The 136,371-nt window shown below is 39.6% G+C and overlaps 3 protein-coding genes across 3 annotated transcripts; all 3 read right to left on the reverse strand.

Annotated features, from left to right (window-relative positions):
* Positions 1–682: 682 nt before the first annotated feature.
* On the reverse strand, positions 683–4,977 carry ccr6a (chemokine (C-C motif) receptor 6a). Its single transcript, XM_036582679.1, has 2 exons — positions 4,823–4,977; positions 683–3,092 (listed from the first exon to the last, which is right to left on the reverse strand). Exon 2 carries the CDS (start codon positions 3,083–3,085, stop codon positions 1,922–1,924), a length of 1,164 nt encoding a protein of 387 aa, XP_036438572.1. The 5' UTR covers positions 3,086–3,092; positions 4,823–4,977; the 3' UTR covers positions 683–1,921.
* Positions 4,978–5,139: 162 nt separating this feature from the next.
* Positions 5,140–20,594, reverse strand: cep43 (centrosomal protein 43). Its single transcript, XM_036581867.1, has 21 exons — positions 20,484–20,594; positions 19,905–19,958; positions 19,601–19,655; positions 19,431–19,519; positions 17,933–18,070; positions 17,820–17,846; positions 17,148–17,204; positions 16,717–16,786; positions 16,213–16,272; positions 15,150–15,211; positions 14,940–15,020; positions 13,545–13,607; positions 10,424–10,641; positions 9,940–10,008; positions 9,584–9,658; positions 7,601–7,690; positions 7,340–7,467; positions 7,038–7,112; positions 5,845–5,878; positions 5,653–5,740; positions 5,140–5,316 (listed from the first exon to the last, which is right to left on the reverse strand). The coding sequence occupies exons 1-21, from the start codon at positions 20,565–20,567 to the stop codon at positions 5,239–5,241; spliced, it is 1,695 nt and encodes a 564-aa protein (XP_036437760.1). The 5' UTR covers positions 20,568–20,594; the 3' UTR covers positions 5,140–5,238.
* A 1,106-nt stretch (positions 20,595–21,700) lies between these two features.
* On the reverse strand, positions 21,701–97,171 carry myt1la (myelin transcription factor 1-like, a). The gene is made up of 24 exons (XM_036581868.1): positions 96,968–97,171; positions 77,840–77,955; positions 76,568–76,622; positions 76,259–76,292; positions 73,713–73,775; positions 55,445–55,908; positions 52,343–53,296; positions 47,348–47,482; positions 45,339–45,429; positions 41,909–42,016; positions 40,218–40,438; positions 37,093–37,149; positions 36,503–36,780; positions 31,681–31,902; positions 30,783–30,901; positions 30,628–30,696; positions 30,465–30,527; positions 29,495–29,578; positions 29,145–29,366; positions 28,738–28,829; positions 28,477–28,580; positions 28,251–28,394; positions 26,604–26,666; positions 21,701–25,614 (listed from the first exon to the last, which is right to left on the reverse strand). Exons 3-24 carry the CDS (start codon positions 76,620–76,622, stop codon positions 25,474–25,476), a joined length of 3,783 nt encoding a protein of 1,260 aa, XP_036437761.1. The 5' UTR covers positions 77,840–77,955; positions 96,968–97,171; the 3' UTR covers positions 21,701–25,473.
* Positions 97,172–136,371: the final 39,200 nt, after the last annotated feature.

The raw sequence follows: 136,371 nt of genomic DNA on the forward strand, positions 1-136,371 counted from the left end.
AGTATTTTGACATGTTGGATTTTCATTTTTCATATTAGAACTATTAACATGTTTAATTGTTCAAAATGCATTTATGACATAAAATAGTGGATTAAAGGCTACCTTGGCCTTCTGTAACTGCTCACCATTGCTAAAATAAGCAAGATATGGAAGCTGCCACGCCTCTCTGATGTGCAGGGACAAACCCTCGACATACTGAGTCAATCAGACAGTAACTGGAGGAGAACCCGCCTATTCAAATATGATCAGCGCTACAGATTGACTGGTTAGATAACACTGTGATCTTTGGAAACCACAATAATGAATTAACAAATGTTGAACAGTGAGCTCACTGTTGCCTGTGGACACGTGCTCATTTTATCTCACTTGTGTTCTAAAACAAAACATTTAACCTGCGTGTCTCTGACGCTAGCCACAAGGAAGTGCTTTGCTCCTTTCTCTCCATCCCCTCTCACAGTTGCATTAGCACTGCCATGTTAGCAATGGCTGGACAAAAACCCTTCTGAGATTAAATAAACATAAAATAGAGAATCTCTGACATGACATTCTCATCTGTACCACCAGCTGGATCATCGTGGGAGCTCAGTTGCTGTGAATGTGATGAATGTAAGCCTGCTGAAGGCACATCTCAGTGTAAAAAGATAAAGTTTATTAATATGTATAATTTTTTTTTTTCCTATTTCAGTTGCATAAGTTCAAGCATGAGTAGTATGACATACAGAAAGCTGCATCTTCAATTAAAAACCTTATAAACAAATACAAAAAAAAAAAGAAAAATTAGATTTTAAGAGCATTAAAGTCTTAAGAAAACATTCTGTGGCAGTTGGTTTCATGCTTACAAAGACAAACGTTTTATGCAGAAATTCTTCTTTTGTGCACTGAAGTTTCAGATCCAGAGCGCACGACTCGACATTCTCCAACAAACACTGGGTTGGTAATGTTCTCCCCTATTCATGCTGTTCTAGAATGTTCCCCTCCCATTAACACTATTCTGCAATGTTCGCCCCGATTCACACTGTTCTAGAATTCACGTTGCTCTACAACGTTCAACCCTTGTTCACACTGTTCTACAATATTCTCCCCAACTCATAATGCTCTAGAATATTATCCTTCTATGCGTACCATTTAAAAATATTCTCCTCTGATTCACACTGTTCTACAATGTTCTCTTTCCATATGCAGTATTCTACAACATTCAACTCTTATTCACACTGTTCTACAGCATTTAACTCTCATTCACACTGTTCTACAATATTCTCCCCCAATTCACTGTTCTAGAATGTTCTCGCCCTTTCAAACTGTTCTACAATGTTCTCTTTCCCTTTGCACTGTTCTACAGCGTTTAACTCTCATTCACACTGTTCTACAACGTTCTTCCCCCTTTCACACTGTTCTACAATATTCTCCCCTATTCACTTCTGTTCTAGAATGTTCTCCCCTCATGCACACTGTTCTACAATGTTCTCTTTCCATTTACACTGTTCTACAGCATTCAACTCTCATTCACATTGTTCTATAATTTTCTGCCCCGATTCACTGTTCTAGAATGTTCTCTCATTCACAGTTTTAGAATGTTCCTCCTCTGATTTACCATTATGGAATGTTCTCCCCTTTCACAGTGTTCTACAACATTCACCTCTCATTCAGTCGCCCTGTAATGTTGTTCACACTGTCTAGAAAGTTCACCCCCTCCTTCACTCTGTTCTAGAATATTCACCCCCCAACTCACTCTGTTTAACCATGATCTCCCGTCATTCTGACTGGTCTGTCAGCTCTTATTCTGGAATAGTAAAAGTAGAACAATGGTGTTTGTTGAAGAATGTTGGGTCAGTGTGCCATGGCCTTGAAAAGTCTTTTAATACAGTATATTTCAACTTCGAATGTCAGCCAAGAAGGCAGACATGGCCAGCTGGTTTTCTGTTCACATGGTAAAGGAGGTGGCATTGTCGCAGGCGGCACTGTCCACAGACCTCCTGGACGACAGGTACGCTTCTAAAGTGCTCCGAGAGGAGCGCCTGGCCCCAATGTACCGCTTCCCCAGGCACCAGGCATCTTCCACGATCTTGCGGAAGTGGTTCCTGAAGTTGACTCCAATAAAGGCGTAGAGCAGGGGGTTGAGGCAGCAGTGCAGGTAGGCCAGGCTCTTGGTGAGGATCAGCGCCAGGCGCAGGCGCTCATACTCATTGCACTCCTTTAGGAAGAACATGGTGACGATGTCACAGAGCAGCGCTACGTTGTAGGGCAGGTGGCAGGCAATGAAGACCAGCACCACAGTCAGCACCACACGCACAGCCTTGTGCCTCTGGAAGTTCTTGGCACGTAGCAGGGTGAAGACCACTTGTGAGTAGCAGAAGGCCATGACCAGCAGAGGCAAGCAGAAGCCCACTGCGACCTGGGTGCTGGGCACCAGAGTCTTCATCTGCCGGGCAGTATCATTCTCTTCAAAGTGCCAGTAGCACACGTATTCCTCTTGTAGTGTGGGCAAGGTTCCCTGGTCCTCTGACCCTTCTGTATTATTACGGTTGTGAGTCTGGTTGACATTGTCGTATTCGCTTAAGTCACTTGGGCTGTTACTGGGTTTGTAGCGCTCAAAGTAGATGAATGTGGGCAAAGACAAGAGCATGGCCATGAACCAGACCACGCCACAGATCAGATAACTGTAGACGAGGGTTCTGGAGCGCAGCCTGAAGGACCTGCGGGCCTGCACGATGGCCAGGTAGCGGTCTAAGCTGATGCAGGCCAGAAGGAGGATACCACTGTACAGGTTGATGCTGTAGATGCCACACAGCAGCTTGCAGGACCATGTTCCCAATGCCCAGTTGTTCTGCTCACTGAAGATAATCAGAGGCAGTGCAACCACGAACAGGATGTCTGCTATGGCCACATTCAGCAGATAAACATCTGTCATGGACTTGGTCCTCTTGTAGAAGGCGTACGTGAGGATGACCAGGGTGTTGCCAACAAAGCCTAGTATGCAGATAATGGAGTGCACGTAGATGTGGAGAAAGCGCTGGACGTTGCGGTATCCCTGCTCCTCACACGGCTCCACTGTTTCAATGTAGTAGTCGTAGTACGAATCATTCATTTTGAATCTGGGGGGGGGGTGACGGGTGAGAATGGAATTATATTCATATGAATGAAACTGGAAGATGATGGCTTTAGTCATGTCTAACCTGAAACTCCTAAACCAAAATCTAAATCTAAATTAAAATCATCTCTACAAAATTGTGGCATTGCAGCAATAGGCTGCCTAAATAATGCATTTTGTGTCAACATCATAAAATAAGCAGGTACAGTTTTTTGAAAATGACAGACACATAAATAAATACAGGCAATAATAAACACCTCTCTCTAAATTGGGAAAGACAAACACAAGCATTTGAAATTTAAAAGGAAAATTTACACACTGTAAAAAGTGAAACAAGGCAGACATTGATTTTTTAGGTTTAAAATGATGTGAAATTTTGCTGTCGTTCATCTAACCTATTTTCTTTTATCCTTCGTTTTTTTTAAAACAACTAATTAGAACAGAGACAGAGGCTAGTCGATTCTTCCCCCCAAAATGTAAGTTTTCTATATATTGAACATGGGGCACAAAATGTGGGGGTTAAAGCTTTAAAATGTGTTGAATATACGCAAGAGGTAAGACAAGACGCACACGAAACCACCTTATCAGGAGGTCAAATCTAAGGTTTTGATATTGCTTTGTAGGTAGATGCCGTGTTCATATTGCAGTAGGAGGAAATTTGCAGGAACCAGGTCAACATGTTGTAAAACCCACCAAGAGCCATGAGTCAAGATTCAGCGTAAATGACCTATTTATGGTATCAGTAGTGCCGGAAGATGTGCGGGGCACAGTGGCTTACAGAACTTAACAAATAGAACTGACATTTATATATGAATATGAATATGAATATTTAAAGCACTGCCTCTGTTAAGCTTATTTTTTTTTCTTTCTATGTGGTATTACATATGGCAAATCGCATGACAGGGCAAAACCACAGAGGTTGACAATTTTTTTTTTTGTTAAGTATTTTCACTTTCAGTGGCTGTTCAGGCTCAAGTGGACTGCTTCAAATGTCAAAATGTAGGTTGTTAGAAAGTTCACTTTGTGATTGTTACGATGGAAGAAGGAGTTCATACATTAAAAGTCAGGAGTGTGAAATACTAAAAAGACAAAGTGGCTTAGTTCAGGTTTCAGAAGGAGTCATTCTGATATGGTTTGAAAACGGAAATCTTCCTTTGAAGTATGTCGGTAATTATAACGTTTGGACTCTTTCACACTTACCAATAACTTTGATGAACACTCCTTTACATTCTCAGAAATAAATTCCCTAGTAATTTTACTCAAAGAGCATAGCTAGGTGGTATGTCACTCCAATTTGAATGTTTATTTTTAATTGTTTACCTAAGTTTCAATTAATCATTTGATGTTTGTGCCTTTAAAACTGTCATTTATAAAGGTGGGTGATTACAATTGATAAACCTTGTCAGCCAGCTGTCATAATTTCAGCTATGTAGTTTATTTAAAAGAGGAAGTGATGCTGATTTATGTGGCACTACACTGAAAAAATTAACTAAATACCTAAATATAAAAGGACGGCAGCACACTCTTCCAACCTTTCTAAAAGTGATGGCGCTAAAGGTGCAAAACATTCTCTGATTGAAACTTCCGAAAACAATTGAAGAGAAACAAACAAAAAAAAATAATACATAGAAATTACCCTACAGCATCTTAGTTTACATATATAGTTACACAGTTAGTTACATATATCTCAAAAAAACCTTGAAAGTGAGCTAAGAGGAAACAAAAAGTGCTTACCTCTTCTGTCAGAAGTCAGCTTTACCCCTGCGAGTGTCCTGTGCAACTGAGCGACTGTCACTCGGAGCGTGCATAAGCTTGTTTGAGGTGGAGTCTGACAGATAAGATCTGAAGTCCTTTGTCCTTTTTGGAATGTCTTCACTGTTAGCGTTCATAATTACCACTTCATCCTTTCAGTACTGGGTTTCCAGATATATGCAACCTCAGGCAAAATGACACTGTCAATGGAAATAATCCCTTAAAAACCTAGGACTAAGCTCAATTTGTGGCTGGAAAAGGAGACCGTAAATTATGCAACATAACCACAAGAAGGGAACTTGATGTTGAACAGTAGAGCTTTAATAGGAACTGGTAACACAATTAGTTTATACAACAACATCCACAAACACAGAAACACAGGAGCAGCTGTCACGGTATCACGCCACATCTTCCATGTAGTCTGCTGCACCTTGACTCAGCTGAGACAAACTCACGTCCTGAGTGATCTCGTCAAGCTGGAGAAAGAGACAGAGAAGCAGTGAGTGAATGCTTTAACCACTGCACGTGAAGGTAATTTCTCAGGTTAAACTTCCATTTGGACATAAAAGAATTACACTCAGGCTGAGAAATTACATGGCACAAAGTTAGTTTCTTTCATGCCTGGGTATTTAAATTCACTTCCACCTTCAAAGTCTTTTTTGTTTTTTAAAAAGACCCTTCCTCATTAACATCTCAATTTCACTTCTGCTTCTAATACAATATGCAGCGTTATCTGAGGGGCCTCTCTAGCTTATCTAAGTTCCAATTTGAGGCCATGTAGAGGAGTATCTGCAGAGAACTGCGGCAGGTACCTTGTCACTGAGATCAGGTCCTTCGATGGAGACTTCTTCAATCTCTTCACCAATGCTCACCTCACTCTTCGAGTTATCTGATCGATGGCTGTGGGTGAGCCGGAGATGTTAACACACGCAGTACTAAGATTTAAATTTCGATAAGTAAGTTCATGCCCGAGGGCATGCTAAATGAAACAAAATGAGATTCACCTGTTGAAGTCATCGTCATAGTCGAGTTCTTCATCTGTTAAAAAACGTGATGGTGAGAACACTTGTTGCACTGCATTTAAGATGATTACATAAAGTGAAAATATCACCAGACTTTATATATAGCTGTAAGATGCTCATCTGAGCCTTGTTATTAGACTGGCTAGGCCAGTTTAAAACTTTACTGATGAACTCCTTGAGGCGTGCAATATGTTTTGAATAATGTTTTTCTGCATTAAGAATATCCACTCAGGACATGCCTGGTCAAATTATGTTTTGTTGATTTTCTAAGTGAACTTTCTACAGGAAGCACACCCCTGCAATTTTTAGGGCATAATTTTCATTTACTTGCTAAGTATAACATACTGCAAAAAAAAAAAAAATAAATAAAATTATGGCACATTTAATATTTTATGTTTTGCAACATTAAACTCTTCAAATAAATGGAAATTAGGCACTACAATTTTCAGAAAGAGCATTTTAGAGAATATATATATGTATATGTATATGTGTGTGTGTGTGTGTGTGTGTGTGTGTGTGTGTGTGTGTGTGTGTATATATATATTCTCTAGACACAGCTATGCAGGACCAAAGCCATGACGCTGCCTTGTGTGCATTGCATCATTTGTACACCGTCCTGTGTCTTCACACTTTATTCTTTTCACCCTTTGATAAAAGTTTACCTTTACCTCATCTGTTCATGAAACTCTTCTGCCTTATTTTTGTGCTTCTTTACAAATTCCAGTTAAGCCTGTCTTTGGCTGTTATTTCTGCAAGTTCTCTTTACAGTCTTTAGTTCCTGTAGTCCTCCTTAAATGATCATGTTGTAAAGTACCACTTACTAAGTAAGCTGTAACTGTCTATTAAGCACAATGAGTCATGCATAACTATGCTACGACATTTTGGTAAAGGTGCAGCAGCAGCAGCATTTAAATACAGCGCAAGCGCACTTTGCCTAATGTTTTTGTTCTGTCATAACGCTGTAACACATATAGGCAAAAATAATAAAATGGATGATGGCATGCTTGCAGCAACAATATCAAATCCAATCGTGCATTACTAGAAACCTCATACTCATCTTTTAATCTGAAATATAACTTTCAGGAATAAGCAATAAAAGTAACCAACTAAATAAACAGTTCACCAATACTATAAAACATAAACAAGACTGAAAACTCAATGCCAAAACATCTCACCCAGAAGAGGAGATGCAGTCTTCTCATTCAATGCTTTAAAATCCTGAAGGCCTTTTTCTTTGGAATTTGACGTGCCTGTAAGAACAACAAAAAAAAATTATTCAGATTTCCAGTCAATGTAAGTAGACCTTATGTGTAGAGCTGTGCTTAGTAGGCTGCCATTTCCTTTTACAGTCATTTGTGAGTGGGAATTCACCACTGTTATACTGAAAAGCTGACTGATGGAAACTTGTTCTATTAAAGGCAACTATAGAGTACATATATCTAATAAAGTGGCTGCTGAGTACTTAACATCATCATACCGCTTTTACTGGAGACAGGGTCTCTTTGGCTGTTCTCTGCAGAGAGGGATCCGCCTACACTTTTTAATGGAGGGGTGTCTGACAAGGGGGAGGGAGTTCTTCCAGCTGCCTTTGCTGATTCTGCTCTCCTAAGGTACAGCGAGAGAAGGCACTTAGTGGAACTGATGTGCATACCAATTAGTGGTTAATTCAAGTGACAGGCATGAGAGGAGAAGCGGAAGAATGAAGATGGCAGGAAGAGCAGAGCAAAGCCCAGCTCACCTGGGCTCAGAGTCAGGGCTGCGCTTGTTCTCACGGTCTGAGAACACGTCTTCTGTATCCCCCTCAGTGTCACTGCCTATAGCAGACAGACTGAGCCCAGACAGAGGAGTGCACCCACATACATGCACACAGAAATACATACGCACGCACGCAGAGAAAAGAAGAAGAGAGAGTAGGGGGGCTTTGAGATCGGTAAGATATGCAAAAACGCAGAGAGGGAAAATGTGTTAAAAGGCAGACAGAAGACAATGATGAATGAGGCCACTGAGCTTGTACAGTTAATAATCAATCACACACTGTATTATGCCTTGTCCACATTAATACAGATTAGAGCTGCACAATATGGATATAAAATACAATGTTTGAAAAAACTAGATATCACAATGACAATATGAGAAGCGATATGAGAAGCAATAAATTATGCTAAAGTAGATGTGCAGCAAAGAGACAAATTTTTTGGCTTTGTAAAAACAATTACAAAAAGTACTATGCACAATACATCAATGACATTTAAATATTGGGTTTCAGGCTGGGTTAGTGCCGATTATCCATGTAGAACACTCCGTGTGTTTTTTTTAAATCAGTAATTTTTAATGAAGACCTGTTTTCTTTACAACAAATCCATTCTTACCAACTTAGCCAGGGATGCCAGAACAAAAACCTTACTAGAGACAACTGTTTAAAATTCCGAATAAGTCCAAATGAGTCAGGGACATCTTCAAACATTATGATCTAGTCTTTACATAAGATAAAATTCACAGTGGTCATGTACAGTGCAGAGCTTGCAATGGTATTTTGAGCTATGATAGCATGAGGACTTTTCAGTAACTATGGATGCAGCCATTCCACCCACTTGCCAGAGATTAGACAGTGCGAGAGTGCTTCTTTGCGCTAGTTAAATCAGTATCAGCCACAGCACAAGCTGAGTACGCAGATTAATGTGCATAGATTCTGTTTTTAGTTCAATTTCTCTGCGTCAATGCAAGGGCTTAGTAACAAAGCAAAATCACCACAAAACAATGTCTGCAATAATCCATCTTTGCTAATGCACACAAGCTGTTCAGATTCAACAGGGACTGGTCAGGTCTAGTCAGTGAGTTGCTGTGGGTAAGAGTTTTGCTCAGGTTTCAATTCCATGCCTGCTGTTGGACAGAGTCCAATGTGTCCTACAGCAGTGATTACAGTGTTTTTTCACATATATTCTTCACAGTTATGTTTAGTTGTAAAAGCAAGACTAAACAGATAGCAGGGGCACCATCCTGATTCAGTCATCCTTGTAGAATGATTGTTCCTTTAGAAAGTTGTTGGGATAGGAGATAAGGACTTGTTTATGCCCATCTTCAAACAATGCCACCAGACATGATGGCGCAGCCCACGGTAAAAAACTGTGTTTTCCATCATTGTAGAAGTGGGTGAAAGATGCCCTTGTGGAGATTATGTGGAAACTGACAAGGTCTTGGGCATGAACATTAGCTGTGTTGATGGAACTTAACCAATTACATTATGTTTTGTTATGTGTCTACATTATAAGTTATGTAAGTTATATATAGTTTTGCTAAGTAATTACAAATCAGCAAGTGTATGTATAATATGTCAAATTTACTCATGATTTGCACAAAAGTATACCTACTTTGTTCAGTTCTTTGTGGGAAAGGGGCACCTGAGAGTGCTCTCACAAATCTATCAGGCACTGGAGAGCGTTTTTGAAAAAATGCGCTTTCAGTGGTTGAAAAATGTCATGTCAATGCAGACAGAAGGTCAAAACAGAGGAAACTTCTCCATTTTTAAAAGCATCCATATTAGAATAGACAAGGCCTTAAATAAACACGGGTAGTTAAAATGAAACATTATCATTTCATATAGTGTGAATACAGTAACAATGAGTCCATGGCACCAAAGGGCCAGAGAGCCTGGTTTTGCATCCATGGGTAAGATGGCTGCGGTGGGCTTTAACGACAGAGTGATCACTCCATGCACACTCACTCATTGAGGCTAGTACCCCTCCTCATTTGGGAGAAGGACGGCCCTGCCAGGCTCTCCTCCCTCTGTGGGTGCTGGCTCCTTACAGGACCAAGGAAGAAAGCAGAGACAGACGACAGTGACAGAATGAGAAAGACAGGTACAGAGGAAGGGAACAAAAAGCAAAGGAAGGAAGAGGTGCAGCAGACAGCAGCAGCGCTCCAATACAAAGCACCAAGCACTAGCCTTTTTCACATGACAGGCTAGTGTGGCATCCTCTAATGCACGTCAGTGGAAAAAACTGACCAACAGCACTCAAAATCAGCTTGTGACTTAAAAGAAACTAATCCAAACACCCTGAGAGAAAAGGAAGTACTTACTCTTTCTGACTAAAGCTCTTTTCAGAATGTCTCTGCCCTGAGTATGGCTTATCTGTAGAGGGTATACTACTGTTTCCACATGCAGTGATGACAGGGCCAAAAATAAAAAAGAGAAGATGCAAGTGAGCAGGGCTTTTAAATACAGCACAGTATCAATACATGGCCTGTGATAAAACCAAACAATGGAAATAGTTTGTTCTTGTTTTTTTATTTAGTTACTAATGTGCTACATTTCACGATAAAGCTACTCCATTTAAAACGAACAGCTTTTGTACACGTTCCTGGATGAAGGCAAACATATCTCGACCTACTGACTTACTGAGTGAAACTGTTCCCTTTTGCAGCTTCCTACAAAATGGTACTGCATTGGCAAACCAGGTGTTTAAAAGAGTTTAACTGATGAATGCCTGCTGATAACATGCTTATTGTCCAGTGTCACTAAGCAAAAACATTCTGGGATTTGCTCTTAATTACCTGCACTTACCAGCCATAAGTCTTTTGGGGTTTTGGGAGAGGATCATCAAAGAAGGAGTCTCCTTCCTCGTCATCATCCTCCAGGCCCAGGTCCAGCGATGTCCTCAGGGTCATGGGGTCCACCCTGCTTGCTGGAAGCCCCTCGACAGCACCACTGGGGACCTGCACGAAAGCTCTGTTCTTTTGGGAGCCTGGCAGCTCACTGTGACTCAACAACAGCTCTCCAGCCTGTGTAAAGGTCATCACAATAACATTATGCCATATAGAAGAGGCTGGTATCAACATTCATTTATTGATTTTGTGTTACATTAATAGTTAATGGTTTATGAAGCACTTTAAATGAATTAGCAGAATTAGTCAAAGTGATCTGTGAGAGATGTGAGTGGTAGTTCTATGCTGCTGAAGATCTACATGGTGAGAGAAATTCAGACGAAATAGTGCCGTTAAAAGGACAAGATGATATTCTCAAGTAAAATGGCATTTTGACCTTTAGACTTTAAGCTTGTTTTTTTTGGAGAGAGCTTATTGTAGTTGGCTCACTAGAGTGAAACACTGACATCAGTTACAAGAACAGTGGGCTGTGCAAAAGTCATTTCTGTAATTGGCCCACATAAAAATGTCCAGCTATGAGCAACACAGACATACAGGAATCCTGAAAGAAATTAATTTGAGAAAATTATGAACTGATCACTGGACAGAGAAGTTGTCTGCCGTATGATTTGAAATACTACATTTACTTGAGATGCAACATACTTTTGTCCATTAATGCAGTACAAATAGATTAATAAAAGAAAAAGAGCATGCCGCTTAAAAGCAAAAAAATGTTAGATGATTATGTTACATTTAAAGAAATCTGCAGGGCATTCAGTTGCAGGGAAAACCAGCATTTAAATGAAAAGTTAAAATAAATCAATGAAAAAAATATAAGGCTGCACAATTATGGAAAAACTTCAATGCTGTTTTTTTAAGGAATAACAATTCATGACTGTAATTAGGAGTGCTAGGCAGGCTAGCGGTCTTCTCACAGCACATTCTGAAGACGTTCCTTTGTTTTAAACACCTTCTTTGTTAAAACACAGCCCATTCAAATGGAACAGTGATGAATGATTAGTGCACTCTTCACTGAGTGAAAATGCATGCATTCAGCTGAGCCTGTAAATAGCAAAAGCCTGCTTGAGGCACAGCAAACTGCATACTACACATACTACAAATTTAATACAGCGATTACATCTTTTCAGAGGTCCAGATTTGGTTAAAGATACAGGAACCACTGAAAGAGCATCATGAGAGCATGTCAAATAGAGATGGCACAGATCTAACAACTAGTATCAATATTGGGCCACTACCAGCAGAGAATACTGGATCAAACACTTGAGAACAAATCTGTAACAAATTTAGCCTGAAATATTACAGAATTGCTTATTCAAATAAAAAGTGATATGGGTTTGACCAATTTGTAGATTCAAATACTTAAACAGCACAGCATTGAATTAAGTAATGTTTTTAAGAAACCACACATTTCTGTGCATTGTTTTCATTAGTCTGACAGAAAAGAAACATTGGTTTATCTATGTGATTATCAAGCTACCTAGCTAGCTCATTACCAGTAGCAAGCAGTTCCTGCTCTGCAAGTCAAAGTGTGGTCAGCAATACAGTTGCAACCAGAGTCAGTATTAGCTTAAAAATAAATTATTAAAATGAATATTTTAAATGTATTTATTGTATTCTGGAAAAGTAAAATCGTAAGGAGACGCTGGACTGCTATGTCAAAATATCTGCACTTCATGCGTTATACTTGCAACACTTGATGCTTTTTTCTGCAGTGCTAATCCAGGAAGATTTTTATTCCTAATTTCTACATTTGATAAATGTTTATGTATCTGCCAAAGCCAATATTGATACGCACATGAAAAATATTGGATGTCGACATCACCCTACAATTCCGAAATTAATACCCCCCCCAGCAAAATACAGTGACTTTTTTTGGTTACTGGAACATCACCTCCCGGTGGGTGCTGAGCAACTGCAAACTGCTTTGTTTCACACGTTTTTAATTTGTTTTGGTAGCACCGTTTTGACAACCGCCTACAGTTTTTGACCACTCAAAATAAGCACCTTAAGCGCTAATTTAAATAACAAAACCCCCTAGTCTAGCACTGTAAAACTCATTTCTAACTATTCCTAACTTTCAGAGATGAAAAACAGTAGATATAATTAAAATAAATTTCCTAGGATAGCTAGTCAGCTAACATGCTCTTGGTATCTTAGTTGTATAAAGAATTAATAAGAGCAAACTGGTGACTATAGAAAGCAGTTTCTGAGTGCTTAAAAAACTTAATTATATAGAATTTGAAACGTTAATTTTGGTTAGATGTAAGTGAACAGTTGGCTATGCATTTCTTCCTGTAGTATAGCTCAGTGTTTGAACAAAATGGTGTATAGTACATGTGGATGGCCGCTGGTTGGCCCATTCATCATGAAATTTACACACAATGTAAAGGGCAATATACTTCTTTCACATTATGTCAAAAACGACAAAATGACAAAAAAATGGAGACACAAGGTTTTGTTCCGACAGCAGCGTAATCTTGAAGCGTACTAGTTTTTAAAGAAAGAAATACTGAATCAATATCAACTGTTACTCAAAGGTTCTTGTTATTGTGCCATCTCTAATGTCCAACTAATACATAAATGTCAAACTATTAAATGTTTTGGTGAGAACAGTGTTAGACAGCCTCTGTTGTTACAACACTAAAAACAAGACAACCAGCTGTATTAATTATGATTCATTGTGCAGCCCTATGAATAATGGCAAAATTTGACAGTCATATCAAAAGTACTACTATTAGTGGAAGCTGGCTTCCTATAACCATAACTGCTTATTTATCCCTTGTACTAAACGTAAGGCAACATCAATTCAGCCATGGGCTACAGTTTATCATCATTCAATGTTTTGCATTTGTGTACAATGCAAAAGATACAATGACAGAAAATGAAATGAAAATAGCTCAGTGGAAACAAAAATGGCCCAAATCTAAAAAAAAGCTGTATATTTATCTATTTGTGTCAACTGAGAAAGTGGCATGTGCTGCAAGAGGCCTAGCGCTAGCGTTTCAGCTCATGTGCTTTACCTGAGGCCCAGACGGCTCTTCCTGCGCTGCACTAGGCTTTATAAATCCCTTATACCTGGGTATCTGAATATAAAAACAGAACTATCAGCCTCCCTCTTCATTTATTAACCAGCCCAGAATAGCACTAATCACACAGGAATAATGCACTCAAACACATGCCAAAAAAAAAACAAAAAAAACAAAAAAAAACACACACACACACAAAAAAACCCAAAAACAACATCTATAGTGGAGTGGTACTGCAATTGTCTTTTTCCAAATGCTTAAACACAGCCAATGATCTGACTTCATATGCATTTATATGAACTATATATATTATAGTAACGAAAATTGAAAAATGTATGCTATGATCAGTATGTAACACACAATTTTACACAAAAGCTAAATCTTTACAGACAGGATGTGTGATAGAGTCATTTCACATCTGTTCAGCCTTATCTGATTAGTAAAATTCAAAACTGATTATGTTCTGATACTATAGACTTTGCAAAAAAAAAAAATAAATAACGACAATGACAGTAGACAGTATCAGATGAACAGATTTATCTAAAAGTACTCATCAAAAGGACATACTTTACTATTACTTTTAAAGCTTTATTCAGAATTTCTTATGAAGACTTGTATCTTTCTAGACCAGCCATATGATATGACTTCTAAAGAAATGATGTATTTACTGACTCATTCATCTGCTTTTGAAACTTGAAATGGCAAAGGCGTATTTCTAAATAAGAGAGCACTTTGGTGCCTGCTTTTAATTATCAAAACTCATTTAAGCACAATGTGAATTAAAAGAAAGTTTATGAATTCTAGAAAATCAAATGCAAAAATCTAGCTGGTTGTCTGTTGACATGAAACATAGTACAACAGTACAATCTTTTAAACTGTTTGCTTGTTCTGGCTCAAATTAAAAGCACATGCGTAAAAACCTTGCAGACATAATACTGACCTCTACATCCTTAGAGAAAGCAGAAAAATAAAAGCCAATTTAAATAATTACTGCTGGAATACAAATCCAATCAAGGTCTCATCAGAGAAAACATTACGCGCAACAAAGGGATTTGTTCTCTTCAGGGAAAGCCCCTTCGGCCTTCATGAGTCGAACTAAGAAAACGTGTAGTCTGTTGAGACGCTAAACGTAACCATAAATCAACTTTCTAGACATCAAGATAAATGAGAAGTAGATCAGTCAGCACATACAGTATTTAATAAACTTAACAAATAATTCCAACAAGAAATGGATTATTTTCACGTGATGTTTTTTATGCAGCAAATAATCCTGGTCTGATTACTAATAACAACTACTTAGAATAGTAAGAATTTACTTGTAAACTAACCAGTCACTCTAGTAAACAAAACTAAAACTGTCAAAGCAGCAAGTTCCACACATTCTCTAACCTTGCTGGTAGGTGATGAACTGATCTTGTCCTCGGTAACTTTACTCAAGGAGGGAATGGCATCACTAACATCACTGGTGACCTAAAAAAAAACAAAGCAACAAACACACAAGGCAGTATATATTAAAGGTCAACATATATTTAAAAGTTATTATTACTAAATAATAATTTCATTTTAGCACAAAATATTAATTTTAGATTTAATACATACTACACTTCTACACTGAATGTAAAACCGTTTGTACATTCCCAGGAAATCCTGAAAGTCTATAGCTGTTGGCAGAATGCGGACAGAAAAGAAAAAAGATATCAGGAACCATATGTCAATACACTATGAACTGTAAGCATGTAAACATCCCAGCGAACCATAAAAAAATAAATACACTATAAGGACAAAGGTATTGGGACACACCTCTTTATCACTGAATTCAGGTCTTTTATTCAGTCCCATTGCTCAAGGTGTAAAAACATGCACCTAGGCATGCAGTCTGCCTTTACAAACATTTGTGAAAGAATGGGTGGTTCTAAAGAGCTCACTGAATTCGAGCATAGCACTGTAATAGGATGCTACTGGTGCAACAAGTCAGTCTGCAAAATTTCACATTCAACTGTTGAGTGGAGTTTTTAAGAAGTGGAAGCGTTTGAGACCACAGCACGTAAAGTTACAGAGCGGGGTCGCCCAGTGCTGAGGTGCATAGAGTGCAACAGTCGCCAACGCTCTGCTGACTCAATAACTGCAGAGTTCCAAACCTACTCTGGCATTAACATCAGACAAAAGCTGCGTGCTGGGAGCTTCATGGCATGGGTTTCCATGGCTGAGCAGCTGCATGCAAGCCTTGCATCGCCAAGCACATTGCCAAGCGTTGAATGGAGTGGTGTACAGCACACCACCACTGAGAAGAACTTGACTGGCCCGCACAGAGCCCTGACACCTTTGGGATGAACGAGAACGAAGACTGCAAGCCAGGCCCTCTCGTCCAACATCACTGTCTGACCTCAATAATGCTCCACTGGATGAATGGGCAAGAATTCCCACACATACTCCAAAATCTTCTAGAAAGCTTCCCAGAAGAGTGGAAGCTACTAGGGCTGCAAAGCGGGAACCAAACCCCATACTAATGCCTATGCATTTAGAATGGAAGGTCATAAAAGCTCCTCCAGGTGTAATGTGTAGGTGTCCCAATACTTTTGTCCACATAGTGTTTATTACACCTATATGTACATGTATAAAATAAAATACAACATGTGTGTATATAAAAAAATTCAGTACTCACAACTACTTATGTCTTTATTTTTGGCTCTGAGTTCATCTGTGACATATTGCTCTAGCATGCCTCTTCATTTGTCCAAAAAAAAAAAAAAAATAAAAAAAAGGGGGAAAAAAAGAAAAGTTCACACGTTGTTGGAATGCTCTCAGTATATAATAATTAATGACTGTACCGGAGGTAGGCAAGGGCAAGAAATGATGTGTGAAAACATGGCAATATGGACAAAGGACACATAGTATAACCTGAATCACACGGTGGATTCAATTATGTACGGAAGGTTGTTTTTAAAACACATTAGTAATATTTTGCTTGCAGTTCAGGTTGTGAGAATGCAGAAGGCATCAAAAAAGCCACGGCTGAACCACAGCATTACTTGAATTCATAACTGGTTTGCATGAAGGAAGTAAATAGTTTCAATATGGGTAGGTGGTAAGATCGAATAACTCAAAGGTAAGTTTCAGTAACAAGCAGTAATCAGACTTTTCTGAAGCTCTTGGCACAAATGTTTACCTGCTAAAACGGGGAAAAGATCAGAGAAAACACCAATCACTTCTTCTTTGCTTATTCCACCACTTCTATCCTGGGTAAATCAACACATACATAAATGCTAAATGAGTAAGATTTTAACATTCCACATACATTTTCACCACTTTGTGTTTTCCTTATATGTAGCCAGACCAGGAAAATATTAGCTTCTCTCCAGACTGGTTTTTCCAATTTTACTGTAAGCCTTCTGGTTTCCCCTTAAAACACTCCTTACAATTAAGTGCATTATCTATCGATTTTTACTCTACTTGTATACACTTCATCAGTATTCACATGTATATGCTAGTCAGTCTGACCTACAGGACACCTATGTTCATATTAAGTAAATTACAAACCTGTGTTAATTACATACAGAGGAGTTATTTTGAATAGGATGTGAAATACTGATGTATTACCTTGTCTCGACAGTCGTATTTTTTGCGTGCTTCAGCAATTTGTTGAGGAGACAGCTCCTAAATAAACAACACTCTTTTAATGTAAACTTATTTGATGTATATTGTGCATCAATGTCAATGTGCATTAAAGGCAGCTGTACACTAACTTCATGTTGCAATGAAATTAACCTGTTAGACACGCTGTTATCCTAAGATGATCTTTACACACATAGCTTGGAACAGAAGAGAGTTCAACTGATTGGCCGTATTAAGAAACGGTGACACAGGACACGAGCTTAGCATCTGTGTCTCTGTGTAGAATTAAGCGAAGATACGTGAAGACATGCTACTCTAAACTACAGAACAAAGAACAGAACGCGTAGAAGTAGGACAAACTTGTTTTGCAAAACCTAACTGAACAGGAAATACTTTTTTTCATAACACAATCTCAACACCTTAATTTACATCATGCTTCCCTTGTGTGACCTAAATAATAAAGTTGGAGCGCAAAATGTGGGGGTAAGACAGAGATATGAATCACCTCAAGACATGTTCTGCAACCACATCTTAAAGCGGTTCAGCTGCTGGCATTATTACATGCTTGGATGTGCTCCTGATACTGTAAGTCATACCTGTGGTTACTGTACTCTGTAGGTGTATAAACTGGGTTATGGATAGATGAAGATAAAGTACCTTGGGAATATGCATTACTCGATCACCCTGTGTCAAAAAGAGAGAGAGAAAAAAATTGACATTTCACCATGAAACAACATGAAACACCATGAAAAGTCAGCAGTTAAGTTCACCTCAGAGAAGATGGAGGGTTTCTCTTTGTGTCGACCCCTCTTAATTAACTCAAGGAGGAGAGGCGTGCTCTTGTTCCCTTCTGATTCAGAGAGGCCGAGCTCTTTGAACAAACTTTCACGACTGTCAAGCCCATTTAACTGCATAAGACAAGAAATATACATTACTTTTGCTGTAAATGTTAGAATGTGATGTTTGTTGCTAGAACAGATCTAAAAGTGAGCTTAATTGTGTATTTGAACAAAACCTGAACAAGAATATACATTATACAGACAAAAGTAGTGAGACACCCCTCCTAATTATTGAGTCCATTTTAATTTAACAGGTGGGTGAATTAAGGGCACAGCCTTGCAATCTCAATAGACAAACACTGGCAGTAGAATGGGTCATATTGATGAGCTCAGTGACTTGAAATATGGCACTGTCACAGGATGCCATCACTGCCACGAGTCAGTTTGTGAAATTTCGGTCCTGCCAGATCTGTCCCTGTTAGCTGTGCTATTAATGTGAAATGGAAGCATCAAGGAACAACAACAGCTTAGCCACGAAGCAGTAGACCACGCAAACTCATACAGCGGGTCCGCCAAGTGCTTAAGTGCACAGTGCCTATCCTCACCTACTAAAAGAGCTCCAAAGTGCCTCTGAAAGCAACATCAGCAAAAGAGCTGCACTTTAGGAGCTTCACAAAATGCGTTTCCATGGCAGAGCAGCTACACACAAGCCAAAGATCAAAATGCACAATGCCAAGTGTCAGGGTGGGGGTGAAGGTGGGGGTGGCGGTGGGGGAAGCATTGTAAAGCACACTGCCACTGGACTTCGGAGCAGTGGAAACGCATTCTATGGAGTGATGAATCACGGTTCTCTATGTGTCAGTCTGATGGACAAGTGTGGGTTTGGCAAATGCCAGGAGAACTCCTGCCTGACTGCACTGTGCCAACTGTAAAGTCTGGTGGAGGGATAATGCTATGGGGTTGTTTTCAGGGGTTGGCCTAGGCCCCTTGGTTCCAGTCCAATTGTACGTCTGCAACTTCGTGGGGACAGTTTGGAGAAGGCCCTTTTCTGTTCCAGCATGACTGAGTCCCAGTGCACAAAGCAAGGTCCATAAAGGCTTGGCTGGGTGAGTTTGGTGTGGAAGAAGTTTACTGGCCTGCACGGAGCCCTGACCTAAACCCCATCGAACACCTTTGGGATGCACTAGAACGGAGAGCCAGGCCCTCTCGTCCAACATCATTGTCGGACCTCACAAATGCTCCTCTGGATGAATGAGCAAAAATTTCCACAGTGTCTGTGGTATTTCAAAATCCTGTAGAAAGCTTCCCAGAAGAGTGGAAGCTGTTTTAGCCTCAAAGGTCTATGGATTTAGAAAGGGATGTCATAAAAAATGCTGAAGGTGTAATATGTAGGGGTCCCAATACTTTTGTCCATATGGTGCATGTTTAAAGTACCTACATTTTTTGTTCATTTTTGTCTGGTTAATGGTGAATATCACAAAAATGTTACCGTGTTAATTTCTGGTTGAAAAACTGCAAAAGTGAAGTCTAAATTGAAGACTTGAAGAAAGTCGGTGATTAAACTGGCCACAAGACGCCCTGCAAGAAATGAACCACAGTTATAAACACTACAGTTCAACTCTGGACTCTGAGGAGATACCTCATCACAATTTAACTTACCATCTTTTGAGTTGAGACACTTTTTCAGATTTTCGTTTACAAGTGGGGTTTTATTCTAGAAAGGACAATAAGAATAACTTAGTATCGTTTAAAAGCAAAACAAGGCTGAAGTTGGCTTACTATTCGCTGCTGATTGACATTTAAAGTGCAACAAAAAATTTGAATGAAAAGCTGGCGAACATCAAGCGAACTTCAGCTTCCGTTTAGTGAACACAGACAGAAAGGTGAACATTTAACAAAGCAAGAACGACTAATAAACTAAAACACAGGTTATTCCTCTGAAGATGAGACTGCTCTTCGTTACCTCAACTTTGTCCTGCTCCTCTAAAGCGAGAAACACCGCAGCTCGAAGTTCAGCCTGTAAAACAAGACGATTTTCACTCAAGTCAAGTTACGAGGCTGAAGTCAGCTTCTTCTTTTCGACGTTTTTTGCTCGAATTTTCCCGTTCCACCTTAAATGGTGCAGTAGTTACACAGCCTGAGGCGCCTCAGACTGTCTTAATTGCTGCATTTTTTAAGGTGGAACGGGAAAATTCGAACGAGAACTGGCGAATAAGAAGTTGACTTAAGCTGGGAACTGACGTTTATAGTTATATAACGACTTTTTCAGAAATGTACACAAATACTACAAATGTATAGTGTAAAAGTCAGAGTGTGAAGGCAGCAGCCCATTTCTTCGTGTCGTCACTTAGCTATGATCCAGTCGTTAAGCCATAGTTACGGTTTGTTGTCAGTCAGTTTAGCTAGCTAGCAGGCTAACCTAGCCACAACTTTAGCAGTAACTTGCTATGCTACCTTACTAATAATTATCAAACATTCAGTGACATTTCCTTTCAAGGAGTGTTTATTAAAAACTACGTGTGAAGTACCACCGCAAACATACCTTAATTTTGTTCAAAACGCCATTATTTTCTAAATTCTGAATCAGTAGGTCTCTCAGTTCCGTGTCCTCCTCTGTAGCAGACATCTTCACTCACTGTCATGTGACCGCATGTCGCCCTCTGGCGGCTGTTTTTCATCACTACAACCAGAGAATGAGGAGCCTGGCCACTTCCTAGTTCCCCAGTTAGAACATGAACGGCCCTGCAAAACAGCCGAGGGCGACTTTTCTTTCATTTAGAAAGTAGAAGGATGTATTTCACTAAAACCAACACAGAAATCTTACCAAAACATTTCCTTTTTTTCACAGCAAACGGGTTTTTTTTTGCTGCAGGACGTTAGCATCACTGCTACTGAGTTTTTTGCCTTCAGTGGAATTAGTGCTTATCTTGATTTTTTTTTGTGTGTTTAGCAGTATTGAGCATCCATGCTGACTCTGTTCCCTACGATAGATGTCTCCTATGACCGTGCTGGCAAAAATACAGTGTAAAGTTCCCTTTGGTGTAATTTTAAAAAGAAGAAAATGAAGTGAAACAAAACAGTCCAGTCCAAACCTGCTATATGAGGTTTGTAAGACATTCTTTAAAACAGAGTACCAGAACACAGGATGCATGAGGTCATCAACTTTATTAATACTAACTTAAATGTCATCTGATACTGTGATATATTTGGAAAATATCATGAAATCTGAATGAATTAGTTAAATCAATTATAAACCTCAAAAGTGGGAGATGTGACCAATCATAAAGCAGTATCATCAGCAGTTTAACACAAAAAAGCAATTAGTAACTATATTTTAATGACTAAAATGTAACTGAGATACAAAATAGATCACTTTCCTCACAAATATACGTCAGTAGAATTATTACTATTTGAAGATATGCAGGAAAGGACAAATCCAGTGTTTTACTTGAGGTCATGTCATCTCAAAAGCTTTACTGCTGGGTGAAGCGTCTGAAACAGTAAATGAAACTAGTTACTATACTCACCTGTGCAACTGACCTCCCTCTTCTGTTCATAGTTGGGATTATTGCTGAATAATGTGGGTTAATACTGTGATCCATTCGGAAGATATCATGATATGGTATGAAATAGTTGGAATACTTTATATTTATATATATATTTATATTTTTCCTTTACAACTTTTGTTGTTTTTGCTGATTATTGTTTTTTTTTACTCTCTCAGAAGGACCAGAAGGACTGAGGCGAGGAGACATGCAGTGTGGCAACACAAGTTTTTATTGAGTAAGAGATGTCAACACCAGCATGATAAAAATTGTACAAAGTTCACAATTTCAAAATGAAATATCACTGCAACGTGTGATCTTAAACATTTACAGCAAAAAGTATCATATCAACAAAAATCATGCCATGTGATTTAAAAAAAATGATAATAATAATAAAATAGGGAGAGAAAGAGCTAGATAGAGAGCAAGAGGCCAAGAGAAAGCCATGTTTCTTTTTTTTATATAAAATCCTGTTTTAAAATGATTTGTTGAAGTCCTTTTCAAATGGTACGTCGTAACCTGATGAATTCACAATTAGTAATAAGAAACGTATTCTGCATTCAAGCATGTGATAGTGTAGTTAGTGTTTTCTATTTAAATAGTTACAGATAACGTTTTCCTTTAATTAGATACTGCAATATGTTAGAACAGAAGGTGAGCAGCAGAATTGTGCTTAAAATCCTTTTTTTCCTGTCGAATCAGTTATGATACGTTTATGAAAGGAAATTTTGCTATCGGTCTATTAGAAGCATTACTATATTGGCAGCTGCATACACAAAGCTTTGGAGAGAGGAGTAGGAAGATGGAGAGGCAGATATTTTGACCTGTTAGTCCATTTGGATGGATGAACCATGAGAATGACTAGCACCTTCGCATGAACTCTTCAGAAATGCAGAGCTAGTCTAAATGAAGAAAGAAAGAAGAAGGGTGTGATAATGGCATGGTCAGTCCATGTATAATCACCATCCATCACAATCGCTGTGACAACATAGCATGAGGCTCATGCTTATTATACACAACCGACTCTCAAACCACTGAACTCAGGCATTAATTCTGTTCTGGTAACTGCCTGATGTAGGCCTCCATATTTAACTTAACACCACCTTACAATGGTGAGATCAAGTGTTAGAGTTTGTGGGTGCACACATACATTATGAGTCGACTTCCTGAATGGGGGTCAAGCCTAGTCCTGGATTACACAGCATTCTGAATGAAGATTCTCCATTGACAGGAAAATGTAGACCAGGACAAACCAACCCTGTATGTCCAAAAGTATCCAGACACCCCTTCTAATTAATGAATTCAGCTACTGGTGCACCACAGGCACTGACACAGGTGTTTAGTTGTGCAGATACATCTTGGATAATCTCCATAGAAAAGCACTGCCTACAGAATGGGATGCTCTGTAGCCATGCAGAGCAGAGGTGGGAAATGGCCGTAGAAAAAAATCAGCTTAGTCATTTTTCATTTTGTCAGTTTATTAAATCTGCATTGGCCATTTCTAAAAAAGTGGTACTTGTTTAAAAATGGTACCTGTTATTAAACATCATTAAAATTTGATATGTGTGCCGGCCAATCACAATTCATGGCCACAAAGTGCCCCCTTAATGAATTAGCTGTACTGTCTTAGAACAGTGCTATGCCAGGTCAGCAATAGCTGTGGAGAAAGCTTGGGTAAAGAATGGGTAAGGTGCAGAATGGTCCTTGTTTGTTAAGTTAATAACTGGCCTTAAAATACAAAAGTTTGAGAATAACTGGGCTAAAGGGGCATAAAGACCCCCAGGACTGTGTTCTCTGGAGTGATGGAGCTTTGTCCACTTCTTTTGAGATGAGTTGGAGTGGCATTTGTGATACAGAACTAATCATCCAAAATCAGTAGCTGACCTTACTAATGCTCTCGTGACTGAATGCAATCAAATCCTCACAGCAATGTTCCCACATCTAGTGTAAAGCCTTCCCAGAAGAGTTGCGACTGTTACTGCAGTAAAGGGGGTCAAACTCCTTATTAATACCCCTGATCTTGGAAGAATCTGCAAGATGTCTGCAATCTTTTAGACGCATGGAGCCAGTTTTCCAGACCAACATTAAGTCTAATCCTAGACTAAAAAGAACTTCCAATGATGGTTCACTACTGGGCATGTGGACTAGGCTTAATCTACTTCCAGGAAACTGGGCCATAGTGTAGTTCCTTAGATGATCTGCAGTAATATAAAGTGATCACGAATCACAAATGCTTAAATGTGCACCCACAGGATGTTAGGCCACTACAACGTCATTGTCCAATTCATAAAAATGATCTGTAACACCGTACTTGAGTTTCTGTGATTCATAGAGCTTAAAGTGCTTCTGATTTGTCATAGACACAAACCCAAAAATGAATAACATGATAATGAGTCACAGGTTTCCACAAATGTAATAAAAACTGCCCTTGATGAGTAATGTTCTGACAGGTCATAATGGAAATCTAGCAATGTGTTTTGCATCTGATGCTGATTTTTACGCTTTTCTACATGATAACTGAACAATCCTACAAGACAAGTGCTGCATAACTGTGATGTAGTGATGTAACATATTGTGACGTTAACCCTGTAAGTCCAACACACTTAATCTCACATTCACACGCAGATTTACTCTCTGCAAACAAAAAAAACAAAAAACCAAAAAACCCACCAAAAAAAACAAAAAAAACAAAAAACAAAAAAAAAAAACTTTCCCCACTATTCTGGCTTCTGGGCACCTCCCTGTTATTTTGACTTTTTAAAATAAATAATAAAAAACATCAAAACATGGAAACGAAGACGTCCCTGTGCAAAACAGAACATGAGAAATGTAAAACCATAATGCATATGCATTCATCCATTTGGACTTGATCACTCATGTTTAAACCCTAAAACATGATTGTAGTAAAAGATTTATATAAAACTTAATACTTTACATTTAGTAAAAAGATTACTCAGTTTTCTGTGATGTCAAGAATAAGAAATTGCATATACCCGAACTTTTGCATCCCATATCTAAATAAATGATTGATTCATTGTCATATATTGCTGATATGCTATATCTCACTACCTACTAATAGATTACGATCATAAATTCACAATTTATGCTGGATTGTCTCCTTAAAATTTCTTTCCATAGTGATTGGCCTTCACTGAATGGAAATAACGTTAAGAATGGAGTCGCTTATGAAATATTTATATCTCTCACGATCTTGGGATTTGCACTAAGTGGGGTTCCGTGTTATGATGTTTCACGAGAATGTTGAGGTCTTTTTGTCCGTTCATTTTTATTGTGTTTTTTTAACCTTTTGAAAAACAAACAAACAAAAGCGCAAAGAGCGATACATGTATTTCATTAGAGTGCCCACACTGACCACTGTAAAATGTATCTCTGAACAAAAGACGAATCTTTATGAAGTTCCGTAATATTGTTACAAAATTAACCATTTAACATCCATTGAACAACCTGCACAGCACATACTGAACTCCTCTTATTTCCAAACAGAAAAAAGCTTATTAGCTGATTGCCCTTTACATTCCCGTTCACCTCTCCTCTTCAACACTGCAATGTTTTTTTTTCTTCCCCCCCTTTTGTCAGTAAGCTTTTAAAACAATGGATGGTTTTGTTTACAATTAGTAAATACATATACACTAAAATGTGCATACATTAGCAGCTATAAACAGTACATCACATTATGTCAGGTCATATGAAAAATGTACAAAACATGAATGTTCCTCAAAACATTTGCCATTGGTAATCATCTTTAAAGCAAGGCAACAAATAAGTTAGGTATTTTTTCCCCCTCAAAAGCATAACAGAATCATAAATAATGCAAGATAATACAATAAATTACAGCAGCAAAAAATCATAATCATTATCCATATTTGTACATGTTTTTTTCTTGTTTCTTCATTCCTCTTTTTTGTTTTCTTTTTGCTGATCAGCGCTTGCGTATGTGACCCCGTTACCTGGCGGCGGCTCAGCGAGCTACACCTGGATGCCCTGCACGGCCTGTTTGATGTTCTCCAGCAGGGCCTTGTTCTCGGGGCTCTGGTACTGGTCCTGATGAGTGTACATATCTGTCAAAGTGCTCACGTAACTATCAAAGTTTTGCTCGTTCATCGGCTCCTGCGGAACAGATTGGAATCAGTGAAGGTTGGCCAAAGTCAGAAGTGCTCTTGCAGATGAACTTTGTATTTTCGCTTAATGTTACTTAGTACAGATTTTGAAAAATATAACAGAAAAGGGACAGGGGAAAGGTAAGTTTTAGGGAAGGATGGGCCTTTATTTGAATATATCTACCTAAAAGGGACAGAATAAATATATAAAAATAGAATTTATACATAGTTAATAATTTAAAATGTCAGGCATTACCATCAACAATTTCTTTTGACAGATCTAACAAAATTACTCTACAGGCAAATCGTTCTAACCAAGACATGTTCTTTTATTTTACACTAAACTGACAAAATCATAAGATGGACAATGTAACAAAAAGGCAAATGTGCTATGAGTGCATGCCTTATGGTGAATTTCATGCATATGAGTGTTTCAGCAGTACTGATACTCACTAATGAAGTAAAAACACAAAAGTAGCAGTGTCATGGAAGGCAAAGAAGTATCAACAAGCACCAGCCCACTAAATGTCACTCTATCTCAGGCATGTCAACTGTGAGGCCCTCTGGGCTAAAGTGCTGCAGATATTAGCATTTACCCTAATCTAGTATTCTGAATTCAGCTCATGAAGGCCTTGCTAACTGGCTGATAAACTGAATCAGGTGTGTTTAATGAGGCAGTGTGCTGAAGTCTGCAGTGTTTTGGCCCGCAAGGACTGGAGCTTGACACGTGTGCTCTACCTGGTTGGTAAGATTTTAACGAAAGACATTATGCAAATGAGTAAATATGGCTCATACTGTAACCCCAGCTTGTAAAGTACGAGCTGCATTAAACTGCTATTCTGTACTTTTTAAACTTATTAGCTAAAATGTGGCAACATGTATGGACATTTGTGATGTATATACACCACAGTGTGTGTAACTGAGAGGAAAAGGGCTACAGGGAAGAAAATGATAGTGAGGAGAAGGATAAAGTTAGACTATGGAAAATGAATCTCTTACTCTGTGGGGCATCTGTAAACAGCAGTAATTTTTAACAGGGGCCTCTTTCAGTGGCACCGGTTTCTACAGGGGAGAGGTGTAGAGAGAATACTATTAGCTGGGCATGAAGCTTTCTTACAGTTTTGGACTCCTAATATAGAATGTAAAGAATTAGAACAGCACATAAAAAGCCAACAGTCATCCAATGCTGATGAGATGTGAGGAACCCCAACTGGGTTCCTGCATTCAGTTCTATTTCAGGTGGAGGTGGAGAACTGAGGAGCCATATTCAAAAGGGACGTCTTTCAGTTGTTTACCAACATGGCTACTGCTGAAGAGCAGGGATTGTCCAATCATACCCTGTTTCAGTCAGTACTGACCTGTCATGGTCGGTACCATGAGCAGGCGCAGCAGCCATGTTCTTACTCAACTGAAAAGCAGTCGCTGGAGTGAAGTTTTTTTCGTAGAATGACCAGTAAGGGAAGTGACCTAAGCACAGAAGCACATGGAGCTGCGAGAAACTCAACAACATACATAAAGAAGCAGATGGGAGGAACTCAGCTCTATCACTGACCCATTAGAAAGACCTGGGCTATGTTAACACTGTCCAGTGCTGCTTCATACTATACATTATGGGAAAATTTAGATTTGACATGACTCGCTCTTTTGAGTTTTGCCAAATAATTTGTGGACCATTAAAGGAATAGTTAAACGAAAAATCACATTTACACAATGTCCCCCTAGAGATTAGTCAAGACAGGTTTGGTGTCTGAAGTTTGCTTTCTTAGTTTTGCACTGGAGCTATGAGGCTAACGTAGCCAACAAGTAAAAAAAGTTTAGCATAGTTCAAACTGCAATCCTAAATAATAAAAATTAAAAATAAAAATAATAAAAATAAAAACACTTGCTAAAAGTCAACCTGAAATTAAAATTGACCCTTTTTTTACTTTGTTAGTCTCTGGCCATATTATCATATCATATAATCTAAGAGACAAAATTCTGGCATTTTCTGTAAACTTCTTGTATTTTCTTGTGTCTTCTATCTTCTGTTGACTTTCACCTGCTTCTAAAACATCTTCTGATTTTTGATTACGTCACTGTGCACCAGTGGGTGGTAAAAAATCCTCCTCTCACCATCTCATCAGACTAAATGCTAAGCTAGCTTAGAGACCCTCCTTGATACCACGTTTCACTTGGAAATACATTGCAGTGCGCAAAGAGAATGAATTCCATCATGACTTGAAAAATGACTTCAAAGTCATGTTGACTTTTAATCAAATCGATTAATCTCAAATATACTTGCTTATGTGATTTCTGACATTATATAACATATTGTTTCTATAAAATGGACAAGCAGTAGTAGTATAAAACAGTAATAGCAGCTGTCTATTTTTGCACGGTGCTAATATGCTTTCATTCCTTGTTAACTAAATTACCCTCATAGCTCCAGTGCAACACTAAAGAAACATATCTTTGCTGATTGTCTACATTGGGAATTATGTAAATTTAATTTAATGCCAACCTATTCCTTTAAGGAGACTGATATGAAACATACACAATTTTCCCTTTTTAGATGGTCTATCATTGACCGTTCATAAGTAACTTGGTTATTTATGAAATTTCTGTAACATACTGAGTGTGTGATGCAGGTGCTACACTGTCTCTTACCATATGAGGGAGCTGGATGTTGGCCAGGCTGTTGATGAGTGACTGGCTGAGATTGGCCAGCTCATGCAGCAGTGAGTCATTCTGCTGCTCAATGGCCTTGTTTTCCTCCTCCATGGACTTCAGGTTGGTCTCCATGGTGGTGATCTGGATAAGGACAGAGGCAGATGCCATGATTACAGATAAGTGAACTATTGCAGATCATGAAAAATGAGGGGAAATGTCTTACCTGAGTCCTAAGTTTAATCATGTCTGACTCTACTTGGTTGTTCGATTCATTTAGATCTTTGATTTCTTCATCCAGCTGTTTGATTTCTTCATCATTCTCTATCCCTAAATAGGAACATAAAGTGACCCCTGTCTTATTAACACAAGTAGAATTTCATACTCTCCACACTGACATTCTCTATTTATTTAAACCAGGAATACTGTCACATCATGTCTGTTGGATAGAACTGCTGTCACTGTGTTAAGTTAAATTATGAAGTACCTTTGCTTGCACGCTGCTTGATAGTAAGCATTTCCACTCCAGTTATCCTAGACTTCTTCATGGCTGAAGTGGCACGGGGACAACCAGACAGACTGCACGAGGAAATACACACACATACTTATATATATGCAGCAGCAACACTAAGGCATTTAAAAACCATTGATCCACTCGTACAGGCGAAACATAGATTAAACACATCAGTTTCACTGCAGTGCTGAGAACGATCCACCACCCAAATAATATCTGCTCTGTGATGGTCATGTGGGGGTCCTGACCTTAGAAGAACAGGGTAAAACGGGGCTAACGACGTATGTAGAGAAACAGATGGACTACAGTCTGTAACTGTTGAACTACGTAGTGCACCTATATGGTAAGTGGAGCTGAGGTGTACATGCTCTCATACATACCTGCGGTGTGTGAGGAAACTGCCACTGACGTGGCCTGAGCCATCACAGCCGGGCGTGGGGCATGTCATGCCGTCCGTCTTGCCAGACTTCCAGGCAAACGGAGCTCCATTCACAAAGCCATCCTTTTGCCGCTTAGCAGCCAGTGGGCAGCCGGAGGCGCTGCGGTGAGACACATACTTCCCTGTCACATGACCCTGACCGTCACACCCTGGCACAGGACACCTGCAGATATGAGGGGAGTAGTGCTCTGAGCATGTACACACACTCATACTGATGCTCATGATGTAACAAACAGAGCACAACAAAACTGAAGACATACAAACTGAAGAAAACTGAAAAAAAAAACTCACTTGATTGGCTCCTGGTCGTCCTTGTCCTCCTTGCTGTGCATGATTTTAATTCCACTCTTCTTTGCTCGAGGACAGCCTGACAAACTGCAACCGAGAAACCTTATTATGTTTTGTTGGTACTACTTGAATCAAAGGTTTGGAATCACTTGTCATATTAACTGGGTAATATGTGAAATTGTGTAATCTTGACCCAGCTCAGTTTGGTAGCAGGCCTGGAAGACTGGACACTCATGCCCTATTGAATATGCTTCATACCCTACATCTACCACACCCCATCTACGATTAGCACTTTTATTACGACTGATTTTTCAGTTTTCAGATCAGATTTGACTGTCGCCAGGACCGTGCACAAGGTTAATTTGCATTTTAAACTTTATCAAGAGAGACAGTTATCCTGTTTCAAAGGAAACCAAACCTAGTGTCAGGAGTTCTTCACATATTGCGAAAGCAAGGGTTCAGACCTCAATTTCCAAACACTAAGCTATCTGACCGCTATAAACTAGTAAATGATAACTCTATTTAAGCCTCTTCTTAGGCTCTTCTTGCAGACCCCCTAGTGGCCTTTCTGCCAGCATAATGGAAATCGACTCTAAGATTTTTGATTCATAAAATCAAATTGAAAAAAAAAAATCTTCGTAACTCTGTTATCAGATCAACTACGACACTGTTGGCTCTATGTGTGTGAAACATTGTGACTCTGTGTTGAGCTGCTAGTGACTAATGAGGGGTAAAAGAGGAGGGATGAGAATGCCGTACTGTGAAAACAATTCACACCTATCCACAAAGATGGAACAGTGAAACGAGCACTAGGGGGCCTGCAGAAAGAGTTTAGAATCTCCAACAAAACTCAATTTTACATTGTTGAAAATGTGATTCTACAATTTCAAATTGTGATTCAAAACCTTTGGCCAGCATTGTATCTAAATGTGTATTATACAGCATGTGTTTGTGTAGATGTGTGTGTGGTTACCTCCTGTGTGAGGCGTAGTTGCCTGTTATGTGCCCGGAGCCATCGCAACCTGGAGTTGGACACCTGTACACAGATACAGCAAGAATCCACAGGGCTAGACCTCATTTCTGCACAGCACTGAAGGACATGTGAAAGGATATGAACATGATATTGTCAAGCTTACTTCAGATCCTGTGAATTGGTTGCCATCATGCCACGCATGCCCTTGTCAGCCAGCTGGCAGCTGGAGAGCCTGGGGAGACAGATTTAGAATTAATGACCACTCTCACATTCTCAAAAGCCTTTATTCATTAAAGAATGTGAGGATGCTCATCTTACGTGAGGAGCTCTTTCTTGCTCTCCTTGCAAGGGGCATATTTGTGTTTTGGGCTGGGAAGGGACACCTCGCCCGGGTACTGCTGATCCTCTAGCAGCTCCTGAAATGGATCCAGCTCATCCTGATAAGGACAGAAAATGCAGCGTGAACTTTATTGGTCATTTATAAACAATAGTCTGGTTTTGGGGATATGGATTATACCTAGTCCTTAAGGGTAATTTGCATTTTGAAGTGATTTCAGTGACATTACAGACCCTAATAACCTTAGAGACAGAATAACACACAATTCCAAAGGGTGTGTATGTGGGCTCAGACTTCAATCTCCCCCCTTTCATAACTGCATAACTATTAGTACTATAACTATCAAAGGTGTCTTAAGTTTTAAGATTAATAACTGAATAATAAACTTAGAATTTAAGGAATCAAGTTATTATTTTTTCAATCACATTAACCTGCTTGCTTGTTCAAGTGCTCATTCTTCACTAGTATAACTTAAAAAATATGTGATAACTATAACCTATAACAAAAAAAATTACATAAAACTGAACAATAAGCCCTAGGATGTAATACATTTGGTAAGTTAGTCAGGCAATATACAGTACTAGCCTTTACCACTAGATGTCCCTCATGTTCTTTTAGTGGAATGGCTCATCCATCTTTTTTTAATACTACAGCAAAATACTACTATATCCTTAGCTTTTATATCCCAGCATATGCCCCAATGTAAAATGCAACAGTCTGTAGTATCTGCTTTATCTGCTGCCCCATTAAAACGTCACCGTTTACTTTGATAAAGTGCTCAGTACCCTGACAAAACGCTGATCGATCCCATTCTGCCATATATCTGTATTCACTTCTATAAAGCAGCAGTGTGCCCATGCGGGGGGCTGAAGGCACTACCTCTTTGTGGTCCTCGTGCAGCCGTTTAATCTTGGTGTAATCCACGGGCGGGTCCCAGCAGTCAGCTGGGCTCATCTGGTAGCAGCGGCTGTTGAGCAGTGCCTGGCGCTGGGGGGACATGGGCTGTAGCGGGGTGAGAACCGTACCCTCCCCCAGCCCACCTGCACGACCCACACTCAGATCCAGCGTACTGTTATCCTCTGCGTCCCGCTCATCTGGACTCTGCACCACACAGAACAGGAGAGGAGACAAGGAAGGGTGGGAAGGAAGAAAGATAGGAAAGAGAAGAAAGAGTTAAGCAGAATTCAATAAAAATTGATGAAAATACACACGGAACAGAGCATAAAATCAAATCACAAAAATTATCCCTCCTAGGTCCCTCATGGCATGTCGGCCTTGAAACACCACATCTTATATTTTATATTAATTATTTCTCATTGGTAGCTCACTGAAACAAGCGGAAAAAATGTTGAAAAAGGTGGATTCAAAACTTTCAGGCAGAAGAGGAGATATTTTAGTATTATTTGGATCTGATGAAAGGTTATTGTTACGCATACAGTTTTGCATTTTTACCAGATTTGTTCCTCCAACTTAGTCATGGACCATTTCTCCCTAATATACGCTGTAAAAAACTGTTAATTGAAGTTAATTGAATTTGAACTTCAACTTTAACTTCAACAACAACTTCAAATGACTAAAAAGTTTAAGCCTGGGCACTAACTTTTAAAAGTTGAAACCCCGTTTTTATCTTCTTCAATGATGATACCAAGCTGAGAAGGTGAATGCTATTACTGATACTAATGCTATTGCTAATACTAATCAGAGGATGCACATGAAGTGAGCCACAACATGCTTTCAAACTACGGCCAACATAATGTGAATGACAGCTAAACACATCTGGAGAAGAATGCTAACTTCCAATTCTGTTACGTCAATTAACAGACCCCCACAGTCGCCAGCATCACACTGAGTAATGGGGAGAGGGAGGCCATCCTACCAACTTAGAGAGAGATAACAGGCAGTTATACCCTCTTGGCTCTCTTGGTCTCCTGACTACAGAAGGCTTTTTTGCCATTTTTGTAACCAACTGTTTCCCATCAAAACAAACAGAATTGAACCTGTTGATTAAGGATGTAATTTGAATGTAAATGTAAATAATTTCAAAACTGTTTAGTGGATTATAGAATAATGTAATTGTACAATTACAATTATGAAAAGTAAATCAGATGTACAACAAATGGATAATAATTCTGGCTAACAATAAAAAAGTGATATGTAGGAAGTGGTCAGGAGAGAGGCGGAGGAGGAAATAAAAAGAAAGATGGATGAAAGAATAGAGAGACGGAAGGCAAAGATAAAGAGAAACTAGGAGTGTCAAAAAATATATATAAATATATTTTTTAAAAAAATTGAAAAAACGATGGGAATTGTCAGTACTTTTACAATACAGAAAAACTGTATTTTTTCTTAAAAAGACAGATATGGACTAATTATAGAGAGCCCACAAAAAAACAAACTGTAACTACATAGTGACAAGGAACTACTTTGATGTCAGCTAACTATCCCATCATTATCATTTTATTAATTATTTTTTTACTAATTGTTTTGATTTTTGTTCAGGTCCTCCTTAAATAGTTCATTTTTGAAAATGTGGAATTTAAAAAATAAATCACTGTACTCATTTAATTCATTAAAAAACATCACTCCTGTTTTCCAGGTGCATTCCCAAACTTGGTCCCTAACAGTGGTTTAACCGCCGGGGTAGAAAGGGGCTCAGGCTGCCCATCAGGAGTACCGAGAGTTTTTTTGGCTGATAGCCTGACAGTCAGTTCAGACTGTCAAGGCAAGTTACACTAGGTTGATCTAAACTAGAGCACAGCCACATCCATTAAGATGTCAACATTATTTATAAAAATTTTATTTACACTGGAAATTTAAGTGATTGAGCTGATTATTGTACTGTCATACTACATGGATGATATCATAGTTAGGTAGGCTATCTGGTATCACATGATACAGATATATAGTTTGATTGTCCAGAATCATTTATTATTGTATATAAATAACAATATTCTAATATGAACACACTACTGTTCAAACATGTCAGGCATCTGAGAAAATTCTATGTTAAGCTATTTATGTTAGCATTTTATTAATTGAAAGGAATTTCCAGATGGGAGGCCCATTAATTGTTTAGACCCTAGTTCCACCACTTTTTCCCAAACCTCTGAAAAACTAAACGCTGTGATACATATTGTTTATCATGTAAATGTGAAGTATTGTGATGTTCTATTCTTTCCATACTGCCCACCCTCATGAAAAAGGAGAGCAGGATGATGCACCGTTCACTGTCCTACATCTCCATCTATAGTCCCTCATTAGTGATCATCCCCACTGCCTCTTTCTCTCCCTCTCTCTTTCTCTAGGCTTTAGCTCGCCCCAGTGTCCTTAAAGAGAGGTCACACTCTTTCTACTGCACCCAATGGGAGAGGACAGGCCGGGCTTGAGCTGTAGCTGAAAACGCCATCGATCCAGCCTGTCTCATACAGAGAGAGAGAGAGGGAGAGAGAGCGAGTGAGAGCGAGAGGGAGAAAGAGAAAGAGAAAGACAGGGAGAGAGAGAGAGAGAGAGAAAGAGAGAGAGAGAGAGAGAGAGAGAGAGGGCTAATACTGCACCAGCTTTCTTCCTGCTGTCAGATGCTGCTTACGCTCCTGTTATCACCTTTCAGATTATCTCCACAATCGATGTGTCACTAAAGCAATCAGGACCTGCTCAGACCATTAAGCTCATATGATGACCCACATAGCGGCTGCTTGGCATGCCAAGTCAAGGCAGCCCTGGCGCCGCTGTAACACCACACCCAGCACACGCAGTCTCCATGCCATCCTCTAGAACACTGCAAAGAATAACTGGAATAAATGACTTGCTTCAGACTGCTCAGAATGGGACTGAACCAGTTTATCATTCAGTCAGAGCAGCATAGCAAAATTCTAGTATAGTTAGAGGAAACTAATGTCTATCTGCCACATCTGTAACATATATGCCAAGAGCTGGAAATATTTGTCCAAACCCGACTCCTCATATCGTGTTTGGTCAGGTTCGGTCATCCAAATATGTATTGGGCTTGAGTCGTGCTCGGATGTTCAGATTTTCAAAGCCCACCTCCAACTTTGAACAGGTTTTACCCTGCATTTCCACTGCTTTAGATTTACACCTTACTTTATTCTTCTTTGCTACTTTCCTTACGTGAAAATGCTGGAGTTATGCACTCGCGTTATTGACAGAATTTAACAAAAAAGAACAAGCTCATGAAAAAATGGATGCAGTGGAAATAAACAGCAAATCCATTTAGAAAAGTGCAGATTAGCGCAGCCAAAATGTTTAATGTTATCGATTCGGTCAAAAAGTATCTCATGTCATATGTAAAATGTGTTGTTATATCACTGCTGTCAGAACAAAACCTCATATCTCCTCGTAAATGGTAACTTTACAGGAGAACAAAAAAACGTACTTTACTTTTAATGTGAGTCAATGCAACCAGTCTTTCACACAATGTAAAGAGCAACAAACACTTTCAAATTATATCAGAAACTAAAAAATGACAAAAATAGACATACAAGGTTTGGCAGCGATATGCTCTATGTAAAAAAATAGAGTTTCAGAATTAAACAGGTGAAGGCTAACATCTTGATATGTACAGCTTAAAAATTGCATATTATGGAAAGCTTATTAGAACAGCTGACTATTTTATTATGGCATATTATTTTTTATTATTTTATACTGTATAGCTATTATTGTCACTACATAGCAACTGGCGCTATCCTGTCAGGTTTAATTCAGAACTTTGCTTGATGATGGGCTGGCTCAGGTCAGTTTCAGACAGAATTTTGTGTGGCTCAGATCAGACTCAACACATGATGCTGTGTGTTGAGTCAAGTCAGGCTCAGACAGAAAATTCTCAGATTATATTTGGTTTCAGACCAAAATTTCAGGCTGGATTAAAGCACTAATCTGCCTTACTGACTTCTATTATAAGTTGTTCATCAACAGAACTTCTGTTTTCTAAGTAAAGGCAAATGCATCCAATTGATTGTCTATGGTGATCAACTATGTGAAATAGATGCAGTAGATAGAGATCAGGTTAAAAACGGATTATTCCTTTAAATATGTAAATATTACAGCAACAGTAAAAGAATCAGACATTGTAGGTAAACCAGACCATGTACATATAAACCTCATATATTTCCATAATTTCATTGTTATTAGTGAGTAACTCATAATAGCCGTTGTAAAGTGAGCCTCAAAGGGAATACCACTAATTTATTTTTACATTTCTGCATAAATCAATTTTTTATATGTAAACAAAGTCATTCAAAGTGGTATAATGTGAAAATGTGCATAGTACAGAAATTTACTGACTCAGATTTCTTTAGAATGGTGGTGACAGGAACCAGGGGTTGAGATGTCTACAACTTAAATATTTTATTCAATACACAAAATAAACAACGGATCTGCACATTCATTCAGAGTTTATACATACAGTATTAATAATGGTAATAACTTTTGTGAAGTAGCTTTTAGAAGCATCCAACTCCTGGATGTCTGGTTCCTATCACCACCACTGGGAACAATTCGGTATGTTTCTTTTGAACAGAGCATTTCACATCAAACTACTCTGAATGACACTCGTTACATTTTAACCATTTAACTGTGCAAACTTCTAGTAAAATCAATGAAATCCCCATTTAAGACATCTAACTGAACAGAACACCTGGGGTTTAAGTGGTGAAGTGACAGAGATAGAGTGGGTGCTGGTGCTGACCTGTGCGAGCAGTTCGGGGCCTTTGCCGGTCAGGCTCTGGGGCATCTCTCTGCAGCGTGTGGACAGGTTGAGGATGGCTGTGGCTGCCATGTGCGCCGCCTCCATGTCGTGTGTGTAGTCGAAGCTGCTTTTGCTGCAGGTGCTGCTGGCACTGCTCTCTCCTCCTCTGCCCCCCCTGCCGCCCCCACAGCTCAGGCTGCTGCTGCTGCTGCTGCTCGGAGCGTAGCTGCTCGTTGTACTGCTGGCCGGACTGGAGGTCTTACAGTAGCGCTTAGCTGCTGTCACGCACAACCCACACACAAAAAACATACACACATGCACACTTACTATCAGAGATATATAACTGTGACATATGCAAAAAGTGCATGTACCAACTGGCACAGGTGAACAGACTTAAAGCAGGCTTAGTGGAGGACAGAACAACAGATAGATAGATAGATAGATAGATAGATAGACAGATAGATAGATAGATGAACAGCTTTGATAAATGCTGTGAATCTATCTAAACAGATAGATAGATAGATAGATAGATAGATAGATAGACAGATAGACAGATAGATAGATAGATAGATAGATAGATAGACACCTACAAGACTCGCTTATTGGATGATCTGATGTTCCATGATGAATGCTGAGAGCAAATGTGTCTGAGAGAGAAAAAGAGAGAGAGAGGGAGAGAAAGAGAGAGAGAGATAAAGAGTGAGAAAGAGACAGAAAGAGCGAGAGAGAGAGAAAGAGAGAGAGAGAGCAGTGTGACAGTGCATCTACGTTTCAAACATAGGGCTGCACATTGTTAACAGGAAATTCACTAGCACCTTCACTAAAAGCATTTTCCACACTAGGCAGAATTGCGGTAAAATTAGCCTTATGGAGGATCAACCATAAAAACAGACCAGAATAAAATATCCATTATTCCACTTCAAACAAGCAGTTGCTTAACTGCAGGATAATATACCATGGCGGTGGATATGGTAATAAGCTCTCTTTTGTCTGACAGGACAATGTAAATTAACACTGGTCACGAATGCCATTGTAATCCCTTTATATATATTTAAAATATTCATCAAAGTAACCTTTTTCATGTTCGGTAGTTTCTTTTTTTTTGTATGAATAACATCATTTGCTGTGGAGTGTAAATCAACTGCACAATTCTTATACAACGTCCTCTTTCACATCACAAAACTAAAAAAAATAATTTAGATTTAGACAACAAAAAATGGGCAAGAGAGTGCAAGAGTGGGACTCACTTCACCGAGAGGGTTCAGATTCAAAAACTAAAAGACTGTCCACGTCTGACCGGCCTTCTTAAGAAACATGCAGTTTTGAATTGATGTGAAAATAATCCCATGTCAGTGTGAAGTACCTGCAAATCCTAATTTAATGCTTTGCACATTACTGTCGGAGAAACACAGTCTAGTCTCTTTTATTTATGTATTTATTTTTTCGCATTTGTATTTGACACAGAGCCTGCTCAACACCCTTTCAGCAGGAAGTATTGATATAGGCTACCGAATCTTTTTTCCATCTCCTAATGATTATTTTTAAGGGCATAGATAGCAGAATCTCACTTTTCTGTAGGTTCTACTCTATTTAACCCCTCCTAACGTGACCCATATTAAGTATCTGCACTGTCTGATTTAGAACTTGAGACAAAACACATAAACACTGGATTTGTTTTACCAGAGAAGGTTCTGTAATGAGTAATGTAATGACTGGGACTTGATTGGCCAATTCACGCTTAACTAAGTGTCTGTGTAATTTCCCCAAATTCCCACAAATACGTCACAGTTTAAAAACCCGGAGGTTCACGTCAGGCTCCACACTCAATAACAATAACAACACGGTCCACAACCATGACTATTAACAGATTTTTGCAGGGACACAGGAAGTAAAGGTGCTGCAGCATCCTCAGATTTCAGACTTCAGATTTCATGTTGCTAAAGGACAAGTAACTTGAGGTGCAAAGAGAGAAAGTGCATGCAAAGCTTTTGGCCAGTTTTAAAGCTACCTAATATTGCTCTGTTACATGTAAAAAAACTTAACGTAATAAAGTCTCATCTTTTGAATACATTTGTTTTTTAATCAACCTTTATATCTCCTGCTAAGGGTGTGTCTGAGTTTTAAATCTCAGTGTGTGACTGTGGGCATGACAGAATTGGTCACTGTGTCGAATATCAACAATCTGATTAGTTGCCACTCGAACATAAAGTTGCACTAAGTTTGTCTAGAACAAGAAAGCAGGGTGGGCATTAACAGTGTTAATTACATGTGTATAATGTTGTCTCTCGACACATGTAGTGAGATGTTCTGTTCAATGTAAAATATATAAATGATCATAATTCACATGCAAAAGTTTGGGCACCCTGGACAAATTATTTTTTATTGATGCTGTTAGTGAACATAAGTTAACACACCCTCTATAGAGAGCACACTTATGTACATTTTAGTGCAAAATTCTGGTGTCATTGCTGAATTTCACATATTAGGAAAAATAAAATACAAAATGTGGCCTGTGCAAAAGCTATGGTACATTTTATATGTTGTGTTTATTTTTTTCCAGTATATTAAATTCAAATAAATAGAAATTGTGCACTAAAATTTCTAAAAATGGCATATTTAAGTGCGTTCTCTATGGAGGAAGTTAGTTTACCTGAGTAAATCAACAAAACATGTCATTTTGGGTTTTCACACTACTGTATACATGTTTAGATGCTGCTTAAAATTTCAGCACCCTAACTTAAAAACACCTTCCCGTGTCCCTGGGTTTTTATTATTGTATTAGCATGAGGTCAACTCGAGCAGGACTACTATTACTAAAGGAGCTCCAGATTCAACTAGTGAAACAAGGTTAACAGGAGGTTATTTATTCCACAGTCATTACTGTCAGACTGTATAAAACATAGACATTGCAAGTTCATATTGGAATTAAATCACAGATCTTAACAGTAATCACTTAAATTCTAGTCCCTGCCAAAGGAAAACTAATCCAGCTCAAATATGACTTGTGCAAGTCTGACCTGGGACTTTTCATCAGTTCCTGCCTGTAAGTTTGCCACGAGAAAGTCATTCACAGTTTCACATTTGTGCTGCCTGTCAGAATGAAGAAAGGCAGATCACCACCAGGATCATCTCATAACCCAAAATCTCTGACAGACTCAGGCTACACAGCCCGCCTGAGATTCAGGAGGCGAGCTATTTCTACTGCAGGCCAGAAATCATCTTGGGAACTCCACCCCTCCACTGCTCCGAAACACTCGCCTTCCATTCAATGAGAAAGCTCACTGGTGTAAAAAAATGACCTATGCTGCTGAATTCGTAATGATGTCTTAACCGCAGCTCAATGAGAGAATCTGAGACAGATGTTTTCAAACTTCTGGTAAAGTAGATGCCCCAGTGCAAAGCTTTTGTGGACTTGGTTTCAAAGACTTAAATAGGGGAGCCCAATTCATGCTGGATTCTGGCCCTTAAAACATCTAGATTCTATATCATTTGAAGTTCTAATATAGAGACCTCTAAAGAAGCCTCTAAAAAGATCCATAGAAGCAATGTTCGCTACTGTTGGTTGAAGGTCTTTAAGATTAAAACTTTTTGTTAACAGGATGAATGAATATACAGATTGTTGTATCCCACATACCAGAGAGCAGATCATCATATCTTGGATTTGTTGTTAAAGCAAGCTTCCAGAGAAAGAAAAGAACAACCAAGTTGTACTCACCATCATATCCCCTGGGCAAGGTATCTCGTCCATGGTTCTTCTGGGTGAGGGAACGCTTACTGTAGGCATGGGGCTGGCTGTCGTAGCCCCCACCATAGTCGAAACTGGTCTTAGAGTACTTCTCCAGCTCCTTAGCCAGGTTGGAGCGGGGCGTGCTGGTAGAGATGTTGTTCTTGTAACCATACTGTGGGATCTCTAGTTGTTTCACAAAGCACATTGGCCTGGAAGATAATCATCGACAGAGAAGGCCTGTGCATCACTGGAACTGACTGAAAGTCAATGGTACTGGATATTGCTTGATCTACATACAGTTACTCTGGCAGTGTTAGTATATGTCACTTTTACATTACCTATATAAGTTAACTATCAGAAGTTGAAAGTAGGGGTGGGCAATATAATATTATTTATTTTATTTATAAGTTACATCACATTAAATCAAAATGTGCTTTTCTGAGAATACTTTGAACATCTTCAGTACTTTAGGAAACTGAGAAACTGCATGTTGCATAATAAAGAGAGCATAATTAATGTTATTTAATTGGATTTGGTGCAACTCAGTATGTGAAACTGATCCCATGTCAGTGTGAAGTACCTGCAAATCCTAATTTAATGATGTGCATCCTCTTGTCTTCTTTATTTCTCTATTTCTTTTTTCCCCATTTGTATTTTAAATAGAGCCTGCTTAATACTCTTTCAATGGAAAGTACTGATATCCTCAACGGAATGTATCTTTCTCCATCACCTAATGATTATTTTTAAGGGCATAGAGAGCAGGATCTCAGGACCCCTCCTAATGTGACCCCATATTAAGTATCAGCACTTAAACTTGAGACTAAAACACATAAACACTGGATTTGTTTTACCAGAGGAGGTTCTGTAATGTAATGGGTGGAACTTGACTGACTCAACTAAGTGTCTGCGTAATTTCCCCAAATTTCCACAAATAGGTCACAATTTTAGGGGTCACAGCCTAGAGGTTCACGTCAGAATGATAAGACAGGCACCACACTCAATGACAATAACAATACGGTGTACTGCTATGACTATTAACAGGTTTTTGCTGGGACACGGAGAGCAAAGCTTTTGGCCAATTTTGTGTCCCAAAACTACCTAATATTGTTCTGTTAGACATAAAAATAGCATGTAACGTAATAATGTCCTATCTTTTGAATACATTTGTTGTTTAATTAACCATAAATTCAATAAAATCAAAGTTTTTGAGAGTATTTTTAAATGTGGCATGACTGTTTCTCTATATCATTTTACAAAAAATTATTTTATGTCTTAATGCAAAGTAAGCCTGTATGCTAAAATTTAAATCATAATAAAATATCTACTGTTCTACTTAAGCCCTGTGATGGACTGGCGGCCTGTCCAGGGTGTATCCTGCCTTCTGCCCTATGACCGCTGGGTTAGGCTCCAGCGTGTGTGTGAATGTTCTGCTTAAGTTTGGAACCAAAATTTCTCAGCTTGTTTTGATGACAAATGTCATATTACACCATGATTTTGTTAGCAGAGACTTTTAAGCAGATGTTGCAATTAGAGCATATTCCATATCCTAGAAATGGAAACAGCTGTATATCTAAATGAAGGCTATTAGTGTATGAGTCTATATCTATGAAAGCATAGCCACGTTGTTCTCAAAGGCAGAGATGCCAGATGAAAACTGGAAATTTAAATGAGTGTAGTACCTCAGCACGCGGTCAGACGCTTGGTTGGACTTGGTGCCGTCGCAGGACTGGTGCTTCTCCTGAACCTTAGCCATCTTCTCAGCAGCAGCTATCGGACAACCCGAGAGACTGCAACATCAGCAAAGCAATCATCAATGTGGTGTTAACACAGCGTTAACACAAACACACACTCACATGTACTGTGTAAGGAAACACACAAGCATGTGCACGCACAAACACACACCCTTCAGAAACAGTGGGATTTAAAGGAATATTTAATAAAACCATAAAGGGGTGAGCTTGTGCTAGTCAGAGCAGGACGACTGCTTTAGATATTCCAGCTCCAGCTGACTACCAGTGTTTGCAGGACCATTGTGTGCACGTATGGGGCTCAAAGGGATATTTACATATGAATTATGTATCTCTTATGGCCTAGTTGTGTATCATGAAGACCCAGCTTTGCAGATATCTGCTGGGCATTTGTGGCTGACTGGATTCAGAGAGATCCTTACAGCCAGCTACTGCAGTCTCTTCAGAGTGAGGGAGAGAGAGCGAGAGAGAGAGAGAGAGAGCGAGAGAGAGAGAGAGAGAGAGAGAGAAAGAGAGAGAGAGAGAGAGAAGGGATGGTTGTTTGTAGTTCTGTGTGGCAGTGCCAGTGCATTTCAGTGTATTTCACCCTAAACAGCCCCCTACAGCACTCTCTTTCTCTCTCTGCCTCTCTCTAAAGAGACTGCAGTAGCTGGCTGTAAGGATCTCTCTTTCTTTCTATCTCTCTCTTCATGTCTATCTCTCATCTCTATCTTCATTTCTCTCTTTTGCTCTTTTCCTTTCTCTTTCCATTTTTCTTTCTCTCTCCTTCCATGTTTCTCTCTGTTTTCCCTCTCTCTTGCCTTCTACCTCTTTCCCTTTCTGTATCTCCCTCTCTCGTTCTCCCTCTATTTCTTTGTTTTCTCTCCCTGTCTCTCACTTTCTGTATCATTTCTCTCTTCCTCTCTCTCATTTTTTCTCTTTCTCTTTTTTCTTTCCCTCTCTCTATTGCTTTTCCTTCTTTTGCATTTTTTCTCTCTCTTTCTGTCTTTCTCCCTTTCCATCCATCTAACTCTCCCTGTCCTTCCTTCTGTATGTCTCTCTTTCCATCTCTCTCTCACACTCCCACTTTTATTGCTTTCCATCATTTTGTTTCCCTTCTTATTTTTCCTTCTATTTCTCTTTTTCCCCTCTCTCTCTATCTATTTTTATATTTTATTTCTCTCCCTCTCTTGCACTGCCTCTTTCTACATCTTTGTCATTCTTAATATCTTTTACTCACTCATTCTCTCTTTCCCTCTTTTTGTCTCTGTATTTCTCTCACTATTTCCTGTCTCTATCTTTCTTTTTCTCACACTCTTTTATGTGCTTTCACTTATCCATATCACACTGTTCTCACAGCACACACACACACACACACACACACACACTTATACACATGCACACTTCAGTAAAAAAAAAAACGACAAACAAGAACACAAAGACATGCACTTTCAACTGCCGCTCTGCAATTTCACGCGCACTCTGAAATTTCTGTGAATCGCCAGAGCCTCTCATTCACACTGCACCGCTGAATCACAGAGAGAGGTGTTGACAGGTAGACAGAAGGAACGCTGTCGATATGCTGAGTTGCCATGACAACCGTGGGCCGAGCACTGGTAGGCACATATACATGTACATACATATATGCAGCACGGTGTGTATGTGTGAATTTATTCCCCCCTTTTGGTGTGTTTTGTTTTCCTCGGCTCCCCCTGCTTCATATCTGCTCAGTGGGTGTGAGTCTGTCCCACAGGAGCTGTTCTATATAACATGGCCTGCAGCGGCTGTGAGTGGGGAACAGGGTGTGTGTGCCTGCGTCTGAGAGAGCGGGAGATCAGAGCAGTACGCACAAGGAGGAGACGCATCTAACACTGTGTGCATGTGTGGAGGGTGTGCATTCGTGAATACCTTGAGGAGATCATACATATGTACCCTGTTCTATTACATGTCACTCATAACTCTAATAATAGCATACTAACAGCATGTTATTATAAAACTCTTCTGTAGGTGTACCTACAAAAATGTTTGCCCTGCATACTTTATTACCCAAATAATACCTGCACTATAGTGGTCCTATGGGGGTCCTGACCATTGAAGAACAGGGTGGAGGGGGGCTAATGAAGTATGCAGTGACTACCTACAAAAATGTTTGCGCTGCATACTTCATTAGCCCCCCTCCACCCTGGGACCCCCATAGGACCACTATAGTGCAAGTATTATTTGGGTGGTGGATCATTCTCAGCTGACATGGTGTTGGTGTGTTAGTGTGTGTTGCGCTGGTACACGTGGATCAGACACAGCAGTGCTGCTGGACTTTTTAAACACCGCCGGGTCACTGCAGTGTCCTGTGGGCAGCATTTTGTGACCACTGATGAAGGACCAGAGGATGGCTATCACAAACTGTGCAGTAACAGATGAGCTACTATCTGTAACTTTACATCTACATGGTGGACCAACAAGGTAGGAGCTTCTAATAGAGTGGACAATGAGGGGACAAAGTGCTTAAAAACTCCGGCAGCACTGCTGTGTCTGATCCACTCGTACCAGCACAACAAACACTAACACGCCACCACCACGTCGGTGTCACTGCAGTGCTGAGAATGTTCCACCACCTGATTAATACATGGTCTATGGTGGTCCTGTGGGGATCCAAAGTAGGTGTACCTAAAAAGGTGTTCAGTAAGTAAAACCACATATGTTCTCTTTCTTAGAAATGATGCTTTAATAAAGTGTTATAAATTTAACAAATGTCCATTATTTAAGATGGCCTCTTAATGTCAATGTCATTTATTTAATGAAATGTAAGCTTATACTTATACAGATACCTGATCCTTAAGTATCAGCTGACACAGAGTACTGATACTGATACTGACTCTATCATAGCTAGCTTATAAGTCCTGATATTTTTACAATTTCACTGTTTTTAAATATTTTATCTTTGTAAAAGTCTGATAAAAGCTTCTGTGCCTACTCATATATCACCTACTAATATTTTACCTGTCACCTTTTTTGGGCTTGTGCAATACTGACACTTTTTAAGCTATTGTTAATCTAAAATTCTTCATCTGTGTACTTTTGACCAAAATGAAGTTCTGGTTACATGACTAAATAGAAAAAAAGAAAAAAGGTAGAAAGCAGTGTGTTTTAAGGTCTAAGGATCAGGACAAGCAAGCCTGGGCAAAAAACCTTAATTCCCCAGATTTCCCAGCAGATCTCAGAGAGACAGACTCCCCAACACTGACACACAAATCTCTCCTCTCTTTATTCACACCTCTGCTCAAACACCAGGGCTTTCTAACATCCATGCCTGCTTTAAACAGCCTGAGTCTGAACCTGTACAGCACTAAACTGACAGCTCCTCGGCCCGGGCGCAGACACTCACCTGCGGTGGGAGTTCCTGTTGCTATTAACGTGGCCGCGTCCTGAGCAGCCAGGCGTGGGGCACTTTAGAACATTCTCATGCATTGCAAGAACTTTAGAAAGACAAGATAGGAAAAGGCCAGAGAAAGTGTAGGTTAGGAACACCCAATGAGCAATTGTAAGCCTCGCCTTCTGATTGGCTTGAATCAGCTTGAATTAGCTTGCTGAAAACATTAGGCATGATGAGAACAGAGATAAAGAGATCAGGCCGTGCAGAGAAAGGACAGCATGCAAAGACATGCAAGCACAATGTTAGTAGCATGCAGTGTCACTCTAGTAGAATAAAGGGTGATGCTTTCTTTGGATTGCCCCTGAAGATGATATTTAGATGCAGTGTGTGAAATACTCCCTGGTATTTGGGGGCTACCATGTGGGCTGGGCACTCCAGCGTTGGCTGGCTGCTAACTCACTCACCACAGCAGTGCTGGTGCTAGCTTCAATGGCAACAAAATCTTTCATTTAACAATTCTTCTTTTGGAAATGATCTTCTCTAGTTTGGAAATAAGGTTTTCAACACATCAGTTGAGATCTCAAACATCTCTTCTTTTGTCTCTTTTCACCAGTCACTTGTGAAATTGGGCAAGTTTTCAGATTTACACGTATGCTATGGCATATTGTAAAGTTTTTCAGAGTAATCCCAGGCATAGTTACAGTTGCTAGTTCATGAAAGACCAACTGGTTAAACTAATTTGTTATAGTGCCACCCTGAGGCAGACCCTTTTGCCGATTGTAGGTGAAGCAAGCTAAACAATGACCTTTCCCCTGAATTTGTATTTGAGCATCTATTATTGTCTAACAAACAGCATAACTTCATAATAAGTTTATTCTCAGAGACCCCCCCAGAATTTTGATGTTGAGACATGCAGGGGCTCCAAGAAGTTAATTAGGGGCTTCTGGACCCTCCAGAAAACCCTGTATTTTGTACCTTGTGTAGATGCTTACCTTGCATTTGAATTTAGTATTCAACTAAATATCTATTCAAATCCCCTTAACTTTCACTAACCCTAACTGTAAAATGAACTCAAAGCTGAAACCTAACCCCTAGTCTTGGGCCTAAACGTAACCCTTGTAATAATCCTAACATGAATACGGTTAAGAATCAGCTTCTCACCATTCATTAATAACTTCTGTAGAACATCTGTAAATGATCTATATTTTATCCATATATAGTGGAACTGAATATAATTCTTAAAATCATTGAACTGCTGTAGACTAAGGGTAGAGTAAGGCTGGCTAAGGTATAAAAGCTGTACAGATGTTCAGACAACAGGAGGAAATCCATTTTAGTCTGAATAACTGCTGCTTTAGGACAAAGAACAATTGCTACCAACAAGAACAACCTCTGAAGGAAAAGTTCACCAATTTTCAAACATACATACTCTCATCCAAAGTGTATGTGAAGGCGGTTATCAACTTTAATATGATGATTTATAGTGGGAGCAATCAGGGCCAAAATTAAGATTCATATTAAGTAAAAATGCACCAGTAAAAATTTTGAAGGATTGGTTAAACTTTTCTTTAGGACACTGTGGGCAAATAAACTGAAAACAAGCAAAAAATAAATAATTCAAAAAGAAACAACTCATGCTGTCCTCATAAGTTTAAAATGCATAAGTGTAGCCCTCAGGTTCCCCGATATGTCCAGCAATAGGCACACTCACTGAAAAGCCCCTTTCAGTGACATGCAGAACATCTAGTTCAAAGTAACACAGCACACACAAGCAAGCTGTTCTCTAACTGCGTTCGCAGACACACATCTGTGTGTCAACAGTCACTGACTTGCACCAAGCACTAGGTACAATCACCACTAAGAACAATAAGCAAGCACGTCACATGAATGCCACACTTGAGCATGTGTCTAAAAATGCAACAGCACACTTATACTGCTTGAAGGTGAAACTACACCCATGGTCATTACAGAAGCGCAAACGAGATATTCCATTAAAAGTTACGTGTTCTCACTGATCTTACTTTCTGGTGGTACGCGGTCTTTGTGAGGGCAGCCAGACAGACTTCGGTGGTGCGGGTACAGGCCAGTGACGTGGCCCGTGCCGTCGCATCCTGGGGTGGGACACTTGCTCTCTTTTTTCTCAGCCCTTGAGGAATCTGCACATGATAAAGAGCACGCTTCATGTTACATTCCAAAGTTTTTTTGTGCTAAAAAGCAATGCATGAGTGTTCTTGATTTGAATGTGTACATCTTTTTCACATTAATAAAATAGACTATATCAATACCACTATGGCCAAAAATCACCCCATGGCCAAAAGTGTGTAGACACTAATTAGTGGGTTTAGCTGTGTCAGCAACATACATTGCTAACAGGTGCATAAAATCTCCATAGACATTAGCAGTAGAATGGGTTGTTCTGAGGAGTGACTTTCAATGTGGCAATGGTCTGGGACTGTTTTTCATGGTTTGGACCCAAGTCCAGTGAAGGGAACTCTCAATGCTTCAGTGTACAATGACACTCTAGAGAGTCTGTGCTTGCAACTGTATAGCCCTGATGAAGGCCCTTTTCTTTTTCACCATGATAGTGTGCCAGTGAACAAAGTAAGCTCCATAAGAAAATGAGTATGGTGTGAAAGAACTTGACTGGTCTGCACACAGCCCAGACCTAAACCCCTTCAAACACCTTTTGGACACACTGGAGTGCTGACTTTGAGCCAGGCATTATCAGCCAACATCAGTTCCTCATCACTAATACTCTTGTGGCTGAATGGAAGCGAATCCCTAGAGCCATGTTCCAAAATCTAGTGGAAAGCTTTCCCAGAAGAGTGTAGGCTGTAATAGCAGCAAAGCAGGGACGAGCTCCATTTTAGTATCCATGGTTTTGGAATGAGATTTTCAACAAGCACATATTGATGTGATGTTTGGGTGTCTACATGTTTTTGTACATGCAGTGTAAGCAATATTTTATTAATGTGGAAATATTTTTATATTCTCATTATTGTTCCTCATGCACCCGTGAATATGTTCCTATGCAACGGATAACAGCAACAGTGATAGCCACATTTAGTAACCCCAGTGAAAATGAGGCTGAAAGGAAAACTGACTAAATCTGTGGAGCACATCTGGTTTGTCTGCTCAATATGCCATTGCCTATTTCTATTGTTTAAAAAATCTGTTCAACTGCTGGTTCTTAAATGTTCCCAGAATGCAATTTCATATTTCATTACAAATGTGCAATAGCCAGGAGATAATGCAGAATGACTAGACCTGTTGTCAAGCTAGCTTATCAGGCCTTCCTCCATGTGCATGCACTGTTCTTCTTTGGGTGAATAGTTGCCATTTTCTTCATTTGGAATTGTGCTGCAAAGATACACGTTTGCGGTCTTAAAGGGGTGGCCTATGTGGCCATCTGAGTGGTGACCCCAGATGCCATCCCAACATTTCTGCCACATCATTGGCTTCCACCTCACTGTGGGGTGGGTGTTTAAGAGAACAGTTATTTTGTTATCAGTGGATGCGTGATCTGACTGGCTCTTGGCACTAATCATGAAATTTTATAGCCAAGTTAGATTTTTTTACAGCCAAATTGGCCTATGGTCAATGGATTTTTTGGCCAATTTTTATTGACTTGTATTTTTTTTAAACCTGAAGCTCACACTATGCGGGCGAAGTGAACACATGAGACATCTCGCACAATTCCAGTACTTTTTTCAGCTAAGTTTTCAATAGAAATAACATATTTAAAACAAGCATTTTAAATACTTAAAAAGAAAAATCAGTTTTGTTTATTCAGCCTATTTAAAGCTGCTAAAAGAGAAAGAAATAGAATTACTGAGTCAGGAGAAAGAAACACACACTTAAATATGGTGCAATGCTGTGACTTGCCCTGTAAAACCTGAAATAAAAATGTAAAAGTTAGGGGAATTGGGTTGGATTTGGCAGGAGTTTTTCAGAACCATGTCAAACATCTTGTCACACTCATACACACATTTAATGCCACACTCATAGACTCAAAAAGAAGGTCTGGCTCAATGTTTAGATCTGAAATGCAAAATCTCAACCATCAAATTTGAAGCACAACTATTGTTGCAAAATGATCTTCTCCACTTGTGTGCAATCTCAAATTTCCACCAGAGAGGTCTCCAGATCCCCAAAACTTACACAAAAATCAAGTAAGGTGCTACACTAAAACTAAGAGGCAACTGGCTATTTAAATGAGCATATAATTTTGCATATGCTGTTATAAGTGCAGCTTTCAGAAATAGCATGAGTACACTTACCTGGCTGATGCTATTTACGTCATAAAATTGCGAATCAAGCAATAAATTGGCCGATTTAGTTCTTGGCCAATTAAGCTTGTGCACCTTTTGTACAAACAGGTTCAAAACTTCGATTTTAAAAGCAGATGATGAGAATGCCCAATGTTTTAAACTGGTAACTGGTAAGACAAGTTAGAACTAATGAAATTTATGGTGACATCATAAATTCTAATTTAATTAGTTCCTTGCCACCAAGAAAAAGCAGCAGTTATTTTACATTAAGTCATAGTAAAATTACTATGATTTTACAGGTACGTACAAGCAGTTTGTTTGCATGTATATACAATTATGAGAGACATTTCAGTAGATTTTTTTTAAGCAGGAATGACAGTTTTCCTGTATTCATTCTTGCTTTGTTACAGCATGGCCTGGAAATGCTTCATTTTGACTGGGACTGCTGAGCAGTGTCTTGGTATACAACATCATTGGCAGCCCTATCCTTCCTGCAGAGAATATGTACTGTATCGATGCCACCACAATGTGGGCCAGCATTAAATATTACAGAGGAAGCTTTTTCCGTGTAGCTGTAATCAAACATTTTAAGGTCCTCACCACATGAACTTTATTGATGCCACACAACTACTGAAAATCCTTTGATGCTTGTATCGATTTTTTTTCTTTCAATGGCATCCCTGGTGCAATCCATTTATTTATCACCATAATTAGCCATCTGAGCTCTCCTAAATGATACATTTCATTGTTTCTAAACAAAGGGAAATTAATCTTAACTTGACCTTTTACCTGAAGTGATTCAATGTTCAATTAGCCAAAGAGGAAAAGAGAATTCTAATTGCAATGACAAAACATTGTTGTTGTTTTTTTCCTGGTGCAGTCTGATCTCATCATTCACCTTTACAAGCAACAATAATGTTCTCCTGTAGGACAGCGAGACCACAAAACATGACACTTTCCTCATAATTATCAGCCAGATTGCTTCCAGGAAATGAAAAATGACTCAGTATATCATTCCAAATTACTTTAGAAAGCTTCATGACATGCTCTGGTCATGCAATGACCCACAGTAGAGCTACTAAAGTAGTGATCTTTTCATGCCAACAGTAGTATAACATCCTGAATGGAAAATTCCTAATGTAGCCTGACTAATAGCTGCACTATTTGGATATTTCTGCAAGCTTCATACACTAAGCAGGTTGCTAAGCTATGTAGAAAAAAAGACAAGGCCTATATTACATTGGACAGTATCCAGAGGTGAGCAGAGGAAGAGACGGCTTCTTAGCGCCGTAACAACCCTTTGTGAGATGTTATGCTGATACAGTGTGTCAGATTCTTATGGATAATAATAAGAGCTCGTGGCATAGATGGCTCTCTCCCAGCAGTGGTGGGTGTGAATCGAACTGGATTTGGAGAAATAGGCCGTGGACACTATCCTAGGGATGAGATTTGCTGTCCTAACGGGCCGTGCAGATTGCCATTACTCATGCCTGACAAGGCGAGCCTCTGATGTTACCATGCAGGCCCATTTTAACAACATAAGCTGCTGCTGCTACCGCTGTCACTGCCACTGCGATGAGAGTGTCTGAGAGCGGCCGGAATAATGCGTCTGTCCCACTCAAGGAGTCCTGCAGCTAGCAAACACATGCCACTGGTGCAGTGTGTTGGAAACCAAGCTGAGACAATGGCTAAGACTGAGTGCTAAGATAACTACTGAAACAGCAATAAGTGTAGGATTAAAACTTTAGAGGTTCTGCACCTCGTTCCATTTCTCGTAACATTTTTACATATTCAAGACATCTCATGGCTGAGGTTGGCAAGCACAGAGTACTAAATGCTAGGGTTAACACTGCCATTAGATTCTGTTGGATTTATTTATTACAAATTCAAGTTCCTGATCTTCATGTATTTGATTTCCAGATAATATGACCACTGCATACAAGGAGATGTTTCTGAGGAGATTAGAAAAACAATAATCCACTTGCATAAATAAGAGGCAAAGATATGAAAAAACAGGAAATTCCAAAACTAGAGTTTCTTTTTTACAACCTGAACAACCATGCAAGACCTCGTAGACCATCAAAACTGTCACCATCAGATGAACAGTACTTAAAGCTTTCATCTTTGATAGAAAGGAGAAAATTAAGCTCAACTCTTGCTTCAGTTTTAAAAAAATTTTGACAGCTGTTTTTGTCCATCCTTCCACTGTGAGGAGACAACTCAACACTATGGGTCAGTCAAACAAAAAAGCTGTTAGTGTTTTCAGAACAAATGACTGACCACCCCAGAGCCCAGAACTCAACATCACTGAATGCATTTGGGATTACTTGGATCGTGAGAAGCAGAAAACGCAACCAACTTCTAAGACTGAACTGTGGAGGTGTTTACAAGAAGCATAGAAAAATATATCTGCAGACTTCATTGTAAATCTGAAAGTAAGTCTCCTGAAAAGGATGGATGCTGTAGTAAAGACAAAGGATGGGTGTTTGTTTAGTAAATACTACAAAATACTTTGTACTTAATGGCAGTCAGATTTGACTGAAAATTAAACAAATGAAGGGTGGTCTTTGACATTTTTGCAGTGAAGGAGAACATAAGGAAGATGACCAATGTAGATAAGGCTAGCTACTTAGCTAATACTAGCATTGTATTTACCAAATTGGTCCAGGTAGCAAATCCTATATATTTCAAAGTATTAAGGCAACATGATTCTAGCACAAGTGTTTTTAAGTGTGTGAGTCATACCTTTAGGGTAGTATGCTCTCTTTGCCCCATCATGGAGTCTGACTTTGCGTTCTTCAGCTCCACTGCTCTGTCTGGGGCTATGTTCCCCATGCAGCCGTGGATGGTCCCTGCGGCCTATTCCATGCTCCGAAGGCAGCATCCTGTCCCGCATGACCTTGGCCCGCTCTGACTCCAGTGCAATGGCCTTCTCCAGCAGGGACAGGTTACCCTTGGTCATGTCAAAGGCTTCGTCTGAGCGTTCTGAGGCCACAGACGTGGTGTCTTCATCACCTTCCTGGACAGCGATGCAGCTGGTCGTGTATCCTCTGGATGCTGGGCTGAGTTGCTCTTCCAGCTTCATCAGGTTGACCATGTCTGAGTAGCTCCTTTCCAGGGTTCTGGGCTGCTCCATGGGGACGTTCTGACAGGTTTCATAGCGGGGCATGTGAAGCAGTGGTTGTTGCTGCTGCAGCTGTTGCTCGATATGGTGCTGCTGTTCAGCTGGCTGCGTCTCGCTGAGCTTGCGGGCTAAATCGAAGCACTGGTTCCTCAGGCACTCCAGGCTGCTGAGGCACACCTCCTCCTCATTCTCCTCGGCCTGGCCATTGTGGGCCTCGGGGAAGCCCTCGTCTGGCAGCACAGCCCCGTGGCCCTGGGCCAGGAGCTTCAGAGAGTCCACAGTCTCCCGCACGACATCGCTGTCCAGGTCCACACTTAACTCACCCTTCCGGCTGCCCTGCTCGTCTTCCTCCTCGTCTTCCTCCTCACCCGCACTGTTGGAGGAGCTGCTGTTCATCTCAGATTCCGTCATGGCCTGGTAGGCGGCATCCTCTGCTATCTTACCCAGGTTCAGCAAAGACTTGGCCACCAGTTCATCATAGTTTTCATACTCCTCGTTTGTCGCATTGTTGTTGTTGTTGTCTTTCTCCACCATGTGACTGGGCTTTGATTGTCCACAACTGGAATAATTTTTCTCTAATGAAAGAAGATTAGATAAAGAATTTACAAGCATATCAAGGCTTTTTTCTATATTCAGTTCAAATGCTTGATTCTCAGTAGGAATCTCCTGAAAAAGGAGACATACTAGGAGAGGGATTTGTCTTAAATGTGCCTTGATAAGTTGACAAATGAAATGTCAAGACTCATTGTACTACAATGACTGGGTGCACTGCAGACCCAAGGAGCTTACTGACCTTAAAATCAATAAGATCTCAGTGCATCTGAATGCTAATTTCCATTCCATGAATGCAACAGACTCAGGAGAGACTGTATTTTTACATTACATCCATGACACATCTATGACAACTGTGGGTAGTTGTACATCACAAGGAGCAATGTTTCCTTTTATAGGTATCATAACTTTCAAAAATATCTGTATGTAAACACATCCAGCAGTAATATATGGCAAGAAACGGTTTCCTCCCTTGTTTAGTGACATGTAAGCAGCACAGCCAGCTCCGGAAATCTCCTCTTTCCCCTTAAGGGATTTCAGTATTGGCTGTATTTGGGACACGGCAGGATGAGACTGCAGGGATAAGCAGAGGATGAGGTGCTCCGTTTCTGGAGCCAGAAATATCCTCAGGAGGAGCCCGTTTCCACAGGGGAGGGGGGAGCTGAGTGTTTCTGACACCTCCTGTAGAATGGCAATGCGTCTGTGTGGAGGGGGGCCAAAGTTAATAACTCAGAGAGCCTCCTCTCTCCATTGCCCTGGAAGACACTGTCAGAAACGATTGTGGAAGTCAGGGAATGAGGCTGAGACGCATACTAAACAAGCAGTCGCATCTGCTGCTCCCCAAGTTCAAGAGGGGAGTGAGGGGATGTTCCCTGTTCTGCACAGCACTATAGTCAGAATACTAAGTGGGGCTTGTCCACTGTAGACTGTGCAATGATGTGACTGTAATTCAGCCAATTAAGTGGCTCAAAACAACAGCTGACCTCTTGAGAAATTAATGAATGAGAATAATAGTGACTTTAGCAGCCCAGTTATTGGTTCTGGAATTAGATGTCAATTCAAAAAAAGTGTTTGTGAAATCATGGGTTTAAAACTAACTGTGTGATTTTGATCTCATAATTTATTGAGTATTTCTCTTCCACTGACCGCTGCTGCCTGCTTTTGACACTAATTTGGTCCGCATTCACGTTTATGTATTTTGCATATGTTTTTATCCAGAGAGATTTACAATTTATGTTAGAGATGTTAGATGAATGTAGCTTTAAGTGTATTGCCCAAGGATGTAGTGTACTGGTGTAGTGTGGTGCTCAAGCTGTGGATCAAACCATGTGGAGGGCAAAGGTACTACCCACTGCCCTATACCAACCACTACTGTTGAAAGGCAACAGCAACAAAACTTCCGATGCAAATGCCATATGTGGAATCAACTCTATAGCTCTATTGTGCATGAACTAATGGTACAACAACACAGTTGGCCAAAAAACAAAAGAGCAGCCAACTGTCCGATTACTTATGGTGTCTTGTAATGGGGGACCATTCCTATATGGTTCACCTAGAAGTAAATACTTTTAAATTAAAGATGACAATCTGCACTTTAATCTCAAAGTTATTGTTTCATTAAAAATACAGTGTTGAACTGGAATGAACTGGATGGCCATATTCACTAAATATGGAGTGCCTAATATGTGCTGCATTACAAGCAACAAAATTAGTACTGTCCAATTAAAGGGAAATTTCACAGATTTTTCAAAATTTCTGCATATTTAAACTGTTAAGATGTAAACAAAATCATTCAGAGCGATATAATGGGAAACGCACCATTCTACAGAAACTAGCCAATGTAGAATTGTGGTGAGAGGAACCAGATGTCTGAAGAGTTCAATGTTAATTTTTTTTTTAATCCATTCATGGTGGAGTGGTATATGTAGGGCATTGTAAGGCTAAATAATACCCATTGAAAAAGTAATTAATTTATGTAAAAATTTAATGCCAAATAATAATACCAATTAAAAGTTCTGCCACAAATTTCAAGCTAAGAATCATTTAGGAACATTATGTTTTCAAGTGTGTACAGTGACGTCTACATGTTAATAAAGGACAGTATGAGGGAATGACTGATAGAAAAGATGACTTTTGTGTTTAACTTTCCCATTCAGGAGAGTAGGTCTCACCTCGCTGATGAGTCTGATCTTCATATTCCTCCTCTTCCTCATGCTCATCCTCATCTTCTTCTTCTTGTTCTTCCTCCTCATCTTGTTCATCATCTCCATCCTGCTCCACCACTTCCTCATCGTCCTCCACCTCCTCATCCATCTGCTCCACCTCTTCTCCCTCCTCCCTCTCCACCTCTCCTTCCTCTTCCTCTTCCTCCTCCTCTTCCTCCTCTCCAGGCTCTTCGTTGTCCTCGGAGCACTCTTCTTCTTCCTCTTCACCTTCCTCCTCCTCTTCCTCCACTTCCTCCTCCAGGTCTTCTTGCTCTCTCTCCTCACCCTCGTCCATAGCGTCCACCTCGTAGCCCTCGTACATCGCCGCCTCTCCGTCAGCCATGGTTAAAAACGGTCGGCGTTTGGTGGCTGGCTCCTGTGGAGGTTTCTCCTGGCTTTTCCGCTTCTTGGCCAAAGGACATCCATAGACACTGCAGGAGGCACAAAAAAGCACAAAAATTGGAAGAGAAAGGTGCAATTTTTTTGTTCTACCGAGTCATTGTTAGAAACAGCTTTGAACGCAATATAATGCAATCCATTTTTAAGTTGCATGCCTTAAAGTTAAATGGCTATGGAGCATCTGTGTCAGAGCGAAACCCTCAGAGACACAAAAATATTAGAATTGTTTAAAGCCATAGCACAGCATAAATAACCACTGGCACTTTTATTCATGAAAACGCAGGCGCCGCTTGAACTCCGTTCCCCCAAGACGGCACTTTTGCGAATCCGCCCAGCCCCGTTTTCGACTGAACCTCCAGAATGTAGAAAGCAAAGCTCATTCAAACAGCCCTCAATTACACAAATCCCTTAATAATCATTAGCTGTTGAGAAATTCCACTTTAATTGCTCCAAAACAGCATGCACAATTATGCACGGTTTAAATGTGGAATTCAGAAAATCAATTACTCCATTTCCATATGAAAGGGCTCATTTGTGGCTTGTCAAGAGGGGTGAAGGTTGCTGCTCCCTTGGTGGAGAATGAACCCCTGGCTAAGACACTGGCTGGGCAGGATTCAAAGGCCAAGTGCACATTTTCACTTTTGAACCAGAAATCTGTATTTACAGCCACAGGCAGGCAACAGTACCTTCTCTTATGTGCCTGTCCGCATTCTCAGCAAGTTACTGAATACTGTGAAGAAGACACTGGAAAACCTATTTAAAGGAAAGAGGTGGGTATTAGAACCTGTTGCTATGGCAGTTACCTACTACCTGATCGTGCGTATTTTGTATGCATTGCGATGAACAAGATATTCAAGCAGACACGACTTTTACTGCCCATTTCAATACAATTTTTAACAAGCCCTCGTTGACTTGGCCTTGCCATTAACCCTCAAGGGAATCCTAGAGGGCCTCTTAAGGGCTGTTCTCTTACTATATTGGCACAAGTGAAGCTCATTACTCAGAAAGGAAAGGAATAGGGTGAACATAAGTGTTGACTTTGGCAGCAAAACTTGCCCAGAAATCATTGCCACCTGATGCAATTCCCTTTTTAAGCCCCCAAAAGTAGTAGACCAAGTTGTTAATAAGACAAAGTGATAAAACACTTTAAAATGCTTAATATTTCCTTACCACAACATTCGATTTGCTGTGTTCAGACTGGGATTTTTATTTTAAAAAGTTTTTTAGCTTAATGTGGCTAACCTACCCTGCCATCTTACCACCAGCAAAACCAGTTGTGTTTTGGATGTTAGCATGCTGGTCAGCAGCAGTGAAAGTTACTATGCTGGTCACCAGCAAAACCAGTAAATGTTTTGGATGCTGGTGTGCTGGACAACCAACATGACCACGGTTGGTGACCAGCTAAACCCACACCAGACCAGCACTAAACTAGTATAAACCAGCATAAACCAGTATTAACAGGTATAAACCAGCATAATCCGCAAAAATTAGTACTGATTTATTCACTTGGGTAGCCAAGAGGAATTGAATTCCGACTGAAAAATCCAGTGCTCACTGTCCCCTCTTGGCCTTGTATCGCTTGAGTGTCGAAGTGAGCCGAAGCAGAGACATTAAAAAAGGAGGAGGACAAAGTTCACTGGGTGAAAAAAATGAGAAAGCTTTTTACATTCAACATGGTTTAATGAACAAAAACAGCCCATCGGCTTGCAGGTAAAGCCACAAGTAAGAAAAGTCCTCTCACTTTGTGGAGGTATGTGCCAGACAAAGCTGAAAAAACATTACTTTTGCAATACTTGCCAAATGCTACAAACTGTTTTTATCAGATTTAACCAGTGATTTCAAAGAAATTGGCTTTTGGTTTCCAAGAGATAGCCTGGTCTGACTGAAAATACCTGCTCAGGGGTCGAGTAGACACACTATCCAGGAAAGTTTTTACACCATACTTACATCTTTCCATTGTTCACTGTTTTTTTTTTTTACGGAAGAAAATATCATCATTAAAATCTTTTTATTTTACTATTTTGTTTACTTAGCAAAACTGTTGTATAAAAGCAACCAGAATTGCTACACTTGTATAACAAGGCAACCAAATCTCAGTGATAACACATCTTTCAGATTCTGTTGCTTAATAGAACAATAATGATTACAAAAACAAATACTCACAAGGTGCATTAGCATACATGAGTGTTTCCCCTGAGTAGTCCTGCACTGCTCATTTCAGCATTTTCCCTGCTCAAACACACCTGATTCAAGTCATCATCTCATTAATAAGCTCTTCATAAGGTCAAAATGAGCGTGTTAGAGCAGGGAATATATAAAAATGAGTAGTGCAAAGGTAGTCCAGGATCAGGACTAGCCACCACTGGACTGCAGAAGCCCAGTCCAAACGAACAAGAGCAGTTATAGAGACTTTCACTGCCCTGTGCTTCATGTGAAGACCTCACATGCTTGGTTAGGAGGCATTAGACTGTGAAACGGCCTAGATTCATTCCGCAAAGAAGCCGACCCTAATGTACGCAAATCAGGACCACCAGCAATAACGGATTCCGGCCTAACAGTATAATGGACTGAGCATTCAAATCGTGTTGCTCATGAATAATGCAGAACGATTCGACTACAGCATGCATACCCCATATTTAACATTAACAGTGGCACCAAACAGAATTCATAGCCTTCCACTGAAAAGCACAGTCACACATGGATTAGTTGTTGTAAAAGTGATTTTACACACATGTATACATATATATATATATATATATATATATATATATATATATATTAATTTACCAATAGAAATGGTCCTTGAATTACTTGAACTAGCATACAGTAAAACTATTTTCCTATAACGTTACTACTTTGGAAATACAACGTTTAGTTATAAAAGACAGACAATATGTTACAGTATGCTTAGCCTCTGTATATCTGCACCATTCATTAAAAAAAGGCTCAAACTGCCTGTAATGGCACACCTCAAATTTCTTAGTTTAGTCTGTCTTCCACCACCTCATTTACGTACGCCACACGAGCGGAACATATGAGCTCCAGAACTGTGTGGTGTGTTTGGTGGGCAGGCAGCCAACAGTGTCTGTGTGGGGGAGAGTGCTCATGAGCCACTCGCAATGACCTTGGACACCTTCACGTTTCCCACTGGCAGGCCACGCCAATTAAAATTCCACAGGTAATTAAACCACATTTGAATGAGGGAGCAGTGCAGGCAGGGTTTGAGTGGGACTGCTGTAATTACGCAGAGAGAGAGAGAGAGAGAGAGAGAGAGAGAGAGAAAGAGAGAAAGAGAAAGACTTTCAGTGAGCCTTTCAGCGCTGCCGAGAGAAATAATGACTTCAGCCACAGACAGCTCCTGGCGGACAAATGCTCTGATGAACTCTACTAATGTCAACAGAAATGAAAAGAAAAAAAGAAAAGAAAAGAAAAAAGGCTACAATGTTTGCTGGAGCCTATTCTATTCTATTCTATTCTATTCTATTCTATTCAGTGGATCTTGAGAAGCACTGTTGGAAATCTTTTTTCTTGTACATTCACAGCACTTAAACATCAAATTCTACTATTATTGTAATTATTATTAGAATTTTGAAAAGTGCAAAGTATTTTTGCTTTACTTTTGCAAAAATTTGGGAAAACTGTCAAAATTAGGAAAATTTTCCCTGCCATATGGAAAAAACTGATATGAGGCTACTGAAAATGTCACCTTTTCTTGTTTCTTTCAGCTTTAATTGGTCTGAATGCCATGGGCCCTTCTGAGGTTCTGGCCTGTTGTTACTGCAGTGTGCTATCTCACATATCCCACAGCCCTGGAGCTCCACAAAGCTGGAGGCCCGCTGCTGCCTCTGCCGGAGCGAGTTGCCATAGGAGCGAGTGCATAGCCTCAGTGTGTCTATACACTGCAGCATCCACAGGCATGCAAGACAAGGCACCGTCGCCATGGTGATCTACCCCTCCGGAGCAGGGATTTGCCATTCGAACAGACAGACAGAGACGGAGAGTGAGAGAAAAGAGAGTGTGTGCGAGAGAGAGAGAGAGAGAGAGAGAGAGAGCAGTGATTGGGAGTCTGACAGGCATCCCCCCTCCCTCATCCACCCGCTCCAGCAGCAGAACAAAAGAGGCATCGATGCTGAGCTTTCTGGAGGCTTCTGTCTATCTCTGAGGCTCCACCGCTCTCTCTCTCTTTCTCTCTCTCTCTCTCTGCTGTGGGCAGTATGGCCTTCTCCTCTCAGCCTCATGTTTGCACAGCTGAATTACACAGTTTGACACAATTTGGCACAATTCATTTCACATTCAGAAAACGTATATACATTGTTTTGCGCGTTCCCTTGTGCCTTGTATGTTTATCCCTATGGCCAATAACAAGTGTCTGCTAAGACCTGCAGCACTGGCCAGCAGTGGAACTGGGTTCTCTGGAGTGATGGAGCTCCATCCAATACCTTTGGGATGAGTTGGAATACAGTTTATGATCCAGAACTAATCATCCAACCTCAGTACCTGATCTCATTAATGCTCTCGTGGCTGAATGCAATCAAATCCTTACGTCAATGTTACAAGTCTAGTCTTGGACTAAACTGCAGTGCAAATCTTGTATCACCATTGGAAATTCTTGGGCTTAATCTGAGAAACTAGCACATAGTGAATTTAGCACAAGAGACTGACAATTGTGATACTGAACATCTTATCTACCCTCCTGTAGCTTCACTTCAAAAGCTGACAGATGTTCCTCTCCATGTGGCTAAAGCCTGCTACTCTGTTAACATGAGAAACACAAAATCCTTATGTTAATTCTTATGTAGGTTAACCACATAAACACTAGGCTTATTATTTAGTTATTAATCTTAAGGCTTACTATTAAACTATGAAACTATTATATAGGCATTGAGGAGAGTAGGGAAACCAGGATTCACAGATGTGTCCTAAGGGTTTAGGAGGTAACAGAAGAAATAGTCCTGCAGCAGGTTCTAAGCTTTAGAGAGCGAGAGGAGACCGTGGTCTAGGCTGGGCATGGGTCACTGTATTCGTCTATATGGCATACGATCACACACCCACGCAAGCTTACACATATGCAGTGCATGCGCTCTGCATGTACATAGTTCAAATAAAAGAGACATCTGGCTAAGTCTTTCAATTGAATAAACAGTTTGGGCAAATTACATACCAGTCAGATAACAAACAAACCCTCCACATGTATAGCAAAGATGATTTGGAGCGACTTGACAAGCGGCAAAGTCAACAGACTGCACAGTCTCTGTCTTCAAGACCCAGAAAGAAAAAGAGAGAGAGAGAGAGAGAGAGAGAAGGAGACAGGGAGAGAGGAAAAGATGGCATATGCCTCCCACACAGTCCAGAGCCCATCTGCTGGCGTGCTGTTGGTTAGTAACTAACTAGCGCATGAACATGATTTCTCTCCTGCTACATGGAAAGGTGTAAATTAGTGCTTGATGCTGTAAATGAAATGTCTATATCTATATCTGTCCATCAGTCCGGGGCTTTATTCATCTTTATTAATCAGTCCTGCCTGGTGGCCTCCGTCTGGTGTCTTTCTCCTTTTATAGTGCTAATAGTGGGCTGTGGTCACAATAGCCAAGGAAAATAGTATATTCAACTTGTTGGTTTGTATTTTATATGCTGCATTTTTCAATTCAAACTGCACCTATTTGTGCACAATGGTATCTAGACAGTGCTCTATTTCAAAAGGCCCATATCTTGGAAAAATTAATGTCCTAATTTTTTTAAAAAGATGATTCCCTTCCCAGTCCATGCAATCCAAATAGGAAAACTAAACTGCAAAAACAGTCTGTTTTAAATTTACTGTTTTTGTGATGTTACAAAACCCAATACATTTATGTACATATACCTAAGCAGCCTATAGCAGTTGAGCCCCGCCCATGTACGTTGTGGTTACAAGCAGTGTTTCAGCTCAGATAGCTTTTTGAGTAAGACCCAATAAAAGTCAGCCACTCAGAACAGAGGTCATTTGCATAAATCATTCTTAAAGGCACAGCATGTGTAATTCGAATGGGTAAAGAGCAGTTGAACAACTATAAAAAATGAAGTATGACTGTTTTTGGTAAAAAAAATCCTTGCCTTTTTAGTATGTAGCTGGAAGCTAAATAAATCAGATGAAGGCTTCAGTATCCACACACATAATTTTTAATGAAAGCACAAAGATTTTACAGTAAATATCTTATCTATCATGCAGTAATAACTGTTGCTTTGGAACAATTTCTTTGTTTCTTTAGACATGCGTTGGCTACTTTCTGACAAATGCATTTACTTGATATTTCCCAAGATTGAAAGGTAGCGACTTGTTGCTAGCTAACCTGATGACCTGTCTGAGTTAACTCACCCTGCTGCACATCTGCTTCTCACTTTCCTGATGTCCTTTTTAAAATAAAGTCACCATGCAACCACAAACATGCAACATAAATGTAAATGTTCTGATTGGTGCAAGGGAAATAGACCATTTAGCCTACATAGGCTCCATTGTAGAGCTTCCCAGGGCTATACATTAGCTTTGCCCAGCACGCTACGGTTCAAACCCCAGAGAACAGGTTCGATTTTGGCTTTCTTTCACTCCAACATCAGTCATTTGACTTTGCTCTGTCAGACTTGAGTTTTTATCTTCTACACGTGTATCAACAGAGTGGCAAACCAGTACTGTGGTTTGTGTCACTGTTTGAATCTGTAGCCCATTTATCTAGGCTGGATTGCTGCTAACTAGGAGAGAGGAGCCAGCTATCATTAGCCTAGCTAGGAGGAGACAGATCCAAACACCATGGTACAGGTTTAGCCATCTGACTTTGAAAGAAATGCACTGTTTAAAACTATTTGGCAGCCATGTAAGGGACTTTGATTGTTTTTGGTTATGAAATAATGCAGGAGGTGGTACAATGTTGAAGTTCTGTGTTGAAGTTCTGTTGAACCATCTCATGTGGAAAAGCCACTGTTACTGTCTTAAAACTCCTGAGTCCTGCAGTGAAAAAGATTTCACACATGAGAAAAATGTTAGCTACAGCACATTCTCCATCAATTTGAAGATCCCTTTCAAAATCCAAAGAACCCTTCAATAATGCAAAAGCGTTCTTTGAGTGTTCATGATTCTATATAGAACCATTTTCTTTACTAAAGAACCCTTGAAAAACATATTTTTAATTGTGTACCGCTGACATGAGCAAACTGAGGGAAAATGGCTAGAAAAATTATGTTATTATGTTACAAAATTATAGTAATATGTTCTTGAGGCTTGTGCATTGAAGCTCTGCTACAGCAACTGTTCAGATGGACTGTGGAAGAAAATACACAGAGAATGTAGGATATAACTACTTTTAAAAGATCTCAGTGCGATCTTTCACCTATAGTGGCACCTTGGCTTTGTCTGGTGTGTTTCTACAAAAACACTCCAGTCTTAGTCCGTGCCTTTCTGCCGCATTTTGAAGGGGAGAAAAACAAGACAGACAGCCAGAAGAAAGAGGCAGACGTAAAAGCCAGCCGTCTGTAGATAGCTGAAAGAAGGAGAGGGCAGACTGGTGTGGAGAGAGAGAGAGAGACAGAGAGAGAAAGAGAAAGAGAGAGAGAGAGAGAAAGGGGTGTAACTCCACCGCTTGCTGGCCCTCGCCACCAGTTCTTGGCTCAGTGCCCATCCTTTTAGTGAGTGCTACCTGTCAGGCCCTGAATTATACAGCTCCGGGCTCCAGCGCATGTGAGTCATCCATCAGAGAGAGAGAGGGAGAGAGAGAGACAGAGAGAGAGAGAGAGAAAGAGAGAGAAAGAGAGGGAGAGAGAGGGGGTAAGAAAACAGGAAGGTTGGCAGAGCAAGAACAGGAGGGTATGAAAGAGAGAGTGATAGAACGAAGGGGAGGAAGAAAGATGAGGAAAGAGTAAAGGGGGGGAAGATAATGAGCTGGGATGAGAGTAAAGAGAGCATAAGACGTATAAAGAAAAGCTGCAGGAGAACGATAGAGAGAGGGGGAGAGAGAAAGGTAGGGAAGGAGAGAGAGAGAAAGCACCTGTACTGTTTTCTCATGACTAACCTCAGTGTTGGCCAGAAAGTTTACGTTAAAACACAGTTCAACCACAGAAAGCTGAAGCCTCTTTAGTGAATATATTAGAAAACAGAAAGTTAAAGGAACTGCAGGCTGAAAAATCATTTTCTGCCTTCCCCAAATGTATTCAATCAGCCAGGACGTGTTTAGCGTTTGGAATTTGCTTCTATAGTTTTGCACTGGAGTTACAAGGCTCATGTAGCTAAAAAGTAAAGCAAGTTTATGCCCCACCAGTTAGCATACAACTGCATACAATCAATCATCGACCTTCCTTAAAACCACACTAGCCACGTTTACATGCACCCCAATAATCTGTTAATAATCCGACTAAGAGCTCAATCGGAATAGAATATGTCCATGTATACACTTCAATCGGAATAGCCTAGTCCGATTGAGGCCTTTCGGAATACACATCCGATTGAACGAGGTGGGTAATCCTGTAAATAATCCATTAAATAGAAGAATAATAGCCATGTAAACGCCTGTATCCGATTACATTTCCAATCGGAACGTGTAAGTACGTTCTGCGCATGTGCGTTCGCGCCACAGCAAAAGTAGAGAACTCATAACCCAGCTCTGGCAAAAGTTTATAACGGTCAACATGGCGGGAGCAAAAACTGGTCTGCAGAGGAGACGAAGTTTATGTTTTGAGGTTTAAAAGACGGCGGTGGGACGGGCGTCCAGCTTATGTATCTCAGAACATGACGTCTTCTTCTCACCCAACTTAATAAGTACATGTGAGGTACATCTGAGTCTGAAATATTTTTAAAGTAATTAAAAACACAAGCGTGCCAACTGAAAACTCATCTCACTCTGACTGGACCTCACGTGATGTTCGCTGTCATGGTAATATTTACTCTAAGTGGTACTCCACACATGCATGTCATTTTCGATCGGATTACTTGTAGTGAGCATGTAAATGAAGATTTTCCACCAGATTGTTTAATAGAGTGTGCATATAAACATCTCAGTCTTAATCTGTAATCGGAATATATACAATCGGATTGGCAAAAATCTTTGCATGTAAACACAGCCACTGAGTTGTTAAGTAATCTCAAACAGACTTGGTTTCTGACAAAAGTATGTTGCATAACTACAAACAATAGCATCCTGAAGCTCAACTTATATCTGGAAATTTGTCCATAACAGATAAAAGTATGTCAAAGTGTAAGAAAGCTGAAATCACAGTATAAAAGCACCTTCTGAGCATTCCATAAACTCCTCCCTTGAGTACAGTTTGTATTCATGGCTTAGTAACTAAGTAAGGCTGAGCACCTCTGACACGGTTGCAGAAGTACAATATGATGAAACTTTCTGTGTGGTGTAATTTTATGGCTGGTCTGATATATTGGTTGATCAATAATACTGGACTATATCTGCAACTACAGGTATTATTGGTATCAGCTGATATTATTGCAGATAGTATGCTAATAATTAGCAGTAATTCTTAGACTGTGGCAGGATTTGCGCTGGGATTTGAAGAATCGCAATTGATAATAGGGCAAAATCCCAACTGCACCAGTTGGTCAGAGCTGGTGATAAGAGATGATAAACAGAAACAAAAGGCATAAAGCATTCTGGGTAATTCTGCTCCCAGAACCACTGTCTATTATTTAAGACTTGAGTTTTTGTAGTTTAATTGAGTTGATAGTGAAGAAGTGTGATAAGTGAGTATAGAATTAATATATAAATATAAATAAATATAAGATTATATTGTTTTTTGTCATTTTTGGCCCTCTTGACACTGCTATTAGTATTGGTCACACATTTTACAAATCAGTCAGACTCTAGTAATTTTACCCATTTCCTACAACAAACACAATAAGAATGATATAGAATGTGGATTAAACAATGTGAAAGGCCACATTACCAATTAAACCCATTGAAACATAACACATGGAACATCTGCTCCAATGTACATGGCTAAGTTTGCTAGCAAAGTCTTTCTTTGTGAGTTAACTCCCTGTATTAAAATCAGTATTTGCTAGCTAGTTTATCTAAAACTGAAAGTATAGAGACTAAAAATTATCGTTAAATGCAAATAATCACACTTGTATTGCTCCACAAATGTACAAATCTTGTAGCGTAGCTATGCCATCAGCTTACTTTGCCTTATCTTAGCTTACTGTTGCTGTTCTTCTCTCTACATATACTTTTCTCTATTTCCTTCTGCTTTTCTTTCAATGTTCCTCACCATCTCTCTTTCTCCCCCTTTTTCTCTGTCTCTACCTTTTTCTCTCTCTCCATCTCTCTCCCTTTTTATTATTCCTTCTCTCTTTTTTCACTAGTTATTCTCTCTTTCTTTTTCTCCCTCTCCATCTCTCTCTTTCACTCTCTTTGTCTCTCTTTTCTCTCATTCCCTGTTTCTCTCTCTCTCTTTCTGTCTGTTCCTTCACATCTTTCTTCTCCCTCTCTCTCCTCTCTATCTCCTTTTTCTCTCACATTATTCTTTTTCCCTCTCCTCCATTTTTTCTTTCTCTTTCACTCTCTGTCTATTTCCCTGTCTTTCTTTCTTTCGCTTTCGCTCACTATCTCTATCACTAACTCTCTTTTTTGCTCTTTTTCATTCTCTCTCCATCTTTTTGTTGTTTTTCTTTCTCTGTTTTTCTTTTCTCCTCCCTTTTTCTTTCTCTTGCCATCGTCCTCACACTTTTTCTCTTCCTCCCTCTCATGCTCTCTGTTCCTTTCTTCATTTCTCTCAGCCCTATGTCTTTCTTTCACTCTCTCACTCTTCCCTCTCTCTCTCTCTCTCTCTCTCTCTCTCTCTCTCTCTCTCTCTCTCTCTCTACGTCTTCCTTGTGCTATTATGCTCTCTCACAGTGAACATCACGTAGCCACAGATGTCCCCCCACACACGCTTGCACATCAGTGAGGTAGAAGTTCTTGGCGGGACTCAGATTCGCTCTTTAACGCAGACGCCCTCAGATGTGTGTGCAGTGTTCAACATGCCCACTAATGTCTGGCGCTGAAAGGCTATTAGAATGAATAATGCAGACACTTTCCTTTATACATTAGTCCTCCACCAGAGGGGGAAGAACCTTTGCCATGGTCTAACCCCATGAGCACACAGCAAGAGCCAGAAACAGCAATTGCTTTGTCATCATGGCTCCGTAATGGCTGGCTGGGGTGCAGCAGATGCAGTGCATCCCTCACAGGTGATACAGTGTCCTCATTACAGCCACACCACAGCACTCCCCATGATGCGCCCGGCCTGTGGGTCTGGACTCTAGAAACAGTGTCCAAGCCTCATTCACTTCAGTTCTATAGGTGGTGAATTCATCACATACAAACGCATGTACATTCCCTTTAAAGATCTGAAATCACTTGTGTTGATCATTTTTCTTATTTCATATTCTGTTATTTCATATTCAATAATAACTTGTACGGTTATAGATTTAGGATGTGTTCACACATGGCAGGTTTGGTTCGATTAAAACAAACTTTGGTGCAATTGCTCTGTAAGGGTGCCTTTATATCACCAGTTTGGTTTCCTTTTTCCAGACCAAAGCAGAAAAAGATACACAGTTGCATCGTTGTTCTAGGTTGCTTACAGCCAGGACTCAGACTCATATATAATGGAGAAAAAGTCAATTGATTAAACATATTTTATGATATTTTGGCCACAATAAGTGGGATAACTCTCTGAATTATGCTGTCATCTGGGAAACAGAGCTTGTGGGCTTTAAATATGTCCTGTTTTATCTAATTTTTGTGATATTCTGGAACAAGGATCTCAAACCACCAGCCAGCTTCATATGGCCTGTCAATTTATTCTCAAATCCAACCTGCAAATGCTTTTTTCTGGCTTTTTCTGGAGCTACATATTTACATTTTATGGGTAGATTTGCTTCATCTACCAGACACTGTGGCAGACACCCAACATAAGCTAAATAAAATCAGCTTAGGCTGATGCTTACAATGCTAAAACCACAAACAGAGCGCTGCATGCAAGAGGAACCATTCAAACAAAAACCTGATGCAACATGAACACTGCACACTGAGTGGTCATAACTGTAATTTTAGCTACAACTAACTTATTTATTCTTTTTTAGGGTGATAATTACATGTTCAGCAGGAACACCAATGCTGTCACAATAGAATTCTACTGTTAAATGTAAGTTTACTTGGTTTAATCAAACATTAATTGTTTTATTAAATCCTATGTATATATACTTCTTTTACTAATAATGATAAAAATGTATTATTATTATTATTATTATTATTAGTAGTAGTAGTAGTAGTAGTAGTAGTAATAGTAGTTGCAGTTTGTGGTGACACAATTGCTAATAAATATTAAATAAGATAAATAAGATGTAAATAATATGTGATAAATAAGAGTGTATGTGTTATATAGTTAAAATTAATGTATGAAAAAAGTTTTGTGCCACTTTTTCTTGCCTTTTTTTTAACCTACTTCCCTTACAGAAGACCACCTAACTAGTGGCCTCAGGTAATTTGAGTTTGAGACACTGTTCTAGCCATCCACACTACTGTGTTTTTCACATGACACAACAGTGAAAATATACGGCCTTGACTGTTACTTTATAAAATGTGGAAACTTGACACATTAATAATAATATAATTGTTGTGTGTGCAGCCTGTGTAGCATATTTTATAATGTGCCTGAGCCAGGTTTTAAAACTGAAACTATCTATTCTATAATTACTGACTCAGAGCTCATGAAAAGTTGAAAAATGCGCCCACTTGTCAAAACAGCATCAAAAGTTTATCTGTTGCACATACCAAAGAAGGTGTGAAGAGAAAGGATCGCAGTTCAGTCCATTTGGAAGCCTTACTTTTGTTTGTGTTCAGATTTCAAACAAATCATGTCTGAGTTCATTTAGAAGTGGACTGGGAGCACTTTGGGGGGCTTATTTGGTGAATAATTTTAATCCAACAGGGTGAATTTTAATCCAATCAAACCAACCAAATGTGAATTGAGAATGTTACCATTCAAACTTTGGTGCACATCAAATAAGTGAAATAAGACCCCCTGAGGAGGTCTCAGTAGGCTTGGAAACAAACTCTGGCATGTTTGTTTGAAATATCAGTAATTACGCTCATAGCTATTATAAAATGCCCCCAACACACATGACAGCACAGATCAATTACAGCATGTATTAATATGCCAGGTTTTCACTATAAAAACAGTAAGCTATTCGAGGTTTTTATTACCCTACTTTACACTTTCTTATGCTATGGAAAATCATGGTAACGCACAGCCTCTTGAGGCTTATTGTAACAGAATATGACAAAGATAGAAAAAACAAAGCCATAGATACTACAAAACATGGATTGTTGAGTTCAGTTAGGCCATAGTACTGCATGCCTCAAAAAGTGTGATCTGTATGTTTATGTGCTGCATATCACACCTTTTCCAAAAAGTTGGGATGCTGTGCAAAAATGTGAATAAAAACAGAAGGCAAAGATGCAAATCATTTAAACCCTATATTAGATTGAAAATAGTACAAAGACAGCATATCAAATGATAAAACTGAGAAATTTAGTTTTTTGATAAAAACATGCCCATTTTGAATTTGATGCCAGCAACACGTTTTAAAAAAGTTGGCACAATGCACTAGAAAAGTTGTGTAATGCTACAAAAAAAAACTTGGTCGAACATCTCACAGCCAATATGGTTAACTGGCAACAGGCCAGTAACATGACTGGGTGTAAAAAGAGCATCCTAGAGAGGCGACTCATCATTCTGGATGATTTTCTTTTGTTGTTTTTTATATCTTGCCAGGTGCTACTAATTATTTAAAATCTATTTTGTTGTACAGGACAAGTATTTTACAATAATTTTACATATTTTTTCTGCAAGCAGATTGGTTTTATATCATTTTATATGAATGCATATACAGTTTCAAACGGTAGTGAATGCACACACACACATTCTCCTTTTGAGTGAGGGGCCTGTTTTAGGTGTTTGTCTTCCACAGAAATGCAGTTCCCACTAGCAGTTCGCAGGCTCCTGATGATGGGATGAAACCTTAAACACATCCATCAATCTTTTTTTCCTCTCTCTTTCCTTCCCTCACAGGACTAAATGGCATCAGTTGATGATGCGCTGGCAACAGTTGTCAAGCCAGGGGTCCTAAATCAGTCAGCATGAGAATCAAAATAAAGGTGCCAAAAAGGGTTGTTTTTGGAGTCATCCCATAGAAGAACCACTTTTGGTTCTCCAAAGATCCTTTCAATGGATGCTTCTTTAAAGAACCATATTTGTAAATGAGATGTACGGATGTGTAAACAACCTATAAAATTTTAAGAACCTCCACATAATGCAGTGTCTATGCCATTTTAAGCTATAGAGAGTACTCTGAGATAGAGATAAATGAATTCCATTGAACTGCTGCATTGAAAGTCTCCCGATGAGGAAAGAAATTAAAAACTGTCTAAGAGTGTTCTAGAACAACTAATTCACAAAGTCTAGTAGTTTTTCTGCATTCCTGTGCATTCAGGCCTTGTTGTAAAGGACAAAAGGCGAGCAACAAGAAAAACAAGCAGCTCGGAAGGAAACAACCAAGCACACTCCTGCAAAGAGCTCTCCTCAAGCTGATTAGCATATTAATGATGCCAGACTCACACACTTTCCTGAAACATGCTAATAAGAGGCGCGCACAAGCATCCGAGCGTAGCGGCTAGCCACACAATACCGGCTTATTGTGCTCTAACATCGCTTTTATTTATCTACAGCTTCCGTTTTTCAGAGAGAGAGAAGGCTGTGTTGCTTCATGAAGGGCCTGCTTTATATCAGGGGAACATGGCGGGCTAACAGGCTAATTGGATAGTGGATTTCGGTGTCTGCTTAAGAGGTGAGTCAATGAGGCAGACGCTGCTCGTGAGCACAGGAAGACAATCAGAATGTGCCAGAGATCCACCTCCTTGCGCAGTTTGGCCTGACAAACCAAATGCATAATTTCCACAGACACTTATTACTCACATAGAAAATTTGAGACACTGAACTGAACTGTAATTTTAATTTTTGTTTCTTAACCCTTAGAAAGTTGAAAGTTATAGTTGTTTTTCTCTACTATTTAAACTTAATTATGTACGTAGATTTTTTTGTAAATATATTCAGTTTACTTTTGGTACTGACAGGACACATTTTACTGTTTGTTCTGATGTGAAGATAAATTGTATGCAAAAGTTTTAACACCCCCAGTCAAATTACATGATTTGTTGTTGAAATTAACACATCCTCTACAGGGAACAAAATTAAATATGCTATTTTTCAGTACGGATTAGCGCACAATTTCTATTTATTTGCTGAGTTTGGGGATGTATAATGTGCCATAACATAATAATGTGTCAGATTCAGCATATAAACAGTAAGTGTGCATTAAAATTGCAGAAGTTCCCTGTAGAGGATGTGTTAACTTATTTTGACTTAGAAAAGCAACAAAACGTAGTTTAAGAAGGGGTGCCCAAACTTTTGCACAAGGCAGAACTGTCAAGGACGTTTTTTTCATTTGACAAAACAAGACTGTGCACATGACAACAACTTTCCATCAAATTCAAGTCATAATAAAATATCATGGATTGTCACAAAGTGGAGGCATTGAGGAAGGATGTAGGTGTGAGTTTACAACTTTATTGAAAATACCAAACAAAACATTTTGCAGGAACTCAAACAAAAGAAGAACAAGGACAATGACTCAACAAACTGAAGCAATGTATAAGATCACGAGTCAGATTCCAGTCCTCATGGGCAGAGCACTGCAGACTTCAGCGGTCATTAAACACACCTGATTCAACTCTAATTAGCAAGCTAATTAGCAGGGACTGCATGAGTTGAATTCAGAGTGGTAGAAGAAGAAAAACACTAATCTCTGCAGAGCTGTGGCCCAGAAGGAACTCAGTTTTACACACAACAGTGATAGACTAGTCTTGTGGTGCCTGATGTGATCTCGTAATGAGAATACACATCTGGGGACAACTTGTTGAACTTTTGGTGCTGGATTATGGAGAAATCTGCTGCAAACAAGGGCACATCCCCTCTAAAATCTGCCCCCCAATTCCTCATGGCTGTACTCTTTTAACCTTCAGAGTATGATTTATAACACAAGCAAAAAAGCAAATTGGAGAAATGCCACTGTTTACCAACAGATCTGTTTTCTCCTGTAAGAGTTAATGATTATGTAATGTGTTCATCTCACATGACACACATCTGCATGCTTCATTTGAGGTTTTTGAGGGGACTGTTCTACCATGCTAATTTGCTCACATGCTACATCTGTGGGCAAGCGACAGGTTGATTTATGAAGGCACCATCACCCCCTGCTATGAGCTCAGCCTTCACGAGCCATTGGACTTGTTCAGAAATTTCACACTCAGTTTGTTCCTGTCCTAATAAGTCTACATTCCCACCCACATTAAGCATGAAAACCTGCATGGTTATCCTCAGACATTCTCCTTATGGGATCACTTCGGGCCTTTCAAGACTAGTGCTAGACATACAAGACATGTAGATGCACAAGACTAGACCAAACCAAAAGGAAATGAGGGAGCTTACATAAAAGACAGGAAACGTCTTGAAAAGGAAAGGAAATAGACAAAACACAGGTGTAAAGACTAATGCATAGGCAGGACAAGGGAAGATACATGAGCAAACAGAACAAAGCCAAACAAGAAAGACAAATGTGGAATCAGTTGAAAGTTTAGAATCTGCACCTACAGTGCTTCTTCAATGAGCTATGAGGGAAAAATAATGAATATAAAATTACAATTTGATTTTGTTACTGTTGTTGATAACTGCAACTTCTAAGGGTTAAGATTCATCATGAACATAGAAAAGCAACATTAAAATCAATGCTTTATTGATCGAACGCTGTGTGTGCTTTCGTGTAGACAGAAACTAAATTACTAAAGTACAGTTGTTCAGACATATGTCAAGCACTACTTTAATTACAGTAGTGGTAGTTGCTGTGAGAGTAAAAAGAATCACTGTAGTCCAAAGCAGAAAAAATGCAACAACATACTCCTCTTTGGATATTCAATATCCCTGCAGGCTACTGACCATTTACTTTTATTATTTTCAATTTGTACTGGCTTATATTGTATTTAGGCTAAAGTAAGAGTCATACCTTTTTCGCCCCAGAAAGTAGTTACTATCAACAAGTGTGCCAGTGTATATAGCAATCTGTAATAAAAAGGTCATATTCAAAAGGGGCCATTAAAAATCTATTTGTGGGAATTCCAATGAGAATTGTGAATGAGAAACATTCCCTCCTGGAAGGATTTCCCAGATGCTCTGCGATTATTTCTGTTCTTCATGAAGTCTATGTGGAAAGGCCCAAATAAGACAACTAATATCTAAAAGAAACGCTGACTATGAGGACATATCGACACATCATGTCTGGTTCTGATTATATTGGCTCATTCAGCCTCTTGCTCACTCAGGTGCCATCACTTGAAAGACAACTGCTCTCTGCACAGTGCACAGGCAAATCACTAACAAATTGTGTAGTGATGCTCTAAAACCCTTAAACTTCTTAGACACACACATGCCAAGGCTGATTATTCACTTACTACATGCAAATAATGCAAAATTATCAAGTTATTAAGGTATGGAAGTAAGGGATAGAGTCTGTGAGTGTTAACCTCCTACATGGCCAGGGCCAAAAGTTTTATTACATTGCATTGAAGTCCCCAAAGCTGAATAATAGGCCTGGGAATTTAAGAGGTTAAAGTTGCCAAAAAGTGACTTACCACACTAACTGCACTACACTACAGGTGGAACCTGCACTCCTTCACAGAGATAACTGTGACAACATTGCTCTTACCTTCTGTGCCTAGCGTATTTGCCTCTCACATGCCCACTCCCGTCACACCCTGGTGTGGGACAGCTGTAGACAAGAGGAGGAACACGTACTTGTTTTTATACAGGGTCTGGATGTGAGGTCATGTACAGTACACATTATGTCCCATATGTATCAAATCAAAAGTCAGAGACCACCTTTCACTCATTTCATTTCCAATTAAAATGGCAGTGCAAGTCATTTTGAGGAGATATTTCTAAGGATATTAGATATAAGATAATCCACTTGCAGGTGTTTCTGTGAGAAGAAAACTCAGCACTATGAGAAACGCTTAAAAAATAAGAAAATTTGCAAACAAAGCAAATAAACTGCTGATGTTTTTGATGGATTTGTTTTGGAATTACTTGAATTTTGAGAAGCAGAAAATGTAACCAACTTCTAAGAACGAACTTTGGAGGTGTGGAAAAGTATCCCTGCAGATTTCTCTCTCCCAGAAAGAAGGGAAGCTGTAATAAAGGCAAAGGGTAAGCACAACAAACAGTGAAAAATCTGATATTACATTTATTTGTTGAGGCTTCTGTGTAATTTTCTGTTTAATATATATTTCTGCATTTTTTTAATGCTGAAAAATGAATAACATAATGGTCTCTAGTGGTCTCTGACTTTTGCGCAGTACGTTATATCATCACCGTTGGGAAAAAAGGTCTTGCAATTTCATTTTTGTTGTATTATTATTATTATTATCATTATTATTATTATTATTGTTATTATTATTGTTGTTGTTGCTGTTGTTGAAATTATTATTATTTATACAATTTGACAACACAGACTGCTCTTTACATTGCGTAAGAGTTTGAAGAAAAATGGACCAAATGAAATGGCAAAAAATGACTTCTAAACATATTAATACAATTAGTTAAATTAACATACGTTATAAGTTAGAATGCTATATGATTCTTCCATCTCCTGTAAAGTTACCATTTTGGAGATGCAAGGTTTTGTTTCAAAAGCAACCTAAGCCTAACGCTAATCTTAACCTTAAAACATAACGCTTAAAAAAATGGTTTTGCCCTTTCAGTTATTAAAAAATGAAACATGTAGCTTCTGGAAGAAGCACTTTACAAAGACAGGACCATTGATATTGTAGGTTAGGCATGTTTTCAAGGCTTTTTGAAAATGTACAAAAACAAACAAACCCACAGACAGCACTAGAGCTACGGCACATCAGTCTTCACTGGAGATTTACAGATCTCCAGTGTCCTCCAGGTTGGTGACTCACTAGGCTGCATATTTCATACTGCACTTCATACCTCACTCTCTGCTGTTCCATTTAGACCCTTAGCCAGCTAAAAGCTGTGAGGAAACACTACCAGATTTGAATCTCTGACCTGCTAGAAGACGTGGTCAGATACGCTAGCCTAATCTCCTTTATTCTGCTACCACAGACTGTCTCGAGCACACTACCATGTATCACCTTCAGAGCCTTCAGCAAATGCTCTACTTTCTATTTATAGCCAAACTAATGTGTCTCTTCCTCTGATTGGCAACGCACCAATCTGTTCAAGATCAAGTTCTTGGTCTTGAGTGAACGCCTCAACTGCCTTTTGAGCACGAGGCCTGGTGAGAATCTGGCCATCACTAAAAATGTGTTCAGGCCAGCATTTTATTTGATTTCTTCAAGGTGATGCTGGCTGTGGATCTATGTCTGATCACAGCTGGTGACACATCCATTATTAGTATTATGGATGCCTTCAGCTATAGAGCAGGAACATTCTGCTGAGGCAGCAGCTCACAGCGATGGGGCATTGGACAGGCAAGAGGAGTGAGAGAACGTGGTTTATTTATTTGCATTGTCGCATACCGTGGCAATAAAAGAAGGCATGGCAGGGAGAATGGCCATTGGCTGCACTCCCATAAACCACACTGTCCTTGCTGTTGTCATTTTAATTGAACACATCTGAGAGTAACAAGATGATATAAAAATAAACTTTTAGCATTTCTTTGGCGGGTGAGGAGTGTTAAACAATTCTTAATGATGGAGATGCTACCATTAACCAGGCCCGTAAAGTGTGCCAAAAGCGGCACTCGAGCGTCTGAAGTGAAGGGAGCAGCGCCTGATAAAAATCTCTCTCCACCCTCGAGGAAAATCCAGTCCATTCAGCCTCATTATGATGCGTGATTTCATTAGGAGCGCAGGGATACTTACCAATACTAATTGGGAGAATCATATGTTCTCACTCAAGGCAATTAAAGTAGAAGTTTTATTTATAGGCTGCACCCATGGCGCACGCCATTCTGAGTGAATCACATCGAATGATATCGGTTAGCAAAAATTACGCATTGCCACCTCTGCTGTAAGCACAGCCTGTGTCACAAACGCCTCCTTTTTGAAACTCCTTCATCAGAGCCGGAAAATAAAAGGCCCTCTTGGATGTGGAGCAAATTTGCTCCAGTATATGTGTGTTTTTGCCCTTGAGAATCATTCAATCACTGCTACTTCATAGTGGGTCACTGAATGTGACGTGTAGAGAATCTTGTTTACATGCTCCTTTCATCGCATCCCAACTAACCTGAACAGCTCCTGGGCCCCAGTCTCCACGGCAACTAAGAGGAGAGAAGTAAAGACAATTAGACGGAGCGAACATCAATATCAGCTGTATCATAGTAATATTATGTGGTCCAATCGTATCAATATCAGCATCAATGTTTGAATTAGTCTGCAGGTGAAATCAATAGTACAGGTACAGCCCAGCTGTGAAGCAGTGGTTTATTTTTTAACGAAAGGCCAAATATGAATAATAAAGTGGTCAAGCTTGCTGGGTTAAAATGAATTTTGGTGTGTTAAGAGTTCAGCCACAGCACTGTGAGGTGCAAAGTACCTCGCACACCTTTGGATCGCGTACGATGGCGCTTATCAGCTGCATCCACCTCCATCTGCAGAACAGGGCCATCCATCAAAATGCAGCACTCTAGACTGGCTCATATTCCCTTGCTTTCACTAGTTCTTTGCTTTCATAGGGAAAGCCTTTTGTTTTCTGTGTAGATAACCTCTCAGCTCTAATGCTGATTCAGTTTCATGAACCGATTCTTTCTAACTGCCCGTTTCAATTAATTTAACTGATTTAACTGGTTCAACTGATTCAAAAAGGTTGTTCTTAATATGTTACAGTGTAGTTCTTGATTTTATCACTGTCGATACAGTGATTGATGTACACAAATTGTTCTCACCAATGGATACACAAAGCACAGAGACAGCAAAAGGTAGCCTATCATAGTTTACATAGAAAAAATGTAAGGAAACTACAAGATACGGTCATATGCAATGGTTTGGGCACCCCTGAATTAATTCATTTCTGAGCAAAAATAAGTACACATACTCTGCAGAGATCACATTTCAATACATAATTACTGTTTATTTGCTGAATTTAACAAACTAAAAAACATAACATGTCGCCTGTGCAAAAGCTATGGCACATTTAATATGTCATATTTTATTTTTTTCCAGTTTGTCAAACTCATCAAATAATTAGACGTTATAAACAAAGAATAGAAATAAAATGCAGAAATTCATTTAAGTGGGGGCATTCAAACTTTTGCATACAGCACCAGAAATTCTTATAATTAAGGAACAGGCATTAAAAAAAATAAATAATGAACAATAAAAACAATAAAACAAACAATAGAAAATTTAAATGATACACATTATGCATCACAAAAAAACAAGTTCTGATACGTTGGGACAGACCAAAAAAACACTAGTGCTACATTAAAACAAACAAACAAACAAACAAACAAATAAAACTATATGATATACCATACAATTATTTTTATTCAGTGTTTCACTGCATCTAATTAAACAGGCCTAATTATTGTGCAATGTGATGTCACATAATTGAACATGACAACAATAAATATGATCATACTGCTCATGCCTATCACAATGATTGAGAACACAACCAAAGTACTGTAACAACAAAAATATCCAAAAAAAGATTCAAGTTTTTATTGTGAAAGGTAAACTTGTTTGATTCTGTTGACTGAATTATTAGAAAGAACCAGTTTAAAAGTGTGATGTGTTCACAAGTAAGTCATTGCTAATGTAAAGCTTTAAACCTAAATAATATGGGGTGGCAGTAGAGCAGGGGATGTACCTGAGATCAGGCGAGTGAGGGTGGAGTGGTGTGTGTGAAGCTCTCCTCCTGCGTGATGGGGTTTCAGCAGAGTGTTCCTGGTGCAGAGCTCAGAGCTCCTCCTCAAAAGTCATTTTCTGAGTTGAAAAAAAAAAGTTGTCAGGTGACTCACTGTGCAGCACTTTACAGCACATAGCTTACTGCTTTCAGCTTACTGTTACTGTGATAAGCTAATACACACATACATAAACACACAGTATTGTTTTTATACAATCTCAAGTAGCATAGACACTGTGTATATATATATATTTAAGTGAGGGCTGATGAAGTCCAGGAGAAAACTAGAACAAAGTAGTTCAGATCAAGAATCAAACTAGTTCAGATCAACTAAAAAAATTAAATAAAGAAATTAAAATAAGAAATTCTTGATGCTTTTACTGCATTTATGTTTGTTTGCATCTATTCTAATACATTGTGTTTTTACAAGCAAAAACACACTTATTGCCCAATAAATGGCTTAATTAATGTGAGTATGCCAAAAACTTCTGTACAGTAGATAAAAAAATAATGATAATAAAAAATATATATATATAGTACAAAACTGTCATAAGGTGGTGGTGGTGGTGCCCTGAAAACTGTTCATCATTAACAAAAAAAGAAAAAGCCTATTTCTATTAAAAGGGCATCTCTTTGTGGACATCACATATCCTACACACATGTGCAGACAAACACAACCTCTGTCCACTGACACATCACTCACTGTGGACTGTCAGAACACTGTATGAAGCCCCCATCCTCTCCTCACTTGCACAAATCAGTGCATATGAGCAGCAGCTGTCCCCCAGCCACTGCTGCTCAGCCCAGCCTGGCCGACAGTGAAGGAAACACTCTTCAGTATTCCAGCCAACCACCCCCATCTGTCTGATATAATATGATACAGTGCTCCCCTCACAAAGTGGGGCATGCAGCTTCAGAGCCACAGAACAGCACTGTGTACGCTTTCTGATCTACTCTCTCTCTGCCTCCTGCTTTTGGTCTTTCTTCCTCTGCTGTTGCTTTCTTTCTGTCTCTCTCCCACTCCGTTTCATTTTCTGTGCCCCATCTTTCTTTCCTTCTTTCATTCTATTCCTCTCCCCTTCTCTCTTTTTGTCTGTCTCCTGTATCTCATCTCTCTCTGCTTCTCTCTCATTGCCTGTCTTTTTTTCCCTCCTTACCCCTTTTTCTTTCTCTGCTTTATCTCTACCTCTCTCTTCTTCTCTCATTGTCTCTCTCTTTCTCACATCATTGTATCTCTCCTGATCTGTCTCCCTTTCTTTCTGTTTCTCTCTTCCTCTCTTTCGCTCTTTCTCTCAAGCTCCTTCCCTCTCTCTTTCCTGTACTTTATCTTTCTTTCTGTCTCTTTTGCATCTCTCTCCTTTCTCTCCCTCTATGTCTCTCTTTTGTTCTTTGTCTTGCTTTCTGTGTCCCTCGTGCCTCTCTCTCTCTCTCTCTCTCTCTCTTTCTCTATCTGAACTCCGTCTTCATGTGTCAGCTCAGTTATTCTGTCTGTGTTCTCCACATCATGGAAGTCACAGCGACATGGATACAAACACTACATATACTTTTTAGGTATATAACTACTGATTTCCATGTCAATGCTGTGCTGAGAATGGTTCACCACCAGTGGTGTAATTTTGGACAGGCTGTATAGACCTACTCAGTAAAACGGGCAATTTTTTAAAATCACATTTCAATTTGGAAATAACAGTTCTTATTCAGTTACTACCATAAGTAGTAACTGCCCCTTTACAGAATAACCTATATTGTTATATGTTAGCATCAAGCTAGTGGAGGGTGTATATATTTCCATTTTATGACATTTATTTCAAGCTCTGAAACACAGACATTCCAAACTTGTAACTGGCATTTAGGTAAAATACTGTTTAACTTGTATATCGCTGCTGTCAGAAATGAATGCACTTTACTTTTAATGTAAGTCAATGAAACCAGACTTTTTCCGTTTGTTTTGGTCCATCCTTCATGAAAATTACATACAATGTAAAGGCCAGCAGGCATTTTCAAGTGATATCAAAAACTGAAAATTGACAAAAATGGAGATACAAGATTTTGTTCCGACAGCAGCGATATTGTAGTTTTACAGTTACTTCTCAAAAAAAGCAAGTCTCTGGATATTACTGATAAAGCCTGCCTGTTAGCTATCGACCCAGCTATTCATGCTACTATGCATTTAAAAAAATACCCATGTGTGGCCTCGACATAATTAAGTTATAGAATACAAGAGGGAATTACATCATGACGGATTTGGATGCAGTGCAACAGATTATTACTTGAAGTTAACAGAGAAATTATTACAATTTATCAAGAATGTATTTAATTTATTTTTAGATAAATGTTTTTTTTGCTACCTGTAGGGGTCCCCCTCTTTGTGAATGTCCACATATGGGTTGTAAAATCCACTCCCCTATTCTACTGTCCACCACCCAAATAATACCTAGTCAGTGATGGTCCTATGGTGGTCTTGTTCCATTGATGGGTGGGGTAGGGGAGGGCTGATAAACTGTGTAGCAACAGATAGTCTACAATCAGTAATCATAATCCTACAAAGTGCACCTGTATGGCAGGTTTATCTGGAAAATGGCCAATGAATGTAGGTAAAAGGAAGCTGTATTAGCAGCTTAGTCTATAGCGTATCTTTATACAACAGAAGATTATAGACCTCGACCCATTTGCAGCAAAATGGACTGGGAATGGTAAAGTTGGGTTGCAGTGAGCTCAGAGCATGTCTATCTCTCCACTGCGGGTCTCCACAGCAGACGTCGCAGCTAATTCATCTCCCAAATGCTCCAGCTGCAGGACACCACCATGCGCTCTCTGCCTCTCATTGAACACACAAGACTGAGAATCTGTTTGTGTGTGTGTCTCAAAGGCTCACTACAACTGGGCCGAGCGAGTCAGAAGCACAAAACCCCGGAGCTCCCAAGCCAATTTCACTCTCCTCCACACCACTGCCGACAGCAGCTCTCAGTCTTAACAGCACAAAACCTTGTTTTAAGTCGATACAAAACTGGTTTGTTCGATACATCTCCACTGGTGTGAGTGTCCCTCAGACCAGATGGCATTTATATGGTGTGACCGGTCAGATTTGCTTGGCTGGTTTTCCATGTCCTCACTTCAGAAGGCATCACATCTAGCAAAGCCCTTAAACTACCATGCGTCATGAGATATCATTCATTTCAGTGCTCTCACATCAGAAGGATGAAAACAAGCTCCTCATGAAGTGGTCAAGCTTCAGCTCAGCACTCGAGGGGACAATCAAATAAAACAAGAGCGTGCTTTCCAATTGGCCAAGACTAGAGTCTCAGTTAGAGGCTTGATGAGAACTTCGGACTTCGTCTCTACCTGCGTCAGACGCCCTGACTCACTCGAAGTGACTACAGAATGTATGCGTGTGTGTTTGTTTGCCCGCAGTAATTCAAAGATGCTTGCACAGTCACCAGTGAGAATTCTCATCAGACTTTGCCGCTGTGAGTTGAGGCTAATGGTGTTTTCTCGCTTTCATTTGCTCTCAGAGCACAAACACACTAGAACACTATATGATTAGCCACATGACTGGTCACGTAACCACAGGTTATAATAAGAACACAGGCTCCAGTGCCTTTAGTATGAGCCGCTTGGAGAGACCAAGGCTGGGAAGAGGCTGGGAAGAAAAACAGCCCTACCAGACATTCGGCTCTAATACAGGTCTGTTGATATGGTAGCATTTTGGCAATAACAGTATCAGTCCATAACCAAATTTCAAGATGTTTGGTTCCACAAGGTAGCACTACTTTACTACTGATATTCTGTTCGGTTCAATAGCAAATACTGATACTAGCAATTGCCAACTTGTATCCAGATACCAATCCAGTTACCGATTAAGTCGTCTTGTGTACATAAAATAGGGGAATTTTCATGATTTCTAATTTGAAAATTGGGTTTTGCATAGACAAGTCATCTAATCAACCCAGTAGTTGACACTGTGGACAGGAAAGGGCCATTTGACTGACATTCAAAGCGACCAATCATACAAAACAAACTTGGAGTACTGGTCAGCAAATGAACAAGGATATCTTATTTACTTGCTACCTACTGTTTCAAACACAATTCTGGAATAATTTTTGGGATATTATGAATGTTTCCTTGTTCAGCAACCAGGCCCACATCTTGCTCTGAAAGGCTTTTTGGTGAGTTGAGATGAAACTGTTTGGTACTAGCACTTAGCTTGATAAACAATCATTTGCTCCCCATCGGACAGTGCACAGACCAGAGCCAATTTAAATTCTCAGTGAAAGGTGAGTTTCTAAGAGCTGCGGTTATTTTAGTGTGCAGTTTACATCAGACAGTCAGTGTACTTCTGCAGGCAGAGTGCCTGAGACTTACTGAAATACATCATAAAAACAGTACGTTTTAAAACTTCAGTACTGTTTACCTAGTACATATACCAAAAGATAGGACTGAATCTGTTATATAACGTCTGCCCAGCTTTGTAAAGACTTTGAAGAAGTTCATGAAGAATGGATGAGCAAATTAAAATATCCTCAAAGAATGTCATAATTCATTTATTCCGTGTAAAACCCATAAAAAGATTATAAAACTAAAACTAAATCCAAGACAGAGCAGAGGAGCCTCACTTGAGTTGATATTGGGCATGGTATGGATGGAAACCATGAGGAAACTATTTAGAGACCAATTCCTTCTTTCCTCCTTCTCACTCTCCTTCTACATCACCCCCTCATCCCCCCGCCACCCTCCCTGCGGTCAGAGGTATCATTCTGCTCCATCAGGCTGAGAGGAGCTTTAATTGCTGTTTCTGCGTGCAAGGCCTGCTCCTGGAGAGTGGAGCTCATGCCACCAAGTCTTAATGATGCCTGGCAACCGTTGGAGATCTGACCAACACGTTGTCAATGGCAACCGAGGTGCTAGAAGTCTTCGCTCACAAAGATGGAAGAGATGAAACCTTCCTGAGACGCAGAGTCCTCAGAGGGAGAAAGGGAGAATCCGTTTCACAAAGAAGACAAAGAAGTGCTTTTGGCCCACTAATCCAAGCAGTTGGTTAGCAGAGGGCCATTTTGAACCAGCCATGACCGAATGACCCTTTCAACATGCTGTTAAGGTAAACATATGTTTAGAAAAAGGCTTTTACCTTTGGCAATGTTGTTACAAACGCATATAGAGTTTGTTCTTTGCCACTAGTCACAATGCAACCAAGGACGTTTGAGGAGCAGAATCAATACATCGTGAGGGGTCTTTAAAACCAGCTCAGCCCCCTCCAGTAAATCTGTCCTCAGTATAAATTACACAAATATAAACCTGGGAAAAAAGACCCTCAAGTAAGCAATTTTCAAATGATAAACACGCACTCTTGCTCTAAATAAGGCTGAATAAATGCCATGTTATGACACATAATAGAGGTGAAAATGTCATGATGAACTTTGCAGTGCCTAGCTTGTTCACAGTGCAGGCCACCTTGCAGCTCTGCCTGCCTGCTTTCACACAGCACCTGCTAATTACAGCGCCTTCCCTGCACCACAGCAGCCTGCAGGGCTCACCGCACCTCACATCTGCAGACAGTCTCGTATTGACTCGCTGCATACACCTTGGCTAGTTATGTTATGCTCTATTTAAACCAAAGGTATTAACTGATATATAATAAATTAAATATACACTAAACCAAATCATCATTTACAGGGTATTTTCTACTGGGAGGTGGCTTTTCCAAACACTAAGCCCTTAATTTCAACTTGTGAAAATAATACTTAATTTTTTTTTCAATGTTGCTTTTGAACAATCTTTTTGATTTCTTTTAATGTGAAGTTGAAAGATCTAGATTTATCATGAGTTCATTTTTTTAAATAAAAAAACACAAGTCCTTTTGGCCCAAAGGCGGAGCCTTATTTTAGCCACACCTCTGGATTTTACAGCAGGAAGTGAGACTGCATCCCTGTCCCTCAGGGCCACATGGTGAGCAGTTAGATCACATTGTTTTGAAGAAAATGTGAAGAAAATATCTGAAACTAAATAAACTTTTTGTGTTACAATGAAAAATATTATGATTTTGTGTGTGTACAACTGTTCAAAGCTGTGTTTACTAGTCATGTACTGGCTAGCATTTTTGAGTTATGCTTAAAATTGGCTAAAATTGTCAGTACCAATACAGACACTATTGAAACATTTGGTAAAGTTTCAGTACTGTTATGCTTGTTTTGCTAGTGACAAAATGGAATATTCAATCGTTTATTTTAATAAAATGAACATAATTAAGGTATAGGGTCATTCAAAGCAAAAGGATTTTAGTCTGAAGTCCAAGTCAGCCAAGGGTTCAGCAGACTACTCCTTACGGGACTCATATTCTTGTGTTTTATTCACTTGTTTGTTCACTTATAACATTTGTGCTGTTTTATGAACCAAAAATAGTCACATTTTACATGACCATTTTTCAGCCTCTTATTATTAACCTTTAAAATAAATCATGCTATCTGTGTTACTGTGCAAACAGATGTATGTAAATGACTGCTACTCTGATTGGCTGCTCTGTATTGTGGCTTGTTCAAAACGCAGTTTGGGCTGAAGTTTGCAGAACAGCCTATAAAGTTTGAACTGCAATTGTTAGGGGTGTTAAAACAAACTTCAGCATTTCCTTTCATTATGTGTGAATCCTTTAGAATGTTGCAGTGATACATTTCCTTCCATCTTCTCCTCTAATTTCTCTGCTACAGATTGCCTAAAGTTACAACACTCTGCACCACGTCAGTGTAAATGGATGGGGCTAAACTACAGTACGCTGGATAGGCAGTCATATGTAAGTGTGACAGATCCAAGACCTCGTTACAGGTGAACGACTGCACTAAGATCTTTTAAAAAGGGTCTATGTTTTTCTTGCATTTTAATTTTTTTCTAGACTTTTCTGTTTATGGGTTTATGTAAATGGTCATAATTCATTTTTACATGACACATGTCCAGTACCTTAGAATTCCCTAGGCTGCTTTGGTTACTGTGTCTGTAAGACTGATAACACAACCACAATTAGTTCAAAATGGGCAACTTAGTTTTAGTATATGAACGGAACCAAGGATTGAATGGTACATTGTGTAAATTTAATGAAGTTTACATAGTACAGAGTAAACTTTTATTTCAAAAAAGCAAAGGAAATTGGGTTGTTTACATAATATGTGCCTTTAAAATGAACTTTACTTGGGCTTTACACTTACACTGGAACATACAGTAGTGCCCAGTTTTCCTGCTCTTGATTGTGTCTCCTGGTTTTGTCACGAACGAGTGCTAATCAGCGAGGCAAATCAGGCCAGATTGGGCCGAGTTGGAGAGGAAATACGATTTTAATCAGCATGCAGCTCTCTGCACTCTCTCTCTCCCTCTCTCTCTCGCTTGCTCACTCGCTCCTGTCTGTCTCATTCGCAGCACATTTAGAGATGGCGATGCCATGGAGCAATCAGCTAGACCTCTGCTGCATCCCACCGAGAAGGACGTGCTTTAATTACCACCAGCTAAGACAGGATGTCTCTCTCCCCTTCTCCCGCTCTCTCTCCTCGTGTTCAGAGAGAATGTAGACTAGGGGCCTCTGCATAATTACATGCAATAATGTGTCATTTTTATCCAACTTCTCTCCTTTACGTAAAGCAATGGCGAAAATTACACATCTTGTTAAAAACCCATTTTCCAGCTACATGCCTACATGTGCGATAGGGGAATATGTTCTGATGCAGGCGCGTCGCCGTGTTCTGTAGGGGCATTCGGCTTTAATGAATAATTAGCGGTGTGTTTTAGCTGAGTCACCGTGCTCCAGGGCCTGCACTGGACTCTAATGGAGGTGTTGCCTCATATCGCCCATTGCAGATATGTCTCCAGTGAGCCAATTGTATAGTGGCCTGTGTGAGGCATAGCAGGTTTGTGTGAGTATGTGTATGTGTGGTAAAAATAACAGCTCTCCCACTTCATGACTCATTCTGTGAGGCTGCCTGTCCGACACTCCTAAACAGTGTCTGGAAAGAAACCCTGGAGCCAGCTCCTTAATTTTCAGGCTGATCATTTCTTACTGTCTATGTGTGTGAGTGTCAGTCATGTATGTGTGTCTGCATGAGAGTTTTACTCATAATATGCCACTGAGTGAAATGCTCTCCTAGCTGGTTGCTGTGAGTGTGCTTCCTTATCAAATTTTCATGCGAGCTCTGTTACAAGTTGCTGTTACATAACTTAGAAGATAAAAGGTTTCTTCATAAGGACAATCAAAGGGCCAAATAAACTTGGCCTCATGCTCTGAATTAAGACTTTTTAAAAACATAAGCTGGGACTGAAAGTTAAGATTTAGAAATGATGCTCTAAAAACAAAGGTTCCTAACTGGTTCTAAGTCAGAGTCAAAGATCACCATTCATCTGTGTTCATTTCCAGTTTATGTTCCAGGCAAAACAGCCATTATGAAGAAATTATTTAGGCAATATTTCTGAGGACATTACATATAAAATAGTCCACTTGTTTAAGGGAGGAGCAAAGTCAAAGGAAAACAAAGGTTTTCCAAAACTGGAGTTTAAGAAATGATTGAAAAATGTAGAGAAGATGAGACTCATAACAACCATGCAAGACCTGGCAGATGAGCAAATCTCTCACCATCAGATAAAGAGCACTTAAAGCGTTCTACTTTGAGAGTGAGGAGAAGATCAAGCTCCATTCTTGCCTCAAACATGAAAAATACACAGATGTTGAAGGATGGAAAGAAACACCTGTCTATTTCTTCAGATCAGATTCAGATTTTTTTGTGATAAGATAACTCACTGCTATGAGTCTTAAAGTAGGTGTAGCTGTCAACAAGCCATTACTAAGATAACAAAATAGACAACAAAAAAAAAAAATCAAACAGAGAAGCTTCTGGTGTCCTTAGAACAATGGACAGACCACCCCAGAGTCCAGACCTCAACATCACTGAATGTGTTTCAGATCACTTTCATTGTGAGAAGCAGAAAATGCAACCAGCTTCTAAGACTGAACTTTAGAGGTGTGGAGAAACATTCCTACAGAGTCTCCTGAAAAGAATGGAAGCGGTATTAAAGGCAAAGTGTGGGCACAAATACTGAAAGAAGATACTGTATTTAGTTGTTGAAGCTTCTTTGTAATTAATGGTTACATACATTTACTGTTTCCAGCTTTCTTCCCGACACTAAAAAAGGAATAACTTGTGCTTAACAGGAAATTAGACTGGAAATGAAATATATGAATGTTGGTTTGTGACTTTGGCTCAGTAATGTATTACCCTTTCATCAGAGTGGACATTCTTCAAAATGAACTCTTGAATCTTGAGCCATGAAGTGTATGTTTCTGCCTTTGAATCTACTGTGACCTAAAAGCATAATCACAGTAGATTCCCAAAAAATGTGATTTCTCAGGGCTGTAGTGGCATTCTGTTTAAGAAGATCTAACAAGCCGAAAAACCATAGATGCTAATTTTGTCACAAACTGTTTTGAGCAAGTAAAGCCATAATAAAGCAATAAGGTTGACCTCGAGTGGCTTATTGCTTTTATAAAACGGCGGCCAGCATAAAATATATTAAAATGCACAATGCGTTAGATAATTATTCTAGTTATTATTAATAATAACCAACATAAATAAGTATTCTGCCAAGAAATGTAGTTCCTTTAGAGTGCGGTATCGTTGCTAAGCAACCATGGACCGCTGAATGAGGAGAAGAACGTTCGGTCGCCAATCAGTGAACATGTGATAAGCACTGTTTAATGCAAAAACATTCAGTTTATACGTACTTTTTGGTCACCAAATTAACACCGCGAATCTTCGCCACTTTTCTCACACTGGGGCTGAATCTCAAACGGCTCCCGGCTCCCTACATAGTGCACTACTTAGGAATTTAAATACTCCTCCACCCCAACAGTGCAAAATATCGCTAAAAATGGTCATTTGGGATTTATCCACATTGATACTCGACACGCAGTTCACTATTTGACAGCAGAAGCTAGAATTTCTAAACGTAATGTTACAAAGCACACTATTTAGCTAGCTAGGTTAGCTAACTTAGCTAGGAAGTACGGAACCGTTTGGGATTCAACCTGGGTTTGATGCTACTTCTGACTGAAACACTGACATTTGAAGCCTGTAAGCCATTCAGGTGACATGCTTTAGACTTTTACACTGTCGTTTTCAGTGAATCATATCGTGAGTACTTTAATTCAAACCTGTGATATTAATGATGGAGTTGTTTATGCTGTTTGCTATATTTTAGCCTGTTAGCTAGCTGACCAGCCAAGTTCTAGTTACGAAAATAAGTTTTCAGCCCCTCAGTTTAAACAAAAACGGGTTCTTACTTCATCAGTTCACTTGGTGCTCCGTGCGATCAAAGATTAATTCATTAACAGCAGAAAGGTTTTTCGTGCCGTGGCGCAATAATACAGAGTTCAGTTGTTGTAAGGCGGTCATACCCATGGTGTATCGTGGATTTTACAACGGCTTCGAACGCGGCTCAGCCAATCAGATTTTAGGACCGAAACTATCCGTTTTATAAGCATGAATATACTTTACTCTTCAGTCAGTTTTTACTACTCAGACTTTAAGAGACATTTTGGCTTAAAACTAGCATTTAATATGTTATTTGTCATGCTATGTGAAAGTCTGTAGAGCAGCATTGCATCACCTCATCGGTTTGACAGAATTCACAATTTTTTTTTTCATTTTGTATTTTCGGCACTGAAAAAAAACAAAAACAAAACAATTTCAACAGTTTGCCCTCAAGTATCCACTCCAAGGGGCTTGTAATTTTTCAAACGTTACTCCCACCTTCAAAATACATCATTAAAAGGAGGTTTTTCTAGTCGTTAAACTGGAAAATGTCACTCTAGAGACTTTTGCGGCACCACTGTAGGAGGTGAGTAGGCATGTTTACAACACATGTAGCAATGGTTACATTTTTCATTTTTGCTGAAGTGCCCCTTTAACAAATAAGTAACAAGCCCTTAGACAAGATAAGGTTAGTTTTAAAATGGTCCTTCACACCTGCACATCTCGTTTCCAAAAATGGTTCTTTAATGAGTCGAACCATTGAAAGGTTCTTTAGTGGTTCTTCTATTGTATGCTCCACAGAGATCTTTCTGGCACCTGGTGAACAGCACTATGACCAAAATAAATGTACTGCTTATCCTGGGTACAAGTAAATAATGCAGTAATTCATGCCTAATATCCAGACTAAAGTAGATAAAAATGAATGTCATCTCCTTCATGGTACTTTGAGCTCTCTGAGGTCTTCTGGACAAATCAGTCACATTCACTCCATCATACTCCTAGCCAGCTCAAATACCGTCTTTATTCTGGAAATACACTATTACAAAAACAACCCGTCTCTCCGCCGATAATCGCCAAATACTCGCTTGTTCCAATTTAGGCTCACTAATGTTCTCTATAGCCTTTCTCCTTCCGTCATATGTGGAGCGCAGCTAGGGGATAGAAACCTGCAGAGCTGTGCAGAGCAGGGCTCATATAATCACCTGAGATTAGTAATTAGGAAAAATGCCCTGTCTCACAAAGAGGCCTTTTCTCGTTCAAAGAGGACGATGATGATAGTGCTCTTTTCGCCTCCTCTCATTTACCCGTTTTTGAATTCACTAAACAACAGCACAGCAGCCTACTGCGCCTTACACAAGCTCAGGTGGTGAGAGCTTCTCTCAGGTAGGACTGAATCATCATCATCATCAGATGGTCGTGAAGAAGAATTGTGCTTTTAGTGCACCTGCTGAGATGTCTAACTGGGTTACTGCACACACACACACACATATGCGCATGCTTCCTGTTTGAACTGTTGCTGTCTGCTGCATGGCAATGTACTGTAGTTGCATGGTGTAGTAAGAACAGGCCCACCATGAATTGAGTTAAAGTGGCATGAATTGAGTGTGTGAGCTTGTGGGTTCGTGTACACTCTTAAAAAAGATGGTTCTTCAAGGGTCTTTTAGTAGAGACAATAGCCCTATATAGAACCATAAACATGCAAAGAACAATTTATATTCTTAAAGGATGCATGAAATGGTTCTTTAGATTGATGGAGAATGTGTTGAATATGGTTCTGTATAGAGTTCAATTATTGTTACGATGTCAAGCTTGTAACATTAAAAGAAGCCTTTTTGGTGCTATCTAGAACCCTTTTTAACTCACTTTTTTCATCCTGCCATGATCTGCTCATTACAATTACAGGTTTGGCTGCAATAATATTTATGAATGCAGTACTGTGAAAAGTTACATTTAACAATCTGTGACACACCACAGACAGTATAACGTAACATTACTTTGCCAACATGTATGTGAACAAGCAGGCTAGCTTGCAAATTACGTAAAGTTAAGCTTACGTTATTAACATTAAATATTTTCCTAAGGTTGGCAGGTCTGTGGTAACTCAATTTACAATTTCAACTTTACACATCCACTCCAGCCTCTTTATCTTTGCAAAAGAGGAAAAGGCACCATCCTCCCAGCCAGACGGAGTGGGGTTGTGGGGTGGGGTGGGGGGGCGAGAGGGACAAAGCCTATTTTGTGTTGCTGTCGATTTGCAGACTCTTGAAATTATTGACATTACGCATTTGTCAACCCCGCCTGATATATGTGGGGAATAAACCCAGTGCTATGATTGGTCGGACTCTTCTTCTTTTGTTTTTCAGAAGGTTAGATGCTGCTGACTGTTAGATTTGAGTACTACACAACAGAACTCACAGGTGTCACCAGCCTTTTACGTAGTTCAGAGGGAAAATCATATCAGCATACTTTAATGTCGAAATGCGTACCTGCTACACAAAATGTGTATAGGTTGGCAAGTCTGTATATAGTTGTTAATGGTGAATTACACCAATTGTTAAATTATTTCTGCATATTGAAATGGTAAACAAAGTCATTTAGAGTGAGCTGATACGAAATGCTCTGCTTTAGAGACACTTATGGAGTCAGAATTGTCCTGCAGAGCTAAATTCCACTGAAGGCTAACTTACATAAAGTACTTATGGGAATATTTATGAATATGCTGCCTGACGTCTGACAATTTGTGAGAAGGTTTTGTTGTAAAACATATTTTTTAAAAAATCCATTCACGTAGAGGGTACATGCAAGACATTTTAAGGCAAAATAGTATAACAAAGAAATTGTTTTTCCAGATTTACCACTATTTTACCAACATCAACATTACACATAAAAACTCAGAAAACAAGTGTAGGTTCATTGGCTACTTGGTAGACATTTCGGCCTCTGGTTCTTATCACCTCTACTGTAAAGAAATTTGAGTTATTAGGTTTCTCTACCATGCACTATTTCATGTCTAATCACTCTGAATGACTTTGTTTACATCTCAACGACTGATTTATGCATTGTGAAACCTTGGTGGAATTCCCTTTTAATCCATTAAACAGCAGTTATATTATTATCATCTTAAAAGGTCAGGGCCAGCCGGCAGGCCCAAAGGCCCAACACTTTTAAAACCTAAGAATAGCTCAGCCAGTTTGCATTGAAATCACTGTAGTTACTAAATGATAGGTGTTATGTAATAAGCAGGGGATTTTAAGGGGTTAAAAAATATTCCAATGTTTTTCTATCTGTCTCAGCAAATGCCATAGTTACAATTGCGATCATGTACAATTACCGCAGACAATAAATTTTTTCCTATATTTAGTAAAAGTACAGAAAACCCACAGGCTCAAAATACTTTTATAACAGCACTGACCCACTGCCTTCTATTATAAGTGTGAAAAAATATTTTTTTCTGTTCTTTTCTAGGTACAAGGAAAGTATTCTCTGTTGTAATCGACTGTATGCTACAGATGCAGCAGACAGATACTAAACTGAACAATTCATTTAAGATTCTCCTCTTAGTAACTACTATGAATTATTTGCTATCTACTATGAAACTAATATGTAAATGATGTAGCTATGAGAGTTAGTTGAAGCGTGAGGCTACATTCACAGATTAAAGGGTTAACGGCAACTCTTCATAACCATCCCCCCCCCCCAAAAAAAAAAGTTTTCAGCAACACAGTTTTCAGCAGCAGTGTCGTCTATTCATAGAGAACAGATGAATCTGGTGAGGCAGTGCTGCACAGCTCCATTGTGTTCAATATTTGCCATTAGAAGATGACCCAGTTGAGGCCTCTGCTGAATTCCAGCTGTTTACTGAGGGTGAACGCCAAGGCTGAATTTGTTTACTGTGCAAGCCTGCTGGGATACAGCCAGGGCCATCCTTCTCTTCTCTACATCCTCTCTCGCTTTCTCGTTCACTCCATTTCTCGGTCTCTCACTCTTTCTCTTCATCTAGGTCACAGCAGCAGTGTGTCATATACGTAGATGAGGGCTTCCCATGGAAACGCAGTAGGAGCACAGCATCATCTGAGTGACTGTGGCCTTCATACAAGATAACCATGCTGTACTCACACAGTGTAGAAAAAAACATGGCCCTTAAAAAAACCAAAAGCCCTAGATAGCTACTCCATCTGCTTTTTTTCCATTCTGTTTTGTTCTTTTTGTTCCTCAGCACTAACTTAAATCCACAGGCCTACCATATGGTGCTTCTGTTCCTCTATTTCTACAGCTTTTAGCAGAAATAGAGTAGAGTGGACATATCTTAGACCACATATTCCACAGAATATTCTAGTTTGATTGTCATTAGAAATGCAGTGAATTTCTGTGTAAGGCCTCAGCTTAAAGGAATATTTTGCATAAACAGCAAACTTGCACAATTTTTTACTTTCACTTGGCTTGTGCTCAGCCACAGTCTGAGACAAGAACAGGCAAAAACATTAGTATCTATTTTTTCTTGTGGATGCAAAGAGCTAAGTCGCCTACCGTACATTAGCCTAACATTAAATAATTATTACCGAAACATACAATTACAGTAATTGCGAACAAAACCATAACCATCATCACCTCCCTATCTATTATGCTGTACATAAATGGTTACAGATGCCCTTAAATTTGCAGTCTTAGACTGTATAACTGCTGTGAAGCAAGGCATTTGTTGGAGAACAATTCATTAATGATAAATGAACATAGACTACACTTTGTTAAAAGACAAGACTTTGATTGCAGTAAGATTGTCCCATTGGTGTCATGATTCCAAATGGAGTCTTTAAGGCCTTAACAATGGAATACCTTTAATAGATTGACAGAGCATCACTAAAGAAATCACAGTTTGGTTACTGCAGGAGGCGGCTTCTCTCCTGCAAAACTAGCAGAGGGAACACTGCAGCTCATATGCAATTCAAAATCACTGAGGGGTATTGTTCTACCTCTGCATATTCTAGTGTATGTAGTGAATCTCAACAGAAATGCAAACAATTCTGACCTAAAATTTTATAAAAATGTGGCAGAGCGTGTTTGTATTAAATGTATTGTGATAATTGAAATGACATGGGTTAAGACCAATTAGATTTTTTTATAGGATAAAGTGTGGACACAACAGGTCACATATTCAGTGAGATAATTATGTCATGCATGTACATTATGCACAGCTGAAAAGCCATCCACTTGCTATTGTTCCTCCCCAAGCCGCCTTCACCAAAGAGGCTATTTTTATCCAAGCCATTGCCGCACATCAGACAGTGTGTGTGCATACGTGCGTGTGTGTGTGCGCGGGCGTGTGTGTGTGTTGGGGTGAGAGTGGGGGTGTTCATTAAGCTTGTAACATTGTGAAACAGGCAGGGTGTCTCTCTCTCTCTCTCTCTCTCTCTCTCTCTCTCTCTCTCTCTCTCTCTCTCTCTCTTACTCTCTCTCTCTCTCAGCCAGCTATCTTATTAATGACTCACTGAGCCTGGCTGTCTGAGGCAGGGAAACCCTCTGGGGTCACGGAGCTCTCAGACACATCATTCAGATCTGCTCATAAGAACACATAATCAGCCTCGTTCTAAAGCTGCTGCCTCCAAACTCATTATCAGCCTTATATGAAATGTTCCTGCTCAAAATTCATAATCAGCTCTATACTGAAACTTCTACCTCGAAATTCACTGCCTCTTCTTAAATATTCTGCCTCAAAATTCACAGTCATTTTAAACCTTCTCATTTTTGTAAGAATAAGCTTATCAGTCCCTGATTAGGCGTGCCACCTCAAAATCCATTATCAGCCTCAAATTCAATCTCCTGCCTCATTTACATCACGTTAATGGCATTTGGCAGATGCTCTTATCCAGAGCGACTTACAATTTGATCATTTTTACAGAGGTAGGTGAGAGTAGTGTTGGGAATCTTGCCCAAGGACGGTATATTGTAGGGTGTTTGCCCTGACGAGGGATTGAAACCCAGTCTACAGCATGTAGGGCAGTGATCTACATACTAAAACTTAAGCCTAAAAATACCCTCTACCTCAAAATTAATACTTAAATATTAGTCTCAATATTAAATATTTCATCTGAAAGGTCATAAGCTCCATACTAAAATGTATTACATATTCTGCCTCAACATTCAAAATTAGCTCCATACTGACATATCTACTTCAAAAGTCAGTCTGCCTCATATTGTATCTTCTGCATCAAACTGTGGACTCATATTCAGTCTTATAAGAGGTGTGCAACCTCAACGTTCATGAGTAGTATCAAATTAAATGTGGTCTCAGCTTCTTACTAAAACTTAAAAATTCAAACTTCAATATTGACTGTCTGCCTCATATTACATCTTGTGTCTCAGAATTCATAATCAGCCTTATATGAAATAGTCTCAAAGTTCATACTGAGTTCCATACTAAAATTTCTAAAACCAAAATACCTTACACATTTACTGTAGTTTGCCTCATTAAATATTCTGCCTTAGATTTCACAATTGGCTCCATACTGAAACTTCTGCCTTGACATTCACTGTCAGACTCATATGAAATATTCTGCCTCCAAATTCATAATCATTTTAAACCTTCTAACTCATAATAAGTCTCATAGTATGTATGCCACCTCAAAATTCATAATCAGCCTCGAGTTAAATGTTCTGTCTTAGGTCTGTACTAAAACGTCTGCCTCAAAATACCTTTTACCTCAACTCACAGTCTGCCTCAGATTTAATAATCAGCCTCATATAAAATGTTTTGTCTCAAAGGTCATAATGAGCTCCAAACTAAAACACCCTCCCTCTCTGTCTTTTGCTTCAATATATTCAGCATATCAGCACATCATCTGTCTCAAAATCCCTTAACTAGCCTCACACTAAACTTGCCTCATGAAAGTTCTAGTCTAATAGTCTAATATTAAGTGCCACCTCAAAATTTATAGTCAGCATCAAATTAAATTTTCTATTTCAGCTCCATATTAAAACTTCTACCGCCTACCTCAATATTAAGTCCAACTCACGCTGCCTCACATTATATATTCTGCCTCTGAATTTACAATCATCCTCATATGACATGCACCTGCTCAAAACTGATGAAGAACTCCATACTAACATGTCTACCTCAAAATACCTTCTACCTCAACCATTTAAAATATTGCTCCATCTTAAATAATCAGCTCCTGAGTCAACCTTCCACCCTAAAACGTCCATCTCAAAATTCAAAGTATTCTTAATTTAAAAATGTAATTGGCTTTATGTTAAATGCTCTGCCTCAGATTTCATTTTCAGCTGCAAAATTCATTCTCAGCTTTGACGTTCGGTCTCAGAATGCCTTTCACTTCTACCACAAAAATGTTTTGCCTAAAAAAATTCAGAATGAGCTTCATACTAAACCTTCAGTTTCAAAATTCACAATCCGTCTCATAGTAGAAATCATACATAATCATACATCATACATAACGGTCAGCCCCAAACTCCAAAGTCAGACTTTAACCCTTTCACTTCAAACCTAATAATGCCTCAGTGTTGCTGCACCTGAAAGAAATTTCCAGTCTGTCCATTGTAAGATGCAATACATGGCCATCAGAAAAAGCCCTTAAACTTTTACAGATGTGTCAAAGTTTAGACAAAGACTTAAACTTTGTAAGAACGGACTCACCACATCGCACACGAGCTATAAAAGAATCCGCATCTTAACATAACGCTGGTGTGCAGAACAATACGGCAACTTCTGGGGATCAAAGCATGATCTTAAATTCACTGAGGCCCAAATGCTGTGAGGAGTCTGATATGCAGATGCAGAATATAATCATTCATTTAGAAGTATTTGAAGTGATGGCAGTGGAAAATCTGCAGCAGCTCCTGCAGGACACACTTCCCAAAGCCTGCTCTTAATCAGTGAGACAGAACCAGCACGACTGTTTTCACATCAGCAGCAAAAGGCAACTTTTTCCTGTTAACAACCTTCCACTCTGCATAAACAAATCTAATACTTGTACATATGAATTATGAATAACTAGTTGCTTCAACATTCACAACTTCCAATTGCTTCTTCTTTCACATTGTTTTCTAGACATTTTGACTGTAATTTCTATGATTTCATTACTGAATTGTGTTCCATGTAAAGGTCCCATTATACATGCGCAACATTGCTGGGGTTTATTCATGATAAACATTTGTAAATATGAATGATAAACTCTGCATGGGTATATACTCTCTAAGGGTGTTTCGCACACTCTTGGCTTACCTTTCTATTCGCTGCTTAAGCATCTGTGGAGTTCTCCCTTTGTTTAAAATCGGAGGCGAGTTCGCCCAGAAAGACTTGCACAAGTTTAAATTGCTGAACTTTCACAGCTGCTCTTTCTTCCTTGTTCCCCTCAAAATGCAAAGTTACCTCATTGCTGCTTTTTCAAGCCATGTAACAAGCCCACAAAATTAATGTATGACCAAGATGAGTAAGAAATGACTTATTCAGCCTGAGAAAGAGCTGACAAAGAGAAAAAAGTCAAGTTACTGAGCAACTGTGCTGTTGACAATCCAGCACAACTCTTACAAATACACAAAATTGGCCGTAATCACTTTGTCAGATGGCTACTCCACAGTTTAGTGTGCTGGAATGCACAAGTGATTTCTTTACCAATCTATGGCAGTGTCTAACGCTCCCTTCTATCTTCACGCGTATATATATACATATATATACAAGCACATACACATACATCCACATATTCACATGCACAGACGCCCACGCGCTCCGTAATTTCAAACCAGTCATCACAACACATAATGCCAGCACTGCAAAACAAGAAGTAAACAAAGTGAAACCTACTGAAATGGCGACACTGTCTTTCTCACTCTCTCTCTCTCTTTCTCTCCTCCTCTCTCTCTCCCCCGTTGCCTGCCACCGTCTCTTTCTTTCTTTTCCCTCCTTTTCTTTTTGCACTGTTCACTCGTTCGCTCCTCTCTTCCCTCGTTCTATCAATCTTTCTTTGTTTGAGCTCTCTGTCTGTATTATTATCCGCTAGCACTTGGAGAGATGGAGAGGGAGAGGGAGTGGAGGAGCGGGGTGAGCTGCAGCCGCTCTAGAGGAGAGAGAGAGAGAGAAGGAGGGAGGGAGGGAGAGCAAGAGAGGCAGACAGACAGGAAGGAGGGGAGTGAGAGATGGAGAGAGTGAGGGATGTACGAGGTAGGAGAGAGAGAGAGAGACAGAGAGACAGAGACTGCAGCAGCAGAGCAAAAGTGTGGAGGATGAAGCAGGCAGAGCCAGACTTACCGTCTTTCTCTCTCCAGCAGACAGCAGCCAGCCAGCCGCTATGCAAAGAGACGGGGACAGAATGAGAGAAACCGGCGGAGCTTACACTGAAGCGTCCATTTCCTGGCCTGTGAGAAACAAGGGGAACGTATTTCAGTCTCTCTTTCTCTCCTCTCTATATTAATTCTGTGCTGTAGACAGTCTGTTCTTAGTCACTCCCTGCATAGCTCTCCCCTTAGACCACAGAGTGTACAGAGCCATGTGAGCGCAGTAGCGTGTGCAGCAGACTCAGTGCGTGCATGAGAGAGAGAGAGAGAGAGAGAGTGAGAGAGAGAGAGAGAGATAGAGAGAGACAGAGAGGGAGAAAGAGAAAGACAGTGCATGCTTGGTATAGAATATGAATTAAAGGGATGCAAAACATATCTCATGGAAAATTAATTCAGTCCCACATTACATGAGGACAATCTCTGCTTTCAGTGCGTGCCGTCACTGTCAGCTCACAATTTGATGTAATCCCCAAAGAGACCAAAGTTTTCCTGTTGCGATGAAAAATAGGCCAAAATGCTAATGTCTGGTACCGTCTGTAGGTTATTTTTTGGAATTATTGCGATTTTCAGATATAATACTGCTGCATACTGGGGCGGACAGTTCCCGGTACTGAAATGTAACAAACAGTGGACAGTTCCCAGTGCTGAAATGTAACAAAACAGTGGACAGTTCCCGGTTCTGAAATGTAACTAAACAGTGGACACCTCATGGTGTTGAGATGTAACAAATACTGGACTGCTCTCAGCCTCATGGAGTTGAAATGGAATAAAAAGTGGACAGCTCCCAATGCTGAAACAAAACAAAACAATGAACAGCACATGGTGTTAAAATGTGACAAATAGTAGGTTACTCCTGGTGATGAAACCTAACAAACAGTGGACAGCTCATGGTATTGAAATGTAATAAATAGTGGACCACTCCCAGTGCTAAAATGTAACAAACAGTGGGCAGCTCTGAGTGCTGAAATATAATCAAAAAGTGGGCATCTCCCAGAAAAATAGGCCAAAATGTGTAGTACTATCTGTAATAGTTTTACATATCTATAAATACAGCATAATATCCAGATAAATCCAGATACAGTGTATCTTCTGGTTGTGAATTTGAAGGGTCTCATAGACAGCTCCTAGAACTGAAATGCAACACTGAGTGGACAGCTCCTGGTGCTGAACACACTGGTGCTGAGCTGCACAGCGGAGGAAGATTCAGCAAGGGGTAGCGTCTAAACAAGGCAGTTTAAGAGAGACAAACAGCTCTTTTATTGAGTTCTCACCTTTCTACCTGTGCTGTTTGAACAACAGATGAATCGTGGGGGCAACTGAGCTGCCTCTCGTTTGCGTACTGTATATAATGGCAGCTGTCTTAGAAATGCCTCTCTAATCACATTAATAGGCTTAATCAGTGAATTAGTAGCGGGGAAATGTCAGAGTGGCCAGCAGAAAATGGAGAGGCTAATTAATGGAAAGGGAGACTGGCTAAAAAAGCCGCCTAGCATCGAGGACACGTGTGGAGGGTACTCTACCTCACTGGCAATGCTCAAGAGGGTCCACTGTAAAACACTCGTACGGAAATTACGTGCATGGACGCAGACACTCATTAGACAAAAAGCATAATATGCACACGCCTGATAGCCAAGGACTGTTGCATGCAGTAATACACGTTAGTATTTTAAACCATACGGTAACCACTGTCTGGGATATGTGGTACAACTGTGGCAATAATTATGAAGAAACCCTTTGAGATTTGCCAAGACTGTTTTGTGTTTGCACTGGAGAATGACTGGAGAGGACGCCATTTGTGTGTGCCACGAACAACCTTCTTGTCACTTCTCTGGAAAACAGACCGATCGATAGACGCCACATGCACACACAGAGCAATCACACCACTCTCAAAGCTCTTTCACAGCCTCAGCATCAAAGTCTGCCGTTTAGAGAAGCCTGCGAGCCTGTCTGGCGCTTTCCCTTATCCTCCCCACTCTGAGTGTTATTCTGCAGGGGCTGCAGGGGCTGTGACAGCGCCCATAAGGATTGGTCTGAGATCAGCTCCGCTATAAAATCTTTATTTTCTCCACATCCCAAATGAGAAAATGAGAAATGCCACACTGCTCTGAGATCAGAGGCTGGAGGCAACGCACCAGCGATGGAGGCGACAGGCACAAAGAGCAGCCTCAGCCACAGAGAGCGGGGATTTAGGGGGGTGGGGGGGCACAGGGAGCCATAAGCAGTAATTAAAGGAGATAGCTTGGGGAGGCTGAGAGGAGAAGAGACTGGAGGAGACACACACAGGCATGAGGAAAGAGCTGAGGCAGCGGCGTGTGTGTGTGTATGTGTGTGTGTCTGTATGTGTATGTGTGCATTGGGGGGCAGACATGTCTTCACTGGTGAAGAAGACAAATGCAGACTGATAGGCTGGAGGAGCCTCATAGGGGCTGATTTACTTCCAGAGATGGTGCATACATTCTCACACACATACTTGTGTAACTATCTTTATATTTATTTTTTCTATATTTAGTTGAATACTGCTATACCTTCACCTAAAATAACCCCTGTGACCAAAAGGAATTTTTGTTTTTTTCTTAAAACAATTTGTACATGTAAGCAAATTCATACCGTCATACAGCACTGCACATAAGTCAGAGACCACCTTTGATTTATTTTATTTTTATAGTCAAAAAAGACAAGAATTATTAATTATAAAGATATTCAGGGGGTCTCTGTCTTTTTTATAGGTCTCTTTTCAGGAGGCTTTCAGTGTTTCGGAAATCTGCAGTTTTTTTTCACACATTCAAAGTTCAGTCTTAGAAGTTAGTTGCATTTCTCATGTTCCAAATAATCAGTCTGGGCTCTGGGGTGTTCTGAGAATACTAGCAGCTTCTAGCATTTTCTTTTTTTTTCTGTTTCCTTTTCTCAGTAATGACTTCTTGGCAGCTGCACATCCTTTCAGACCACAGCATTCTCATAGTGGAAGAATGGACAGAAACACCTGTGGATGTTTTAATTTCCACAGAAATAAAAGAGTGGAAAAAGCTGGCTAGCTAGACAACTAGATATATAGATAGAACTTCATTGATCCTGAAGAGAATTTGCAGTGTTACAGTAGCAAGACATATAATTGCACATAAACTTACACATATAAATCAGAAATTAAGTATGAAAAATATGAAAGACAATAAAAAATAGACAAGAAAGTCAAGTAAGTTAAATATGCAGTACATATTAAATGTGCATTTTGTCACTGTCCAAAGAAAACCATGTATGTCCATTTTTGTCATTTTTTTTATGTTTCCACATCATTTCAACACACCAGCTGTCACTTATGGTGTGTGAAAATTTCATGATGATTGGACAAATAGCAATGCTCTGAAATCACTTAGAATAAAACCTCTTTACGTTAACTTATATTACAAAATAAGATCATTTCTCCTGTAAATTTACTATTTTAGAGATACTTCTTTTTCTTTGGACAGTGACGATATGTAAAAAATAGACAATATTTTTTTAAATTACATAACAATTTAAATGTATACATGCACTCCCTCTCTCTTTGCATAGACTAAATAAAAAAGATAAAATATTTAATATGAGTTGATATGTATTCTTGATGTTTCACATGCACATATAGGAGCACACTGACTCGCTCTCTCTCTCTCTCTCTCTATTCCAACCCTATCTACAGGTCTTTGTCTCTCTCTCTCCTCTCTCCCTGCCAAAATTTCTCCTTCTCCGACGCGTCAGAATGCGACCTTCTGCTCGAGCCTTGCCAAACGAGGAGCGCTCATCAGCCATGCAAATGAGCGTGCATCCATTAGCACTGACAGATGGCCTGCTGGAGCAATGCTGATGGAGGAGAGGAAAGGGAGCGTTTCTCAGGCACAGTGCTCACGGAGGGGAGAAACAGAGAGAGAGAGAGGGAGACTGGGAGAGACGCTGGCATGGTTGCCCCACACAACTGTCACTGGCTTTGGGTTTCTGATGGCATTTTACAGTGATAGGATTACTCTCAGCATTCCTGGTCCATGTGTATTTTTGTTGTTGTACATTTTTAAGGCATGTGCTGGTTTTATAGTAAAACCTGAGAAACACAGAGCTAACCTACATTGTGAGGACCAACAATATATAGTCAACTGTAATGTGCACCCCCTTCTGACACAGTGATTCACACACTGCCTGTATAATAAGCACTGAACAACAGAACGGGATACTCTGAAGCAGCTGTACATGAGCTGGTCACCATGCCCAAAGCCAAGCATCAGCTAGAGTGGTACAAATCCATGAGCATTAGACTTTGGAACAGTTGAAGTGGTGGCACTCCATCCAGTACTTCTGGGATAAGTTGGAATGGCATTTGTGATCCAAAACTAATCATCCAACATCAGTACCTGACCTCAGCAGCCGCACTTGAGTGTAAGGTCACCATGCCAATGCCAAGCGTCGGTGAAGTCTCCACAGACCAGTACTTGGTGTGAATGGTGTACTCTGTAGTGGTGGAACACCATCCAATACCTTTGGGATGAGTTGGAGTGGCATTTGTGATCCAAAAGTAATCATCCAACATCAGTACCTGACCTCACTAATGCTCTTGTGGCCGAATACAATCAAATCCTCACAGCAATGCTCCAATATCTAGAGTAAAGCCTTCTCAGAAGAGTAGCCACTGTTACTGTAGCAAAGAAGAGACAAATTCCATAATAATACTCTGCTGACCTTTAGACCTTTACATATTGGACTGATGTGTGACCCCACATTCAGACCCTGCAAAAGCATGTAGAGTGAGTATTGCATTGTTCCTGTTGTATCTTTACATATATGATGTCATAAATTTTGGCATTTTTAGGGTAATTCAGTGTTGAATGTTCACAAAGCACATGCTGTTGGAACAAAACCTTGTTTTCTACAAAATGACAACTTTACAAGAGCAGAAAAAACATACTCTACTTTTAATGTAAGTCAATGGAATCACAGTTTTTTCCAAGTAATTTTGGGCTGTTTCTTTTGGTCCATTCATCATAAAAATGATGTAAAGGGCAACAGATATTTTCAAATGATGTCAAAAACTGAAAAATGATACAAATGGAGATACAAGGTTTTGTTTCGACAGCAGTGATATCTATGATGAATGCAAAGTGTTTTATATATGGGTGAAGATTTCCGGTATGTTTCTATGTTCTCTCCTGTAGTAACTATGTGTGCTGGTAAAGATATCAGCACACATACAGTACACAAAGACAGGGAAAAGGCGGCTCCTCAGTGCAGCCGTGCTAACAAAGGTCTCTTGAGGAGAAGAGAGCAGACACACAGAGAGGGAAAGAGAGAGATAGGCAGAGAGAGATAGTGAGAGATTGCGAGTGAGCGAGTGAGCGAGTGCGAGAATATCACTTTGCACTCTCTCCAGTTTCTCTGTGTTTTGACTGCAGTCTCCCTGTAGTAAATCCGGCTCCTAAATTAGCTGCAAATGGTCGTTCCACCCCCACAACACACACACACACACACACACACACACACACACACACACACACACACACACACACACACACACATCTCCACAATCTCGCTGCTATGCTGCCATGCAGCTATGGAACCTCATATCAGTGGTGAATTAGAGATTAGCATGAAAGAACGAGGAGGAAAGAGAGTGTGCTTTCCTGTATGCTAGTGTGTGTGTGTGTGTGTGTGTGTGTGTGTGTGGGTGTGTGTGTGTGTGTGTGTGTGTGTGTGTGTGTTCCCAGTCTGGGCTCATTTGAAGGCTATGGCGGCATGACCTACTTAAAGCGCCAGGCTTGAATAATGTATCTCACAGAGAGAGAGAGACAGAAAGAGAGAGAGAGAGATGGTGGGGGGGGAAGCCAAAATTCTTACATCTGTGTTGATACACCTTAATATCAAGAAATAGCCTTCCTTCATGAAAAGACTGAATGCACAGAGGGAAGAAGAAGAGAGAGAGAGAGAGAGAGAGAGAGAGAGAGAGAGAGAGAGAGAGAGAGTGAGAGAGAAAGAGAGAGAGAGAGAGAGAGAGAGAGAGAGTGAAAGAGAGCCATAAATAGAGGAATCTAGAGAGAGAGAAGGAGGAGAGAGAGAGAGAGAGAAAGAGGGGGTGGAAAAAGAGAGAAAGATGAGAAAGACACAATTCTTATTCACACTTCAATATCAACAAGTAGTTGCTATAGAGGTTAAAGGCAGACAGAGAGAGAGAGAGAGAGAGAGAGAGAGAGAGAGAGAGAGAGAGAGAAAGAGAATATGAAAGAACATTTCAGGGGAATAAAGACGTCAAACCGATGTGGCACATGAGGTACATGGAGGTAGAACGGAAGATGGATTGCATTACATATATACATAACTTTGCTGTCACATCCAAAACTTGTCATTTTTTTCTTTCCTTTTTTAGATTTCGTTACACACCTGCTCTTCATAAAGTGTAAACGTTTCCTGATAAATGGACCAAAAGAAAAGATCGATAGTTACTGTACTTTTTCTTCTCCTATAATGCTACAAATTTTGTTACAACAACAGTGATACACTTTTAAAAATGATGTATTAATTAACAACACGCTTTTGTGTTATCTATTTTTATCACATTTTGGACCCTATTGTGTTAAACATGTATTAAAAGTAACACTGTGACATCTTATTGTGTTATTCTTCATCTTTTTTCAACATTTTTTCACAGTAGAGCTAATATGTAGGTTCTGATTGTTTTGAAAGAAGGACTTTTAGTTAAAATACACATTTTCCTGACACCACCACTATAAAGAAATCCAAATCGATAAGTTGAACCATTTCACATCAAACCATTGAATAAGTTTGTTTACATCTCAACAACTGAATTATGCAGAAACTTTCAAAAATTGGTGGGATTCCCCTTCATATATGGCATTTTTCAGCAAATTTTAGTGTATGGTTTTCCTTGAGTTAAAATATTGGAAAAAAATAAAGCATAAAGTACATAATGTGGGTAGGCCTCATTTTATGTTTTATTTTTTTCTCAACATATCAATATGTTAAGTTCAGGAAATGAAAAGCAATTGTGCATTAAAAGGTGCATAAATGTATTCCAGGAGCGGGCAACCCAAATGTTAGTAAGGGACATTTTGTCTTGCTTCAAAAAAGTCAAACCACCTTGGGAGCCACAACAATTTCTGTCCACTTTATTGAAGCAATGTTTTACCATCTTGGCTGTAAATATGTCTCAGCATGTGACAATGTCCTAAAATAGGCTAAAAATATAATATAAATGAAAATCCAGACTTCACTTTTTGTTTTTGGAGTGCAGCTAACTATTTAGCTAACTGCTGCACCATTTAAGATGGAACTGGAAAATTTAAACAAGAAGCTGGCGAGTGAGAAGCTGACTTCAGCTCTGCAACTTTTTAGTGTTTGACAGTTTCTTGTTGCAGATTAGATGTATCAGGAAACCAGCTGAGTGATTATAAATGCAGATATGTCTATTTGTCTCCAAATGTTCCTGTTAAATCTTTGTCTTTTCATTAGCTACTAGCTAGGCAAGACTGTTGTCTGCATTGTTATGGTGATCAGCAGTCTGCGCGCCAGTCTTCAGGGTTAAAGGGTGAATAAGCAATTATACATACGACTCCAGTGTTTGAGACCATTTATTGTTAAAACTGTGTTGAACGATCAGCAGAGCTTTATTTTACTGCAAAGCAGGATTATTTTATTGTTACCTAAAAATCTAATTCTGCTGTGGAGCTGCTAACGGCAGTAAAAGAGCCGCATGTGGCTCCAGAGCCGCATGTTGCCGACCCCTGATATAGACAAACAAAGAGACAAAGCAAACTCCACACTCCACCTGCATCCGTTTTCCATTTCTCTGACAGCTGCCACTCTAACTCCAATGACCGCCAGTCACTCCTGGGGTGGCCGCACCATGCAGACCCATTCATGAGCCATATGGCTGAGGAGCAAGCCAGATACTGCTAGCATACAACTCAGCTGAAAGACAGCCAGTGCTGAGAGGTGAGTTTGTGTATGTGTGTGTGTGTGTGTGTGTGTGTGTGTGTGTGTGCGCGCGCACAAGGGTTGAAGTGAGGTGTAAATGTGTCGAGAAAGAGACTTGCTCACGCTGCACAGCACAGTGTGTGTGTGTATGTAGATGCACCCTAATGCAATGTGGCTAATTGGATAATTTCAGTAATGCCACCCAATCAGGCAGTTATTGGCCAAGTATAACGAGTGGAAAAAACACTGCACAGACCTGCAGAGACAGACGGGGAGGAGCTTAGGACAAAGTGGCCATTTTCATGGTCCAGTGTAAAAATATAGTTGTTACTATACTATACTATACTAGTTTTTATTCTTAAGAGTAAAAATTAAATTTCTACATGTAACAATTCAAATATCATTACTAAAATCACTGCAAATATATAATAATTGAGTTTTTACTTGTGAGAATTTAACTAGTTCATGATAAAATTGTTTTTCTATACTAGTAAAATTGTTCCTCTCATTTTAATGCATTGAGAAAAGTCATACATTCTTACAAAAGAGCACTGAAATCTTACATGATTGAACACGGTTCCTACTAGTAAAAGTTTCATTTGAATTTCGTTTATTTTTTCATGTTGAAGGTTTTATTAGTAGTTGTTTTAATAACTGCTATTTATGCAAGTTCCTCCATTCAATGATACCTGTGGAGAACCACCAGTCTGCTAAACTTAAGTGAATGTGAATTATAAGACAGATCCATGAGGTGCATACAACACATAACAAACACATGACAAAACAGCTGTACAGCACATTTTATCAACATCAAGCACATTAACCTTTAGCCACAGAGCTAAAAAGTCAAAATAACCAGAATAATCAAAATGCAGGACCATGCAAAGGCACTGTCTAGCTATTGTAAATGTAATTTTTAATCTGGCATTTTTTTGATAGACTAGCCAAACAAAAACATATTTAAATGAAAAATAGTTTTATGTGTTAATATGGTTTCTTCTTTTTTGCTCATGCTAACCAGTTGGAAGCATCCATAATAGCTGAAATGCCCCCCATTTCTACTATCAAGACTTTTTGTACTAAAAGCTAAAATGGCTTACTATGTTTTCTTTGATCCAACACATTATTTCTTTGATAAACAGAAACATCGGCTAACTGACCCATTTGCTGAACACTGCCCCTAAATTAATGTGAAGCCAAAGGTAGAAACACACACACACACACACACACACACACACACACACACACACACAAACACACACACACATTATCTAAAACATTTCAACAAGCAGTGTCACAATTTACTAGCTAGCTAACTCAGCGAACACCAGAATCTTACCAAGACCGAGTGTATATACATATACATTGATAAACATTAACGTTAACATGCATATAAACATACATTAATCTATCCTGCAGTCAGGGTTAGAAAAAGTGAAAGTCCTACTGTCCATCAGCTCCTTGAATGTTGGCTTACATTAATCCCTTAAAATCCCAGGCTTATTATTCAGTAACTACAGGGACTATTCTTAGGTTATACAACTGTATAATAAAACTTTGGGGCCGCTGACAGGCCCTGGCCATTTAAGGTGTTAACTCATAGGTGTGAACCTCTACAGACAGTAAACATTACATTCACAGCCTTTAAGATGTAAAAATTCACTGACATCTGTATAGTACATTTCTACCATTAAAATCATCAGCAACAATACCAATTTATCCAGTGCTGATTGACTTTACTCTGATATTTTTCACTGGTAATCATACTGATTACTTCATACTGAATCAGACATTTATTTTTTTTCTTTGACAGTTAAACAGCTAAACAGCCTCTCACACAGTTAGAGACCAAAACAAAGACAGAGAGAGAGAGAGAGAGAGAGAGAGAGAGAGAGAGATAGATAAAGAGGCTGAGCTCTGTGACTGAATAAAGCCTTTGATGATGTGTTATTACCTGTAAGGTGAGATGGAGTAGTAAATGTATTTTTTCAAGTGGATTTTTAAGTAAATTAAGTCCACATGTGGTAAATGTAGAGTTTTTTCTAGAGATGGACTGATCAATGCTTTTGGGGCCAATACCAGTTGCCTTTCAGGATGATTGGCTCACAGCTGATACTGATCGAGGGTGATTAAAAATTTACACATTGTCACAGTCCGTCAGTTCTTATAACATTATTGGTGATTTTTATATACCAAAAACAGAATTCATTTTTACATGATGCATTTTTCCAAACTCTTTTCATCCTTTACAATTAATTAAACTTGTTGTTGTGCCTGATTTATATGTGTATATATATATATATATATATATATATATATATATATATATACTGGCCTTCTGCTTTTACTCAAATAATATTTTGCAAAGGATATATATACTTTCACTCGAGTTCAGTGGTTTTGCATGTTGCTCATCGCTGTTGAACAGCCTAAAGACCCCAGTGTGCCTCTCCACTGAAGCACTGTTGCAGTGGTGAATATTCTTCCATACATCTGTCTGCTGGACACGGGTGTGAAGGACGAGTCTGCAGTGACACGTCTGCTGTACTGTGGAGGAGACCATAGGCGAGAGACTTATCTCAGTCACTCTCTCTCACTTTCTCTCTTTCTTTCTCTGCCTTCCAGGCCTGGCAGATAGGTGAGAAGAATGAGGGGTGGCAGAGAAGAGAGGCGAGAGAAGGGTGTGAGAAAATGAGAGAAGCTTGAGCATGCAAACATCTCCTTGCTGACAGACATTTAACTTGACTTTTGATGGTGCTGTTGTAGTTTTAAAATGCAGAACAAAGGGCTGTATTTATAACATACCGCATATATACACTAACTGGGCACTTTATTAGACACATCTACATTGTTGGATTACCTTATAGGTGTACTGATAGGCACTATAGCTCATCTGTTCTTCATGCACAATTAAAGATAACCATCCTTCATCAGTGCCCAGTACCATGATGATCTCATTGCTTTGCTGGGAATGCTCCATCACCCACAATATCTGGTCAGTGGTAGTCCCATGGTGGCCCCTTCCCACAGAAGGATGGATTACAGGGAGGTGAACTGTAGCAACAGATCAGTAATTGGAACCTATATATAAGTGTACCTATACGGTAGGTGTTTCTGATAAAATGGCCAGTGAATGTAGGTGTACTTAATAAACTGTCGACTCAATATATGTGATTGAGCATCCTTTGCTCTCACCTGCCACACATCTCATAGGTGAGTAAAGAGTTTTACAGGTCTTTGTCGGTCCAAAGCACCAAACCAGCAATGCTTGGGGCCAAAGCACCTCTCCAGAGCCCCGTTGAGGTCACCTCCTTCAGCCAACATGGACAAGAACATATGCTGCAATTTCATATGCTCTGAAACCATGAACTGCTGTTTCCACACACCTACTGATCTCTCTAAACTCAGCCCCACCCTCCCTTCTGCTGTTTTTGCCTTGAGCCTCATTTTAAACCTGAAGGCAAATCACAGTAGGGAACTGCTGTTGGGGAAGGTTGTTGAGGAGGCGTCTGATGCATATGCATTTGGCCTTGGACGAGATGAAAGGAGGGTTCTTCCCAGCAGGCTTCAGACCCAACTGCAGCCCTCTGCCAATCACCTCCACCCTGATTCCCCAGAGGAGGCAGGGTTGGGGGGGAGAAAAGGTGAGTCAGTCCCACCTCCAGTCCAGCCTCTGCCCTAGAAACACCTCGCTGTACTTCACGCTACAGTATATATGCTACAGCTTATTACACTTCTACTGGACACACTGCATTTGCATTATGAGTACTTCAACTGAACATGCAGACTTTACAGTTTAAATAGGAATAAGGCATGCAGAACAGTTAAAATAGGTTCGAAGTGCAAACCTCCATTCCTGCTGGTGATATTAGCACAAAATAAAGGCAAGAACCACAACACACCTGCCGAGTCCAGACTGACATATTAGGAAAGAAAGAAAGTGTCAGAAAAGACCTACAAATCAGATGCCTCAGAATTTTACTGTAGGTTTAACTAGCAGGGTGAAATAACCAGGTCATGTTCTGCCAATTTTGAATGGATAATGGTTACACAGCCTTGCGCTCCTTTCAAGGTATTTCTGTTCTTCTCAAATTCCACAGGTCTACCACTTACACAACACCTCTTTGAGATTGTGCAGATAAGATTTTCCAAAGAAATTCATGAATGCACCACTGGTTATGCTGCCTTATGTCATTTAAAAGACTTTTACTGCCACCACTACTGTGTTTGTGTTCTCAAGTCTCACTGCCTTTGCAGTTCCTTGCCAGCAGACAACAGTGCTCTGGCAGCTCAGTCCAGAAATAATCCACATTACTCACACTGCATGCCCAGAGTGACATCAGCACATGGATTCTCTTTCTTTCTATCTCTCTCTCTCTCTCTCTCTGTCCTTCCTTTTTCTATGTCTGTCTCATCCACCACAGTGCTTTTGTTCCACAGTTATGACTCTTGAGGTTTTGGTCTTGTGGTTCCAGTTTGAGTCTCAACACTCTTTAAAATGTGTTAGCAACTTCCTGTCCTTGCTCCCCTTCTCTTGCATCCAAAACAGCATAGTACCACAGCAAATGTCAAAATAGTACATCACCATTAGCTGTGCATTAGCAGAAGAAGCAGAGGAGTGCAGCTTCTAACTTTAGGGAGAATGGACTGGAGTTAGAGGCCCAACTGACCTCAAAAGCAGCTGAAGGGAGTGGCAGGGAGACGTCCCTCTCACTGCTCCACCACCAGGAGATATACTGGTAAAGGAGTGAAACATCAGTGAACACTTGACCCCCAGCTGAAGACCCTGCAGCAGATCTAGGGATGTAAATAAATAGAGATGCGCCATGCAAAAGGGCCAAGCAGGAAATACACAGGAAGAACATCTTCCTGTATATTTCATAGCGTGTATAGTATAGTAGCATGTGGTTTAGGTTGCAGCCTTGGTGTATATGTAGCTCTTTGTTTCTTTGTTCCTTTGTCAAGTTATGCTTCTTTGTTTTTTTCTGTTTTGTTGGTTTCTTCTCTGGTGTTTTGTTATCTTTAATACATTCATAAGCAAAAGTTTGGGCTCCACTGACCAAATAATGATTGGTTCATGTTCAAGCCAAGAACCATTTAGGATGTTTTTAGTTAGTTCAGTATATTACCCTCTTTACATGGTCTAGATATACATGCTCCATACAACAACATGCAACATGTGTAAACTCCAAATAAAAAAGGACATAAATGTATAAAAATATACATCTAAAATGCAGTGATGATCTGTGACAATTTGGGTGATATATGCCAAAATTTGACCAAAAAAAATAAATAAATAACCCCTTTCTGATAATGCTACTTTCTGATAGTGTCCCAATAGTAATTTTTAGTTTCTAATAGTATGTTAGCACTAAGCTAACATTGATGCATATGAACATTTTTGGCTGTTCTAAATTGTAGACATTTAATGACATTCCATATGTTTTATTTGAAAGTTGTAACAAGCATTACCATATATTATACCTTGTATGTTGCAGTTTTACAGTTGCTCTTTCAGTGTTCCATTCTGTTTTCCATTTTGAACAACTGAATGAAACGTACAGCCTATTCAGTGATGTATCTAGGACTTCCAGAAGGCAGAGAGCAAACTTTTCCACACACAGTTGGTCATAGCTATTAGAAATAAAAAAACGAGATCAGTTGATCCCTCTGTTTTTTTCTAAACATGCTGGTAAATAATCTGACATGTAAGGCCTTTAGTCCAACTCCTAAAGGCCTGACCAATGGCAAAGCTAACTTTATGTATCTACCCAGATTCCACAACAATTTAAAGATTTTTTTTTACAGAGAAATGAGTACTACTACAAAATTGTGAAATTTAAACATAGCAAGCTTGACAGTTCTATTAAATAAAAATGACAATTTTTGACAATATGTATATTTGCTTATCAGAAGGCTATTGGGGTTCCTCTCTGCCACTCATCCATTATCTAGTCCATGATATTTTCCACAGCCTCTATATATCAGGACAATAATGAGTATTTAGAGCATAGATAACACAAAGATCAAAATTTCGGCACCTTACTGTCCAGTATCTACACCCAGAGGGAAGTAAAGAGAAGTGACAAAGCAGTGGGCAGTGTTGGTCCGCTACAGTAGCACGTGCTGTTTGGATGAAGACAGGGGATGTAAGTTCTAGCAAGTTTGGAGTGGAGGCCAACAATTGTGACAGCTGTTTTTAATGTTTGCTTATAAGAATCACTTTTCTAAACATGTGCAAGTGCTCAGTTAATACCTCTAGTGACCATCGTAGAGGTCAGAGAAGAAAGCTGAATATGGATTCACTCTGGTTCAGTCAGGGCCACACTTCTGTTTTCTTCACAGCTAACATACAGCTGTATCATTACAATGCAGTGCACTTACAGTATGAGAACACTGTTAGTAAAGTACTGTGCTCTGTACTGTATTCCTCCCCCATTGGCTGAAGTTTTGGGTGTGAATAAAGCATGGCTGCTTTGCCCCCTCTAGTCTAATCATTCAGCATGCAGTAGATCACAAAGGCGAAGGGCTTGTCAGTCAGTCTTCAATCAAAGAGGAGCCAGGGTCTCTACACGGCCCCCTCTCTCCCTTATTGATTTCCTTCTTTTTCATCTCTGCTGTCTGATGTTCACTCAGGATAGATGTGAGGTTCAGGCCAGACCTGCTAGCTGCAAGGCTGAGCTTCTACTGCATACCACCACACTCCGCTTGGGGAAAGGTAGTTAGTAAGCAACAAAAGAAATGATATTTGGCATATTCTATGTCTGGCCTCAAGGGGGCGATGAGGTTAGGGTAAGAATCTCCATCTTTTTTTGGCAGATCTGCAAAAGAGGGTTAGAAATGTAAACATCCAGGGCAATGCGCACACTCTCATCCCCTTTGGTGCGCTCTCTCTCCCTCTGACTAAGCGACAAATATACATGCCATATAGAGCAAATGCAAATGCAGGGTGTATAGGCAAGAGAACGATAGATAGATAGAATAGACAAGGAGTGAAAGAAGGGAGGGAAGAGAGAGGGAGTGTGAGAGCAAGAAAGAGAGGGAGAGAGATGGTTGAGTGAATTGATAAATGAGGAGCCAGGCTGAATGAAGGATGTGCATGGCTGGCTGGCTGGTTGCTGCTGTGTGAGACTCAGCCTACACCGCCAGAATGTAAAGCAGCAGGCACACACGGGGGATACAGCGGCTGTCCCAGGCCCCCTGCAGGCAACGACACACACACACAAACACACACACACACACACACACACTCTCAGACTTGCTTCCAATCTTCCACACTCTCATGTTACTTCACTGTGAGACATATATAGAATAAGAAAACATAGAATAAGTCTGCATAGAGAAGCTTCTAAATCAAAATTTCCTATTATGCACACTGTACTCTATAGAAATGTCAACATTTTAACTGCTTTGACAAGAAGCTTGATCTGTTTCTCCCAGAATGCATCTTTCTTTACAGCAATCTTACAGTAGATTACTGCAGAATTTCAGCTGTAAATTTACATCCACTCTTTACAGTGTTCTATACAATGATCCATCAGTTTCAGTCATGACATCCAACACTTTCATATTTTGATGTGTTCTTTGTCTAATACTCACAATTTAACTCATAATGGGTCTAAAAATTCCTTACCTGAAGAGCTGAATCAGATGCATGACGCCAAGAGTTATTACTGTCCTTTTGCTACTTTATTCCAATGTAATTACACAATTTCATGATTAATTACATAATTTGTTACCTTTACATTCACCTTCTGTTTGAGTCTGCACTTCTGATGTCTTTCTGTTAGTAGAGCTAAATCAGGTGCATTAAGTCAAGAGTTAATACTATCCTTTTGCTACACAATTCCAATGTAATTACACAGTTCAATGAATAACTACATATTTTGTTACATTTACATTTAGATTCACTGTCTGAGTCTTACTTTTTGAAATAAATCACAACCTTGGAAGTTCTGTTTAAGATAAATGCCACTTGGTTTGATATTTGGATTCCTAACACAATAAACTATAAATTTTAAGTATGGCACAAATGTCCAAAATACCTTTTGGGGCCACTGCAAACAAATACTTCTAGATTTTTGTATCATCGCTGTGTATTTCAGGCTAGTCAACATTCACTCTCTGTTCTTAGTGAACACAGTCAGTCTATTGTTAAGAAGACTTCTATGCAATGGCATTAATTAAATTTCATAAGATTTATTGACATTCATAAGCATAATAGAATTCAATATGAATTTGCTCACATGAGGACACATTGCTGCTTGTTAAGAAAACTTGTCCACGGCTGGGTTTTAAATGGTCATTCTTAACTCTAAAACGGTCAAATCTAATCACTTCACTCAGATATGATTGAGTTGTCATGCTGTGCTGGAGATTAATCTGTGAAGAGGCAATCTACAAGTCCAACAGTGCTGGACAAAAGTAGGAGAAGGATTAAGATAGGTAGCTACACATGTCCTTGAGACTGTTTTACCTCCTAATAAAACTGAAGAGAGAGAGAGAGAGAGAGAGAGAGAGACAGAGAGAGTGAGAGAGAGTGAGAGAGAGAAGGTGGTGGTTGGGGGGCACAATAAGAAGGTAAATAGCAGACATGCTCAAAAACGCCTTTGGCCACGGCACAAATACGAGTGTACTGGCGTCATTAAAAAGTTAATTAATCTTAATTAACTTCTCCTTTGTCTCAGAGTTCTTTATTGCGGGCGAAATGATTTGCCACACAAGGGGAAGAATTGGGCTGAGCCTAATGCTGTAATCAGCGGGCTGCAGGAGGCCAGACGCTCCAGCTGCTGATTGCTTTTCTGACAGAGACTTACGTTCTGACGCACTGCTGCCTGTTCTCTTTCTCCTTTTTGCCTCTCTCTCTCTCTCTCTCCTCTCTCTCTCTCTCTCTCTGTCTCTCTCTCTCTTCTATTTGAGGAACAATATACATCAGGCACAGTTTGAAATGAAAGACGTATAATCCAGCGCGAGAATATGGCGGTTTTTCGTCGAATGAGGTTCTTTCTCTCAAGCCTAACTACTGTTTGGTAAATGCACGGCTGAGCATGCCAGATTATGGTTAGCGGGCATCTCTCAGCGTCCATTTTTGATTTTAGGTTTAAAACCTAATGGTTGTTCTTTGTAATAGGAATTGGCTTAAGGGTTTCCAACAGAGACCACTAGTTTACTGTAGAATACCTTTAGATCCCATCAGGCCAACAGAGCCAACAGAAACACCCAATGGTTTCCATGGGTTTTTCAGCAGGGGTATTGGAGTAAGCGCAAGAGTGGGCTGAGAGAAAGAGAGAGAGAGAGAAAGAGAGAGAGAGAGCAGAAATAATTCCCTCTCCTCACTCCTGCTCCGCTTGACTGTTTGAGAGCTGCCTACACTGGGACGTGCGATGAATCGCAATTTTTTTCAGTTGATCGCAAACAAGAAAACACAACAATCGGCTTCTTGCGGTGCAGCACTGTGCTGGTGCTTTAAAGCTCCACAACCACTTCAGCACTGAAGACCAACTCTCCTATGGGAGAGTCTTTTTTGCCAGAAACTGTTGGTGCATTTGCTCATGCTCTAGATACACTGTATGCAGGCTCCCCTTACGATTAGTGAGGGTGCACCCATTACTGACATTGCACACACACAGATTGTACAATTTCTACAGAAAAGCATTGTCAATGGAATGGCCTCACATGAGTCTTAGGTCACCGTGCCCAGTGCAAAGCATCAGCTAAAGGAGAGACTGTGTTCCCTGGAGTGATGGAGCTCCACCGCCTTTGGGATGAGCTGGAGTGGTGTTTGTAATCCAGAACTAATCATCCAACATCAGTAACTAACTTCACTAATGCTCTTGTGATTGAATGCGATCAAATCCTCACAGCAATATTCTAACAGCGTGAAAACTTTCCAGAAGAGTAGAGGCTGTTAGCACAGCAAATAGGGAACAAACTACATATTCATACACATAATTTTAGAAAAAATTGTTTGATGAGCTGGTGTCTACTAACTTTTGGAAATGTAGTGTAGTTCAGTTCCAGAACTAAACCGCTGAGGGTGAATCAAAAATAAATTGGCATGCACACTAGGAATATGCATGATTATTAAAAAATTATATGCTCAGCTGGCATTGGTGCATAATCATATAACCAAAAATGAAAAAGTAAAGGAACTTACTGGAATATCCCATACTTTGACTGTTAAATCACAAAGAAAGCAACAGGGGTAATATATAAAGGTGATGCTTTGCACAAATACACAATATAACAGTATGTTTTTTCCTTGGCATATTTGAACACTATTGGTGCATGTCAAGGCTCGTAATCCTACTCTCTAGCTAGGTTTAATTAATTTCCCTGACATCAGCAAGCATACAGTATGCTATCAATACAGGATGCAGCACAATACACTAAGTGCATTTACATGCTCTCAATAGCTTGATCATAATCGGATTTCTGCAGTTATCGGATTTTTCAAATGGTCATGTAAACACCACACTCCAATTTAGAAATCTGATTAGGAAATCCAGTAAGTAGAGCTGGATTAGCTCAGTAATCAGATTTCTCAGTGCAGGTATACCCTTACTCTGATTTCTTTCAGACTTCTTATTCTGCGTATGTGCGAACACAGGCAGTGGTACCAGAAATAAGCAAGCAGTGTTGCCACGAGATGGCAGCAAAACACTTTTGGAGCGACGCTGAAACCGACAACATTCTCAACGGAATGAAAGATTTAAAGACTCTTTATTTTCTAGGTGATGTATGTTCATGTTTTCAGGTAAAGTCATACCGCGGCATGAAGTTTGAGTTTTACATTACGTTTACATCACGTCTTGTTCTGTGAGTTTATTGACTGGTTGCAAAGCAGAAATCTGATTACTCCCTCACTCATGCAGTCCCGGACGTGGTTCAGCTTCAAAGCACTCATTATAAAATGTATAAAATGTAGGTACACTTATATGGTAGGTTTACAACTACTGACTGCAGCCCATCTGTTACTGCACAATAAATAAGCCATTCTTGACTGCATCCCTCAGTGGATAGCGACCATCAGGACCACCACTGACCAGATATTATCTGGGGGGTGGGTCGTTCTAGGCACAGAAGTGACTGATAGTGGCCAATAAATGTAGGCAAAAAGTAGACTAGCAAGTCATACCAACCCTGAATAAAGGGGTTAGTGGTCAGACACAGGCCTGCAACAGGGATTCTTCTGGAAGTCCTTAGCCTGTCTTTCACGCCTAGGGCTCCCTGTCCTTCAGTCTACACTTAAGCCCAAATAAACAGTCTTACGTGTTTGACTGATTCCAGACGGTCTTATTATTTCACAGTGCAGTGTGAGGTAAATATGAAGGGGGGTGCAGAGTGACATGCCGTGGCTGGGCACTGGGAGTTGCAGGGAGAACATGGCGGCCATCTTGCCTGCCTTATCTCTCTCCCATATGTTCACCCTAGGCTGCCTCATGCTGCTGTAATTGACTTTCTCCCATGGAGCCCAGCCATAGCTGCAGGCAGGAGTGCACTCGTGTGCCTGCGCTCACCCTGATAAAACTATTACACACTCCCCAGTGATGCTGTGTGTGCACTCGTCTGTGTGTGTGTGTATGTGTGTGTGTTTGTCTCTGATTCTAAAACTGTAACCTCGCCATTGCAGCATAATTGGAATCCAGAGACATGGAGAGCTGGGCTAAAAGTTCTGCTATGGAAAGATCTGCTTGACTTGGGCTGAACTCTGGATTAGACCAGCGAACATGTGCAGGATATCAGTTACCCAAATATGCTCCACACAGAGAACATACACATACAAGCTGTCATGCTCTTCTCTGCGCTAGAACAGAATATAGAGCCTCAGAACTCCTGCTCCACCAGCAGCACTGCATTGAGGCTGCTATAGCTGGCTCCCTGCTTACATATGAGAAAATAACTAAAGGCTCACTGCTGTTCCCATACTGCAGAACCCTGCTGTTTTTTTCTGGCTCTGGTGTGATCTGTTCCTGATAAAACTTCACCTGTGGCACTACCGTTATTTTTTTAGCGATCTGCCTCGGGCTCCGGAATGAGTGGCTCAGACCGGGGGCCTTTTGAGTGTCGCAGCTCTGATTGTCACCCGGGCTCGTTAAATTCGTTAATTTTATTGAAGGCTGTCACGTTTTCATGAGGGGAGAGGAGCAGTAAATTATTCATCATCCCTTGAAATGCAAACGACAGCTGAGGCAAGGGAACGGTGCTATGTAGGTCACTTCCTTTCCTAACATACCAAACGCCAGTCAGAAAGAGAGAGAGAGAGAGAGAGAGAGAGAGAGAGAGGGAAAGAGAGAGAGAGAGAGAGAGAAAGAGAGAGGAGCTCAACTGCAGCAGAACCAATTGCAGCTAAGCCTGCTGAAAAGCCATACAGGAAGAATACAGATAGCAAGAAGCTCTCATACACACAGCATTCTTGGATAATCCCCAAGTTTCTAATTGCAGGCCCAGGAACAACTTCTTCAGACCAAAAATCCAGTCTTATGTCTTGTAAGCCAAATCAGACTGGTCTCTGATGCACAATTTTTCCAAAATTATCCAGACACCCCTTCTAATTACTGAATTCAGCTTCTTTAAGGTGCTTTTCTATGGAGCACTTTCTCATTGCTGATACAGTTGTTCAATTGCACAAACATAGCTTGAATCATCTCCATAGAAAAGCATTAACAATAGAATGGGACTCTCTGGAGAAGCTATGCATGATCTTAAGATCTACGTCCAGTGGCAAGTGTTGGCTAGAGGGGTGCAAAGGCCCCCAGCATTGGGCTTTGGAGCAGTGACATTGTGAGTTCTAGAGCTCCATTCAGTGCCTTTTGGATGAGTTGGAGTGCTGATTGTAAATTAGAACTAATCATCCAAAATCAGAAGCTGAATGTTTTGTGGCTGAATGCAATCAAATTCTCACAGCAATGTTCCAACATCTAGTGTAAATCCCTCCCAGAAGAGTAGAGACTGTTACTGGACCAACCCCCTATTAATGTCCTTGATTTTGAAAGAAACACTGGATGAGCAGGTGTCCACAAACTTTTGGACATATAGGCCTCATTACCTGTAGTATAGAGCATGCTAGTTCATCTGGGTCTTTTTTACATGTATCTGTTTTTTTATTTTATTTTTTTATTTTTTTTTGGATTTTGGACTTTTTTGTCTTTAAAGTCAGGTTGGCTTTTTTGATGCTCCTCACTTTAATTCCTCTAAGAGTTTATTTGGATAAATTAACAGCATTGTGGTATTTCTGACCAGGTGCTTCCTCTTCAAATGTGCTCTCAGAGGAAACAGTGGTCTGAATGCAAGTTCTATCAGGTTACTTTTCTTTTTATTGCATGAAAGTTTAGAAAACCTTCTATACAACCAGGTGATGCGTCCACTGTAGCATCCTATATAACATCCTCCATTACTGATATCTCCCTTTGACTCCCCTTTCATCACATCAAGCCTCAAGGCCTCAAGGTTGAGTAAACGCTGATCAGGATTATGGCAGCAATATAAGTGGAGTTTTCCCAAAGCAGGGGTCAAGCTTGTGACCTGCCGCATGCTGAAACTGCATGTAGGTAATTTAGCTGGTTTAGTGGACCATGCACAGATTGACAGCAGTAAACCCGACCTCATCACACCTCTGAGTTTATTGGGGTGGCTGACTGCAGTTGAAGTATCCATGCAATATTATTGCCTGGAAATCAAGGTTAACATTTCAGCTTTACTATATTAATTGTCTATGCTGTTAAAAATAAAGGTACCAAGTGGAACTAAAACATGACACCACAGAGAAACTGTTTTGGTTCCCTAATAAACTTAACATAATCATCATTCTTGCTATATTTAAACACTACAAATATTGAAGTAATGCTCTTGGTTGGAAACAAAGGGACTGAATTCTTGAAATGCCCAACAGAAAATGATTCAATCAGGATTCTTTTCTCTGCTGTATCCGAGTAGTTACGGCCAAGCTAGTTCTCCCATTAGTTAGGACTTCAGCTGCTCAACTAAAAGCCTAATGGGTCAGATTAACCATAAACACAAATAGAACTGACAGTGGAATCACATTTTGATTTACAAATGTTTGAGACCAATTTCATGCAAAACAAAAAACATCTTTAGGAAGTCAATAGGACAAAGTTGTGAATATGTCTGTTACAAACTTCAAATATCTATGTTTAATTTAGAATGGCCAAGAATTGTTCATGTGAGTCACATTAGCTTCATGCTAAAACACTATTAGAATCCCACAGGGGTGCTAACAGGAATTAGCATTATCATAGAGGTATGTCTTCTCTCATTTTTGACAGAGGTTTGCCATTTATGGTTATGACATTTATGAAGACCCAGATGTAATCGTCACAGTTCGCCACTCTATTGTGTTTATTACACTAGCTATAAGCTACTTCTCTAATTATCTTTAACAAGCTTCCTTACTGAGAGAGATTACGGGAGTAACCCTATAGAGATCAAACACTATGTGATCTTACTGGACTTCATGCATGATCAAAAGAGGTCTAGAAGTGTTAACGTGATGTAAATGTGATGTCGGTGCAGAATATTTTTGAAGTTTAAAGTTCTACAACAAAAGAAGCTTCCACATAATGTACAGGCTCTATACCAATGAAAGGCTTTTCCCAGAAACAACCAAGACCAATTACGGACCTTTTCAAAGAGATAAAATCTTTGTCTCTATCCTTCTCTACCATGAAGAATTCTCATCAGCTTCATTAGATAGTGATTTCCACATCGTCAACATGTCAACAAGCTATTAAAACCATGACTTTAACTCTCTCTCTCTCCATCTCTGTCTCAGTATGATGAAGTTTTGCTCTTATTTCTCTTTCATTAAGTTGCGAAGTCAGTGTGCTTTTTAGTCTGCTGTGCTGGCAGGGGGTGTCTGTACTCTCTGTGGGAACAGGCAGCCATTTTGGCTGCATACAGGGAACCTGATGGCGTAAATACGGCTGCCATCAATCAATCCCTGGAGCCCTGCAGCGACACCATCCCTGATCTCTCCCTCACTCACACACTCTCTCTTTCTCTCGCTCTCTGAGTAACATTTAAAGACACAAGGCTCTATAACAAAGCGCCACACTGAACTAAATGATAGTGATCAGAGAGTCTGTACACCTACAGCTAACAGATATGGTATTCAGCCAAATGCATTATATGTCCAAAAGTTTGCAGACACCTTCTCATCTGATATTTCTTCCTGAAATCAAAGGTATTAATAGGAATTTCCCTGCCTTTGCTACAGTAACAGTCTACTCTTCTGGGACAGCCTTACACAAAATGTTAGAACATTGCTGAGAGGATTTGATTGCATTCAGCCACAAAGAGCATTAGTGAGGTCAGGTACTGATGTTGGTTGATTACTTTTGGATCACAAATGCCACTCCAACTCATCCCAAAGGTACTGGATGGTGTTCCACCACTCCAGAGTACACCATTCACACCAAGCACTGGTCTGTGGAGCCTTAACCGATGCTTGGCATTGGCATGGTGACCTTAGACTCAAGTGCAGATGCTTTTGAGCGTCTTATTGTATACATGTGAATACCTGTGTCACCGAAAGTAGCCTGAATACCTTTAGAGTACATTAATAACATCTTTACCGGAAAGGCATGAGTTTATTCAGTATATTTGTTTAAATCTGCAGTACAAACGAGGAAAAATGTTTCTCATATCATACACTCCTGTCCTCTGGTCCAGTGGTGTAGCCAGAATTTCATTTTGAGGGGCAGCAAAGAAGCATAGTCTCAGACAAATCTGTGAATGTTATTTTCTAAATGTATTATGGTACAGATTACTGATTACATAGTAAAATGTAATCTGAAACCTAATCCAAAGGCTCACTGATTTAAAGTAATGTTAACTGATTACATTCATCACTTTTGAATAACTTATTCTTTTACACTTATATAAAATAGAGATGAGTTCAGACTATTTCCAATGTGACATCTTTAAACAAGGTAAACTGCAGTTTTATGAAACAATATTGTGTATTATAGTTTGCACATAATTGCCAAAACTATGCCACTGGCATAGCTAGGAAGCATTATGTCCCAGAGACATTGTTAAAGTGAGGTTGACAACCACTAACTAGCCAACTTCATTGTAGCTTCCACAATCAGAGAGGAAAAAATGAAAATGTAAACTAATGAGCTTATATTTAACACATGCTGCACACCACAGCAGGTTAAAGCTAATTTAACCAAAGTCCTCCCTTGTACAGCGCTGTCCACAGATGTTTAGGGCAAGTAGTTGAAGAATGTGATTGACTTGTAGTTTTTTTAGAACAGTTTTCTTCACCACAGTCAACTTTACCGCTTTTTTTTCCACACTATAGCTATGTGAGTAGAAGTCACCTCATGCTTCATCAATGGCTGCATGAAGCTGTGTAAATCTTGCCATTGTAACAGGTTCTACTTTAGTCACTTTTATTTGTTTAACGTGCAATAAAGCACAATGATTCAGACCTATTAATTTCATCATGTTATTTGTGCTGTGAGAAGAAACAAATGATAGATTGTGTTCAACTGACAAAGACATCCTTCGCCTCTTTAAAAAAAAGGAAAAGTGCCTTTGGCCAAGTACTTCCATTTTGGAAAAGCAAATGCATTGTGTAAACTTTCACAAAGCTCAGATGCCTGTCGCCCAGTCTGAGCTCACTCCGGAGATGCAGCACCACAAAGTTATCTGATAAAGCAGAAGACAAACCAATCCTTTTGATGTTTGTCAAAAGTTTTTAATAGTATTTGCTGAGATTCAACTAGCCAACCACAGAGAAAACACCCTGCTAGGAAAACCAGCATAGACCAGCAAAACCAACATAATTATGTTGTGCTTTGGATACCGGTATGCTGGTTGGCAGCAATGGAAGTTGAAGACCAGCACTAATGTCACTTCTTGTCACCTGAAAAACCCAATAATGTAATCCTGCTAGTAATCACCCTATGTTTATTGTACCTGTAACATGGCATTTTTCTGTAACGAATTACAGTTACCTTTTTTTGTATCCTGATTATGTTACCATGTTACATGTATTCCATTATGTGTATTCCATTACTACCCAACCCTGGTTATAATGAGAATAACCACCAGCACCCTACTTCATTGTAGCTACCATAACCAAAGAGATAAAAGTTGAAATTTTAAACAAAACATTGCTAACCTCGTATTTATCTACTCTCTGTGTCGATGTCTGAGGCAAAGAATTGAAGATCATCTCATCGTTTTTCTACAATATTAAAGAGTACTGAATTTCTTTACCACAGTCAACTTTACTATTTAGCTTGTTCACTGGCTAGAAAAGCAATGGGCTACATCAGGAACTACAATTCAACTAAGCTTCTACACTTTACAGAGTAAGGGGCCTTTAGATGTTGCCAAACTTGCATGCCTTCAAAGCTGTCTATGCAATATGCACAACAAAAGAAAAGTGCTCCTCTAGCCTGTGCAATGAGTGCTGCTTTTTTAAGTTCTAGAAACATTTTAATTGAAAAAAATGGCAACTTTTCTACTGAGCACTCCCTGAAAGGTATCATCCAACATGAAGGAGAAGCTAGTTTTGTCACTTTTCTAACATAATGAACTTTGCTTTTTTTGCATTACTCCTTTTTTGTTTAATTGTGTGTTTTAGAAGTATTATCTGTGTTTTTATTTATTATTATGTGTCAGTTTAGACATTTTTGTTGGTTGTCTCAATCTTTCATGTTCATTTTTACTTACTTGTAAATCAACTGCATTAACATGCCACTACGAAGGACAACCTGCTTCATTTTTAAAAAGGTCTCACCTGAATGCACCCTAATGTTGTGTTTAAATGTTGGCAGATGAAAACACTTCCATGCTTTTTCGCAGAACTGGTATGAAACAGGAGATGGTAAGTGATCAATGGCGGCATGTAGCCTGATAAATGTTCTCATGGTGGTAGTGTACACTAGAAATTGGTGATGACTCAAGGAGAGCTTTATCAGTCTCGTTCATGAAGATGAAACTCAGCACCTTTGGGTTCATACTATATTACAAAAGCAAAAGACGAATCAGGGAACTGTTTTTTGAGAGCAATTTGGAGCACCTCCTCCCACGCTACATTCCTGCTCTGACCCCACGTTTTTGGGAGGGCCTACAGGCAGGTGATTGACTAAGGCTCAAACTGTATGTGCTTTCACATGGCCCTGTCTATTATAACTCCTACACTGGACCTTTAGCATTTTGCTAATGTCACAGTCATAACAAAACCTCATGTATTGTTATGTTTTATTTGACACTTTTTTTGCCATAGTCTCAACAAGACCTAACTGTCATGAGTTCTGCAATGATGCTTGGATGCTTGGACTCGGCATAAACAGCACACTAGTAGAATCAACGTAATATTTATTCACTTTACCTTTATCTAAATGAATATTTTATGAAGTGGGAAAGAGTACATGCTCACATTTGGCCAGACGTTGCAAGGACTTTAGTTTTACCTTTTCTTACACAATCAGGATAGTCGTCATGGTCAGCATGTCTCGCTGTTGGTGCATCCTTGGATTATATGGGGGACAGGTGTAGACAATTGCAGTCAAGGGCATTTTCATTCTTATTGTTCTCATCCATCCAGCAAATCTTTGATGTAGGAACAAGAAGATTTGAGCTTAACTAAGTAAACTAAGCAAAAGAATTTAACAATCATGTCGTTCACTTTGTCATGTAAAGCCTTACTACTGAAAAACTGTAACTACACTTATGAAGGGTGTTAACTGGAATAGAAACATTTGCATAGTACCACTCTGCAGTCTAGTCTGTCTGGAGTGTCCTAACTGAGATAGGTCTTAATTTTTCTAAACTAGAATGGTAAACAGAATTAATATGAACTAAGTTGCAGGACAGAAAGATGTTCTGAAATGAGCTTTTGTTTAAAATACAGCTCTCAGCATTCAACAGATTTTGACAAAACATCTCACGCGATGTTTATTTCAAGCATGTTTAAAACTGATCATTTTTGTCATGAATTACTGTTCAATTTACTTTTAAAGGGGAAGTCCCCTCACAGCGGTGGTGATAGGAACCAGATGTCTGAAACGTTTAACGCTTTTAAAAGCTACCTTACAGAAAGTTAATATAGAAAATGGTTCCAAATTCATTGCTTTATGTCAGAGACATTTTCAATAGTTTTCAGATGACCTTGGTAGGTCATTGGTAGAGATGTAGAGTAAGGCAAAATAGTGCCCAAATAAAAAAACAATAAACTTATTTTACCATCATCAACATTACATATAAAACCTCTGAAGACATATGTAGGTTCAGTTGTTGTTTTGTGTAGTAAAATTATTATAGACATCTTCAACCTTTGGTTCCTATCACCAGCACTGTAAAGAAATCTGAGTCTGTAACTTTCCCCACAACACCTTTTTACACCCACTTTTTACAATCACTCTGGACTTTGATTACATCTTAACCAAATTGCTAAAAAAATGGGAAAACTGCAAAAGCAGTGGAATTCCCTTTTACAAATAAAGGCACCAAAAAGTGCTCTTTTGGTCAAAGCCATAGATAAAAACACTTTTCCATTGAAATGTTTCAGTTAAGTACTTTAAGGAGCTATCTTCTGAAAAGTGGTTCTTCTGTGGCATTGCTCCAAGGAACTCTTTTGGCAACTTACTTACTATACTGTGCTCACAAGGACATGTGTGTAACAACATCACAAGAACACTGGATGATAAACTGGAGAGAAGCAGAACTTCATCTTCTTCTGCAATGATCTGATTTTTTTTTTCACACTTGACTCTGGAACACTGCTGGGAATTTTACTCTCATCCAAGAAAGTCTCCAAATCAACTTTCTCAACATTTTCACCCTGAAACTTGTTCACACATAACTCTATCCTGAGAAATTACACCTTTAGGAGTACAAGTGCATGTGTGAACAGGGCTTGATACTTCTAAACGAATGCTCAAAGAAGGAGCAAGAGTGAAGAGAGTCTGGTGGTTCATTAACATTTACTGAACTGGGCTGGATGGTATGGTAGCGGAGGGGAGACCAGACGGCTGAAGCTCTAGCATTGAGAAGACAAGAGCAGAATGCTAACTAAAAAGAAAAAGGTCGCAGCTCAAGGGCACAGATTAGCACTGCTCCACCAGCAGGCCCTCCCACAGCGCCTCCCTCTGCTGGCTGGAGCTGCGCAGGTTCACACTGTCTACAGTTACCGTTCACTGACAGAGCTGGGCTTCCGTATGTGCTGCACCACAGCTGGACGATATGAAGTCTATATCTATATATTTCCTTGAGGTTTGTATAGTCTTATATACCAAAAAACAGTCGTAATTTACTTTAACACAACCCTTTACAGACTTTCTTTATCCCTTATTAGTCTTTGTTAAAGCACCTTTAGGAATGATATACATAAATGATCTCTGTTGTGATTGGCTGCCTGTATTGTGCCTCATTAAAAAAGCAGTCCAAGCAGAAACACTCCTCTGGAAACACAGACTGTAAATAGGTGGGGCTAAACTGCTGTAAGCTGAATAGGTGGATATATGTAAATGTGTTGGTTTTTGTGACATCACAGAATTAATGGATTCAAAATGTACTGTTTATGCAGCTTAGCTTCCAGTTATGGACTTGGAGTGGGGAGTGAACAGTACATTTTCAAACTTGAGCAATTTCTTACTACTTATTATCTTAATTTGTTTTGTCAAAAATGTGAGGAAAATTTGTTTTTCCCATGATATTGGCCCTTTAAATGAAACAGAATAGAACAGTCCAATCAAAAAAAAAGCTAATTTAGGTTTGTAAGACATTCCTTTAGCATATAGTAGCAGTGAACTAGTTTATTAACTTAAATATCATCTGATAGCATGATACCACAGCATCAATACTGCCCAGCACTGTGTAAATCAGAAAAAAAGTAATATAAACAGTCTTCATTGACCTTTTTCATCTGAACACCCTTTCAGAACAAGGAATACTGTTGCCCTCAAACCTACCATTCTACCACATGTGCTCTCAGGCAGAGAGAGAGAGAGAGAGAGACAAAGAGAAAGAGAGACAGACAGACAGACAGAGAGAGACATAAAGAGAAAGAGAGAGACAGAGAGAGAAAGAGAGAGAGTGAGAGAGAGAGGTCCAGATAGCCCTTGTATAGAGGGAAATCAAATTGTGCAAATGTGTAGCTTTTAAGTCCTTAACAAAAGTACTTTGTTTTTATTTTGCTGTGTGTGGTGTAGAGTCAGATGGCAGAGAGCAGGGCAGCATGGATGAGGTGTGTGTGTGTGTGTGTGTTTGTGAGAGTTCAAAGTGAATGTGCATTATGACAGAAAAAAGTGTGCGCCGGCAGACGTGTGTGTGCGTGTGTGTCTATGCAATACTGCATATAAAACACTGTATTCTCATTTCATTAGTGGCGAATCATTCAGATGGTGGCACCCCCCAATCCACCCCACCCCTCCCACCAGCACACCTCAGTGACGCTTCATCTGAAATGCCGCAGTGCCCTTAGCTGGCAGTGCCACTCAACTCCCTCTTGGCTGCCATGCCAGGCTGACTTCAGACTGGGAACGGTGCCAAGCCTACACTGCCTGAGAGAAAGAGAGTGAGAGAGAGTGAGAGAGAGAGAGGCAAACAACAATGTATAGATGTTTAACATTTCTGTAGAATTTTTAATGGGGTTTCAAAACACAAAGAATTAACATGAAGAACATATTTTCTCATACACAAATGCGAGTGAGAGAGAGAGAGAGAGAGAGAGAGAGAGAGAGAGAGAGAGAGAGAGAGAGAGAAAGAGAGACAGAGAGAAAGAGAGAGAGAGAGAGAGAGAGAGAGTAGAGAAATAAATAACAAGAGAGGTATAAATGGTGTACATGTTAAAGATTTCTGGAAGAAAAATGGGAGGTAATACAGAAGAGGAGAGAATGAGTGCCAAGCAGCTAATCAAGGAAAGAGAGATAGAGATAGAGAGAGAGAGAGAGAGAGAGAGAGAGAGAGAGAGAGAGAGAGAGAGAGAGGGAGAAAACAAGGTATGAATGTTCAAGATTTCTACAGACATTAAAATGAGTCTCAACACAAAAAGAACCGACACAAAGAACACATTCTCACACAGACATGCGCATACACCCCAAAACTTTAGAGATAGAAACAAAGAGAAACTGAAAAAAACTGCAGAGAGAAAGTGGGGAATGAGAAAGGGAGAGAGAGAGAAAGAAAGGAAAAAATGTTTAGATACAGAGAGGAGAGAGAGAATGAGTGCAAGACAGTGAGAGAAGGCAGAGAGAGAGAGAGAGAGAGAGAGAGAGAGAGAGAGAGAGAGAGAGAGCAAGATTGCAGTAAACCTTATCATTTGGTTGAACTAGTCTCAACACAAAGATAGCATGGAACATATAGAGGTAGCAACACAAAGAGAAATTGCAGTGAAAGAGGGAGAGAGAATGAAAGAGGAAAGGGGGAGAGAGAATGAAATAAGGGGGAAACAGGGAAGTGAGAATGAGAGCAAGGCAGGGAAAGAGAACAGTGAGAGAGAGAGAGAGAGAGAGAGAGAGAGCAAGCTGAAAATCAATAGCTGGGTTCCATGCAGGGCAGGTTGCTGTGGGTTGTGTTGTCAAGGTGACAGAGGAGCTGTGGGGCTCGGCGGTGCTGGCTGATAAATGGGCGGCGGGTGAATGACCTCACGCTACCAACACTCCGCTCTGCTCACTCCGCTCCGCCCCACTCCAGCTCACAGGAGCCCTACTGGGCCGCCACTGCGCAACAGTGAGCTAGCTATGTGTCCACAGAGCACTATCACAAAGCTTTTCTTTCGCCACTTTTCCACTGGTCAGTGCAGAACAACATTGCACAGTTACTAACCCAGATCCTGAAGTATCCATACCCTGATCTAGTTTCTGTGTCCGTTTCCCATCATACAACAGAACTGTAAGAACAGGCAGGGTTTTCTGAGATTGAGTGGTGGTCACATGAACTCTCGGCTCAATACTCCCTTTTGTCTAAAGTGATTGTGTTTAGCATTCACAGGAAGTCCTAAACCACATAGATGATGTCTGTGCGACCTTAAAGGGCCGATCATGGAATACTGAATTCTTATTGCATTTATGAAATACAGAAGTTTGAAGTACAATGTCAACACTTTTAAACTTTCAAAATGTACTGTTCACTCTCCATTCCATGCAGTCCATATATGGAAACCACTCATTCATATTGATGTTCTAAGGAGTGTTTCAGCTCCAGTTGCTTTTTGAATGAAGGACAGTACAGGGCAGCCAATCAGAACAGAGGTCATTTTACACACATCAGTCCTGAAGGCACAGTAACAAAAACAGCCAGTTTAATTCTAAGGGACAAAAAGAGGTTAAAACTGGTTGTGTAAAAATGATTTATGGTATTTTTAACAGACAAATAAGTGGGACATAAGAAAAAAATAAAAATAAATTAAAAAAAGGTAGGATATGAGCCTGTTGATGAAGACCTGTTCCTTGTGGCAGAACTTTGACAATACAAATTTAAAAACAGAGAGAGAGAGAGAGAGAGAGAGAGAGAGAGAGAGAGAGAGAGAGAGAGAAAGAAAATATTGAATTTCATTTGAACTGAACTGAACTGAAGAAAAGAGAGAGAGAGAGAGAGAGAGAGAGAGAGAGAGAGAGAGAGAGAGAGGTCCTCCACCCACGGGCACTACCATGCTGCCAAGCCCAGCAGATGGCACAGGCTCAGTGCAGAGATGCGTCACATCATTTCTTTCTCCTCTCTCTCTCTTTCTCTCTCTCTCTCTCTCTCTCTCTCTCTCTCTCTCTCTCTCTGATGATTAAGCGGTGGCTGGGCAGCCGGCTCTGCAGCTCTCTCCAGGGGGCCCACGGGCACAGTGGCCCTGAAGTGGTCCCTCAGGTGGGGGGGAGCAGTGGGTGGAGCTTTCAACCTACAGATTCTCTGTTCTCAAGTTCAGACTGGACACATGACAATATCACAATATTTTTCAAATATATCAGCTTATCAGATAATATATCAGATTACATTTAAACATTAATAAAGTTAATGAACCCATGCTTCATCAGTTCCAGTGCTCTATACTGAAGGAATATCTTATAACTTGGCTTGTTTTCACTAGATTGTTTTATTCTGTCGTAATAACACCAAATTTGACCATTAAAATCTATGCATTTGTTATAGGTGTATAAGTGAACAAATAAGTGAACGTAAGTTTCAGTAGAGTAACTGTATTACTTTTAACAATTTATATCCATTAATTTTATTGTGTTAGTGAGTGAGTTCACATGAGCCTGAACATGAAAATGACATGAATATTAACATGGGTGAATAAGAAAATGAGGTAAATGCAATTTCTAATTTTTATTACCAGAGTCCACTGAGAGCAACAATATCTGCTCCTCTACGATCTTAGCCTCTCACTCTCATACCGCTCCGTTATGTCTTGAACAAAACTGGAGCTTTCCACTTTGCTGTTGCTTTTCTTTCTGTCTCTCCTGAGAGCTCTGTCCAGCGTGGTCTTCTGAATAACTGATATTGCTGCATCATTGGTGTGTTTTGCTTCTGTTTTAATTACACTGATGTGCATTGAGTAAACTTGAGATATATCAGTGATAAACAAATTCACAGGATTGCAGTAAGTGGAAATAACATTTATCAAGAGAGTCGTCACCGGAACTCAAAAATGAAAATATGTATTTGATTGAGAGTACTACAGTAATGGAGTCCTCTCAATCAAATACAGCAATTGTATGTGAACAGCTGGGCTTTAAAGCACAACTATGTATAGTTTAAGGGAGCGAACTAGGAAAATGCATTAACAGTGTTAAAACCACTTGTTTTAATATATTTTACGAAAAAGTTGAATCATTAAGTGCTCTCTCTCTCTCTCTCTCTCTCTCTCTCTCTCTCTCTATATATATATATATATATATACTATGGCAAGCCAAACAGGAAGTATTTAATGAACAATGATATATATACAATGAACTTTGATATATATATGGAATGAACTTTGATATATATATGGAATGAACTTTGATATATATACAATAAACATTAATATATATGCAATGAACCTTGATATATATACAATAAACATTGATATATATATTGAATGAACTTTGATATATATTCAATGAACTTTGATATATAAACAATGAACATTGATATATATTGAATGAAAGTCACTGTTGAAGGGTTGAGGATGGCCAAGAAAAACTGTACATCAATAAATGGGCATTAACAAACTACAGGTGGAGCTTAAAAGAAGGGAATTCTGATAAAGTGACCAGTATCTATACACAGTGATCCCGTGGACAGAGTGACCTGAGAGTGGCTGATATATGATGTGAAGACACAGATGGGTGGATCTTCAATATATACATAATTTGACATGGTGCAGAAGAAGAGTGAGATGAGGCCATAATTTCTGTTGTAAAAATGATCTTTCATTGAGAGCAAGGGAAAACAATGCCACTTGAAAAGCAACTGAAAAGTGAGGTAGGTCACTCCTAGCCCCACTCTTTCTTCTGAGGGTCACCAAACACAAACACACTCTCACTAACTCTGAGCTGGACACAAAATAACACAGTAAACACATACACGCACTGTAAATGAAGAACAACAACATAGCAACATTAAATAACAATGTAAACAGTCTGTTTGTGGGGGGAGGGGGGGGTGCAAGGCTACAACACACACAACCCCAAAAGTCCCTCTCTGTCTAAACAAAACATTTTATGAATTATATTATTAATTTTTTCATCTCAGTGTTCGATCCATGTACATCAAGGTTCATTCTATATATATAAATTTTCATTCAATATATATCAGTGTTCATTTAATATATATCAATGTTCACTCCACATATATCAATGTTCATTCCATATATATCAACATTCATTCAATATATCTCAGTAGAACAAAGATTGATATATACGGAACGAACATTGATATATATTGAATGAACATTGATATATATGGAAAGAACTTTGATATATATACAATGAACTTTGATATATATGGAATGAACATTGATATATATGGAATGAACTTTGATATATATACAATGAACTTTGATATATATGGAATGAACATTGATATATATTGAATGAACATTGATATATATATTGATTAAACATTGATATATATGGAATGAACATTGATATATGGATTGAATGAAAATTTATATATATTGAATGAACATTGATAAATATGGAATGAACTTACTCTGTTATTTTGTGTCCAGCTCAGAGTTAGGGAGAGTGTGTTTGTGTTTGGTGACCCTCAGAAGAAAGAGTGGGGCTAGGAGTGACCTACCTCACTTTTCAGTTGCTTTTCAAGTGGCATTGTTTTCCCTTGCTCTCAATGAAAGAGCATTTTTCAAACAGAAATTATGGCCTCATCTCACTCTTCTTCTGCACCATGTCAAATTATGTATATATTGAAGATCCACCCATCTGTGTCTTCACATCATATATCAGCCACTCTCAGGTCACTTTGTCCACGGGATCACTGTGTATAGATACTGGTCACTTTATCAGAATTCCCTTCTTTTAAGCTCCACCTGTAGTTTGTTAATGCCCATTTATTGATGTACAGTTTTTCTTGGCCATCCTCAACCCTTCAACAGCAACTTTCATTCAATATATATCAATGTTCAATCCATATATATCAATGTTCAATCCATATATATCAATGTTCATTCAATATATGTCAATGTTCATTCCATATATATCAAGGTTCATTTTATATATATATATATATATATATATATATATATATATATATATATATATATATATATCAATGTTCATTGTATATATATCAAAGTTCATTCCGAATATATCAACGTTCATTCAATATATGTCAAAGTTCATTCCATATATATCAATGTTCGTTCCATATATATTAATCTTTGTTCTACTGAGATATATTGAATGAATGTTGATATATATGGAATGAACATTGATATATAGGGAATGAACTTTGATATATACGGAATGAACTTTGATATATATGAAATGAACATTGATATATATGGACTGATTTTGATATATATGGAATGAACACATCATATATCAGCCACTCTCAGGTCACTCTGTCCACGGGATCACTGTGTATAGATACTGGTCACTTTATCAGAATTCCCTTCCTTTAAGCTCCACCTGGAGTTTGTTAATGCCCATTTATTGATGTACAGTTTTTCTTGGCCATCCTCAACCCTTCAACAGTGACTTTCATTCCATATATATCAAAGTTCATTCAATATATATCAAAGTTCACTCCATATATATCAACGTTCATTCCATATATATCAATGTTCATTAAATATTTCCTGTTTGGCTTGCCATAATATATATATGTATGTATTGTTGTTGTCAGAACAAAACCTTGTCCAGAATGAGAACTTTACAGGAGAAGGAAAAAACCTACTCTACTTTTAAATGGAACCAGACTTTTTTCCAAGTAATTTGGGATCATTTCATTGTAAATTCATCAGAATTTACACACAATGTAAAGAACAACATTCAGTTCAAAAACTGAAAAATGACAAAAACAGAGATACATATACACACACACATATATCTATATCTATCTATCTATCTATCTATCTATCTATCTATCTATCTACATATATATATATATATATATATATATATATATATATATGTATATATATATATATATATACTGTTTATTTTTTCAATGTGAATAAATAAACAGTAATTGTGCATTAAAGTGTGCAGAAGTGTGTATGAACTTACTTTCACTTAGAAATTCAACAAAACATCATTTGACTGTGGACACCCAAACTTTTGTATACGGCAGTATAATAATACTGTAGAACTGTTGTTTGACATGAATACTGGTACACTGGTATAGGCGATATACCGTCCAGCAGTAACAAACCTGCACACACATATACTGTGTACCCACAGTGGCACAGATGATTTATGCTTGTGTAAATGGGGATGAACTCACAAAGGCACATTTCATTCTGGTGTTTCCGACCCACTCAGATTTCTAGATATGTGTCAGCGGCTGCTGGTGAATCAGACTCCTGCCTCGCTCCTCCGCTCCTCTGCTGCTCCATTTTGAAACGAGCCGTGCTATTGTGGTGTGTGTGCACGCACTGAGGGGAGCTGCGCTCCAGAAGGCCATGCTCCAACGAGACAGAAAATGAGGCACAACAAACCTTCGCCCGCTCTGACTCATCTCACAGAGAGAGAGAGAGAGAGAGAGAGAGAGAGAGAGAGTGAGAGAGAGAGAGAGAGAGAGAGAGAGAGAGAGAGTGAGAAAATGAGAGAGAGAATAAAGGAGAGAGGAGAGAGAGAGATAGAGAGAAAGAAGAGAGAGAGATAGAGAGAAAAAGAGAGAGAATAAAGGAGAAAGGAGAGGGAGAGAGAGGGAGAGAAAGAAGAGAGAGGGATAGAGAGAAAAGCAGAGAGAGAATAAAGACAGGTAAAGAGAAAGGAGTATGAGACACGGAAAGAAAAGGAGAGGGAGAAAGAGACAGAGAAGAAAAGCAGAGAGAGACAGAATAAAGAAACAGAGATAAAGAGAAAGGAGAAAAAGGGAATAAGAGAGAGAAGGAGGGACACAGAGAGAAGGAAAGAAAGAAGAGAGAGGGACAGAGAGAAAAGCAGAGAGAGAATCATGACAGGTAAAGAAAAAGGACGAGGAGAGAAGGACAGAGTGAAAAAGAGAGGGAGAGAGAGAAAAAAGCAGGAGAGAAAAGCAGACAGACAGAATAAAGAAAGAGAAATAAAGAGAAGAGAGTAAGAGAGAAGGAGAGAGTGAATAAAGGAGAGAAGGAGAGAGAGAGAAGAAGAGAAAGAAGAGAGGGATAGAGAGAAAAGTAGAGAGATAATAAAGAGAGGTACAGAGAAAGGCATAAAAGAGAAGGACAGAGAGAGTGGGTGAAGGAGAGAGAGATAAGAAAGAGAATAAAGATAAAGAGAGAGAGAGATAAAGAGAACAGAGTGAGGGAGAAGCAGAGAGGTGATAGAAAAAGAGAGAGATAGAAAGAGAAAGAGTGAGTGAGTATGAGAGAGAGAGATTGCACCCCCGCGGCGCAACCAGACGTGGGCTGAGAGCAGCCTCTCTCTCTCTCTCTCTCTCTCTCTCTCTCTCTCTCTCTCTCTCTCTCTCTCTCTCTCTCCGTCTGTCTCTCTCTCACTTTCTCTCTCCACCTCTCCCTCTGCAGCCCTCTGAAGACACGACTGCACCCAGTCAACAGAAAAGGGACATTCCTTCACGGCTGATACCGACTGCGGAGACCCCTGCTCACTTGCTCTTATACAAACTCACATACACACACAAACACACACCCCTTTGGGCTGAAGCCGTCAGTGGTGGATCTCGGGGGAGACTAATTAAGTTGAAGGCAGGCCCGGCTGTTTGCTGATGAGCTGCAGTGTGCCCCGGCTACTCGCTGTGTCTGAATCCTCACAGCCCGAGTGCGCTATCCAAGCAGAGCCTTCATATATGCCCTGTCAGTACAGAGGGATTTTGACTGCTAGGGAGGAACAGAGAGAGAGAGAGAGAGAGAGAGAGAAAGAGATGATTTAGTTTTAGTAGCCAAACAATTCCTCAGACAGCAGATAGGGGGCACTGCTGCAGCTGTTTATTATAACATTTAGCTTTTGTCAGCCAAATGATACCAACATAAACATTCAGCAGTCTGTCTGCCTTTCAACTCATTCCTCTCCTCTTCTGTTGCAACTTGGCTACTTTATACAATGTTAAATGCACATATTATATAAAACTGAACTTCCATTGCTGTTTGAAATACATGTGTGTAAATATTATTAAAGTTTCAACATCAAATCATTATTGCTTTATTCTTATAATTCTTTTCTTATATTGATTATTCAGTTATTCAACATATCAATTGGCTATGAAAAAATTAATATAATCATATATATCTGAGAAGATTTTTTTTAATGAAAAGACATAGTAATGAAAAATAATTACATTATAAAAAAAGCTACATTATTACCTGAAAGTCCTTGGTAGCTAACATCAAAATCATAATTGCATATGTATTAGCAATGTGCAAAATGTATGATTTGGCAGTTTTAAGGGATGGAGGCAGGACCATTGCCCCTGATACTGTCTGAGGAACTTCTCAGAGACATAGACTCACTTCTTTTTAGGTCTGCTGCTCATTCTCTCCCTGTTAGTGAGCTGCTTGCCATGTTTACCATGTTTTTTTTTTTTACTGTAAGATACACACACACACACACACACACACTTTCTAGGTAACTTTATTTCTGCAGTGCGTGCACTCACCTTTGTTTTCATCATGCAGCGATCTGCTCTTTACGGTTACGGGTTTGGCTGCAATAATAATTATGAATACAATAGTATGAAAAGTCACATTTAACAGTCTGCAACATATGGACAGTATAACTTACTGTTACGTTGCCAACTGAAATGCCTGGTGAACAAGCAAGCTAGCTTGCAAATTATGTAACATCAGGCAAATATTTTCCCAAGGCTGGCAGATCTGTGTGAACTTGTGTGTAACTCTGCATGAACTTCAGTTCAAAATTTCAACTTTCCGCATCCACCCCAGCCTGTTTACCTTTGCCAAAGAGTTAAAAGTACTGTCCTTCCTTCTGTAACCAGTCTAACGAAGTGAGGAGAGGGAACGAGAGGGATAAAACCTATTTTGTGTTTCTGTCAATTTGCAGTCTTTTTAAATTATTGGCATTACTCATTTGTCTTCCTTGCTTGATATTTGGGGGAATGAACCCAGTGCTATGATTGGTTGAACTCAAGACATACCATTTGCTCTTCAAACCATACAGTCCATATATGGAATCTTACTGTAAAACAGTCTGTTTTGAATTCATCGTTTTTGTGATGTCACAAAATACTTTTACATATATACATCTATTACAGCACCTTATCTCCTTTTTAGTCTAGGTTTAGGCTAAATCTGAGCCTGGGACACCCAGACACCTGCTAATCCAACATTTTTTCTGAAATGTAGGGTATTAATAGAGAGTTTGTCCCCCTTTGCTGCAGTAATAGCACATT

Source organism: Colossoma macropomum, unplaced genomic scaffold, assembly GCF_904425465.1.
Source record: "Colossoma macropomum unplaced genomic scaffold, Colossoma_macropomum, whole genome shotgun sequence".
Classification (NCBI taxonomy): Eukaryota; Metazoa; Chordata; class Actinopteri; order Characiformes; family Serrasalmidae; genus Colossoma; species Colossoma macropomum.

What these genes read in the sequence shown, in the direction of transcription:
- cep43 (XM_036581867.1), bottom strand. Translation starts at nt 20,567, where the DNA reads ATGTCTGCTACAGAGGAGGACACGGAACTGAGAGACCTACTGATTCAG. An exon ending in CCCCAAAAGACTTATGGCTG is followed by an intron (nt 10,009 to 10,423) that starts GTAAGTGCAGGT and finishes ATGTGGAAACAG; the next exon opens with TAGTATACCCTCTACAGATA. An exon ending in GACTGCATCTCCTCTTCTGG is followed by an intron (nt 5,879 to 7,037) that starts GTGAGATGTTTT and finishes GTTTTTTAACAG; the next exon opens with ATGAAGAACTCGACTATGAC.
- myt1la (XM_036581868.1), bottom strand. Translation starts at nt 76,622, where the DNA reads ATGGAGGTGGATGCAGCTGATAAGCGCCATCGTACGCGATCCAAAGGT. An exon ending in CAAGCAGCGTGCAAGCAAAG is followed by an intron (nt 28,581 to 28,737) that starts GTACTTCATAAT and finishes GTTCCTATTTAG; the next exon opens with GGATAGAGAATGATGAAGAA. An exon ending in GTTTACAGATGCCCCACAGA is followed by an intron (nt 25,615 to 26,603) that starts GTAAGAGATTCA and finishes TCTGTTCCGCAG; the next exon opens with GAGCCGATGAACGAGCAAAA.
- ccr6a (XM_036582679.1), bottom strand. Translation starts at nt 3,085, where the DNA reads ATGAATGATTCGTACTACGACTACTACATTGAAACAGTGGAGCCGTGT.